The sequence below is a fragment of the Peromyscus maniculatus genome, chromosome 8, assembly GCF_049852395.1.
Source record: "Peromyscus maniculatus bairdii isolate BWxNUB_F1_BW_parent chromosome 8, HU_Pman_BW_mat_3.1, whole genome shotgun sequence".
Classification (NCBI taxonomy): domain Eukaryota; kingdom Metazoa; phylum Chordata; class Mammalia; order Rodentia; family Cricetidae; genus Peromyscus; species Peromyscus maniculatus.
The window spans coordinates 104,053,654-104,191,527 of record NC_134859.1 but is presented as its reverse complement, the minus strand read 5'-3'; the positions used below and the strand labels follow the sequence as shown (position 1 = coordinate 104,191,527).

Genomic DNA, 137,874 nt, shown 5'->3' with positions numbered 1-137,874 from the left:
CTGAGCAGAGTCTCTCAAAGCTGAGGCCATATCCTTTGAAGACTTGGTGCCAGTGTGTCTGTCCCCAGGGCTGACCCACAGAAAGGGTTGTCAGGGAATTCTGAGCAGTGTACAGTGTTAATTATTTTAAGCCACCATCCTTTCACACCTTGATCTTAGGCCAGTCTATTAAAAACAAATGTCCCAGTGGAGTGTGATACACATACCTGTGATTCAGGAACCTGAGGCAGGGAGTTCAGGGTTAGCCTGGGCTATGTAGTGAGACCTGAAAGAAAGAAACAAAAGGAATGGATTCCCAGTTTGTATGGCAACTCTGAGGCCCTGGGTTCAGTTCCCAGGCCTGGAAAAAAAAAATCTACATATTCATCCAATAGATTTGAAGTGGAAAAATCAGAATGCTATTTTTTTTTTTCAATTAGAGAGAGAGGGAGTGAGTGAGTGTGTGTGTGTGTGTGTGTGTGTGTGTGTGTGTGTGTAAAACAGAGTCTCATTATGTAGCCATTATGTAGCCTTAGTTGGCTGGGAACTTTGTATATGTAGACTAGGCTGACCTCAAACTCTGCCTCTGCCTCCCAAGTACTAGGATTAAAGGCATGTACCACTATGCCTGGCCTTTTTTCTTAATGTGTGTGGGTGGCTTGCCTGAACGTGTGTCTGCACCATGTGTATGTCTGGTATCTGAGGAGGCCAGGAGAAGGTGCTGAATCAGTGGGGCTGGAGTTACAGACTATTGTCAGTTATATGGGTTCTGGGAACTGAACCCTGGACCTCTGAAAGAGCAGCCAGTGCCCTTAGTCACTGAGCCATCTCTCCAGCCCCAGAACTCTATTTTTAAAGCACTCTATGGGAAGCCAATCAGCAGCCACACTAAACGGCCTCTTCCTCCTGAGAGCCCATTGGCTACCTCCATTTTTGCTGCTCCATGACCCTGCTGTTTCAGCAAGCCCGAGTTCATTGCAAGGCTCCCCTAATTTTAAGGGATCCTTATTGGTTTCCACCAGTTGCCCTTCAAAAGCTGCTCAGCATCATGTGGCCAGCCACCCACCACTTTGTGGTTGCTCAGTGCAAGATGCAGCATCCTAGCTCTCAGGACCTATGCCCTCTGTCAGGTTTGTGATGGGCTCATGAGGCCAGAGAGTCCTCTAAAGGTTGTGCACTCCCAGGGGAAGGAATTGTGTAATTGTGTAGGAAGCATCATCATTGGTTCTGGTCTTGGTGCCCTTGTCTGTACCCTACCTGTTCTACCACCCTGTCCCTAGGGTGGACCAGGTGTGTGAGACTTACTTCAGCATGGCTCAGGCCAGCATTTCCTGTCTTCTGAGGTGCCCAGCTGTATGGCCCATCTTGGTGTTCTTTCCTCCAGTACCTCTGCTGGGCTGGAGATGTCCTGTTTCCTGTCCTGGGACTTGAGTGTTGCTATTCATCTCTGTAGCCAAGAGCCCTTTGTAACATTATTGAGGTATGTTAGCATCAACCTCTGAGGACGGGCTCATATCAGCTCTCTGTGTGCATTCTAAAGTGCTCTGATCCAGCCTCCAGTCATAACCCATCACCGGGATGGGAGTATCCCAAATCATAAAAGGGGTAGGTAGAGATGTTGACCACATAAGCTAGAAGGTTATTAATATTACACAATTTATTGTGGGGTTTCCTCATGAGTCTCCCCTGATAGACCTAAAATCCTTTCAATTTAATAATGTACTGAAGTAATACAACTGTGTTAATTTCTGTATCTCATTCCATCCTTTGTGAATGTTACTTCACATGCATTTGGCTTCTCTGGCCTGAGCTATTAGCTCTTTGGGAGACTGTCTTGGTGCTCTAGTCCCTAAGGGCCATGCTTACTGAGGCTTGTCATTTCAGCTGACTTACTTTGGGTTCTGTAGGGATGTACTTCCCAAACAGATCACTCATGTGCCAAGAGTAGAAGCATGGCCTACAGCAAGAAGAGGTGCTAGGCAGGTGGCACTCAGGGTCCCCAGAGACTTTGTAGAACATAAGCTGTGGAGCTGCAGCTGGAAGAGTGCATCTGGCTTGGTGCTGCCCTGTCCCCAGGGAGTCTTCTGGTTCCCAGGAGGTGCCTTGGCACCCACTTGGGAATGGCAGTGCTGTGTCCTCAGCAAAACCTGGTTCTTGTGTGTGTGTGTGTGTGTCCCCCACCTAGAACCCCACTTTTTTCCCTGTGCATTTGGCCCCCCTGTTACTAGCTGTGATCTTGTCTCACTGTACTTGAGGAATAGATCTTGCTCCAATGTACTTGAGTGGGTGCTTTTGCTCTGTTTCCTGTCCTGAGACACTTGTTGTTGCCATGCTGTTGCCATGCCCTGGAAGAAATGGAGGTGGAAAGATGGGTATTTGACGTCTTTGGACTTAGTGATTCACCCAAATAGTGATGTCACTCCCTCAGAAGCAATCTTGGTCAGTTCTGTTGTCTGCAGATCGGTTGTTCCCTTGGGACACCAACATGCCCAAGGTGGTTTCTTTTCGTTGTCCTGGGAATGGCTAGTGTGGGTGTTTGTAAAGCAAGTGATGCTATTGGGGGTCCTGAGAGGTGGGCCCTTCCACACAAGTCTGCCCAGACAGGCTCTGCTCACTGCACTCAACCTGGCCCTCTAGCTCCTCTCGTCCTGGGGAACATAGCTTCAAGAGATACAGACCTTTCTGCTATTTCTGTGATGGGCCCTCCTCTTTCTTTCCCATTTTGGTTTTGTTTTTAGACACAGTCTCTGTGTGGCATCGTACCCTAGCCCCCAAGTCATGACTCCTGCCTCAGCCTCCTGTGTGCCGAGGTGACGGGTGCATACCACCGTGCCTGGCTGCTTTTCAACTTTGCATTTTTACTTCTGGAAGAGAGAGCCCCGCTCCTTTTGATGGCACATTCTTTGCTCTCAACTCTGCCACAAGTGTCTGTGCTGACCATCTAAACACTGCATTGTAAAGACCAGCCTCTTGTCTTCCAGGCTTAGCTTTTCCAGCCTTCCTTCTCTTAGCAGGCAGCTAGATGCAGTCCACTCTTTGTCCCCTCAACAGTCTATACCCCTAGCTTATCCCAGCCCAGCTGGTAACTAATTGCTGCAGATCCCCAGGCAGTGATGCCATTGTGTCCCATGCCACAACCTGCTACATAACTCCTGACTGTGGGCTGCCTGTCTTGCAGTATGAGAACAGAGGTCCCCAGGGAAAGGATGGGACCAGATTGCCCTGCAGTGGGGTGTCTGCCCTGTTCCAATATATCAAGGATGCGGGTCCTGTGCAGCCTAGCTCCTCCTGCTGTCTAGAACAGGAATCTCATGGTACTCAGCTTAGCAGCAGGTTCAGTCCTGAAATGTTGAGGTGCAGTTTCATTGTTCCTCATCAGATACTCTCTGAGTCTAATCCATCCTTTCTACTTTCTGTACTTCCTGCCTTCCACAGGGGATCAAACTCAGGGCCTTAGGCATGCTAGACTCTACTAGTAAATGCTACCCCTTGTGTTTATCTTCTTGTATCATCCTGAATCTATAGGAAACATTCAAAAAGCTACTGACCGACTCTGTAGACCCCAGCCTGTGCATTCACAGAGCTTCTATAGGGTGGTTCCTGGAGCATGTTTGGAATGTTGTAGCCAAAGATGCCAACAATAATAATTCAAATGCTTTTTAAACTATTTATTTTTGAGACAGGATCTCACTATCTAGTCTCAGCTAGTCCGGAACACACAATATAGACCAGGCTGGCCTCAAACTCACAGAACTCCTCCTCCTCCTTCCAAGTGCTGGGACTAAAGGCGCACACCACCACATTTGGCCTGCGTTTCTTCGCTTTCCTCCTTCCACTCTCCCTTAGGCCCTCTGGCCAAGAAAGTATGTTGTGGAAGTCAAGTCTTCTCTCCTCACGTGGAGGAGCTGATGCTGAGTTGTTCCCACCAGCTGAGCCACATGGAGGTCAACTGCTCCGAGAAAGTCCTTACTCTGGAACAAGCCGGAATCCCTGACCAGTCAAATGCCCATTCTAGTGTGGAATTGGGAAGACACTGGAAGAGGGGCCTGGTTCCCCCAAACAGGAAGCCCTGTTTTTCTGCTGCCTCTGCATTTACCACTGTAGCTGATGGAGGGATGTTTTAAGGAAGGCCAGAACTATACATTTCCGGGGTGGGGGGTGGGGGTGTCTTAAATTTGGACATCCAGATGCTTGTTTTGTTGCTGGTGAGAGGATGTCTCTTCCTCTGCTGGGCATGAGGATTCTTCGAGTTCTCAAGCTTTCCAACTTTTGACAGTGGGCCCTAATAACCAGTTTACCTTGTGACACAGGACATGTGTGTCTTTATCACACATAACTGAAAAGGCTTTCTCAGAACAGCACCTATCCCTCCTGCATGTATGTAGTGCATCCAGATACTTCCTCTTCTTTCCAATGCTGCCCGTGACCGCCCACTAATGGGTTATGACCTGTGCTTTGAAAACCACTGCTGTTGTAGGATTTCCAACACTTTCAGATGTCCACAGAAGAAGGAACTCTTCGGTCTGGCATGAGGACTTCCCAGTCCACTTAGATGCGGGCTAGGCTGGACCGGTCCTTCAGTGAGGTAGGACAGTGTGCTGTGGAGTGGGGACAGGCAAAAGCAGGAGGTCCTTCGGGGACAACAGATCCAGAGGCACCTTCACCAGGGTCTACGATAGGCTGAGCAAGGCTTCCTCCACACCCTCAGTCGACCACTGTCTGACCATGCTAGGGAGGGACGTGCTGGGCAGATGTCCACCTTTAGACGCCATTCCTCGTCCTTCCTTCTCTCCTCGTCGGTGTGTCTAGGACACAGATCCAACTCAGGCTGTGTGGAGAGGAGGTGGCTTACTTACCTCCTTGGCAAGTAGCAAATAGGGACTAAAGCTTCCATGCTAGTCTGATGGAGTGTTCCCTTCACGCATCTGGTTGGAGTCTTAGCCAGGTGAATAGCTTCCGTCTCGGTGTGGTCTCGCTCAGTCAGTGGTGGGAAACCTACCTCTCTCTTTGAATACAAGTCAAACAGGGTCCACTCTAAACTGTCCTGTTTCTCCACTCACCAGGGATGCTACTTATCCTTGAACACTTAGCAAGCTGCAGTGGGTGTGAAGCTTAAATGGCGCTAGGCATTCCAGCTCCCAAGTAAATGAAAGACCCAGTCCTGATGACACCCCTGCCCCCAGGAATCTGGAACATCTCATCTGAGACTGAGGCATGGTCGCTTCTCTCATTTTGGCTTTCCCTGGTTTTGACAGGAGATGATTGACAGTGGTGTGGCTGGTACCTCCTCTTCTTGAGATGTGCATGTTTAGGCCCATTAAAATGCTTTCTGTGGGGATGGAGAGATGGTTCTTGCAGAGGACCCAAGTTTGGTTCCCAGTATTGATGTCAGATGACTTACAATTGCCTGTAACTATAACTCCAGGGATTCTGTGGACACCTGCCTTCATGTGCACATGCCCACGCACAGATGTACTCATATGCACATAATTAAAATAAAAATTTTAAATCGCCCTTCCTGTGGCCTTCGGGCAGCTCCGCCTTGTTGAAGAGCCCCGTTAGTTGGAGCCGTCTCTCTTTAGCTTCCCGTTTTCAGTCTTGGAGAATTTCATGTGGGAAATCTTTAGTGCACGTGGTCCACCAAGGTCAGTTTTATGAATGAGCTTCTGGAGTGGGAGCAGGACAGCTCATGCTCAAAGTACAGCCCAGGGAGGCAGTTCCGGGAGTGGCCTCTTTGGCAATGGGCCTTTGGGAGCCCAAACCAGGGAGGACAGAGCCTGCCCGCTCTACAGCAGCACCTTCTCCCTGGGACTGCTGGCCTCGGCCTTCTCCGCATCATTTGTACAGTTGTGATGGATGAGTGGATGTGGGTTCACTCGTTCCTGCCTGTGCCTGTGGAGGCCAGAGGTCAGCAGCAGGTGTCCTCGTTTGTCATCATCATTTATTTTTGATTGTTTGATGTGTCTGGTTGTTTTGCCTGTGTGTGTATATGTGCACCACTTGTGTGCAGAGCCCTGCCCAGAAAGCCAGAGATGTTGGATCCCCTGGAACTGGAGTTACAGATGGTTGTGATCTGCCATGTGGTGCTGGGGAGTCCTGTGAATTTTTATTTTTAATTGTTTTTGAAGAAAAATGGGTTGGAGAAATGCTCAGCCTTTAAGAGTGATGGCTTCTTCCAGAGGAGCTGAATTTGGTTCTAAGCGCACATGTCAGGCAACTCACAAGTGCCTGTAACTCCAGTGCCAAGTGACTGAACACCCTCCTCTAGTCTCCATGGGTACTGCACACGTGTGCACAGAAACAGAGATACATATAAATACTAAAATCGTAACATTCTTACAATTATGTTTAGTCTGTGTATGATGCTTGTATACCATGATAGATGTATAGAGGTCAGAGGACACATGTGGGAATCAGTTCTCTTCTACCATCTGGCTTCCATCAGGTTGTCAGGCTTGGTGGCAAGTGCCATTATCACTGACCCTCTTGCTTATTTATATGTATTTGTTTAGCCATGTTTGTGTATTTTGTGGGGTGGAGAACAAATGTGTCATGGCACTTACATGATGGGAGAGGACACCTTTCAAGCATTGGTTCCTTCCTTCCTTTCTTTCTTTCTTTCTTTCTTTCTTTCTTTCTTTCTTTCTTTCTTTCTTTCTTTCTTTCTTTCTTTCTTTCTTTCTTTCTCTCTCTCTCTCTCTCTCTCTCTCTCTCTCTCTCTCTCCTCTCTCCTTCCTTCCTTCCTTCCTTCCTTCCTTCCTTCCTTCCTTCCTTCCTTCCTTCCTTCCTTCCTTCCTGTCTTTGTTTGTTTGTTTGTTTGAGACAGGGTTTCTCTGTGTAGCTTTGGAGCCTGTCCTGTATCTCGCTCTGTAGCCCAGGCTGGCCACGAACTCACAGATCTGCCTGCCTCTGCCTCTGGAGTGCTGGGATTAAATGTGTGCGCCACCACCACCCAGCGCGTTGGTTCTTTTCTACCATGTGGAATGTGGGAGTGGATCTTGTTGTCAGGGTGACAAGTCCCCTACCCACCAGCCCTCTTGTCAGCCCCTCCATGTCCTGTTTTGCTTGTAAACAGCTCCCTGAATCTGGAGTTCATTTACTCTGTTGTCTAGTCGGGCTGGCCAGGGAGTCTGGGGATCCACTTCTCTCTGTCCCTGACCCCTGCCCAGGACTCGGGTTACAGACACCAGTGCACCTGGCTTTTTATGGGGACTGAGGATTTGAACTCGGGTCCTCATGTCTGCACATCAGACTTTACCCACTGAACCATCTCCTCAGCCTAGTGTATAGCTTTTATATGTCAGTTTAAAAAAGTAAATGATATGGTAACACATAGCTTTAATCCACACAAGAGGCAGAGGCATCTGAGTTTGAGGCCAGCCTGGTCTAAAAAGTCAGTTCTAGACCAGCCAAAGCACAGTGAGACCCTGTCTTAAATGGGGGGCCACAATAAATGGGGTGCAGATGAGGTAGTAGAGATGACCTTTGACCCAGCTTGTTTCCCAGTGTCCTGTGCCGCTTCAGGTTTCTCAGCCTGGACATTGCTGATCAATCACAGGCATGAGCGGTCCTTTGCATCGGAAGACGTAGAACAAACTTGGCCCCAACAGCCTCTGCCATGTGTGACAGCCTAGGATATCAGCAGCCATTTCCAGATGTCCCTGGGTGAGAAGATGGAGTGGCTCCCAGTTGAAAATCACAGACCCAGTTCTTGCCCTTGCCAACAGGCAGATGGTCCCAGTGTGTTACCTTGGCTCAGAGCCCACAGGGACTTCTGCCTTGCTCAGGATGGGCTTTCCTAGGGCCTGAGTAACCTCTCAGTCTCCAGACACTGCCCAGCATCTATAAGGCTGCTCTTATCTCTGGAAAGCTCACTGCCTTACCTAGGTCTGTGGTCAGATGTCACCTCAGAGTGACCTCTTTATAACCCCCTTGTTGCATTTTGTGTGTGTGTGTCTCTGGCCTGTGTCTGCTCTGCTTCCCTCACTGCCCTGGAGCTGGAGCCAGGCAGAGCAGAGGCTGGACACACACTTGGACAGTGGATGATTTAAAGCCTCCTTCCCTCCTCCACAGCATGGCCCTGAGTTGTTTCCAGAGGAGACAATGAGACTGCCCCTTGCCGTGTTCCATTACATGTACCCAAAGTGACCCATGTTTATTTCACACCAGCCATGACTCCTCCTACACAGAGCCAAACATTTGGTGTCATGGCTTCTCTCCCGCTCTTCCAAAACGTCTGTTCACCGATGCTTTCCAGGAAATGCTAAACATTAGCTGGCGAACTCTGAGTTGCTGAGCACTTTAGAGGCTATGACAGTTAAAATCTACAGGTTCCCACTCAAGTCTGGTTCTGGTGACCGTGTTGTGATGGCAGCATTCGGGGCACTCACTGGAGGTAGGGACCTGGGTTTGTCCCACAGCTCTCATTTTGCAGTAGAATCCCCTTTTCTACTCAAGCGTGTGCAGTGTAGTGCAGTCTGGTGTTCACTTCCTGGTGATGTCTGGCACCTGTGACTTAAGTACTTGACCTTTCAGGATGGAGCGTGTGGACCCACTGGAGATAGGTTTTACTCTGTCCTGTCTCTGCAGCTCTTGGGAGGGATACGTGTCGTGTAGTGAAAGAAAGAAAAAACAGGAGCAGGGCTGCCGAGTTCAGGCCCAGGCTCTGTAGCTTCTGTGAGCTGTGTGACCTTGAGTAGCTTTCTGTGTGTCTGCTTACTTACCTGTAAAATGTTGATGACAGTGCCGGGCAGCGGTGGTGCACACCTTTAATCCCAGGTAGAGCCAGGCAGATATCTGAGTTTGAGGACAGGCACCAAAACTACACAGAGAAACCGTCTCCAAAAACAAAACAAAACAAAAATGTTGATGACAGTTAGGGTGGTGGTAATGTGTACTTCATGGAGTTTTGGGCACCTCAAGGGTAACACATGCAGTATCCAGAAACCAGCCTGGGATCTAGAGTGCAGAGCAGAGGAAGCTCCTCAGAGCCACAGCGGGACCTAACAGAACCGGGGACATTGAGAAGCAGAGCCCATGCTAGGGCACGGAAGGAAAGGGAAGGGGCATTGAGTAGAACTGTGTGGTGCGCCACTACCCAAGCTGCAGAGCAGAGAGACAGTCACAGAGGGTGATAGAGAGCCTTACCTGTCCCCTTTCAAGACTGGCAAGGCCAAGAGAGTGGCACATGGTAACCCCCACCCCCTTTTACTGTCTTCCTCCCCACTGCTCCCGGTGCCAGTAGGTCTCTGGGGAGATGGAGCTCCTTGTAATGGCAGGATCGGAAGAGCTGAACAGTTTCCAGGTGGAGAGCCACACTCTGAGCCGAGAAGCAAAGGGGGGGGTCACTCTCCTATGGGATCTCTCCTGGTATACAGGGTCTCTGCTTCATGCCAGTGAAGGCCTGTACATGTGTAGGCCTCCCCTACTTCCTAGCAGTGCCTGGATCTGACAGAGGCCACCAGGAACATGATCTGCAGACTCAGCTCAAAGCTCTTCTTAAGGGCCCTCTACCCCTTGAATTTCCCAAATGCAGCTTCTGGGTTTGTTTGTTTGTTTGTTTGTTTGTTTGTTTGTTTGTTTGTTTTTTATGGCTTAGGCCACTAATTGGTGGTTTTGTGACCTCTAAGCTAAGGGGCAATTGAGGTAGGGTGGGGCAGCACCAAATACCTTCACAGTTAGAAAGGGGCACTGGCCTCTTCACATACCCCTCATAGCCTTGAAGCAGAGGAGGGAAGAGCCTTTCAAGACCTCAGCCTATGTCCCAGGGGCCAGGCAGCCAGGCAGCAATGGGTGATTGCAGCAACTGTTGGAACATGTGCAAGTCAGTGCTTCTTTGTGGCCTCCTAGATCCTGTCACAGGTGCCCAGAGTTGGCTGCTGAGGTGCCATGTGCACATGTAGACAGCAGGCTGATGTTTCTTAGCACCAATCACAAGGCTGTTGTTGTCTGGAACAGGTCCTGGGTCCCTATGGGAATTTTGCATTCCTGCTTGGCAGTGGTCCGTTGCCTCCATTAAGTCACATCCTACTTCTGGAGTTTGTTTAGCTCTCCTTGCCAGAGCATCGGTGACCTTGTAGTAGAATCATCCTTCACAGTTGAGAGGAGAGCCCTTTGCTAGGGGTACTGGATGGGTGGAGTTTGAGGGGATAGCTCTTCCTGGTGTGTATGTAGTTGTCAGTCTTTGAAGAGGGGAGATGCTGAGCTCTCCACCACTTACAGCAGAGGAGTGGCAGGGAGCAGTCCAGATTTGGAGACCCAAGAACAGAGGAGACAAACTAGCCTGGCAGAGAACCAGCTCTGCCTGGGCTGTCGGAGGCCGTCCAGCAGCTTGGTAGCAGTAGATGGCAGATGTTGGGGGTTCTCAGGGATCAGGACAGGCTCTGCAATGCCACAGATAAGGAACATGCTGCAGCTGGGCAGGCAGGGTGACCCAGATTAGGAGGGTGGTGTCCAGTGATAGCTGGCTTCAGGGTACCAGCCACAGCCCAGTGTCATGCCAGTCCCCCACCCAGTCCTGAGCACTGATCAGCCAGGGTCAGAGGGCAGGCACTTGGAGAAGGATTTTACTCATCAGGATGTTTGCTTTTGTAGAATGAGCTAAACCCTGGGTAGAATGCATTCTGCCTTCAGATCTGCTGTTTGCGTGTCTCTCACTCACATTTTCTTTACAGCTGAAACTAGAGGACCGGTCTGTGGTACCCCGGGATGTGGTCCGCCATATGCGTTCAACCGTGAGTCTCTTGTCCCCATCCCATCCTGAGTCTTGAGCCTCTCTGCTCCCACTCTTGTTTGGAGGAAAGCTGCCTGGTTGGGGAGTGGAGGTCTCTTGGGACTATCTTGGTGGGGTGTGCCATGGCAGCCTTGTGGGAAACTTTCTCCCTCCCCTAGGACAGTCAGTGTGGCACGGTGATAGATGTCAACATTGACTGTGCTGTCAAGCTCATTGGCACCAACTGCATCATCTACCCTGTCAACAGCAAGGACCTCCAACACATCTGGGTAAGTGACCTCGCTCTCATCTTGGCTGGATGGCACAGTGCTTGTTCACTGTAGCCAGCCTGCTCCTGGCATCCTCAGTGTCGCTCTTGCAAGTGAGCTATTAGACATGAGGTCAGGGTGTGCTCTTCCTCAGCATTAGCACCAGTCACTGACGAGTGTGGTTATTTTACTTGTTTTCTCACCTAACACTGACATTTGTTTGCTTGCTTAATGTGTAAGACTGTTTTGCCTGCGTGTGGTCTGTGTACCACTTACATATCTGGTATCAGAACGAGTTGGATTTCCTGGAACTGGAATTACAGATGGTTGTGAGCTGAGCCATCTCTCTAGTTCCATCTAACACTTAACTTTTAAAACAAGAGGGCTGGAGAGATGGCTCAGCAGGTAAGAGCACTTGTTCTTGCTAACGACCTATGGTTCCAGAGAATTCAACTCTGTCCTTTGACCCCCTAAGAGCACCAGGCACACGCGTGGCACACATAAACACACATGCAGTAAAGTTTTCATACACGTAAAGATAAATAACAACAAAACAGGTTTCTTTTTAAATAATTTATTTTTGTCAATGACTTTAGTCTTACTAATAACTTTAGTTCGTGTGCGTCCTCCTCCTGCTCCGGTGTCTACAGCTGTTCACCCTCCCACTTACTCTGGTCATCTCCGTCCAGCACCTCCCTCTAGCCTTTGGTCTCCTGAACCATTAGGAAGAAAGCTACATGTACAGCACCCCTGCTCACTAGACAAGGGGTCAACGACGCCACCTTTCTGCCCAAGCCTCTGACTGTTCAGTCATCCCAACAGCGTCCTTTCCCTCTGGGCCCTGAGCTCGTTCAGGAAGACCCCTGGCATTTTTATTTGCTTGTTAGTTCTTCCTTTTCTTTTCCACCTGGGATCAATCCTCCCCAGTCTGTCTTCTCTTCCATCCTGGACAGCGATGCTTCTAGTACTGTGACCCTCACCTTCAACAGCACATGCAAACTCACTACCAGCATGCCCGATGCCCCGTCCAGCTGCCCCCGGGCTTTATGTCCAGTAGCTACACTGCCACTGGGGACTCCCTCAGCACTCAGGTCTGGTTGGTCTGCACAGCACTCTACTGTTTAAAAAAAAAGCCCTCTTACATCACCCTTATATTACCCTTGTGAGTAACTATATCCCATAGAGAAATCGCCCACAGATAGCATCCTTGTCAGATAGTCATCTGAAAGCCATATCCTTGGGCATGTTGCCACCTAAGTGGACCACCACTCTGACAGTCACACATGGTGACCGAGGCCATCGTTCCTCGTTTGTATTGATTGACAGCTCTTCTGTATGGAAGAGCTGTGCCTGCTGCCCTGTTCATTCCTTATCATTTTTATATGAGTATATACTCCAGTTCTGTTTTATTTTACGCCTTATAGTACAGTTCCCTCATCACATGTTTTGCTTTAATTGTCCCAAACTAGGAAGCTCTTTGGTCTGTCTGGCTTCTGTCTGCTGAACACTTTTTTCAGCAGTGAGAGCACTGCCTTCAGTGTCCATGGTGAACTGACCTTTTTATTCAAGGCTCTCTGTCCACAAAGCCCGCCTCCCAAGCACGCCCGCCTCCTGGCTTTGCTTTGTCTCCTTTGCCACTGTGCGATACTCCCACCTCCTAGGCAGTCCACACACTACTGCTGCCCACTCACTGGAAAGGGGCTTGGGATGCAGTGCAAATAAATTGTCTAGAACCTTCCTTCTACATCTTAGCACAGTAAAGAAAGAAAATCCCAGGCCCTGTGCTCTTGCTCACTGCCCTGTGTCCTTGGTCTGTAGCCCTTCATGTATGGAGACTACATCGCCTATGACTGCTGGCTTGGAAAGGTCTATGACTTGAAGAACCAGATCATCCTCAAGTTGTCCAACGGTGCCAGGTAGGTGTCGGCTTGGGGATGGCTACCTGTTCCAGAGTGGCACGGGAATTTCTCCAGGAGCTATGGGGTCAGGTGTGGTCCAGGACAGTGACCTGTACCCCAGGCTAACTCTGTGATCTCCTGCTACAGCTCAGGTTTGGGACTATCTGAGCTTAGTAGTATGACGCCATCTAAGTGTCTCTGAGGGTTGGTGCTCTGTTCTGCGTGTGTTAGTGGTGGCAGGCATTGATGTGGGGCTGGGCTAAGCTGTAGGTGGAAGATAAATGGTGTGTTTTAGGGCATGTTTATAAAGTCTTGGTGCCTCTGGTCCCTGGTGTTGGTGCATACTGTGCCCTGGTGGAGACCAAGCCTCTGTCCTCTGTTTCAGGTGCTCCATGAATACAGAAGATGGCGCCAAACTCTATGATGTCTGTCCACATGTCAGCGACTCGGTACATATGCTCTATCAGAGGGGTCACCCTGCTCTGTTCCTCACCTGCTTAGGCATGAGAACTGTCCGAGGCTAGACAAGGGATTGTGAGGCAGGGGCGGGGGCAGTGTGCACCAGAGCAGCTGGAGGCCTGGGCAGGGCCGGAAGCAAATACTAGCACTGTATTTGAGTTGTGTTAGTCATTTTGTTTGGATGGTTGACTGGGCTGGGGGTGTGCTTTAAGATTTATTGTATGAGCGAATCAGAAAGAGAATGTGTTTGTAGGAGTGTATGGAGGCAAGAAGAGGTGTCAGATCCCCTGGGATTGGAATTAGAGGTGATTGTGAGCCACAAGTTGGGTTTTGGTGGGTCCTCTGCAAGAGCAGCCAGCCCCTGGTTTTTGAGACAGTCTTGCTCTGTAGCTCAGGCTAACCTCCAGCACAACCCCCCCCCCCCCCCCCCCGAGTGCTAGGATTGCAGGTGTGCTGCCACGTTTGTTGTGGCTCTGTTCTCAGCCTCAGTACACAGTCGCTTAGGCCAGCCGGATGGGCCAGCAGACAGCACACGGAGGTGTAGTGTATTAGGGGTGTGTGATTACCCAGGTGTGTGTGTGCCACTGCTTCTAGAGCTTTGGTCCTAGTGTATGATTCCTGGGCCCCCAGTTTGTACCAACCAGGCTTGGAAAGTGTATCCTCTGTAGACTGTGCTTCAGGGAGCTTCAGGAAGGCCATGTCGTGTGGGGTCCTCCTGCAAGGCAAGCACATTTTCCTTCCTACTCAAGTGCATTTTCCTCTGCTCCCGACCCTTCAGGGTCTCTTCTTTGATGACTCCTATGGCTTCTACCCAGGCCAAGTGCTCATTGGCCCTGCTAAGATCTTCTCCAGTGTCCAGTGGCTCTCGGGGGTCAAGCCTGTACTCAGCACCAAAAGCAAGTTCCGTGTGGTGGTGGAGGAGGTAAGGGCCCAACTGGTGGGGTGAGGGCTGAGTCATAAGCTCTAGGCCCTGGGGCTAAGCTGCTTCCCTCCAACCTGCTCCCCAGGACCCAAACCCTGCTGACCTGAAAGGGATTGGAGCGTGGGGCAGCCCAGGTTCTAGTCGTGGGGGCTGATTGGCAGACATCCCTCCCCTTGCAGTGCTCAGGGAGAGTGGAGGGATCTCAACTCCTAACTCGTGGGTGGCCACAGTGTATCTGTGTGGTGCTGGAGACCTTGAAAGTCCACCTCTGACCACACCCCTGTCCCACTCAACTGTCCCCAGGTTCAGGTTGTGGAGTTGAAAGTCACGTGGATTACCAAGAGTTTCTGCCCTGGGGGCACGGACAGCGTTAGCCCCCCACCTTCTGTCATCACTCAGGAAAACCTAGGCAGGTGAGCGTGCCCCTACCCCAAAACCCAGGGACTCATCCCGGGCATGTCTTGGTTGGGCCATAAATGCATGAGAGGGCCAAGCATCCCACCGGCCTCTCAGAAGTCCATCCAAGTTCCCATTTTTTTCTCTTCAGGGTGAAGCGTCTCGGATGCTTTGACCATGCTCAGCGGCAGCTTGGGGAACGCTGTCTATATGTCTTCCCAGCCAAGGTAGAGCCGGCCAAGATTGCCTGGGAATGTCCAGAAAAAAACTGCGCCCAGGGGGAGGGCTCTATGGCCAAGAAGGTATGTCCTTGAGGTGGGTGGGTGTGGGCACTCATGGAACTGGCCGTGAGCCATTTCCACAGCCAGCAAGGTGGGTCTGGGCTCTAGGCCTTGGGGGGCAGCCATGAGGACCCTTGCTGACCACTTAGGTGGTTGTAGCTCTACTCCCCAAGACAGGGCCAGGGTGGGCCTGCCTGCCTCACTCCACAACCGCCTCTCCTCTGCTCTGCTCTCACAGGTGAAGCGCCTATTGAAGAAACAGGTTGTGAGGATCATGTCCTGCGCCCCAGATACCCAGTGCCCTAGGGATCACTCCATGGAGGACCCAGACAAGAAAGGGGAAGCCAGAGCCAAGAGTGAAGTAGGGTCTACCAGCCCCGAGGAGCAGCCTGACGGGTCCGCCAGCCCAGTGGAGATGCAAGACGAGGGGCCAGAGGAGCCTCAGGAGACCGGCGAGCCACTGCCCCCCTTCCTGCTGAAGGAGGGCGCAGAGGACGGGCTGCACTCGGCAGAGCAGGATGCCGACGACGAGGCCGCTGATGACACAGATGACAGCAGCTCAGTGACCTCCTCCGCCAGCTCGACGACCTCCTCCCAGAGCGGCAGCGGCACTGGTCGCAAAAAGAGCATTCCCTTGTCCATCAAAAACTTGAAGCGAAAACACAAGAGAAAGAAGAATAAGATTACGCGTGACTTCAAGCCTGGGGACAGGTAATTCCCAGTGTTCCTCATCCTGCAGGGCCCAGGGAAGAGCCCATCTCAGGGCTCACATATGTACTCAGTAGCTCTGGGTGCCTTGTAAGAGCTCATGGTGCTCCCATCCCGGGGGTGGGGGGTAGGGGGGAGGTGGTGGCTAGGGTAGGCCTTGGTAAACAGGGAAAGAGTGGTGTGGGATGGTGGCTTTGTGGGACCACGTTTGCCCCAGTTCTCCCTACGGTACTGGCCCCAGAGAACGTATCACGCTTGGGGCACAGGTGAGCTTTACACACAATAGACTCTTACCCTGCCCACTTGAGACTCAGGCCTGGAAGGGATGGAAGGTCACCTTCTCATGGGCCCGCACTGCAGGGTGGCCGTGGAGGTGGTGACTACAATGACCTCAGCTGACGTGATGTGGCAGGACGGCTCTGTGGAATGCAACATCCGTTCCAACGACCTCTTCCCGGTACACCACCTGGACAACAACGAATTCTGCCCCGGAGACTTTGTGGTGGACAAGCGAGGTAGTGCTAAGCCTCAGGGTGGCCAATGGGACACTCTAGACAAGGCCAGGGGCCAGTGGGGATAGGACTTGGGGCCTCTGAGTACCTTTTGAAGTCCTCTCTTTAACAGGCCAGGGGAGCCTTTGTGGTTTGAAGTGTGGTTGCAGGCAGGCATCCCAGGGCTTTTTAGGCAGTCAAATCCCTTCTGGTTTCCCTAGTCCAGAGCTGCCCAGACCCTGCTGTCTATGGTGTGGTGCAGTCCGGGGACCATGTTGGCCGTACCTGCATGGTGAAGTGGTTCAAACTGCGGCCTAGTGGGGATGACGTGGAGGTGAGTCTACCGTTCTGCCTCCATTGGATGGGCTCCGCGGAAAGGGTGAGGCCCCGGCGGCTCATGCCAGCCTGGCTTATTCCACAGCTCATTGGAGAGGAGGAGGATGTGAGTGTCTACGACATCGCTGACCACCCTGACTTTCGCTTCCGCACAACTGATATTGTCATCCGCATTGGGAACACTGAGGACGGGGCTCTGCCCAAGGAGGATGAGGTAGGCATACTCGCCAAATTCATGCTCTGGGCAGTGCCTGCAGTGCCTGACCCTGCCACCAGGTGGCTGCAGGCACTAAGACCTGAAAGTTTTACAACTCCGTGTCCCAGGATGGTTGGCATGGCCTGCATCAGAGACAGGCAGCCCGGGCACCTGCAGGCCTTGGGCTTCTTGGGCCCTGCAAGTCATTCCCTAGAGGAGTCACAGTCAGCAGCAGCAGAGTCTAGGCAGGTTTGGAAGTGGAACTTGAGCTAGACCTGAAGCAAAAGGTGGGGATGTTGGGAGAGGTCAACGAGACAGATTCTAGACAGAGGGTCGAAACAAACTCTGAAGGCCCAGTACCCACGCTGGGAGGAGTCGAGCCAGGCAGGCCAGGACAGTACGTGTGCAGAGAGAGTTGCTGCAGACTTGGGAAGGCCACTTAGTATTTGCTGCCAGGCCAGGGATGAGGAGCCTGGGGCGTCATCCCTTGTCACCCATTTGACTCTGTCCCCTTGTCCTTCAGCCATCAGTGGGCCAGGTGGCCCGAGTAGACGTCAGTAGCAAGGTGGAAGTGGTGTGGGCTGACAACTCAAAAACCATCATCCTGCCACAGGTAAGGCTGGCGAGAGCCTGACCACCGGCCGGGGATTGCCCTGGCCTCTCCCGGGCTGCTTGCTGCTGCCCTTGAAGGTGGCTCTCTAGCCTTCGCACATGAGCTCCAGGAACTGGATCCCACAGGTGTGAGGTTCCCACACTTCTAGATTGCTCTAGACTCCTCACATACCGGGTTGAGCCGTGCAGGGTATTTCCTGCCACTGTTTCTAGGATAACTGTTGACAGATAAGGAAGAGGGAGAAAAGGCGGGCCCCAGTTCAGCTGACCCCATGCATAGTCCAACTTTCCTTTCCTGGTACACACAAGAGGGCGGGCCAAGGAGGCAGAGAATGGTTTGTCCCTCACCTTGGCAGCCAGCCATTCTAGGGGAGAGCAGGGCACAGTGTGACCAACTCTAGTGCACCTGCTTTGCCTGCCAGTAAGGCTACCTACTTCTCCTAGTGCCGCCCACAAAGACCATCCACCCTAGCACCTGGCCTGAGTGCTGGAGGTGGGCTGGCTTTGCTGAGGTTTCCTTGTGCCCCTCGTTGCCCAGAGCCTGAGAGAAGGTGGTACACGCATTAACTGGGCTTCGTGTACAGCTTGGGATTAGAAGGTAGGCAAAGGGCCCCTTGCAGAGAACTGGAATCTTGTAGCATGGACAGGGCTTCAGATGCAGAGTTGAGGGCAGAGAAGAGGGGAGGGGCTCACCGAGGCCGCCGTGAGTCGTCCACAGGAAGGAAAAGGGCCAGAGTTGTGTGTGAATTGCTGTCTTCTGCCCCCAGCACTTATACAACATCGAGTCTGAGATCGAGGAGTCGGACTACGATTCGGTAGAAGGCAGCACCAGTGGAGCGTCTTCGGATGAGTGGGAAGATGACAGTGACAGCTGGGAGACAGACAATGGGCTGGTAGATGACGAGCACCCCAAGATAGAAGACCTGGCCATCCTACCCCCAGAGCAGCTGGCTGCCCCTGAGGAGGACAAGGGGGTGGTAATCAGTGAAGAGGCAGCCACAGCTGCCATCCAGGGAGCCGTGGCCATGGCTGCCCCCGTGGCAGGGCTGATGGAGAAAGCTGGCAAGGATGGGCCTCCCAAGAGTTTCCGGGAGCTGAAAGAGGCCATCAAGATCCTGGAGAGCCTCAAGAACATGACTGTGGAGCAGCTGCTCACAGGGTCCCCCACCTCTCCCACGGTGGAGCCTGAGAAGCCGACCCGGGAGAAGAAGTTTCTGGACGACATCAAGAAGCTCCAGGAGAACCTCAAGAAGACCCTAGACAATGTGGCCATCGCTGAGGAGGAGAAGATGGAGGCGGTGCCCGACACAGAACGCAAGGAAGACAAACCCGAGGCACAGTCACCAGTGAAGGCCGAGTGGCCCAGTGAGACTCCTGTGCTCTGTCAACAGTGTGGTGGAAAACCTGGTGTCACCTTCACCAGTGCCAAGGGCGAGGTGTTCTCTGTGCTGGAGTTTGCACCCTGTGAGTCAACCTGAATGGCTGTCGTCTTTCCTCATCCCCCAGAATTCCTGTTTCTACAACACACCTGGAGGCCAAGTGGCGTATGCGCCCTTCTCCCTGCCCCTGTCCCCTGCCCCGGGGGGGGGGGGTAGTAGTGGGGGTACCTGGGCTCCTTCACCATCTGCAATCTCTCAGGCAGCAACTGTCCAGGTCATGCTCCCAGGACAGTGTGGGTTTGGAGTTGACAGGGCCTGGGTCGGGGCCTGGGTCAGGGCCTGGGTCAGGGTCAGGGTCAGGGTCTGGGTCTGGGTCAGGGTCTGGGTCTGGGTCTGGGTCAGGGTCAGGGTCAGGGCCTGGGTCAGGGCCTGGGTCAGGCAGGGCCTGACTCTCGTCTCCTTGCAGCAAACCACTCCTTCAAGAAGATCGAGTTCCAGCCTCCAGAAGCCAAGAAGTTCTTCAGCACAGTACGAAAGGAGATGGCTCTGCTGGCCACCTCCCTGCCCGACGGCATCATGGTCAAGACATTCGAGGACAGGATGGCAAGTGGGCTGCTGGGAACTTGGGGACCATTGGGGACTAAGGTGTAGCAGCACCCACAGGGGCCGGGTGGTCCTTCTTCTAGAAAGTAGCCGGGCAGTGGTGGCGCACACCTTTAATCCCAGCATTGGGAGGCAGAGACGGGCGGATCTCTTGAGTCCAGACCAGCCTGGTCTACAGAGCAAGTCCAGAACAACCTGTCTCAACAAAAGTAGCTTTGAACCCATGTAAGATTCAGCCTAAGAGGAGTTTGGCTGCCTTTTTTGTATACCTTTTCTATCCCCCAAATCAGAGGCCTTCCTCCCTCTCTGGGGGCTCCTTTCAGAGGACCTTGTCTGAAACGGCGCTGTCCCACAGTGTCACCGCCACATGTGATTCTCCGTGTAGTCTGTCATCACATCCAGCTGCCCTTTGGACTCATGCCAGGAACTCATGGTGGTCCTGACCCAGCTTCTCAAGGGCTGGAGACACCTGTTGCACTTAGGAAAATTCTTTCAGAGAATTCCAGCGTGGTGCAGCTCTGTGGAGGGAGTGGAAAAAGCACCTACTTTTTGTTCTGTTGATGCTTTCCCGTGTCTGCAGGACATCTCCCCAGGGTCCCTCAGAGCCGGGGCAGGGCCTTCTTTCTCTTTTCCCAGCTACTCTCTGCTCCACTCTGGAACCCTGGCAGAAGGTTATAACTGATATAAGAAAAGTACATATAATAAGTATATATAATATATATATATAGTCAAGAATTACATTAACAATGTCCAGTCCATAGACATTTAACAAATTCATAGAAAATACTCCATTATCTGTCCTTTTTTAGTGAATCCAAAAGTTGTACCTAATTCATTTTCTATCCTAACTTACATTACCAACTGAAAACTATCTTTTTTTTTTTTTTTTTTTGGTTTTTCGAGACAGGGTTTCTCTGCGCAGCTTTGTGCCTTTCCTGGAGCTCACTTGGTAGTCCAGGCTGGCCTCGAACTCACAGAGATCCGCCTGTCTCTGCCTCCCGAGTGCTGGGATTAAAGGCGTGCGCCACCACCGCCCGGCTTGAAAACTATCTTTTAATGTCTTTCAAACTTATACAAACTTATACACTGGTTAGTGAGTTTCTTTTCTGAATTTGTTAACAAGGAAAACTATATAAATATCTAGTCTTCAACTCCCTCAGAGACCCAAAAAGGAAATATTACCTAAGAAAGCAGGACGTGCACACAATCAACTTACAAAAAATATGAGAAATGACAGAAACAGCTGGCTGCCTGGACAGTCACCCAAGGTTCCTCTGCAAGGTTCTGACAGACTCATCTGTGAAGCAGGATTTTCTGAAGGGCTGTCCTACCTGGTCTTGGCAGAGTTTGGCAGTCCTTTCTTTTGTGCCCTACTTGCCCATTTGGACAGCAGACTGTCAGCAGTCGAGGCAAGGGCATTTTCTTGCCCAGTGGCTAACTTGCCACAAAGAAAGTAAACTCCATAAGGAGTTTCTTCGATGCCCATCCATCTTCTCTGAAGTAGATTGATTGGTGCTGCCAGGTATAGACATGTCTCATGGTCATTAAAAAAAAAGTATTTATGTTATTAAAACATCTTAAATGCCAATTCTATAGATCTCTGAAGTGTTTGAAGATGGCCTGTTTATCTAACACATATCTCTGTTTGACCTTGGAAACATACCTAACCTGACAAGATCCATTGTAATAGGTGACTAACTACTAACCTGCATTTCTTTATATCCTAAATAGTTGATAATAATAACTTTCAAGGACTAGCAATTTGCATTACATTGTTAAATGAGCTGTATAGGGTACAATACCTTGAACAAGAGTAGAAACATATGTACAATATGTTCTAACAAAATTAATCTCAAATTTGTATCAATATACAAAATTTGTATACAGTATACAAAAATCCAATCCAATGTAAAATATTTAAAACTAGTAGTTGGCGCTGGGTGGCGGTGGTGCACGCCTTTAATCCCAGCACTCGGGAGGTAGAACCAGGCAGATCTCTGTAATTCAAGGCCAGCCTTGAAACCCTGTCTGGAAAAACAAAAAAACTAGTAGTTGCTTTTTAAAAGTAGATTCAATAATCTACTTTTTTTTCTTATCACATCCGTATTTTCCTTTTTTCAGAGTAGATTCAATAATCTACCCTTTTACCTTTTATCCTATCATTTCTTGTGTGTGTGCGCTTTTGTTCAAGACAGGAATTCTCTGTGTAGTTTTGGAGTCTGTCCTGAAACTCGCTCTGTAGACCAGGTTGACTGGAACTCACAGAGATCCATCTGGCTCTGCCTCCTGAGTGCCAGGATCAAAGGCGCGCGCCACCACCGCCCGGCCTCCTACCATTTCTGTATCTTTTTTTTTTTTTCAGAGTAGATTCAGTAATCTACCTTTTTATCTTATCATTTCTATATAATACATTTCTTTATCAACTTCAGTCTGAGGATTTGTGGAGTTGGTGAAGTGAGACGTGGCAGTGGCTTGTTCCTTTGTCTCTCTGATCCTTCAGCTTTTACCCCAATATCTGGCTTCCGGGTTTTTAATAGTAAGACCATTCAGCAGTTCATGATACAATCCCATGTTCCCTTCCAGGACCTCTTCTCAGCACTAATCAAGGGCCCCACTCGGACTCCCTATGAAGATGGCCTCTACCTGTTTGACATCCAGCTTCCCAACATCTACCCAGCGGTGCCCCCCCACTTCTGCTACCTCTCCCAGTGCAGTGGCCGCCTGAACCCCAACCTCTATGACAATGGGAAGGTGTGCGTCAGCCTCCTGGGTACCTGGATTGGAAAGGTGAGGATGGGCCCCAGTGGAGACGGTGGCACAGTGGGGCTGGTGTCCATCTGGGACAGACCTGAAGGTTCAGTTTGTGTTTCAGGGGACAGAGAGGTGGACGAGCAAATCCAGTCTTCTCCAGGTGCTCATTTCCATCCAAGGTACGATGATGGGCTGGCAGGCACACTGACAGGCTATTCCCAAGCCCGCCTTCGTGACTTACTAAGGACTTTCTCTGGCAGGTCTGATCCTGGTAAATGAGCCATACTACAACGAAGCTGGCTTTGATAGTGACCGGGGCCTGCAGGAAGGCTACGAGAACAGTCGCTGCTACAATGAGATGGCGTTGATCCGGGTGGTACAGTCCATGACCCAGTTGGTGCGACGGCCTCCTGAGGTCTTCGAGCAGGAGATCCGGCAGCACTTCAGTGTGGGTGGCTGGCGTCTGGTGAGCCGCATTGAGTCCTGGTTGGACACCCACGCCATGCTAGAGAGGGCCCAGGCACTGCCCAACGGAGTCCCTAAAGACAGCAGCTCTCTGGAGCCCCTGGCTGCAGCTGAACTCTCCGACTCCGGCCGAGAAGAGCCCGAGGATGTAGGGATGGCCCCCGGGGAGGCCTCCCAGGGCTCAGACTCCGAGAGTGGTGCCCAGGGCCCGGCCTCAGCCAGCAGGGACCACACAGAGCAGACTGAGACAGCCCCTGATGCGGCAGCACCGCCCAGCGTTAGACCAAAGAGGAGGAGGAAGAGCTACCGCAGCTTCCTGCCTGAGAAGAGCGGCTACCCTGACATCGGCTTCCCCCTCTTCCCGCTTTCCAAGGGCTTCATCAAGAGCATCCGAGGGGTCCTCACACAGTTCCGTGCTGCCCTGCTCGAGGCAGGCATGCCCGAGAGCACAGAGGACAAGTAGCGGCCAGGGCTTGCGAAAGGAGTGTCATGGTGGGAGAGGCCAGCCGCTGCCTCCTCCCTCCCTCCCTCCCTCCCTCCCTGAGATTTTGCCCCTCTCCTGCCCCTTCCTCTCCCCAGTTGGAGCCTTCCACGGCCCTCTCCTCCCTGCGGCAAGTTTGATGAAGTGCAAGAAGTGTCCCGAGATGCTGCGTTCTATCCCTCAGTGATGTTTCAAAGGCAGGTCCCTGAGGCACTGGGAACTCCACTGATGTCCCTTCTGTTGCCCCAGGCAGAATGTCCTGGCACTTGTTCCCTCGCTGTCCCTTCTCAGGTCAGAGGTGGGGTGTTGAGGAACCTGCAAGTGGCAGGAGGGTGGACGTGCCTTGCATGAAGTGCGGCTGCTCCTGCAATGCTCCTGGTCCCTTTCCTCCTCAGCTCGACTGTAGCCTCCCCACACCCCAGACCCTCCTGCTGCCACGCTGGGTCCTCTACTTCCCCATACCTCCATCTCTTGGAGCTGTGGCTGCTGTGGCCGCTGTGGCCTGTCAGTGCGTTATAGCCCTTAGACCTGTTGCACTTACTCTCTAAGAGAGGTTGGGACTAAGCTAAGGTTTGGTAATACCAAGAGAGGTGGTAACCCCCACAGGAACTCGGAGGTAAGGACAGGGTGCCGCTGGCAAAGAGATGGCTGTAGGTGCCTTGCTCTTCCAGTCCAAGCTGGCAGCGACACTGGCAGTCCTGCCCAGACCTGCCTGTGCGGCCTCTACTGACATCCGCTCCAGCCAGCCTCGTTTTGTCCCTACTGAGGCCACAGGAGCATCTGCACAAACCAGGCCAGCAACAAAGGCCTCTCCCCATCCAGTGGCTCCTGTCAGCCTTGGCTTACAGACTCTGCAAGCGCAGTCAGAGGGAGGGAGGGAGGGAGGGAGGCTGGGAGGCTGGATGCAGCGGGAGCTCCACCCCACCCCACAGGCACAGAGGTTTACAAGTTTCTAAGCTTTTGATAATGTGAAGCTCCAGATCAGAGGATGCTGTTGAGCACATTGCAGCTGTGTCATTTCCGGTGTATGTATGTAATATTTAAGGTTGGGAAAATAAATCTCAAAAGCTAACTCTTACTAGAAAAAAAGACAAAAGACAAAACAGACAAAAAAAAAAAGCCAAAGCATGATGCGTCTTGTCAGCCTTAAATGGGCTCCACGCCTGTGCTGTGCAAGGACCGCCGGGCATCAGAGCCTTGGGAAGGACAGAACCGGAAACTGGAACACTCACCGGGAACCCGTCGCTACCTTGCGGACATCATGAGTGCCTGGTGGGGCTGTGCATCCCAGGGCATCATTCATGTGGAGATGTGAATGCCTACTGCTTATAATATCTGTATAAAGTGCTGTGTGATTAAACTTTTTTTTTACTTGCATTTTTTGGGGGGCTGGCTCATTAACAAGACAAAGTGACACCATTAAACCTGCCTCTGCCGTTCATTCGGGCTCTGTTGCCTTCTGTGTGCCAGGGCCCACCCTCCCACACCATTTCCCCGAGGTAGTCTGTGGCTGTGGGCCTTCCTCTCCAGGCCTGCGGTCTGTTGGGGTTGCCAGTGAGTATCCGGATGGCAGTCAGCTCTCAACACTGGGTAGTGGACACCAGTGTGCCTGAGGATCTGGGCTCCAAGCTGGAATGGTTGCCGGTCTGGGGAGCATTCGCTGCTTTCCTGGGCTTTCCTCTCTTCCTGTCTAGATCTGTTAAGGAAGAGTTGGAAGGGCTGAGGTGCCTTGGCTGAGTCTAGAGATGTCATGAGTGTAACCCATTTTTTTTTTTTTTTTAAGGAACTGCTGCCTGTCATTTTTGTTTGAAATCTGTCAGAACCCCTTCCATGGAGAGAGATTAGCAAGTCTTCCCCTCATAAGATCCCAACAACAAAGTTCAGGTCCACCAAAGCTCCCCCTGGGGAGCCAATGAGCTTTCTGGGCTTAGTTGCAGAGCATGGACGAGGCGTTAGTTTCAGGAATATAGGGGGGTCCAAAGCAGCCACACTAGAAAGTCCATTCAGCATGGGTAATGGCTTCCCTGAAGCCACACGGATGGAATGCCCCCACTCCCGCCCATTATACGCTCTAGCGCTTACCAAGACCACTTGAAATTAGGGCAGAATTGTACAAAATGGCTGGCAGGAGGTTCCAGCTTTGACAGTGCCTAGTAAGCAGGCCCAGGTAATGGCCCACTTTCAATAGGATCTGAATCTGCTTGCCAGTCTCCGGGGCTTCTAACTCAGGAACGATCCCCTGCTGCATCTACTCAGGGTCCCTACTGTATTTGAGGTCAGAGGTGGAACACAGAGCTTCACTCAGTCTTACGTGTTGGGTGGGGCAGCTGGCCAGGCTCTGAGGGCCTCTGCAGCTGAAGGGGGTCTGATTATCAGTCCCTAAGGAGTTGGTGTGCCCAGCACCAACATGACTGTGCCTTGGGGGTATAGCTGAATAGTGTGCTTATATGGCATGCCAGAGACCCTGGGTTCAATCCCCAGTACAATTCCATAGCCCTTGGCCAGTGAAAGACCACATTCTCTTCCCAACCCCTGGGACAGGATCAACAGGTTGGAAAAGTCACTTTATTTGGATTTGATTCTCAGGGAAGGGCTCCAAGAGCAACGGGGAGTGCCTTCTATATGCAACTGCCCAGCCAGCGGGCTCCTGCCTCCTGTTTCATTCTAGCATTTAGAGGGCAGACCCTTTCCAAAACAGCCCCATCTTCCTGCTTCCTCCACTTGGTCCCCACCACCTCCATATGAGCTTGAGATACACTCCCTTACCAGGGGGTGGATGCAGGGAAGGTCCCATGTCAGTGTAGACATAGACAAAGGCACAGAGAGCCAGGGAATCCTAACGGTTCTTCTGGAGGTGGCCTCTGCTAGGGCTCCCAGCCGGATAGGGCATCTCGGCTGCCGCAAACCATCCAAAAAGAGTTTGGGTGCACTTGGCCCTGCACGGCTTCACATGCCATCAGCTCTCCATCCACAGAAAACACGCCCCTCTGGTTCTTGGGCTCCAGGCGGAAAGCAACCACGGGCACGTGCACCAAGTATGGGCATTGGTACTCCATATGCTTGCCCTTCTGCATGGCCAGGAAGAGGCGCAGCAGCATGGCCCTTGACACCCCTGCACGCACATAGAACAGATGCATAACGCCAGCCTCACAGCGGCCCATGGGTGCCGCAAACAGCTCCCTGCTCAGGTGGGTGTGTAGCAGTACCAGCACCAGAACGAAATCCTGCTCTGGCACCACAGTCCAGTGAGAAGGCACTGGCTCCTCCAGGGGAACGAGGTGTGTGTCCACGGGGCCCTTCTGCGCCAGTGCAGGAGAAGCAGGTACCGCAGAGGCGGCCTGTCCTACGGGAAGGTAGGCCAGTTGACCCTGGTAGGTTCGCAGGGTTGCTAGGCGAAAGATGGTTCCCACCGTGAAACGAATCTCCCCCAAGCGCCTGTACTTCTCACTCTCGAGGTCCACATCGGCCACGAAGCCCCAGGCCAGGCTGAGCACAGAATAGAGCTGCAGCCCAGAAGCAGTGTGGAGTGAGAGCAGATTCATGGGTGACAGGTGCCTGCGGCATAAGAGCTGTGTGCAGTTGGTCAGGAGGTCTTCATTCGTCACCTGCTCGTACCTGCAAGGTGAAAGGTCAGCTGGGACAGGCGTCCTCTTTTTACTCCTTTTGGGGAGTGAGGGCCAGCAAAGCAACAGTGGTCCCTAGGGAGTTAGTGGAGCCAGTGACAGCAGACGGAGGCTCTTTAGGACCAGTAAACTGAGTCTGAGGCTCCAGAAGAAAAAGTAGGACTTCCCACAGGACCTGGTGGCAGGAGACATGACACCCAATCAGATCCTCACCCAGCATAGTAGTTCAAGGAAGCTGCCAGTGCATTGCCAGAGCCTCCGGGGAGGCTGCACAGGGGCTTCTGGATGGCAGTCTCCCAGTCAGGCCGTTCCATAAGCCCGTTCACCACCTGTTAAAGCAGAGTGGCCTCAGCCCAGGAAACACTATCCCGAACCCTTTGGGCCATCCTCTAGCTCGGCCCTTACCTCATGCATCAGACCATCACCGGACATGACCACCAGGGCATCCCAATGACCCAGTTCCTCCGCACACACCAGCTCCCTGGCATGGTTCTGCCGTGCTGGGGGAAGATTTGATGCTCTCAAAGCTGGTTTTCTGGCAGAAAGTGCTCCCTTCACCCCCTGGGGACAGTACTCACCAGTGAGCATCAGTTCGAAGGATACCTCTGCCTCCTTCAGGAGGGGCTGCACGAGTGTCTGGAAGAGCTGCAAAGCCTTGCCCCTGCCGCTCTGGGGGTTCAGCAGCACCAGCACCCTGCAAGGCCGTGGGAGCAGTCCCCCAGGGCAACCTGCTACAAAAAAACAGACCGGACGGGCTAAAGCGGACTCGGGAATTAAGAGCACTTGCTCTTAATTGTTCCAGCACCTGGATGGTGGGTGGGGTGATTCACAATGGTCCTAAACGCCAGTTCCAGGGGATCCTATGCCCTCTTCTGGTCTTCAAGGACACCAAGCACACATGTGGTGCACATACATACATCCATGCTATCAAAACACTCACACACAAAATAAAAACAAACCTTAAAACAAAAACCGAGCTTGGCGGTGGTGGTGAACACCTTTAAACCCAGTACTCAGAATCTCTGAGTTCCAGGATGGCCAGGAACTCTGTCTCAAAAACTCTGTTCCAAAAAAACCAAAAAAGAAAAGGAAAAGAGAAAGAATGGCAATGTCCACAACCAGCCGCTAGAAGGCGGAAGAGAGCTGAAATGACATGAGTGGAGAAACCCAACATTTGGGTAACTGACCAACAGCCCTGCTAGAGGAAGCGGCCTCCCACAGGTTGTCCAGGGACACCGCAATACCTCTTTCCTTGGCTCAGGGCCAGACGACTTCTGGCCTCATGGGACAAAAAGTTTCTCTATCATTTCTTGGGGAAAGGGGTCCCTTTAGCTTTTCCCAACCAGGTACCCCACAAACCTGGTTCCATAGCCAGGTTCCGGGACTCCCGCTGACAGGCGGCCACCGGTGCCGTCCCGGCGGTGCTAGGGGTAACGGCGACTCCTGTGTTCAACTCCTTATCGGTGTTGCCCAGGAGGGTGTCTGGCGACTGACTGTGGGGCTCGCCCTCTCCGCCTCCCTGGGCTGTGAGAGCGGCCCTGTCATTCCCGGAGGCGGCCAGATCTGAGGGACAGGAGGAGACAGTGTCGGTGGGGTTCGGGGCCTGGGCTCTGAGCATGTGGGGCAGGGTGCCCAGCCAGGCTCCTGGACCTCGCACAGGGAGCTGCATGCTACGGAATCACAGAGCCCCCTGGGTCGCCCCGTGGGTCCGGGATCTAGCTTTCCAGACCGAGCTCCCACCCCACGAACGTTCCGTTCCATGGGGACTCTGGATTCCGGCCCGACGCATGAGTCAGTGACCCGTGGCTCTCTTCGTCGGGCCAGCTCTTCACCCCTTGGGTTTGGTGGAGAGTCCAGTTGCGAAAACTTCCCAGAACCAACATTGCCAGGCTCTCACTTCTGGACGAAGAACCACGTCCCAGGCAGCCCAGTCGCCGCGTCCCCCGCCTGAACTCCGAAGCCACCGGGTCTCGAGTGTCCAAAGGGGATGCGCGCCGCGCTCGTGAGAACAGTGCCCAGGTCCCGCAAGAGCCAGCCCGAGCTGGATGGACCCACAGCTGCTTTCTGCCCTGCCCGAGTGTGCTCTGAGGCCGCGGGCATGTGGCGGTCTCCCTCGCGGGCCCAGGAAAGCACCGCCAACTACGGGAGGGCGGGGTTGTGGGGGACGTCCCTACCCAGTCTGTCCCTCTAGCGGCTTGTGGCGGAAAGCAGCTCCTCTCAGGCTCAGCCTCGCGACTGAGGGACAACCGAAGCACGGGGTTGGCACCGACTCCCAGGGATCGCTCCCCTCCGGCCCCAAACTTTTCGCTCAACTTCGCCGCGGCGCGGGGAGGGCGCGGAGCCTCTGCGCCGGCCTGGCCACGCCCCGCCTTCCTTGGGCTCTCCTGGGTGGAACCAGCGCTGCGCGCCGCCCTGGTCCCCAACCCGCCCACTGCTCGGCCACGCGCAGATTGGAAGTAGGGGGCTGGATACCCGGACACGATTGTGCACCCCTGTCGAGGACAAGCTGGAGGAAATCAGCGAGGCGTGGAGTTCAGAGCACGGCTTTAAGCAGCGCGTCCAGGGAGCGCGAAAGTGAGGGCGCAGCCCAGATCCCCGCGCCCAGCATCCGAGTGTGCCTCGGGTGCGCGTGGTTCTGCGCTCTCGTTGAGGACCATGGGCTGCACCTCGAAACGGCTACTCACAGTAGGGAGGCAGCGCCTCTTCGGCGTCTCCTATCCCCAGCCTGATCAGAATTCCACACCCAGATCCTTCCTGCTGTCCTAGCTCTGGGCCAGGTCGGGTCACCCCGCCACCCGCAAGCTTCTCTTGCTCCCCTGCTCCTCCGCGATGGATTTACTTTTAGCTTCCAGATGCAGCCGCTGGACCACTCAGCCACCGAACCCGAAGCGGTTTGTCATGCCTTCCGGGAGAAAGCTGAAACCGGTTTGGGGACTTCTAGCTGGAGCACGAAGTCCGGAGGAGGAGGCCTCCTCAGCAACCTCCAAAGTTGGAGCCTTCCCCCCCAGGGAATACTGTCGAGGCCTGGGAAGCTGCCTGCAGCGGATGATCCGGATCCACGATCCTCACCAACTGGAAGAATCCAGCAGCGTGGACAGGGCACTGGGGGGGGCTCTCACCCGGATTGGAGGGGCAAGCACGGGGGCGTGGTCCCCCCGCTCCCCACCCCTCGGGCAAGCTCCGGGTGAAGATGCACACGCGCCCGGGAGAATGCCCTTCGGTGGAGATAAACAGGACGCATGGGTCGTTGTGTAAGTGATATATTTCATGGCAAATGGCCTGAGGGTGTCCATAACTAACCCGAGTTAAAATCCTGGAAGATTATTGGCGGAGACTGAGAAAATGAAGCCGCCAAGTCCGATTTGGTGACCTACCCAGGCAAGACCAAGACAGACACCAAACCCCCGAAGGAAGCTGTGATGATCCAGCCCCAGATGCGGAGGGCTCGCACGCCCACACCGGCCCCCGCGCGACCCCACACACCTCTCTCTTTGCATCGCCTTCTTACAGTCCAGAAGGGGCGAGTCCGGGAGGAGCGGGGTACCAGATAACAAGGCGTTGCAGTGAACTGGGTCACGCCTTGAAGGTGGCTTCTCTCCCAGAGGACTCCTGAGTTCCCTACCGAGTTTCTCACTATTTTAGGGGTTCCCCGAGCTGGCCAGGGAACGCAGGCTGAACCTGCGGTTCCGCACGCGTCTCCTCAATATATGCCTTGGCTCTGCACCGCCCCGGGACAGCCTGACCCGAGCCTTCCGAGAAGGTGACTCAGCGACACGCTCACGGGTGGAGAAACTCCCGGAAACAAAAAAACTAGAGGAGTTGGAGAAAGCAAGGGCGTCATCCCCCACCCCCAGTGCCGCCGCGCGTGGCTACGGAGATCTGGTCCTGCACCCACCCCCATCTCCGGCTTCCCACCTCACACCCCAGGAATCCAGCGCGGACAGGGGATGGCGGCTCTGCAGCCGCAGTGCCGCGGTCACGCGCTGCGAGGACGCGAGCCGTGGTGGGAGGAGGGGGCTCTGCGGGGGAGCCAGATCTCACTGCTGCTTGCTCCTTTTTCTGTCCTCTCCCACCCCTTTCCAGAGATCTAGGGTCCAGGTTGGCTTTGGCATCTAGCAAACTCAGTTAGGAAGCTATTCTCCCCGAGATTTCGAGCTTGTAGGGGGCTGCCTGCGCAGACTAGCGTGGGAGCACCCCTCTCCTACTCTCTCTCCCACATTTGGGAAGGAGTGTCAACCAAGCCTGAAAAGCCAGTCGTTAGCAACTGAAGAGTGGAAACTGAGGCACGGGAAAGAGAAGACCAGGCTGTGTGTAAGTTCATGCTGAAAATGCCGACCTGGAGCAGCTTTTCTTTGAAGCGTGGGGCTGGATCCTTTCAGACTGCAGGCCAGCTGGGGCGAGGTTGACTGGACACGGAGTCGGTGAGCGGAGCAGAAGCAGCCTGCAGGGCTCTTTATCCCTGGGCCTCGGGGCCCAGTTCTCTTCCTGACCGGGAAAGACCCAGTGGGAGGGGGTTCCAATCTGGCCTCAGTTCCAGTCTGCACAATGGCCCCTCTGTGCTCCCTGCCGCCTCATGCCCTGGCCTGCTCACCTCTTTGGCCTTTGCCTCTCTTGTTCTTGTTACCCTCCCCCATCCTGGGCAGGCTTTCTAGACCCTTTCCCTTTCTAAAGAACTTTATCCTAACTCCAGAAACCGTGGGATGGCGCCCCTGGCCCCGGAGCCAGGACTAGACATGGACAAGATGATGGTTTGCGTTTGTGAAGCTTCAAGGAACTGAGACCTTGAGAGGTGAAGGGTCTCCTCAGAGCTGTCAAACCAATTCCCAGCACAGCAGAGAACAAACCCGAAGCCCTTCCCCCAGTCTGGGAGGCCTTGTCCCACCAGAGCTATTCTGGGTGTCTGTTAGCCTAGTGGGTTGTGTTCACCTCAACTGCCTCTCTAGGTACCCAGGGACCTGAGGGTCTCCAGGAAAAAGAAGCTGCAGCTTGCCCCAAGCACTCCCCACGTGCATGCACAAGAACACACACACACACACACACACACACACACACACACACACACACTCATTAACCAGACTGTGTCCAGCAAGGCCCACCTGGCCTTGGCCTCAGGCCAGTCAGGAGTTCTGACTTGATCATCAACCCAGCCTGTTTCCAGCCATACCTGTCTCACAGGAATTGTTTTTCTTCCTAGGCTCCATGCCTAGCTTTCCCAGAGAAAAACACCTAAGAGCTCCCACCACCACCACCACCACCACCACCTCCTCCTCCACCTCCACCTCCCCACCTCATGCCAGAGAGGTGATGACTGGTCCTTAGACCTAGCCTCTGCACCCCAGGAACTCAAGGAAGGCTACCAGGTGGCCAAACATTTAAATGTTTTTTGTTGTTTTTGTTGTTTACACGTTTGTGTGTGTGTGTGTGTGTGTGTGTGTGTGTGTGTGTGCACAGTGTGAGTGTAGAGGTCAAAGAACTACCTTCTACAGTCTGTTCTCTCCTTGCACCAGAAGAATCCCAGGGCTTGAACTCAGGGAGTCAGGCGTGGTGGCAGGCATCTCTACCTGCACAGCCATCAGTCTCTCTCGTTGTTTTCCTTAGGTGAGGATGCCTGGCGCCCCGCCCACCATGCCTGAAGCTACCTTCCCTGGGTGATTTTTATTTTACTTTATATTTTTAAGGGGTTTGATCCTTTGAAACGGGGCTTGTGTGTCCTAGGCTGTCCCTGAACTTGCTACATAAATGAGGGTGGCTTTGCTGTCCTGACTTCCTGTCTTCCCCTTCCTAGTGTTAGTCACAGTTCATGTTCCCACATCAAGCTCATGCGATACTAGAAATCAGAGCTGGGGCTTTGTGCACGAGAAGCCGCTTGCCCTGGCTCTGAGAGTTGCTTTGTTTTGTAATGTTAAGAACCATTTTTAGATGCATTTAGTGTATTTTATGTGTATGGGTGTTTTGCCTGCATGTATGTGTGTGCACCACGTGTGTGCCTGGTGTCTGTGGAGGACAGAAGAGGGCACTGGATCTCCTGGAACTGGAGTTATATATGGTAGTGAGCCTCCATATGGATACTGGGACCTGACCCTGGGTCCAGCCTCAAACTCCAAGCAGTCCTCCTGTCTCAGCCTCCTGAGTGCTGGGATCACAGGTGTATATCACTATGCTCAGCTTTCCTGGTAAGTTCAACCCCTCAGTGCAGGCCTCCTGAACCTCAAATTCTTTCTGTTTTTATAGTATGTCCCTGCCTGGGAGGCTGCAAGAGAAAGGAGATGTTCAGCTCTGCAAAACGTTAAGACTTTGTTTCCAGACTGTCCGGCATTTAGCTTTCCACTCTGAGAGTTCCTAGCTGCTCTCCGTGATGGCCAGTGCTGGCACTGGCTTGGTGGTGCTGCAGGCCACATGGGGAGATGTGGAGGCACAGAGAGGCTGTACAGGATCCCTGGCTGTGTGCTGGAGTATAGACTTTGGGTTTCCTCTTCTGTGCGATGTTTTCACTGGTAGAGCTGTGTGAGCGCGACTCGCTGGTGGTGTGAATAAGAATGGCCCCATTCAGTGGTGGCGCACGCCTTTAATCCCAGCACTCGGGAGGCAGAGGCAGGCAGATCTCTGTTAGTTTGAGGCCAGCCTGGGCTACAGAGGGAGTTCCAGGAAAGGCTCCAAAGCTACACAGAGAGAAACCCTGTCTTGAAAAACTAAAAAAAAAAAAAAAAAAGGCTCCCATAGGCTCATATATCTGAGTGCTTAGGAAGTGGCATTAGGAGGTTTAGGAGGTGTGGCCTTGTTGGAGAAAGTGTGTCACTGTGTGTGGTGGCATTGTGTTCCCCAAAATATTGTGTACCTTAATAAACTTATCTGGGGTCAGAGAACAGAAAAGCCACTAGAGGCAGTGGTAGCACACGCCTTTAGTTCTAGCATTCCAGAGGCAGAAATCCTTCTGGATCTCTGTGAGTTCAAGGCCACATTGGAAACAGCCAGGCATGGTGACTCGCCTTTAATCCCAGGAAGCGAGCCTTTAATCCTAGGGAGTGATGGTAGAAAGCAGAAAGGTATATAAGGCGTGAGGATCAGAAAATTAAGCATTTGGCTGGTTAAGCATGTGGCTGGTTAAGCATGTGGCTGGTTAAGCATGTGGCTGGTTAAGCTTTCAGGCTTTGAAGCAGCACAGTTCAGCTGGGATTCATTCTGGATGAGGACTCAGAGGCTTCCAGTCTGAGGAAACAGGACCAGCTGAGAACTGGTGAGGTGAGGTGGCTGTGGCTTGTTCTGTCTCTCTGACCTTCCAGTGTTCACCCCAATAACTGGCCTCGGGTTTGATTTTATTAATAAGAACTTTTAAGATTCCCGCTACAACTGTGGGTGGGCTTTGGGCTTTCAAAAGCCCAATGCAGTCCCAGTGTTCTTTCTTCTTGCTGCCTGAGAATCCAGATGTAGAACTCTCAGCTCCTCCTCCAGCACCGTGCCTGCCTGTGTGCCGCCATGCTTCCTGCCATGACGACAGTGGACTAAACCTCTGAAACATTAGGCAAGCCCCAGTCAAATGCTTCCCTTTATAAGAATGGCCACTGCCGTGATGTCTCTTCACAGTCATAGAACACTAAGGGGCTCGTGGGACGGCTCAGCGGTTAAGAGCACTGGCTGCTCTTCCAGAGATTCTGAGTTCAATTCCCAGCACCCACATGGTGGCTCGCAACCATCTGTAATGGGAGTCGATGCCCTCTTCTGGCATGCAGGTATATATGCAGACAGAATGCTCATACATTTAAAAAAAAGACTGACTAAGACAACCTCTTAGGTACTCTCCTTGTCCTCCTGGGCCACCTTGCTGTGGCTGGGGTACAGGCCCCACTGAGCCTCTGGACTCTGTCTCCCATACGCCCCTACCTCTAGGCTTTGTTGACCCTGGCTACAACTCAGGGTCATTAGGATTCCAGAACATTCTGAAATCTGACACCCACAGGGTGCCACTTTGCTGCTTCCAGCCACCTGCCTGCCATCCTGGTGGCTCAGACAACAGACATGCAGCTCACTGTGTCAACAGGCCTGGCGTCTTCTGGGTTTGGAGGACTGTAGATGGGTGGACCTGGTTTCTGGGGCCTAGCCCACAGTCTTGGGGGTTCCTTGACCTGTTTGTGATCACCCCAATCTCTTCCTTTTCACCTAGCGTTGTCTCTGTTGTCTGAGATTTGTTCATATATCCACACATACGAACAATGTTTTCGAGGTTAGAGTGCTCACCTGTACATGCATGTGTGAAGGGCAAAGGTCAGTTCGGGTCCAGTTCCACTTGTTTTGCTTTTGAGATAGTGTCTCACTGTAGCTCTGGCTGGCCTGGAACTTGCTGTGTAGACCAGGCTGGCCTTGAACTCGGAGAAGCACCCACCACCAGTGCTGGAGTTAAAGACACACACTGCCACCATATCCAGCCCTACTCATTTTTGAGACAGCATATCTCTTTGAGATTAGAGCAAGTTTCAGCTAAACTGGTCAGCCATCATGCCTCTAGGATCTGCCTTTCAATCCCCACCCCAACTCACGTGCTGGGGGTTCATGTGCCCGTATACCCAAGTTTTACGTGGATGCAGGAAATCTGAACTCAGGACTTCATGCTTCATAGCAAGCCCTCAACCCACTGAGCCCCAAGCCCTGAAAAATATTTTATATAATAAAATGTCTCTATGTGGTACTAGAGATTAAATCCTGGCCCTGTGAATGCTCTACCTCTGAGCTACACTCCCAGCCCAGGATGTGTTGGTTAGCCGTAGACGCCTCCGGCATTGCCTTGTGTGGTATGGAAATGCTCCTCTTCCAGCTTGAAGGCTTGGGAGGGAAACCAATAAGCTCTTAGGACCATTGTGAATCAATGCTTTATGCCTTCAGTGGAAAGATGTAACCACACTGGGCATCTTGAAAGAGTTGAAAGAGGAAACCACCTTGAATAGTGCCTGTGGGTGCAGGAAAAAGGGATGTCTGGAAGGCAAGCCTAGCCTCTTCTCCAGCATGGCCTGGGTGCAATGATTGCTTATATCTGCAAGCAGCCAGGCTCCTGCACTATTTTGGCTACCTTGACCTTCAGATCCTGGCTTCTACCTTGGCTTATGGCATCTCCAGCTTCCTGAGCAGATGGGTTTGTTCCCCAGTCCCTGGACGAGCAAAGCTGAGTTTTGTGTTGGATGTTACATGATGGATCTTTACTGCAACTCAGGCTTAACATCAATTTATCCTTACAGTTCTGGAAGCCAAAGTCCAGAGTGAACCTGTGGTCTGAGGAACCTAGCCTTTTTTTTTTTTTAATCTTTTAGAGGCCACCTGCATTCCTTGGTACGAGGACCCTTCATGACCAAAGCCAGCGACTGATGTATCTTGAGATTTTACCTCAACAGTCTTGTCTCTTCCTTCCTTCTCCCTGTCTCCCGCAAGGTCCCCTGAGATCACTGGCCCCAGCCAGGTGCCCTAGATAAATTTCCATCTCCAGACCCCTCCTCCTCCTCATGTACCCCAGACTATTCTCATGGATGGCCTCACATTCTTGAGCCTCCTGCATCCACTTCTCCAGTACTGGAATACAGGCATGCGACATCACACCCAATTTATATGGTACTAGTACTAGAACCCAGGGCTTCCTTCATGCTACGTAAGGACTCTCCCAACTGAAGTCCAGCCCCAGCCTCCCCTCCACCTCCAGATTATTTTTGTTGTTGTTTTATTTTTTTGAGACAGAGTCTCGCTATATATCTCTGGCTGTCATGGAACTTACTATGTAGACCAGGCTGGCCTTGAACTCACAGAGATACTCTTGCTTCTGCCTCCCAAGTGCTGTGATTAAAGGTGTGCCCCTACTCCCAGGCCACCTCCAGATTCCTAATAGCATCTGCAAAGTCCCTTCTGCACATAATGTATTGTGGTCATTCCCAGGCTCCTGAGATTGTGACAGGGACATTTTAGGGGCCAGGATTTCACTAACCACCGATGGAAATGGAAACAATGTGCTAACTCTGTCCTTGCTTGGCTCCAGAACCTTCTTTCCCAACTCCTTCCTTCTCTGGCTTTACCCAAACAAACCTAAACCAAAGCCTTGCTTTTCCCCAAAATAAGCATTTATGTTGAGTGGGGCTGGAACCAGCCTTCCTAGGGCTGAGATCCAGTCCAGAGAAAAACTGGTTTCCATTTCTGAAAATTACCCAAGAGGGATAAAATGGCAACTTTGCTAAACAGAATTCAGGCTTGCGAAATCCCAGCTTTTCAGCCCAGCAATCCATTCCCAGCCTGGCACAATTCCCCATACTGCTTTGCAGAAAGGGCACCACTCCCCCAACCCCCAGGCACCAAAGGAACTCTGTGGCTTTGCCACCTCCTCTCATGTGACCTGGAAGCCCAGCTGCTTCTCTTTTCCTGTGACGAGACTGGACCAGGCTAACCATACTGCCAGCCACAGACATTGGGAAGAGTCACTCAGTGGAAACATTCCTTGGACTCCCTCTGACATCATCTTCCATTTGGGCCTGAAGTGGGCTGTGGCCTGGCCTTTGCCCAGCCCCACATCCTGGATACTAGCAGAATGGATGTTTCCTGGTTTGCTCAGGGATCCTAGCTTGCCGATCTTGCCTCCTGAGGAAAGAGAAGCCCTGTCAGACCACCTGACTCAGGAGGTCCTAGAAAGAGAAATGAGACACAGGAAGCAGGAGCCAGCACGTCTGCAGTCAGGGAAGGAGAGCAGAGCTGCTTCTCCGGCTCAGCAGCCCAGGATAGAGCTTGGAGGCTGAGGCGATGGGTGTGCGCATGGTTTTCCCCGTGCTTTCTGTTTGGACGTCTTTTCTACTTTCACGTTTCTCAAAACGTGTCCTTGGGTGTTCCCCAAAGCAAACAGACAGTGGGTTGGCCTTAGTCCCCAGCCAGAGAGTGCCGTTGTGCTAATGGTCTAGGGTTGTGTCCACCTACCTGCGGGTGGGCAGATATGCAGAGGAGACTTTGGGGATGCTGTCCTGGGGTGTACCCCTCTCTTACCCAAACTTGCACCTACTCAGGCTTCCTCTATCGAAACCCAATTATTAAGGATCAGGAGCAAAAGCGGGGGAGGGATGCAGATACCCGGATTCGCCAGGCTGGAAAAGACATGAAGCCAGGAGCGAGGCTTGCCTGCTCCTCATGCTCATTATCCACTTCCCGAAAATAGAACATCCCCTTCCCTGGAGGCTCAGTTCCTGAAGGTCAAAGCCTCCGATTTTTTTGCAGACACAAGCCTAGTAATTTAAGTAATGATTATGCAGGGTGAGCTGGACAGCTGGGACTCTGGACAAGGGATGCCTTCACCTCACCCCACATAGGCTGGCTGGGGAGGCTTCATGCACCAGAGCATGACGCTGCACGGTTGTGACAGGAAAGCCTGTTTCCAAAAATGGAGTTCCTTGTTCCCTTTGCTCATTGCCCTGAAGTCCTGATCACAGTGACGTGCTGGCATCTGAGCATCAGTTGAGATGTTGTCTCTCCTCCAGGGCACTGTCCCATGATCCCAGCAGCTTCCTCTGACCCTGTTTCAGAACCGAGTGTGGTCACCAAGGGATCATCCGCCCAGGTGCTGAGGAGTTCAACTTTCTTTTTCCTGCACTGTTCTTTCTTTCTTTTCTTTCTTTCTTTCTTTCTTTCTTTCTTTCTTTCTTTCTTTCTTTCTTTCTTTCTTTCTTTCTCTCTCTCTCTCTCTCTCTCTCTCTCTCTCTCTCTCTCTCTCTCTCTCTCTCTCTCCCCCTTCCTTCCTTCCTTCCTTCCTTTCTTTCTTTCTTCCTTCCTTCCTTCCTTTCCTTTCTTCCTTACTTCCTTGCTTTCTCTTGTTTCTCCCCCTTTAAAAACTTAATTACTTTTTACTTTGATTTGTTTGTTTGTTTGTTTGTTTGTTTTTGAGACAGGGTTTCTCTGTGTAGTTTTGGTGCCTCTCCTGGATCTTGCTCTGTAGCCCAGGCTGGCCTCAAACTCACAGAGATCTGCCTCCAGAGTGCTGCAGGATGAGCTTGAATTCTTCCCTTACCTCCTTCTGCTAGGATCACAAGTACGTCCCCCTACCATGGCTGGCCTTTGTTTTAGTGTGTGTGGTACACATGGCATGTGTATGGGTAGATATGCTCAGGGAGGCAATGTGTTTGAAGGCCAGAGGTTAATAGCTTGTTCTGTGAGACAGGGTCCCCCACTGAACCTAGAGCTCACTATTTTGGCCAACTAGCTGGCCAGTGAGTCCTCGGAATGGGCCTGCCTCCACGTCCCAGCCCTGGGGTCGCAGGCCCGTCGGGTCGCAGGCCTGGGCCACCACACCCAGCTTTGTTGTGGGATCTGAACTCAGGTCCTCAGGTTCACAAAGCAAGCACTTTACCCACCGAGGCAGGGTGTAATGTGCTGTGGGATGTTCTGTATGTCCTGTGGGAGCCCGTTCTTGGGTTCCTTGTGGCTTTACCCAGCAGGTCCACATAGAGGATGATTAGGACCACGGGCCTGAGTGCAGGTATCTGAGATGGTCTGCACTTGGCTGTGCTGGGGGATGGGCTGTATGTCAAGTTGCTCTGATTGGTCAATAAATAAAACCTGATTGGCCAGTGGCTAGGCAGGAAGTATAGGCAGGACTAACAGAGAGGAGAAAAGAAAGAACAGGAAGGCAGAAGGAGTCACTGCCAGCTGCCGCCAGGACAAGCAGCATGTGAAAATGCCGGTAAGCCACGAGCTGCGTGGCAGGGTATAGATTTGTGGAAATGGACTAATTTAAGCTATAAGAACAGTTAGCAAGAAGCCTGCCACGGCCATACAGTTTGTAAGCAATATAAGTCTCTGTGTTTACTTGGTTGGGTCTGAGCGGCTGTGGGACTGGCGGGTGACAAAGATTTGTCCTGACTGTGGGCAAGGCAGGAAAACTTTAGCTACAGTGATGTAGCCCAGGCTGGCCTTAAACTCACTATGTAGCCAAAGATAGCTTAGAATTTCTTACCTTCCTGCCTCCACCTCCCAACTGCTAGGATCAGGTGTGTACCACCACAACCAAGTAGAATTTTTATTTTTATTTTATTTTATGTATTTGTTGAGAAAGGGGCCCACTAAGTAGCTTTGGCTGGCCTGTAACTCACTATGTAGATCACACTAGCCTCAAACTCATAGAAATCTGCCTACCTCTGTCTCTAGAGCGTTGAGATTGAAGACATGTGACACCATGCCTCACTGGGATTTTGAATTGACTGTCTCATGTTCCAAGGCTTGTGGATTGATTGGTTAGCAATATTTTTTTTTTTTTAAGTTTTTCGAGACAGGGTTTCTCTGTGTATCCCTGGCTGTCCTAGAACTCACTCTGTAGAGCAGGCTGGCCTCAAACTCAAAGATCCACCTGCCTCTGCCTCCCAAGTGCTGGGATTAAAGGTATGTGTAACCACACCTGGCTTAGTAATATATCTTCAAAATAAAAAAATATGAGATTCTTTTTTTTTTTTTTTTTTGCATCGTGGGATTGATTTTAGAGCTTAGTGGATGCTAGGCAAGCACTCAACCCCTGAGCTAAAAATATGTATATTTTAATATAAAAAAAAATGTAGGGGCTGGAGAGATGGCTCAGCGGTTAAGAACACTGACTGCTCTTCCAGAGGACCCAGGTTCAATTCCCAGCACCCACATGGCAGTTCACAACTGTCTGTAACTCCAAGATCTGACACCCTCACATAGACATACAAGCAGGTAATGCACCAATGCAAATAAAGTAAAAATAAATAAATTTAAAAAAAAAAATGTAGAGGGTGATCTAAAAAGCTGAAGGTCTTGGAGACAATGTTATCTGTCAACTTGACAAAATCTAGTATTACAGGAGAGATGGTCCTCAGAACATGCCTGGAGGGATTATTGTGATAACCTTACTTGAAGTGGGGAGACCTGTCCACTGTGGGTGGCACCATTCCCTTGGCCGAGTCCTGGACAGCACAGGCAGAGAGAGGGAGCTGAAAAGCGCATATCCACCCCTTGCTCCCTGCTCCTTCCCTGTCTCAAGCTCCTGCCGCTGCGGCTTCTCCTGGACGGTGGACGGTAACCTGAACTGTGAGCTGCCAACACTTTCCTCCTTCAAAGCTTTTGGCAGAGGATTTCATCACAGCAACAGGAATGGAAAGTGAGATGGGAAGTGTATACCTTTTATTTGTCTTTTTTTGTCTTTTCCTTAAAACTCATCAGCAAGGTTATTCAAACAGCACAGGAAGACCGACCTCACCTGTTCCTGCCCCTCTGGCAGATGCAGCCGAGCTCCCCAGGGGAAGGAATGCATCCAGGTATAAATAAAGGCACTCTGGAGGGACACTTTCCCCCAACTCCCCCCCCCCCATTCCTCCCCTGGCTTCACAGAGGGGCAGATGATCCTGGTGTTCAGTTAAAAAGGCAAATCAGTCTTCCTGACTTAACGCGGCTGGAAAAATCCCCACATCAGAGCTGGCATTTGCAAATAAGCACAAAGTATGTTAGGTTGAGTTCCTATTGTACTGGGATCCCAGATTGAGAACTAGGCTCTAAATCGGGCATGGGGCCACATCCTTTAATCCCAGCACTGGAGGTAGAGGCAGGCAGATCCAGGGCTGCACAAGGAAACCCTGTTTCAGACACACACACACACACACACACACACACACACACACACACACACACACACACGGGGGCGGGGGGAGGGGGAGGGGGAGAGAGACTCTTCATAACTGCCAAGGATGATGAGCGTGGATGGGGTCTGCTCTGCCCGCTTTGGGCTCTTGGCAGGCGTCAGCATCGTTCCAACAGGAGGACATGCTGAGCCCTCACAAGCAAATCTGCCATCTGTCCCTTTTGAAGCTTGCAGAGGCACGGGATTTGGGGAAGATGGAGCAGAGGCCGGGCGCCACGGTGAACCTGGGGATGGTAAGAGTGTGCCGGTCTCTCTTTTAGGAACCTTTAACGTGTGCCCCCCTGGGCACGTGAAGAGCAGGAATCTAAGTTCCAGTCAACACTGGGACTAGGAAACAGCTCAGGCCACAACTGATGTAAGAGTACATGCAAGAATGAGGGCCTGCGTCTGAATCCCTGTCCCCATATAAAAAAGCCAACACAGCTATGTGTGCCTGTGACCCCAGGGTACAGACGAGGGCAGGTCCGGGAGCTGCCAGCCCAGCCCAGCAAGACAGAGTTTCAGGTTCAGTTAGACAGGTTCTGTTAGCGACCCTGTTCTGAGGGATAAGGTGGAGCAGGATAGAGCAGGAACCCGACGTCCTCCCCTGGCCTCTGTGGGTCCATACACCTGTGCATATAGACCAATAACAAAATACAATAAATGAGTGTGAGGGTTACCAACTGCTTGGAGAAAGCATTTTTTTCCTGTTTCATTTTGCTTTTCCTACCTACCTCCACAATCCCAGCAGCCTACCATTGTGCTAAATCCCCAACCCTTGCCTTGTTTTGAAGACAGAATCTTGCCGAGGCTGGTCTAGAACTCTTTCCTCAGCCTCCTGAGAGCCAGGACTACAAATGTTCACCATCAAGTTTTGAAATGAGGGTTCTGTCTTCTGTGAGTTGAAAACTACCCTGGGCTATATAACAAGTTCCGACGCCAGCCAGTGCTCCATATACAATGAGACCCTGTCTCCAAATAATAAAATAAAATAAAATATAAACAAACAAATAAGTGATCAGAGATGCCTTTAAAGTTAGACAAGGAGGCTGGAGAATGGCTGAGTGGTAACAGCTACCAATCACGCCCAGTTGATGGTAAACCTCAAAACCATACTCAGATGCCGGCTCCAGGGATTTGACCTGACTGGGGCTGTGGGGGAATGAAGAAATGATAGACACATTGGCGCTGGAAAGCTGTGGAGAGGGCTCGGTGGCCGGGAACTCACGCTGCAGCCCTGATAGGGTGGGAACGCGCTGGGAGCACAGGCTGCAGCCCTGATGGGGTGGGAATGCGCTGGGAGCACAGGCTGCAGCCCTGATCAGGGTGGGAACGCGCTGGGAGCACAGGCTGCAGCCCTGATAGGGTGGGAACGCGCTGGGAGCACAGGCTGCAGCCCTGATGGGGTGGGAACGCGCTGGGAGCACACGCTGCAGCCCTGATCAGGGTGGGAATGTGCTGGGAGCACACGCTGCAGCCCTGATGGGGTGGGAACGCGCTGGGAGTACACACTGCAGCCGTGATTGGGTGGGAACGTGCTGAGAGTACACACTGCAGCCCTGATTGGGTGGGAATACGCTGGGAGCACACACTGCAACTTTGATGGGGTGGGAACGCCCTGGGAGCACACGCTGCAGCCCTGATCAGGGTGGGAATGCACTGGGAGCACACGCTGCAGCCCTGATCAGGGTGGGAATGCGCTGGGAGCACATGCTGCAGCCCTGATCGGGGTGGGAATGTGCTGGGAGCACACGCTGCAGCCCTGATCGGGGTGGGAATGTGCTGGGAGCACACGCTGCAGCCCTGATTGGGGTGGGAACGCGCTGGGAGCACACGCTGCAGCCCTGATTGGGGTAGGCATGGGCAGTCCTCTGCAGTAGAGGCCAGTGGCTCTGCTTTCTGAAGCTCTCAGCAGAGCCTTATCCCTCCCTGGTCAGCGAAGGGAGGTGTCAGATGGCCCTATAGTAGGCATTGTTTGGAGGGGCTTTATTTGGTCTAAAAAGTAGTGTCATGTACCCCAGGCTGGACTCAAACTCGCTATGTAGCTGAGGATGACCTTGAACTTCTGGCTCTGCTGAGTCCATATCCCAAGTGCTGGGCTTAGGGGTGTGCCTCCATGCTTGGTTTATGTACTATTGGAGATGGCACCCGGGGTCATGTGGGTGCTGGGTAAGCATGCTGTTGATGAGCTACATTCTCAGTCCCCAGTCATAAACTGATGAATTTATTTACTTGTTTATGTTTGGTTTTAGGAGACAAAATTTCATATCATAGCCCAAGCTGGCCTCACATTGCTGCAATCCTCATGACTCAGTCTCTCAAGCACTAGGGTTAAGGGCATGAGGCAACACATCAGGCTTTTAGTTTTGTTTGTTTGTTTGATTTTCGGAGACAGGGTTACTCTGTATAGCTTTGGTACCTGTCCTGGATCCTGCTCTGTAGACCAGGCTGGCCTCGAACTCACAGAGATCTGCCTGGCTCTGCCTCCCGAGTGCTGGGATTAAAGGCGTGCGCCACCACTGCCCAGCTATTCATTTATTTTTTTAATGCGTTAACAGGGCTGGAGAGATGGCTCAGCGGTCAAGAACACTGTCCGCTCTTCCAGAGGACCAGGGTTTGATTCCCAGGACCTGCATGGCAGACCACAACCATATGTAACTCCAGTTCTAGGTAATTATTCCAGCTCTGGGGTAATCCAACATCCTCTTCTGGCCCCTGTAGGCAACACACACACACACACACACACACACACACACACACACACTTAAAAAAAATAAAGCTGGGGTGGTGGTGGCGCACACCTGTAATCCCAGCACTTGGGAGGCAGAGGCAGGTGGATCCCTGAGTTCGAGGCCAGCCTGGTCTACAGAGTGAGTCCCAGGACAGCCAGGGCTACACAGAGAAACTCTGTCTCGAAAAACTAAGAAAAAAATAAAATGAAATAAATCTTTAAAAATATATGGAAGCTTTAGAAGGCTAGCCTTGGGCTGGGCTGTAGCTTGGCTGCAGAGCTCCTACCTAGAATACCTAATGCTGGCTTCTGTTTCCATTATTCTGTTCTGTTTTTCCTACTAACCTACTAACAGGAGTGGGGGAGGAGGGGAGGGGTGTGGGGGAGGGGCTTCCTTACTTGAGGAGCCTTACTCAAAGGCTACAGGAGTGTTCCTCCTGTGCCATCCCTTCAGGGAAGCTGCTCCCCGGAGAGGAGGTGGCAGGCTGTGCCCACCCAGATGGCAGCTGAGGTCACTGTACCTGGCTTCTGGAGTAGGCAGCACATCGAAACCACCTGTGCCGCCGGCCTCTGCCTTCGGAAATTGTGACTTACCTGGTCCAAGTTTTTTTTTCAAAGGTCACCAGTGCTGAGAAACAACAACAACAACAACAACAACAAAAGCAGAGATGCCCTAAATGGACGGGGCTGGAAGAGTGGGTGGGAGGACACATGGGCAGGTGGAGCACCACCGTGCCTTTCCCTGGTGTGTGCTGGGGTCTTGAACCCACTGCAAACCTCTGGGCGCCATTGCTCCTGGAACAGGGCTAACAGCTCCATCTCCTCAGCGTCTCTCCTGCCCCGTCTTTACTTGGCCTACCCGGCTTCACTTGGCCTACCTGCACCCAGTGCAGACGCGTGGAGACAACGTAGGCTTCCTTCTCCTCAGTTCCTATAAGAGCGTCCTCAGCTCTCAGTCCAGCAGGCAGCGTCCCAACGTCTAACTAGCCCCGATGCTGTGGGCTGAAGGGATTTGTCTCAGGCCTGATGCTTTTTCTGGCTAGCATGTTTAGTTAGCTTATATTAATTATACACAATAGTGGATTTCATTTTAATGTTTTCCCACAGGTATATGATGTGTTTGGGACATACTCACCCCAATTAGCCTTTCTTGTCCCCTATTTCCCACAGTCCCTTCCTCTTCCCAACTGGTTCCCTCAGTTCCCTTTCTATCCAACCCCATCCCCTCTCCCATGTATGTGCGCTTGTGTGTGTGTGTGTGTGTGTGTGTGTGTGTGTGTGTGTGTGTGTGTGTGTGTTTGGGTGCATCCCATAGAGAGTTTCTTGCAAAGATTGGAGAGCAATTTTCAGGGAGTCCTTTCTCTACTCCTACCATGTGAGTCCCGAGGATTGAACTCAAGTCGCCAGGGTTGGCAGCAAGCTCCTTCACCCGCTAAGCCATCCTGCTGGACCCAGGCTAACTTAAAAAAACCATCTGTGTGTTCATCTTTTCTTTATAATTTACTTTTCATTTGATTATATATATATATATATATGGGTGTTTCTCCTGCCTGTGTCTATTTTTGCACCACATTCATGCCTAGTGCTCATGGTGACCAGAGAGGGAATCAAATCCCTTGGAACTGGAGTTACACATGGTTGTGAGCTGACGTGGGTGCTAGGAATTGAACCCCAGTCCTCTGTAAAAGCAGGCAGTGTTCTTTACCACTGAGCCATCTCTCCAGCCCTGGCTAGCATTCTGTTTTGTTTTGGTTTTCTTCCCTTCCTTTCTTCCTTCCTTCCTTCTTTCTTTTTTTCTTTCTTTCCCTTAACGGAACGCTTCACAGATTTTCGCGTCATCCTTGCTCGGGAGCCAGGCTAACCTTCTCTGTATCCTTCCGGTTGTTAGGATCCGCGCTGCCGAAGCGTGCTGACGGTGCTGCAAACACTTTTTTTTTTTTTTTGAGGGGGGGGGTTTACTCTGTCCTGGAACCCACTCTTTAGTCCAGGCTGGCCTCGAACTCAGGCCTGCCTCTGCAAGTGCTTGGATTAAAGGCATCTGCCACCCCCACTGGGCTCTGGCTAGCATTTTTAACAGCCCAATAAGCCATTTTCCCCCCAGTGGCCCCTCAGTCTCAAGAGTATTGTTTTAACATTAGGTTCTAACATGATCACAGAACCACCTCAAGCCTGTTTTCGGAGTAAGCAGGGAGACCAGGCAAGGACGCAGCGGCTTCTCTCACTGGCACTCAGAACGCTGTGAAGTGCACTGTGATCTGTAGCCCGCGCTGGAAACAGACCAGGCACAGTTCAGAAATGATACATGCCATTGCAATCTCTCCCACTTCCTCCCAGACACCAGCACGGGAACACAGGCATGGTGACGAAGCTGGCTGCCACCCACACTACAAGGAAGGGGGGGGGGTGCCTTGCCCTACTCTAAGAAAATGGGGGAGGGAAGCTGTCGTCACCCAGCTCCAAGAAAAGGGACAGAGTGGTCCTGGGTCTGTGCTTCTTAATACACTCGTTCCTCTGCCGGCGTCAGCCCCAGAAGCTCTCATCTATTAACAAAGCTAAATTACCCCCATTTCCCTGTTGAACAGTGATACGATTTGGAACAGGCTTTTTCTTAATGTCTAATTGGTATTTAATTACTAGGGGATCCTGCTTGCCCTTGTGTGTGAAATGAAATCTTACATTCCTACCGCGAGGACCTTACTCTGCTGGCTGGCTAAGTGTCAGCCTTGAATTGTCCTGATTTTTGGGTTGTTTGTTTGGTTTGGTTTGGTTTTCCAAGACAACTCATTGTGTGTGTGACATGGTCAGATTTCTTTGTGTGCCCATATGTGGGTGCAGGTGTGTGGGTGCCTGGCATGCATATATAGGTCCTCAGGTGCCTTACACTTTTTTTGGACAGACTCATTAGCCTGGAATTTCAAGTACCCAAGATAGCTTCGAGCTTCCAAGTATCTGCATGTCCCCACCTCCCATCTCACCACCACTGGGATTACAGGTATGTGCCACTGTGTGCAGTTTTTTACTTGAGTTCTGGGTGCTCAAAGTCAGGTCCTCGATCCCACGAAGCACACACTTTACCAGGGTCTTATGTAGCACAGGCTGCCCTTGAACTCAATGGGTAGCTGAGGATGACCTTGAATGTCTTGTTCGGACCCTTCTGCCTCCAGATCCTGAGTTCTGGAGTCACCAGCATGCTAGGCAAGCACCCTAACACTTGAGCTTGTCCCCTCTGTCAGATCTTTAGGAGCCTGACTGCATTTCCACGGTGGCTGTTAGGATAGCAGAGTCACAGGAAGAGGAGGGTGGGGAGTGGAGGGAGGCTCCCAGAGTGCTCTTATGTGAGCTCAAATATGAGTCAGTACTGTGCACACATTTGAACTTGAACCTAAGCCGGGCGGTGGTGGTCCACGCCTTTAGTCCCAGCACTTGGGAGGTAGAGGCATGTGGATCTCTGAGTTGGAGGCCAGCCTGATTTAGTGAGACCCTGTCTTGAAAGTCAAAACACAAAACAGCTTGAGCCTGTATTGTGTAACCCGTAAGTGTTCCTTGAGTGTACTGGCCTAAAGCAATGATGCTCATGTCTCTCCGTGGGCTGTGGGTTGACGGGGCACAGCTGGGCACTCTTACTTTGGAGCGTCCTGTGGTTGCAATGTCATTGCGCCTGAACATCTGGTATGCCTCCCTGACACATTCATAGTAGATTCTGACTGTTAGCGGGGAGTTCAGGCAGTATGGTCCTTTAGTGTGACACTAAGGCCAGGTTCCAAGACAGAACGCGGAGGCACCTAGTCAGAAGTTACAGACTTCTCCTGCCTCAGCCGTGTGTCCCGAACATCACTTCTGCCACACTAAATCTGTCAGTCAAGGGACTGACGTCGTCAGCCCAAGTCTAGGGATGGAAAATGGGCTCTTCTGCCTGTGAGGAGCAGAGCAGGGCAGGGAAAGGAGGGTTGATGGTGGCCGTCTTAGGAGATGTCCATCTTAGTGGGTAAGAACTGGGGCAACTGTCGGGAATTGGTTCTTGGTTAGGAATACATTCCTCCCGGTGTGTTTCCACTGATGCCGGGGTGACCAGTGCCCACCCTCTTGGTCTCGGTGCTACATCTGCGGTCTACTTCACAGGAGAATATTATCCACAACTCCATCTCACCCCTGGAGGGGGCTGATTTTCCATTTAGCTGTTTTGTTTGAGACAGGGGTCATCTGGGAAGAGGGAACCTCAACTGAGAAAATGTCTCCATCAGATTGGCCTGTGAGCGAGTCTGTGGGAGGGCCTGGCTCACTGTGAGTGCTGACACCTGGGCAGGTGGCAGAGAAAAGTAGCTGAGCGGGGTGGTGGGGTGGTGGGGTGGTGGGGTGGTGGGGTGGTGGGGTGGTGGGGTGGTGGGGTGGTGGGGTGGTGGCGCACACCTTTAATCCCAGCACTCTGAAGGCAGAGCCAGGTGGGTCTCTGTGAGTTCGAGGCCAGCCTGGTCTAGAGTGAGTTCCAGGACAGGCTCAAACCCTGTCTCTAGAAGAAAGAGAAAGAAAAGAAAAATAGCTGACCATGAGACTGAGAGCAGCCGCCAAGCCGCTTTCCTGCCTGAGTGCCTGCTCTGATCTTCCCTGACACGTGGGAGTGTGAGCCAAATTAACCCTCTCCTCCCCAGGTTGCTTTTAGGCATGGAACAGGAAGCAAATTAGAACACCCAGCATACACTTCCCTCTTATTTGTGTGTGCGTGTGCGTGTGCGTATGTGTGTGCACACGCTCACACGTGTGCGTATGCAGAGGCCAGAGGGCAACACTGATCACCTTCCGCAATTGCTCTCCACCTTACTTTTGAGTCTCTCACTGAACCTGGATCATGCTTTTTGGCTGATGTGGGAACATTGGCTGAGCAAGTTCCCAGGATGCTCCTCCTGCCTCCCCTGCACTGGGGTTATAGATGCACAGCACAGTTTGGTGCTGGCGTTTTCTGTCTCTGTCTCTGATGTGAGGACCAAGTCAGGTCCTCAGGCTTGCTTGCCTGGCAGGCACTGTAGTGACCAATCGTCGCCTCAGCCCACTTCCCTCCCAGTACTAATAATGGCATTTTGGGGCTCTGATTTGACTCTGTGCTCAGCAACACACAGACACAGACAGACAGACACACACACAGACACACACACAGACACACACACACACACAGTTTCTTGAGGGATAGTGTCTTGGAGTACACATGGCGAAAAGAATCTTTCTTTCCAGTAACTCCCACCAGATGTGCTTGCTCAAAATCCCTTTCCCAGCAGGCCTCAGGCTCCCTGGGTGCAGCCTCAGTCCGAGTCTAGGATACAGACCTGTTTCAAATTTCAGACTTGTTGCAACACCCCCACCTTTCCCAGCATTGCCAGACCCAAAGGGGGTGGAGGGGGGAAGAGTCCTGCAGCTGGCCCGCCCCCCCCGCCCCCCCCCCCCGCCCTCCCCCCGCCCGGTTTGTGCTCTGTTTGCTTTCCTTACATGGGGTTGAGGCAGGAAGGAGAGAAATGGAAAACACGTGCTTGGTTGATGGTGGCTGTTCCCTGTGTGAGGTGGGATGAGGATTGTTTTTCGCTGATCTAGCTCATTCCTGGGGCCGGCACATGCTTTGTGGGGAGAACCTGACCCGTAGAGTCTTCAGCAACATCCTTGACTGCTCACGTTTCATCTACAACTAGATACTGGGAGCTGTCACCCTAAGTGTGACAACCAAAACTGTCTCCAGACTATTTCCAGTGTCCTGATTGAGACCAACCTCTCTATACACTTGTCAGGAACAAGTGTGGGTCTCATAGATCTCCTAAGGAACTCATGGGCTCCATATTCTTCCTAATTCTTGGAGGAGGCCTTGTGCCATGTTTGCTGTGAGGGGGACTCCAAACCCCAATCCTGGAAGCTACACTTCTATTCAGCGCTAGACCCAGTCCTGGGACCTCTGGACGCAGCGTCCATCCCGTGAGGGGCAGGACTGTCCTGGCACCACGTCCCTTGCTCACCAGTCACTGTGCTGTCTCTGGGCACTTTGCAAACCTGGTTTTAGCCCCAGGACAGGTCAGCCAGTCTTTGACCAAGTGGGCAGCCAACTGAAACGCAGGTCTTCCCTGTCCTCTCGCACCCGTCACAATGACTCCTTGTGTCCCCAATTCTCCAAACCCTTCACCTGGTTTCAAGAAAACCCTCATGAAGGAGGCCTCATTCCACACACCTGTTCTCCTCCCCAGAGTCGCCTTGTGTAGGAACACTGGCTCCCTCGAGGTGGGTCAAACATGCCCTGTGAAGGACACCAACCTTCCCTGGACTGCTCATGTCTCATACACAAGCCACAAATTCCAGGGTCCTCCTGTAGTGTAGGGTCTTGAAATGGGTTCGTTTTCTCTGCCAGTCACAAAACAAAACAAATACACACATGAAAGGAAGAAAGAAAAAGAAAAGAAAAACTAACAATGTTCTTTTACTAAACATTGAAATTTTAACTTTAAGTTTCCCTTAATCTTTTTATTTGTTTATTTTTAGCTTCTTGACACAAAGTTGAATCATGTTGACCAGACTGACTTTGAACTCACAGAGATTCACCTGCCTCCATCCCCTGACTTTGCTTAATTTTTAAAACATGTACATCCTTTGAGGATGAACAGATGGCTGAATATAGCCACTATAAAGACTGGAGAGCCGGGCGGTGGTGGCACACGCCTTTAACCCCAGCACTCAGGAGGCAGAGGCAGGTGGATCTCTGTGAGTTCCAGGCCAGCCTGGGCTACAGAGTGAGTTCCAGGAAAGGTGCAAAGCTACACAGAAAAACCCTGTCTCGAAAAACAAAACAAAACAACAAAAAAGAATTTAATGCGCTCACTCTGCTTCACTGTGGCTTGTGTTGAAATTCTTGTAGCATAGTCAAGGATCAGGCTTTCGCTGATGGATGATGGTCTTAAGGGGGAAGGAACCACCTCAGGCTACTGGCTATCAGGCTCTATCCCCTGCCACCACAGACAGTGGTCCAGAGATGTCACTGACATTTGTGATGTTTGGTTCTAACTGCCTTACACCTATATCCCCTTGAACCTGACCCATTTGGCACACCTGGGCAGAGAGCCTTGTGACTTCCTGTATTGTTTTCCTTATGCCTTATCATGGCTTATCTCCTGTATCTTTTGCCTATCCACCTTGGTGGCCTATCCTACCTAACCAGTGCTGCCACAAAGGCAGCCGTGTGTCATGGAAACTGCTCGTTGGACAGGAGTGTCTGCCATGCACACAGAGAAAACACTAGAAGGTTTGTTTCTATTGACCACGGTCTTCAAGGATGTACAGGCATTTGGAGCTCGAAGGAATGGCTGCGAAGCCCCCCGCTAGGAGCCACCAAACCCCACATGCACAAGAGGTCTCTGTCCTCCTGAGGATGCTGGACTTGCAACTCCATTTCAGCTTTTCCAGCGGCCGCCGCTGCAGCTGCTCCCTACCACCGTCCTTGCTGATGCTGGGAGGGTCACTCCTAGTGCGCTTGGCTCGGCTGCCCCGTGTTCGGCCCTCATCCCCAGCAGGGGTTTTGGTATCCTATGGGGAGAATCAGCTTAGAGATCCAAGTTAGTGTTATTTTTAGAAATAAAGATCATCAGACCTCAGCTTCCAGAAACCTATGCAGAGGATGAAAAGGGAGAAGGTATCCTGCTTTTCTTAAGTGAAGGCACAAGTCTGGAATGATTTGGGCTGGGGCTTCAGCACAGCGGAGCCTGCCTGAAGGAGCCTTCTTTGCTCCTCCACTTGTTACATTTGACCTTGTCCTCCCACAGCACTCTTAGGCGGTGGTGGTATTCAACGGTCCCACACACCCCTCCTTGCTTACGCCATCAGATCCTTGACTGGTCCTTCAGGCCACTTGGAATCCGTCCATCCTTTATCTTCCAGCTTTTAAAACAGAAAAATGGCTTTCCATAATCAAGTTGAACCTGCTGCCCAGTTAACAACAGGACCAATTTTTTCTTGATAACTGAAAAAAGGCTGTCTGTGCAAAATGTCACCTTGTGGCAGGCAGAGCTGTGGGAAAAGTCCAGAAATCCTGAGTATTTTTGTAATTGATTAATGCATTTACTTACTTTGCTTGTGTGTGTGTGTGTGTGTATGTGCGTGTGCATATTCATATGGGCGTTGTGTGCAGGTGCATGTATATGCATGTGTGTGTAAGATGAGAGAGAGAGATTACATGAGAAAAAATAAATCAACAAAACCCATCAAGGCACAGCCCTGTCTTAGACTGCAATCACCCCAGAAGCAAATGCCCTGGGAAAAAATGTGGGAGAAGTAGTTTATCCAGAAGTGAAGCTGGGGGGTAGAGGGTGGCTGCAGAGATAGCTCAGCAGCTAAGAGTACTCACTACTTTTCCAGAGGACCTGGGCTCAGTTCCCAGCACCCCATGGCAGCTCACACCACCTGTAATAACTCCAGTCCAAGGAGATAAGACGCCCTCTTTTGGCTTCTGTGTGCACTGCGTGCATGTGGTACATAGACACATCTGAAGGCAAAACACTCAGACACATCAAAACTTAAAAAAAAAAAACAACAAAGGAAGTGAATCCAGAAAGCCCCGAGACCAGAAGAAAGCCAGGGAAAGATGACTCAGCCCCGTGCCCTGCTCCCCAGCACACACCCAGATCACTGAATGGGTGGTAGCAGAGGCAGCGGAGGAGGCGCCTTCTCACTAGGGAGCCAGTGAGCAGCTCCGGCAGGCACTCCTGCTCCCTTTAAGAACACAGGCCTCCAGGACCCAGGGGCCGTGCTCCGGCCCAGATGGAAGCAGTCACAGTGGAAACCCCCAGCCGGCTGGCAGTGCTGAGGGCGACTGTAAAACTGCAGGAAATTGCCAAAGACATCCTGCTCCATGTCACCCAAGGGGAGGGTGACGGGCTGTCAGCTGAGAAACCCTGGTCTCCTGGGAAAGTGTGGGCCTGTGAGACAGGCACTCAGAGAGTAAGGCGCCTGCTGCACACGCCTGGCCACCGAGGCCCATCCCCAGACCCCGGGAAGGTAGAAGAGAACCAAGCAGGCAAAGTTGTCTGCTGACCTCCACACATGGCACATGTCCCACCACTAATTAAAAAACAAAACAAAACTCTTGAGAGAGAGAGAGCTGAAGAGTACTTTGTTGCTCTTGCAGAAGATCCGGGTTCAATACCCAGCACCACCTGATGGTTTACCACCATCCAGAACTCCAGTTCCCAGGGATCCAGCGTCCTCTTCTGACCTTCATGGACACCAGGCATAAAGGAAAGGTTCAAAGCTACACAGAGAAACCCTGTCTCAAAAAAACCAAACCAAAAACCCAAACCAAAAAGACTCCTAGCTTGGCAGGCTTTTATTTTAAGCACCCCTTTAATTGTGTGATTTTTCCTTTAAACAAGATAAGCTGAGGCAGGGGCATTGACTCCCCCGTTGCCTTGCCCCCTTGCTCAGAGCACTGCAGCCAAGCAGCCCCCTTTGGGTGCCAACCCGACTGCCCTGATGCCAGCACTGGCCGCCGCGAACACTGCACACAAGTCTCAGGGAGGTTGCCCTGCAACTGTGGCTGCTGCTGCTGAAGCACAGTCCGCTGCAGGCGCTGCATGCAGGCCTGCTGTTTCTAAAAGCTGTGCTTCTGCAAACAGGAGCTCTAGGGAACTCTCCACAGTCATTTCCACTCTCCCCTGGCTGAGCACTTCCCCTGGAGACCCTCACAAGTCCTTTGATCATTGTAGGCGCAGACTATACTTGCTTGAGGGATTGCTGAGTCGTGAATGTTCTCTAAACCCTTCCCGGCTACACAAGCCAAAGGTTGGTTCACAGCCTGAACCCGTCAGAGCTGCGTCCTATACCGCCCCCTGGTGTCCCAACGTTTCAAAGCATTGTTTATTTACTTCCTTGAGGCAGGGTCTCACTTAGTGATGGTGTGGGAGGAACACTAGGTAGGAACTGTGTAGCCCAGACTGACCTCAAACTCACAGCAATCCTACTGCCTCAGCTCCCCAAGTGCTGGGTTACAGGCATAAGCCACCACGCCTGTCTTTCCTTAACCACTTTTCACTGTTTTACCGACCTGGACTGACGCAGGGTGAGCGGAGGAAGGCCAGCAGCAGCAGAGGCAGCAACAGTGGGTGGAGGAGAGCGGAAGGCCTGGGTCGAAACGACAGGAAGCAGAGGGATCAGAGGTGAGAGACAAGGCTGGAGGTGATTCCGTGGATACGAGTGCACGTGCACGCCGTACGCCGCGCTGTGTGCTACGGACCTGATTCCAGTCCCTAGCACCCATGTAAAACGCTGGATGTGGCCACACATGCACCCCCGATGCTGTGGAGGCTGGAGGAGAGCGGGGCTTGCTGGCTGCTGGCCCAGCTCCAGGTTCTGGGAGAGAGCTTGTCTCAAGAGAATAAGGTAAGGAGTGACCAAGCAGAACACCACTGCCCTCTGGCCCCCACCTTTGCACATGAGCACAAGCACCTGCGCAAACAAAAATGGGGGGCACAGGGGACCAGGGCTGAAGAAAGAAAGAATACTAGGACGAAAAAGAAACTGTGTGCTGGGCGGCGGTGGCGCATGCGTTTAATCCCAGCAGAACCAGGTGGAACTCTGTGAGTTCGAGGCCAGCCCGGTCTACAGAGCGAGATCCAGGACAGGCACCAAAACTACACAGAGAAACCCTGTCTCGAAAAACAAAAACAAACAAAAAAGAAAGAGAGAGAGAGAGAAAGAAAGAGAGAGAGAGAGAGAGAGAGAGAGAGAGAGAGAGAGAGAGAGAGAACGAAAGAGTGCCCTGGGTCCCCGAAGGAATCCCAGGGAGCGGCCAGACCTTGGGGTTCCGACACCCTAGCTCCGAGAGCCCTAGCACTAGGACACACTGCCTGCTGTCACCGGCCCTGCAAGCACAGGAGTCCAAGAGCCGCCACGTGCCAGGGGCGATGGTGGGCACTGGTGACTGGAGCACTTGGGGAGGGGGGTCAGGAGGTCAAAGTCATCCTCTGTTACAGAGTGAGTTTGAGTGAGACCCAGCTTCACCACACACACACACACACACACACACACACACACACACACACACACACACACACCTGCCCGACAGCTAAAGAAACTGGCATCTGCTCTCAGCACAGCTGGCTGCTGGGCCAGGGGCCAGTCTTCTGCTCCATTAGTCATAAGTGCTCCAGGGCCCCAGCAGCTCCTCCTCAGATTCCTCCCAGCCCTGAAATGGCAGAATCAGGGCCGTTGCATTTAGAACTGAAGAGCTCTTCTGTGTGGCAGACCAAACTACCAAGCTGCTCACAATGCTGGAGAAGGCAGGAGAGGGGCCTGCGGGAGGAGTCAGTAAGTGCATGGTTAATAGACAAAATAGAAATCCTGCATGGGCTGGAGATGGCTCAGCGGTTACGAAGCACCTCGGTTCTGTTTCCAGCACCCACATGGTAGCTTGAAACCACTTGTAACTCCAATTCCAGGGGATCTGATGCCCTCTGCAGGCCTCTGTGAGCACCAGGCATGCATGTGACACACAGACATACATGCAAGCAAGATACTCATACACATAAAACAGGTTTTTTAAACCCAGAAATTGAAAAGACTAATTTTTGTTTGTTGTTTGTTGTTTTCAAGATAGGGTTTCTCTGTGTAGCCCTGACTGTCTGGAACTAGCTCTATAGACCAGGCTAGCCTTGAACTCAAGAGATCTGCCTACCTCTGCCTCCCGGGTGCTAGGAATAAAAGTGTGTGCCACCACTGCCTGGCTGAAAAAACTAATTCTTTTTTTTTTTTTTTAAAGATTTATTTATTACATATACAGTATTCTGCCTGAATGTATCCCTGAGGGCCAAATGAGGGTACCATATGTCATTACAGATGGTTGTGAGCCACCATGTGGTTGCTGGGAATTGAACTCAGGACCTCTGAAAGAGCAGTCAGTGCTCTTAACCCCTGAGCCATCTCTCCAGCCCTGTTTTTGTTTTTTGAGACAAGGTTTCTCTGTGTAACCCTGGCTGTCCTGGAACTAGCTCTGTAGACCAGGCTGGCCTTGAACTCAACAAGGATCCTCCTCCCCTCCGGAGTTCTGGGATTAAAGCCATGTGCCACCACTGCTGGGCGAAAAGATGAATTCTAACAGAGGAGGTAACTGCAGTGTGTGAGACACAGATATGCTTAGTTTCTTTTCCCTTTGCTCTGCTACAACTGATTTCAGCTCAGTGTTCGAGGTTATCCCTGTCACCACAGAGGACATCAGGGAAGCAGGAGCTGCGGCAGCTTTACATTGCATCTGCGGTAAAGAAGCGGCGGTCAACGCGAGTGTAAGCCCAGTTCCCTCGCCACTGTTCCAGTCCAGGATCCCCTCATAGGAGAGGGTCCTGCCCACAGTTAAGCTGGGTCTTCCAGGCCTACGAGATGGTTCAGTGCTTGCTGCCTGGTGATCCTTGAGTGTGATCCTTGAGTGTGATCCTCAGAACCCTCGTGGTGGAAGGAAAGAATCAATCCCTGAACGCTGTCCTCTGAGAGCTGAGATGGCTGAGAGGTTAAGAGCACGGGCTGCTCTTACAGAGGACTCAAGTTCGATTCCTGAGACCTCATCTGGTATCAGGTATGTGGTGCACAGATTACATACACATGTGCAAAACACCCACATACAAAAAAGTATAAAATAGGCCAAGTGGTGGTGGCACACGCCTTTAATCCCAGCACTCGGGAGGCAGAGCCAGGCGGATCTCTGTGAGTTCGAGGCCAGCTTGGGCTACAGAGTGAGTTCCAGAGACCCTGTCTCGAAATCACCTACCCACCCAAAAAAGTATAAAATAATTTTAAAAAGAAAGTTGTCCTCTGACCCCTCCCATGTGTATATACACTACACACACACACACACTATACACACACACTTTAAATTTTAAAAGAAAGATGAGTCTTCCTACAGCAATTAATGTATCAAAATAACCCCTCCCAGGCACGCTCACAGGCACATCTAGGTGAGTTTAGGTCCCGTCAAAACCATTACCACTATCACACACAGATTTCATTTTCTTTTTTGGCTTTTCGAGACAGGGTTTCTCTGTGTAGCTTTGCACCTTTCCTGGAACTCACTCTGTAGCCCAGGCTGACCTCGAATTGACAGAGATCCGCCTGCCACTGCCTCCCCAGTGCTGGGACTAAAGGCGTGCGCTGCTGCCGCCGCCACCACCACCCGGCCAGACTTCATTTTTGCATAATTGAGACTGATTGTCCATATCAGGGATCAGCAAAACCTTTTTCTAGAGACTCAGACAGTAGTGCCAACCCCTGCACTGGGGAGGCAGAGGCAGAAAGGTGTCTATGAGTTCAAGGCCAGCCTGCTCTACATATCCAGGGCAGCCAGGGATACATAGTGAGGCCATATCACAAAAACAAAGAAAAGAATCAGATAGTAGCAGCTGGAGAGATGGCTCAGTGGTTAAGAGCACTGGCTGTGCTTCCAGAGGACCTGGGTTCAATTCCTGGAACCTGCAGGGGGGTTCATGACAGTTGTGACTCTAGTTTTGGAGGATCCGATGCCCTCTTCTGTCCTCCAAGGATGCCAGGCACAAATGTGGTACACAGACATGCAAGCAAAACACCTGTGCACACACACACAAATGAAAGTCAGATAGCACATATTTTAGTATTAGTCGGCCCGCCAGTCTCTGTTGCAATGACTCAGCTCTGCTGATACCGACTGACCCTAGTCACACATGATGTGTAAATGAAGGGTTTGTGTGTTCCAAACAAAACCGTTCACATTACGAGGAGTGAAAGAGGGTCAGAGAAGGCGCAGGCGGGCCATAGGGCACTTATCTAGTACGTTCAAGAACCTGGATTCCACACCCCTACCCCCACACTGAAAAGAAAGACAACCTTGCAACAGGCTTGATTTCCCCCAGAACACTTCATTGCAGGAGTATTTCATTAGCCTATTTGTTTAATTCAGATGGCCAAAGAACAAAATTTCTCTGTATGTTTTGTTCAAAATCTAATTGGCTATAATTAGCGAGTCACAGTTTGAGAGCATCCCATCTCTGAAGCAGAAAGTGCTAGGCTGGTTGTGGTGTTGTACACCTTTAATTCCAATTCTCAGGAGACAGTGATAGGAGGACTTGGAGTCTGAGGCTAGCCTGGGCTACTTAGCTAATTCAGGGCTAGCATGAGCCACAGAGAAAAGAAAGCAGGTGTGGCATCTTCTGCCTGTAATCCTAGCATTTTAAGGAATCTGAGGCAGGAGGATTACTGTGACTTCAAGGCCAGCCAGGGTTACAGAAGCAAGGCCATCTCCAGAAAATAAAAACCAGATCAAGACGGAGACAGAGGCAGAGAGCACACAAAGACACTCCACCAAACAGAGAGAAATTAGGCTTCGAGGACAGAAAAGGACCAAAGGAAACAAAACAAGACAGGGTTTCTCTGTGTACCCCAGGCTGCCCTGAAACTCAGAGATCCGCTTTCCTCTGTCTCCCAAGTGCTGGGACCAAAGGTGTGAGCCAACCACGCCTTTAAGTCATTTCAAAGCCACCTGTCATAGGTTTAAAGCTGAATAGCGCCTCCTCCTGTTCATTGCTGTGTTAACTTTTAATCCGGCTTCTTTTGTAGCTCCTTTTCCTACCAAGGCCCCTAGCACACTTTCTACAGTCTGGTGGCAGGGGCGGGGGTGGGGTGGTGGGGTAGGGGTTTAATGCAGCAGCTCGGGCCAGACAATGACTCCCACAAATTTCACTGAAGATTAAATCTGATTTCAAGTCCCCACAAGCCAGGATTTGTGTAAGAGTCCAAGGGCAAGCCAGGAGGTGGCGCACGCCTTTAATCCCAGCACTCAGGAGGGAGAGCCAGGAGGATCTCTGTGAGTTCGAGGCCAGCCTGGTCTACAGAGACCGTTGGTTCTAGGATAGGGCTACACAGAGAAACCTTGTCTTGAGAGCCTCAGGCACCGCTTCTGGTCCTCCATCTCTCTGAGAGGCCCCAGGCACTGGCTACAACCACCACCTGCCAGTCCATCCCGTTATCACAGCCTGGAAAGACTCCTCTCTCCCCGGGGCTGGGACACTCAGGGACACTCCAGCTTCTGTCTTTGTGAAATTAAGCCTTGATTCAATAATAAAAACCTCCTAAGGGAGGCAGGTCCCCAGGACATGTCCCTGTGTGCCCTCGCTGTCTTAAGGCGACATGCAGGAAAAGACTCAGCCTCTTCCTAAATAAGGTCACTCTGCCCTTTGTTTATGCGGCATTGTATTACACTCTTGTCTTCACTCCCCCAGGATCCTTTAAAAAGGAAATGCTGATGGCTGCCAAGCGGCCTGGGTCCCTGGGTCGGAGGGATCATTATTTATCCAGCCACCCTGTTCTCCTCGGGCATTCAGGGCTGCTGCTAAGCTCTTCAGTGGTTGCGAATGGAGCAGATGTGTAGCACCAACCACCACTGGTTTTAGGGCCGAGGAGGCGATGGTGCAGCTGTGAAGATCTTGCTGCCAGGCCTGAAGCCCTGAGCCCACTCCCCAGAGCTCACATGGTGGAGGAAACGACTCCTGTAAGGCGTCCTCTGACCTCCAATTTCTTATTTAACTTTTTTTTGGGGGGTGGGGGCAGGTCTCACTATGCAGTCCAGGGTGGCCTCTGCCTCCTGAGTGCTGGGATGAAAGGTGTGTGCTACCATGCCTGGCCATCTTACTTGGTTCTTGAAGCTGGAAGTCCCATGGGAAACCAACATCGTTGGTTCTGGGGAGGGCATTCTCTCTCTTCAGTGACAGGTAGCTGCCCACTCACTGTGTCCCCACATGCTGAAGAAAGGGGACACTCTGGTTGGTGTCTTTTCCTCTTCTCAGTGAAGCCACCTTGAACTCCACCCTCATCTGTCCCCAATTACTGCCCAAAGCCGAAAGTCATTGCTTGGGGGAGGGGGTGTCAGGCTTCCATATCTGAACTTGGGGACAAAGACCACCAGCCAACCTGACACATCTGGGGGCTGTTGCAGGGCCCATCCTGGTGCTGGGCAGCTTAACGACCAGTAGGGGGCACTATGGAGTGACCAACTGCTCTCCCTCCTTCCAAGGGCGTTCAGTGGCTGTAGTAGGTAGAGATGGCCTTTCCTTTGCAGCTAGGTGACCCTGGCATGAGTTTTGTCAGAGGGTCACCTGGTGACTACTTCCCCTTTGTTCCTGTAGAAGGGAAAGGGACCATGGTAGGAACGCTTCCCAGTGAGGAGCTGCAGATGGTGAAGCTGTATGCTCATCGGATCCCTGGGCAACTCTGGAGTTGAGCCTACTTCCCTGCTTCCCCCGAGAAAATAAAAATAATGTCACGAACCTGTGATGAAATTCCTCCTTGCATTATGGGCCTTTCTACTGCCGTTTATCCTATGCCTTCTCTGATAAGAGCCGGGCGTCCAAATTACTTTATTACAATGAGGTAAGGAGAGTGGGTGGGGAAGGGACACGGGTAGCTCAGTTTGCCTGGTGTGCACAAAGTCCTGGGTTTCATCCCCAGTACAGCATAAACTGGGCTGTGATTAGGCCTGTGATTGCAGCACTTGGGATCAGAGTTCAAGATCACCCTCAGCTACATGGTGAGTTGAGGCCAGCCTGGGCCCCTCAAAAAGTAAAGAAAGACACCGAGTGGGTGTTACCTACAGAACCGCTTACTGGTGGAGAAAACCCCACACCTTTTGAGATCACAGAAATCTATACGGATTGTGGCAGAGAGCAAAGGAACATGGGTTGGCTTATCTGCACCAAGGTTTGTTTTTATTCTAAAAGCAATGGAGAGGCACAGGTTTATTTCTGAGAGGCTTCCAGTCAGTTCCACATGCACAGAGCTCATGCTGGCTGGCGGGTGGAGACTGGATTAGGAGGTTCACTCCTGCTTAAGTGTCACGGTCAGAAGCACAGACATGGATCTGCGGAGTGGGACCCATGGGATGCTCCCGTCAGGAAGTGCTGGAGGTCTGAGGGGAGGGGAGCTACTGTGGATGGTGCCCACTAAGGAGCTCTTGGTCGCTGGAGTCAGAGACTTGTGAATGGGTACAAGGGTTGGAAGGAGCCCTCACCATACACTTTTGCTATTAAGATATTCCATTTTGGCTCAGACCCGAAGCAATGGATCCAGTCAATGCTGGATTATAACTGGCAAAACCAGGAGCTTAGATACATTCACCCCCACCCCCGCCCCTCCCCCACTTTGCTTTCCTCAGGCATTTGTCACGGAATGAGATCAAACACATTCTGTGACGACCAAAATGAGACCTAGCTGCAGGGTGTTAGTGGTTCACCCCAGTGACCCCAACAGTCTCAACAGTGGGTAGGCTGAGGCAGACATTGAGTTTGGTGTCATCCTGGGCTACATGAGGTTCTCAGATAAGTCCAGAGAGCTTGTGGTCCTGCTCTGGTAGTCCCTGACTGGAGCTTACATCCTTGCTTCGGGGGAGACCTATTAACAGGTGTTATCAACTCAGGATCACAACCTGTGCCCAAGTCAGGTCTAGCCACCTTCCTCAATATGCCAATTAAAACTGCCAATTAAATCGGGGACTGGAGAGATGGCTCAACAGTTAAGAGCACTGGCTACTCTTCCAGAGGACCTGAGTTCCATCTGGACTGGAGCTCCAGTCCCAGGGGATCTCACGCCCTCTTCTGGCCTCTTCGGGCACTGCACACACATGATGCACAGACATCCGTGCAGGCGCAACACCCATGTGCATAAAAAAAAAATCCAAATGGACGGTGGAAAGCGGAAAACAGAGTGGTACTCAATGTGGCCACATTGGGCAGAGGGGCAAGGGAATCCAGTGAACCCCACAAGGCTGCCTCCCGGATCCAGAAGTGAGGTTAAAATGCAAAGAGGAGGCAAGGATTTGCCCCCACCCCGAGCGGTCCCACCCACCACCGACCCGTCCTCGTCTGGGCCTCAGTCCGTGAGGTACTGACAGGTCGTGGGAGCTGTGTGAAATCTCTGTGGGAGACAAGCTCCGCTCTTCCGGGCGCTTCTTCCTTCTCCCAGCATGACGTTCCCAGGAAAATCCCCATTTCTCCGGGGTCCGTTTCTCCAAAGTCTGAACGTCTCCTTTAGAACGGCTTCATTTCTGTCGGGCCTATGTACACAAAGGTAAAGGAGAAGACACGCTCTCCCGTTTGCACACGGCGCACGCGGGCGGGCGGAGCGGCTTGCAGAGGCGGCGGTGGCCGGAGCGAGGCGGCGGCTGTGATTGAGGACTGAGAGCAAACATTGGCGGGAATGCAAGCTTGCTCACCTGCAGACACAGGACGGGGCCTGGGGACGGTCCCCGCGGCAAGGCTCTGGAGCGTCTTAGTAGTACTGTCGGCAACAAGCGCGAAACAGCTCCGCCGGCCACTTTCAAAATAAATCCCAGCTTGCGCACGCGCAAGCGGGGCGGGGCGGGGGGGGCGGGGCGGCCGAGCGCTTATTTACCATAGAGGGGCGAGAGGCTAGATTGTCCCCAGGCCCTGAGGCCGACATCTTGGCTCCTGGCAGGAATTTTGAAAACGTCTGGAGCCACTCCTGAGCTTGGCTTGCACCACCTCCAACCGTGAACTTAAAACACCTGTCCTGGGAGACTCAAAGTCGAGCGGCCACGCGAGTCGGAGGCGCGTCGGCCAGAACTGGCTCTCGAGGTGACGCCTACCTCCCCGCCCTTGTCCGCGATGGCGGCGGTGGGGCCGCTCTAGGCGCGCGGCCTCGGCCCCGCGGAGGGGCGCGGCCTGGCGTGGGGCTCCGGGGTGGCGGAGGAGCGGCTGGCGACCCGGGCCCGGCTTCGCGGCGGCGCTGCCTGCGCGCGGGATCCGGGCTGCGCGCCGGCGCCACGCCCCGTCCGTCCCTCCGCGCCCGCCCCGGCCTGCCGGTCGCCGCTGTCGTCGTCACAGCTGCGCCCGCGTCCGGCCCCGCGCGCACCGCCGTCCCCGCGCCTCGGGCCGGAGGATGCCCAAGAAGCTGCTGCTGCTGGCCCCGCTGTCCGCGTGCTCGGCTCTCCGCGTCCCGCGGGCTCGCCCCGCCGCCCCGCCGGCCATGAACGCCGCCCGCACCGGCTACCGAGTCTTCTCGGCCAACTCCACGGCCGCCTGCACCGAGCTAGCCAAGCGCATCACCGAGTAAGCGCAGCGGTGCCCGGCTTGGCCTGGCGCCTCCCCCCGCTCCCCACCTCCGCCCCTGGGGGCCGAAGCTTCGGGCCGACCCCTGGGGAAGTAGGTGCTCCGGTCCCAGGGCCGTGGAGCATCGCCCTTGAGAGATTTCCGGCGGTCTCTGTGTGACCATCGCCATTTCCAGCCCTCCCTAACGAGACAGGCGTGCGGGTCTAGCCTCAGACCGAAGGGCAGGGAGAAGGGAGCTCAGAACTACGGGGGGCCTGGCGGGGGAGAGCCGTGATTCCAAGATGTTGGATCAGTTAGTTGTACAAAAGAGTCTTTGCTTAGGGGTGTGTGCTTGTGTGTATGTTACTTAGCCTCTGACCTTAAGGGACCTTTGGGGCCTTGCGATTTTTTCCCAGGCTTGCCGTTATCACCTCGCTGACACTGGCCGAGGGACGTGGTCGGATTTGTTTTGTTTTTAACCTTACTTGTAAAATGTGGGTGGTTCTGTGGGACAGGGACGGGAGGGCCAGCCTGAGTTAGTGGGGATACTAGAGATGAGTCCCTCAGAGCAGGGCCTCCCAGTGGCCCTTTGGTAATAATACCTGTTCACGGAAAACCCCTTTTTCTCCTTTGCAGAAAACTAGAGCCCCGATGTAAAGAGCCTTAAGGGCCCTTTTTAAAAATAAGCTTTTTAGAAATATGTAACAGAAAGCATCATTTGTCCTTCCCTTTGATGTTTATAGTTGCTTAACTTGTTGTTTGGCCTGTGTTCTCTGTTTATGAGACTGGCTTTCACTGTAGCCGCTGCTGGCCTGGAATCTACAAAGCAGACCTTTGGCCTTGAACTCTTAGAGATCTGCCTGCCTCTGCCACGGGGAAACTGGGACTAAAGGCCTGTGCCACCCCACCCATCCTTGTCTTTTGTTTTCTGAGATAAGATCTCTGTAGCCCTGGCCAGCCTCTGTTATGTTCAGGTTCTAGCCTCCCTGATGCTGGCATTACAGGTGTGCACCTGGACTCCAGGCTTAAATGGTTTGACTTTGAACATTTAAGGTCATTTTCATATTCAGAAATTCTAAGCTCCACCTGTTTTATTATCAGTTGGACTTTGAAGTGGGTTTAGGAGAGTATACGAAAGAGTCGTGCAGTCTGCTACCCGCTTTCTGTTTCTAAGCCCTAATTACGGTCTTTCTGGTCAAGGCCAAGTACAATACTCACTTCAAACATGAAGCTTGAGTTTGTTTATACTGGTTCAGATTTATCACATAGTGACCTTGCCTTGAGAAAGCCTGAGGAAGGGCACTCTAAAAATTAGTGGGTTTGCCTTTTTTGTTAGCTAGTTCTTCAGATCACTGTGAAGGTCCCTGTAACAACACAACACATATCTACAAATGCAGTGTCTTTCGTATGCTCAGCTTGTGCTGCCTTTATCTGACTCTGTTCTCTTTCCTTTTTTTTTTTTTAAGAGAGTTGGGCTTGCTATGTAGTCCTGGCTGGCTTCACCTTACAGCAATTCTCCTGCCTCAGCTTCCAGAATAATGGGTTAATTAACATCCCCACCCCCTTTTCTTGTGTAATAGGCGTCTTGGTGCTGAATTGGGGAAATCTGTTGTATACCAGGAGACCAATGGAGGTAAGTTAAAGTTGGTTTGTTTTTCATGTAGGGTTTGTCGTTGCCCTTTGAGGCAGTATCTCATGGCCTATGGTGGCTTGACCCTCTGCTCTGTCTCCCTGGTGCTGGGATTACAAGCACGCACCGCCGCTCTGGCTTCGTTTCCTCTTTCCGTTTCAGATCTTTTAGAGAGGCATTCACTGTATAACTAACTCATCCAGGCTTCAAACTCACCATCGTCTTGCTTCTGCATCTCCAGTAATACCACATGGCGTTGGTTCCCTCTTTCTAGCCTGTGGGGTCCAAGGAATCAAACTCGGGTCGGCCGTGGTAGCGAGTGCCTTCACCCCCTGCCCATCTCACTGCTTCGACCCTTGTTGTTGGTTTGGAACCTGCTAGGCAGCTGAGATGATTTTGATTTTGAATTCCTTACCTGACGCCTTTAACCGTCTGTGTTCTGGGATTGTGGGCATGTACCTGCTGGTTTTTATTTTTACTCCTTGTTCTTGGGGGGCCCACCACCCAGCTCCCAAATAAATACACAGAGGCTTATTCTAACATAGGAATGTCCGGCCTTAGCTTGGCTTATTTCTAGCCAGCTTTTTTTATTTTTTATTTTTTTCCCCTTTTTCTGGGGTGGAGGGGTATGTCGAGATAGGGTTTTTCTATGTAGCTTTGGAGCCTGTCCTGAAACTTGCTCTGTAGATCAGGGATACATACGCCTGCCTCTGCCTCCCGAGTGCTGGGATTAAAGGTGTGTGCCAGCCGGGTCGGTGGTGGTGCTCGCCTTTAATCCCAGCACTCGGGAGGCAGAAGCAGGCCGATCTTTGTGAGTTCGAGGCCAGCCTAGTCTACAGAGCGAGATCCAGGAAAGGCGCAAGCTACACAGAGAAACACTGTCTCGGGGGAAAAAATTGAGAATAAAGGTTTGTGCCACCACTGCCCACTAGCCAGTTTTTCTTAAATTATCTTGTCTATCTTTTGCCTCTGGATTTTACCTTTTTTATTCTATATCTTTCTTTCCCTCTTACTCCATTACTGGCCATGTGGCTGGGTGCCTGGAGCCATTTTCTCATTTTCACTCGTCCCTCTTCTCTTCCTTCTATTTATTCTCTCTGCCTGCCCACCCCGCCTATCCTTTCTTGCTATTGTCCGTTCAACTCTTTATTGGACCACCAGGTGTTTTAGATGGACAAAATAACACAGCTTTACAGAGTTAAACAAATGCAACATAAGTGAAAAATATCTTTGTATCATTAAACAAATATTCCACAGCATAAACGAATATAACACATCTTAAACTAATATTCCACAACATGTACCATCATGCCCACCTTGATGGCTTTTTTTTTGTTGTTGTTGTTGTTGTTTTTTTTTTTTTTAACATGCTTTTGCCTTGATTCCATGGCCACACTAGAACTCACCACTCAGGCCTGGGACTTGGGATCCTCCTGCCTTCACCATGTAGCACCATCACACCTCAAAAGCTGGCGTACTTTCACAAGTAGAGAGTGCTCTAATTTTGCTTATTTTATGTGTGGTGGTGTGCATGTGTGTGGATGCACATGTGGAGGTCAGAGGACAAGCTTGGGGACTCAGTTCTTTGCTATTTTGGTGAAGCAGGGTCTCCCTTACTGTTTCTGCTGTTCTGCACAAACAGCTGGGGTTGTAGACACCAGCCACTGCATGTGCTTGTGCCTGTGTGTGTGCATGTGTGTGTTTGCACGCCTGTGTGTGTGCTAGGGGCTGAGCTCAAGTCATCAGGCTCACATAGTGAGTACTTTACTCGCTGATGTCCTGATACAGGAATTCAGCACAGAAATGTTTTCTTTCCAGCATTAGCGCCTGTGCCCTTGGTCCTTATCTCTCCGTGGAGTCTGACTGTTGTCCTCCTTGATGTCCGCTCTTGCACTTGGATGCACATACCCTGTTTATTAGAAGTAAAGGAGAGGTGCATAGAAGGTTTTGTTTTTTCTTCTACTTTGGTTCTGTTTGGTAAATATGACTCATTAGGACATCAAATGACAGCGTGACCGAAAGTCCTCTTTGGTGGGGGTGGAGATAGTGTTTGCTGTGCATCTGTGACCTCAGTGCCGGAGAGACCGATACAGGCAATCTCTGGGGCTCTGGGGCAGTCAGCCGAGGAATGTCAATGAGCTGAGTCTAGTGAAAAACCCTGTCTCAGAACGTAGGTGAAAGTGATTGAGAAGACACCTGATGGTGATGCTCAGACACAGGCAGTCAACATCCCTTTCAAAATCTGTCCTGTTTTTTCTTTCTTTCTTTTTTTTTTTTTCTCTTAATCCAGGTGTATAGATTATTGTACTGGGCTGGGGGCCCAGTTTGCTTCCCTCTGGGTTGTGTGGAAAATAATTATAACACGAACATTTGAAGGTATCTGACAGTCCCACTAATAATACTATGTCATAATCTAGGAGAGCTCTTTTTTTTTTTTTGGTTTTTCTGAGACAGGGTTTCTCTATGTAGCTTTGGAGCTTGTCCTGGAGCTTGATCTGTAGATCAGGATGGCCTCGAACTCACAGAGATCCGCCTGCTTCTGCCTCCCGAGTGCTGGGATTAAAGGCGTGCGCCACCGCCCGCCTGTCCTCATCCTGCTCTTATTCATTGTAGAAAAAGACACTGAAGAGGTGTTGTGGTCCATGCCTGTCATCTCAGCACCCAGAAGGCTGAGGCAAGAGGAATGAATGCCATGAGTTTGAGCCCATTCTGGGCCACACAGGGAAACATCAGCCAGGCTCACCGAGTAAGGCCCTGCCTCACAAACCAGAACCAAGCCCCAGTGTCATAGTGATGTTGGGATCCAGGGCAGGACAGTGGACGGTTGGAGGGACGGTTGAAGGAAAGCACCCTCACAGTGTGCGTGAAAAACCACGTTTTAATTAGCGTCAGGTATCCTTCAGCCAGCTTCCCACCTTAGCAGCTTTCTTTTAAGACTTGTTGAGAGACGTGTGTGTGTGTGTGCGTGTGCGTGTGCGTGTGCGTGTGCGTGTGCGTGTGCGTGTGTGTGTGTGTGTGTGTGTGTGTGGTGTCCAAAGAGGCCAGGAAAGGGCATTGCATCCCCAGCTGTCTGGTGTGGGTGCTAGGGTTGGGAGGCCAGAGGAGGGAATGATAATAAAGATGCTCTCCTTACTTACTCATCATCACTGCTGTGGGTCTCTATCTCTGGAACTGAGGCATCGGAAATGTTCCAAGTCTCAGCAGCCTTCTATCCAGCCCATTCTTTTCACTTACTGTGAATAGACTTTTAAATCTTTTTGGAGGTGGTGGGACCTACAAAAAGGGGTAGCCAACTAGGGATTGAATCCAGAGCTTCCCCTTGTTCATGCCAGGGAAAAGTTCACTACCGAGCAACTCCCAAGCTCACTAGGACGCAAATGTCCTTAGCTGAGGTTGTCTCCTTCCTGCAGGTGGAGTGTCCCTCACCTGAAAAGCTGGGACTTCGTTCCTGATCTAGGAACCAGCATGGACTACTGGTTTATGCATTTCAGATTTGAAATGCCCCAGAGTCTAAAGCATTGAGTGTCGTCAGCACCCCAGGGTTTTCAGGCTTGGGAAGCATTTTGGATTTCAGATTTTAGATTAAGATGGTCAGCCTTGTGCTACCACAGGCCGGAGTGTGCTTGCTCAGCAGTCAGACTGGGGCCCATTGGGATCGGGTTCTGCCGCTTCCCCCGGATCTTCAGTCGGTCTGTGTGCGTTCCCACGGTCCCACAGCCCCTGTTGCCAGTCCTGCACTGCGATCGTTTTCTTCCCATGGTAGCCAAGGACTGCCACCTCCGCCAGCTTTGCTTTCCTGTCACTGTTTTTTAAATGTGTATTGGTGTTTTGCTTGCATGTATGTCTGTGTGAGAGTGTTGGATCCTCTGAAACTGGAGTTACAGACAGTTGTGGGTGCTGGGAATTGAACCTGAGTCCTCTGGAAGAGCAGTCAGTGCTTTTAACTGCTGAGCCATCTCTCCAGCCCCAAAAAAGCTTCAGCAGAGATTCTTTTCATTTTGTTGTTGTTTTTGAGGCAGGATTTTTCTGTGTAACAGAGTCCTGGCTGTTCTGGAACTCACTTTGTAGACCAGATTGTCCTGAGCTCACGGAGATCTGCCTGCCTCCCAAACGCTGGAATTAAAGGCACGTGCTACCATGCCAAGCTCCTGTCATGTTTAAGAAGAAAACTCTGCTCTCTGGCCGGGCCTCCTTGACTTCTTGACCTGTGCATCTCTTCTCTCATACTCTCTGCTCCCAAGTGGTCTAAGTGACCACGACTGTTGGCAAACGGCCCCTCCCTGCTGTGCTGCCGGCTTTCTGGAAGACCACTATTCTTGCCTTGCTCTCCATGACCTGTCTGTGGCAAGGCTGGGTCAGACTGAGATTGTCTTCATCCCGTTGGTCCAGGTCCTCTCCAGGACCCAGCACAGGGCCCGTCCGGGGACGCCTCTGCATTGGTTGAAAGGCTAACAGGTGTTAGCTGCGGCCTCTTGATTCGCTGTGGACCCCTTCCTCAGTGTCTTTTCATAGCTTCATTTTGGTGACAGCTTTGGGAATTTTTTAGACTATTTGACACATTTGTTGGTTTTGTCTTCTCCCAACCTGGTCATTCTGTGTATGAGTATTTTAGTTAAGACTTGGATTATGCCAGGTGGGGCTGTTTAGAATCCTCTTTATTCCAGCTGTTGTCTGTTTACTGCACCATGAACTGTTTAAACCTGAATACTTTTTTTTTTATTCTTCAGAAACAAGAGTTGAAATCAAAGAGTCTGTTCGTGGCCAAGATATTTTCATTATACAGACAATACCCAGGTAAGACTTGGCGCCGTTCGGGAATCCATTTTCCTCTGAGGAACATCCTGATGTAATTGGTTATCTTTTCATGTGAATAGCAATCCAGGGTTGATTTTTGTTATTGCTTTGTTTTAGATTATAAATTTGTGCTTGGCTTGAGGCCAAGGCAGAAGGATAAATTCAAGGCCTGCTTGAACTTCAGAACCAGTTTAAGGCCACACTGGGCAACTTAGTGAGACCTGCCTCAAAAAGTAAAGAAAATGCCCAGCATGGTGGCACACACCTTTAATCTTAACACTCAGGAGGCAGAGACAGGCAGATCTCTGTTTCAGGCCAGCCTAGTCTACATAGCAAGTTCCATGCCAGCCAAGGCTAAATAGTGAGACCCTGTCTTGGAAAAAAAACAAAAACAATTTTTTTTTCCCTTAACGTTTATGTAGTGGAGATGAGGGTGCCATGTACATGAGGAGAACGGAGAACAACATGGAGGAATTAGTTCTCTAATTCTGCCGTGAGTCCTAGGGATGGATCTAACTCATCAGTGTTAGCAGGAAGCCATCTCATCGGCCCTTGTTGATGGTTTTGACATGCACTTTAGAAGTGAGAAAGAAGGGGCTAAGGAAGTGGTTCAGTGGTGGAGTACTTACCTGGAATGTGCAAGGTCCTGGGTTCAGTCCCTGGCACCGTCCAAAATACAAGAGAGAAGGACCTGAGAGCTGGCCAAGAGACTCCGAGGGGAAATGGATTATGCATTCCTTTGCTGTTTCTCCTTTTACCTTCAATTCAGGAAGCGTGGGAAGCACTCTGCAGTCTTCACTGGACAATTTCTAGGTGTGGTAGGCATGGGGCCATCTTGGCGGGGTCACAGTGCCTTGTTTATTTATCTCCTGACTGTGGGGTTTTGATGCTGTACTCCCCATAAGGATGCCACTTAACTGTGTGCGTTACATATATGTACCTGATACTGTCTGCTGTTCTAACCCATGGCTGTCTCCACTGGACAGCTGACTTTCCAGCTGTGAATCTTATAGAATTAGTTACAGCCCACCCAGATGTCTGGTTTTCTCACATTTCCCCTGCCTAGAAATGTCTTCCCTGAGAAGTTCACACAGCTTGTTCGTTCACTCAGGCCTTTGTTCAAACAGCATGTGATTAGAGAGGCCTTTGTTTCCGAGGTCTCCTCAGCTTTAAGAGCGCGTAATAAGGAAGCGGATGGTCCCATGGCTGCTCTGGGGCAATGAGCATTATTATGGCACATTGTCGACTCCTTATCTATGGAGATAAAAACGTTTTCATAAAATCCTAGGCCCTCGGCCGCCCCAGAGACTGCCTGACTGTGGAGCCCCTCTCTGAGGGGGGAGGAGACAGCCTCAGCTTTCTCACTAATCCTTCTCCAGAGACAGAGCCAGGTGGCAGAGTCCCTAAGCTGCCCTGACTAGCTTTGCGACGGCAAGAAGGTGTGTCTTAGGAAGACTCATTTAGGAATCTTGGCACTAAGCACTGGGCCGCAGGAGAAGCTGGAATTTGAGCTGTGACTTGACTTTTCCCTTCTCCAGGAGAAGTCACACTGGCTGCTTTCGAGGTACCTTTGCTATGTCTGTTGAGTCTCAGAATCGTTCCTGAGGCTTGAGGGGAGGAGCTAAGGTTGTGGCCTCACAGTGGAGGTCCTGGTGATGTGGGCACATAACATGGCTAGCATAATGGCAAGGGGTTGTGAGCAGCCTGCCTGACGAGTACAGACTGGTTAAGTGTGGCTGTTAGAACAGGACATCGATAAGTGTCTTCTTTGCATGATGTGTTTGCATGGTTGAGACTCTGACACCTGGGCAAAGTATCTTCTGAGTTCTATTGATTGATTTATTTCTTTTTCTCTTAAATGCTAGGGATCACATTCAAGACTTCATGGTAGGCAGGTGACCTCCTAGGCTATTCCAATGCATTTCTTTAAAAAAACATTTGTTTGTTTGTTATTATTTTTTAAACAGGGTTTCTCTGTCTAGTCCTGGCTTTCCTGAACTTGATCTGTAGACCAGGCCTCGAATTCACAGAGGTCCACCTGCCTCTGCCTCCCCAGTGCTGGGCCTAAAGGGGTGTGTGCTGTCACTGTCCGGCTACCAGTGCTTTTCTTCATGGTGGGATTGAACTAACAAGACGGAATCTCCTCTCTTTTCTGAAATAGGGTCTTGATATGCAGCCCAGGCTAGCTTCCAACTTGATTTGTACCCGCAGCCTCCTGAGACCTAGGATGGAGGTGTGTGCTACCAGGCCCAGAGGAACAATTTTTGTTTTTTGGAGACAGTATCACTTTGTAGCCCAAGCTGGCCTCAAACTTCTGATTTCTTGTTCTTTGCTTCCCAAGTGTTGATTCGAGGCATTGCACTACCAAGCCCAGCTCAGAACAGAATGCTTCCTGAAACGATTGTTTTCTCTCCCTTTGTCATTTTGTCTGTTGTATTGGTTTCTCATGGTTGTGACCGAATGCCTGACACATTAGCTCATGGCTTGACGAAGCAGACCACAGTGGGGGTCACAGCACTGGGAGCTTCCCGTCCGGAAGCTCAGGGGCCCAGCTTGATTTTAAGACTTACCTTTTCATTTATGGATATGTTTGTGTGTCTGTGTGTGGTTGTTCACACCTTTAACCCTAGCACTCGGGAGACTAAGGCCAGCCTGGTCTGCATAGTGAGTTCTAGAACAACCATAGTGGGACCCTGTTGTGTGCCCCCCCCCCCACACCCCCAGCTGAGGACGGAATTTTTTTTGTTTCTTTATTATGTATACAGTGTTCTGTCTGCATATATCCTGCAGGCCAGAAGAGGGCACCAGATCTCATTACAGATGGTTGTGAGCCACCCTGTGGTTGCTGGGAACTGAACTCTGGACCTCTGGAAGAACAGCCAGTGTTCTTAACCGCTGAGCCATCTCTCCAGCCCTGCAGGACCCTGTCTTACTTAACAAAACAACAACAAAAGACAGTGATCATCCCAAATTTAGGCTTGTGCCCTCATGCTGACTCTAAATTTTGGATTCTGTATATTTCCTTATTAATATTATTATTTATGTGTATGGGTGTTTTGCTGTGTACCACATGTATGCCTGGTGCCCACTAAGGTCAGAAGAGGATATTAGATTCCTCTGGAACAGTTGTGAGCTGCTGTGTAGATGTTAGGAACAGAACCTGGGTCTTCTGGAAGACCACTGAGCCGTCTCTCCAGCCCCTGAGTGTGGCTGAGCTTGTTCTTACGTGTCCTCGTCAGGATGGAAGTCACGGTCCACAGAGGCTCACTGTTTTAAAATGTTGTTTCCCTTGTACATTACAGACAGAATCCCCAGCACTGGGCTGATGTCCTGCTCTGTCCTTCCTGGGTGTTGATCCAGATGCTGCTCTTGGCATAGGAGCGGCATTCTTAGCGTAGGAGCGCTGCTCATGTTCTTTGAGTTGGAGGCTTGCTCTTACACAGCTTGTGTTCTTAGCATCTCATGGAAGCCAAGCCTGCTCAGAACCAGTATTTAAGTGAGCAGTGTAGAGGAAGCCTGGGTCGGTGGTAGAAGATAAGGAACTGGTCAAATAATGCAGCCGTTTACAGGTTGCAGGGCGAGACTGACTCTGGTAGAACAGCCAGGAGAATTTTTTTAAAACACAGGGTCTCTGAATGTAGCCCAGACTGTCCTTGAGGAGCATGGATACAGATATGTGCCTGTCTTGAGGACATGGCTTCTCTTCATTGAGTTTGTTTGGGGATTTAAAAGTCACAGCTCTCTTTCCTGTGTTTGTTAGGCAGTGTCGGCAAAACCCAACCTCTCCAGGTATTTCCTGTTCCTTCTCCCAACTCCCCGTGTCTTTTTAAACTGCATTAAGTGTGTGTGTATACACAAACACCACAGCATAGGTGTGAGGTTAGAGAACAACTTTCAGGAGTCTTTGTCTTCTGCACGTAGGTCCTGGAGGTTGAACTCCGGTCCTCAGGCCCAAGAGCTGCATTTAACCCACTTGCCCCTTTTCCTAGCCCTGGCTGTCCTGGAACTCACTCTGTAGACCAGGCTGGCCTTGAACTCACAGATCTGCCTGCCTCTGCCGCCTGGCTCCTTTGTCTTAAAATGATAGAAGTGAGAAAGAGGAAGGAAGCATCCGAGACCTGGGCGTGGTAATCCCAAAGCCGAGCAGAGTGAGGGAGAAGGAAGGATATGGTCTGCCCGGGCTACTCGGGCCGGAGAGACGGCTTAGTTAGTGTAAGAGCACTTGTTGCTCATGCGGAGGATGAGTTCGGTTCTTCCAGCATCTACATGGTGGTTGACAACCATCCATAACTGCAGTTAGTTCTAAGGAATCTGACACCCTCTTCTCATCTCCACAGTCACCAGGCACACATGTGGTGCACAAACATGCATGCAAGCAAAACACTCATACACATAAAATAAATAGATTAAAAAAAAATACCATGTGGGCTGGGCAGTGGTGGCGCACACCTTTAATCCCAGCACTGGGGAGATAGAGGCAGGTGGATCTCTGAGTTTGAGACCAGCCTGATCTACAGAGAGAGTTCCAGGATAGCCAGGGCTGTTACACAGAGAAACCGTGTCTCAAAAAACAAAAACAAAATACCATGTAGGGGAGCAAGATGGGTAGTGAGTAAAAAGACCTTCCACCAAGCCTGCATAGTGGATCTCTACGTGTGTGTTATGTGTGTGTCTGCATACATACACACACACACAATAAAGATTTAAGAAAAATTAAGTGGGCTCCACAGAGGACTTATTTGCTATAGATAACAGTTGTTGAAGTGGGGTAGGGTAAACCTACCTCATGACTGTGTCCTAGTGCTTTCTAGGTCCAAGAAGTTTAATATCTATATTGTGTCTTATTTCTCTACCCCAAATTAATTTTTGTTTGTTGAAAATGATAGAATAGTCTGGGTGGTTGTGGTGCACGCCTTTAATCCCACCACTCAGGAGGCAGAGGCAGGTGGATCTCTGTGGGTTCAAGGCCAGCCTGGGCTACAGAGCGAGACCCAGGACATCCAGGGCTACACAGAGAAACCCTGTCTTGAAAAACCAAAAAATAAAAATAAAAAATAGAAAAAGAAAAAGGAAATGATAGAATAGTCAGAGCTGAGTCTAATGTAGAGTATAATTACCCTAAAGAAAGAAATGCTGTGAAACTGTGGCTGGAGAGGTGGCTCAGGAGTTAAGAGCACTGGCTGTTCTTCCAGGGGTCCTGAGTTCAATTCCCAGCAACCACTTGGTGGCTCACAACCATCTGTAATGAGATCTGGTGTCTTCTTCTGGCATGCAGACATATATGTAGGCAGAACACTGTATACATAATAAGTAAATGAATAAAATCTTTAAAAAAAAAAAGAGAGAGAAATTTGGTGAGATAGGTAAGCATGTCCTACTTATGCATAATAACTGCAAGAACCAGCAGGATGAACTTGGAACATTCCTAACAAACAAAACAGAGGCTTCCTGCCAAGTCCTCTAAACCCTGCTAGCCACAACACAACTGCCTGTGTTTAATCTGACGTCTCCGGCAGTGGATAAAGCCAGCATGACAAAGGCCCCATTGTCACTTCCCTGATCGATAGGTTGGAGACTGGAGGATGTTGAATTGTTTGTTTTTGAGACAGGGTCTCTGTAGCCTTGGCTGCCTGGAGTTTGCTATGTAGCCCAGGCTGCCCTTACACTCACAGAAATCCACCTGCCTCTGCCTGAGAGCCAGGATTAAAAGTGTTGCGTCACCATACTTGACCATGGATGTTGAATTTTTTGGTTACTGGGAAGAGGAAAAAATAGGCAGGAACTAGTAATTCTGGAACCCGGATCTCTCGCAGTCACTAATTGCCAGGCCCTTCCCTCGGTGCTCTGCAGAGCCATGGAATCAGGCAGCTATGTACAACGCATGCCGTAACCAGGCCTGCCAAACTTGGATATCAGAATCTACTACATTAACTCCAGCTCTGCTTGTGTTCTTGGTGTAGAGATTTGGTGTAAGGCCACACAGTGTTGGCAGAGGAAGAATAAATATATAGGTGTATTTCTGGATGAGGAGCATTGCTACTTGAATTGCGTTTGCTGCCCAGGAGAAATGACTAAGGCAAACGTGACCCCAGTGTGTTCTGGCCTTCGGAGATGCAGCCTGTCTATTGCTGTTTGTCCCCAGCCTTACCAAGTGGTAAACTCCATAAGTTGCTCCAAAAATAATTGATGGTTGAACTAAAATTAACCCAATGTTATGAATTCCCAGAAGTGATTGCTTTTTATTGATTGTACCAAGAGACTGTCTTCTGATCCTTGATGCTAGCCTTGGGCATTATTACTTTGGAAATAGGAAGAAGACAGGTATAAACTTCTGCTTGTCTCAGAACTCGGAGAATTACAGGTAGTTCGCTATGTGACTGAGTCCAGGGTAAAAACAGCAGGCAGGAAGGGCCGTTTCAAGTCCCAAATTATTTATTTGATAAGACTTTGAGTCCTGAAAATAGGATAGGAAATCTGAGGAGGGAGCAAGTCCCAGCCTATGGAAAAGAGGCAGGAATTTCTCCCCCCCCCAAAAAAAAACTCCCCCCAGACAGGATTTCTCTGTGTAGCTTTGCGCCTTTCCTGGAACTCACTCTGTAGCCCAAGCTGGCCTCGAACTCACAGAGATCCGCCTGGCTCTGTCTCCCAGGAATTTCTGTTTATTGGTGGATTTTTTTTAAATGCTATCTAGAGGCCAGGCAGTGGTGGCACACACCTTTAATCCCAGCACTTGGGGAACAGAGCCAGGCGGATCTCTGTGAGTTTGAGGCCAGCCTGGTCTACAGAGCGAGTTCCAGGACAGGCTCCAAAGCTACACAGAGAAGCCCTGTCTTGAAAAACCAGGGGCAGGCAGGGGAGATGCCATCTTGCTGGGTGGTAGTGGCATGAGTGTTTTAATCCCAGCACTCAGGAGTCAGAGGCAGGCTGATCTCTTTGAGTTTTAGGCCAGCCTGGTGTACAGAGTTCCAGGACAGCCAGGATACATAGAGAAACCCTGTCTTACCCTGTCTTAAAGCAAACAAACACCACCATCTTGTGCCAAACCAGCCCATGTGCTGTCTTTGCCTTTTTTCTATGCCTGTGTCCCTTTCTGCAGAACTGTTTGGGTTTTCCCCTTTTTTAATTTTTATTTATTTATATTTGGCAGGGGTGGGAGCAGAGTTTCAGCATGTATCCCTGGTTGTCCTGGGATTCTCTGTGTAAACAGGCTATCTGTCCTTGAACTCTCAAAAATTCACTTGCCTCTCTCTCCCAGTGCTGGAATGAAAATGTGCACACCATGCTTGGCTCGGAATCAGAACTGCATTTAAAACCTGCTGTTTTCACTAGTCTCTTAAACTTGTGATTGTCTTTTTTGTTTTTTTTAATTTATTTAAATTTATTTTATATGTATTGGTGTTTTGCCTGCATATATGTGTGAAAGGGTGTCAGATCCCCTGGAATTGGAATTACTGACAGGTGTAAACTGCCATGTGGGTGCTGGGAATTGAACCCAGGTCATCTGGAAGAGCAGCCAGTGCTCTTAACCTCTGAGCCATCTCTCCAGCCCCCATTTGTGATTGTCTTATTTCTAACATAGATATACATAGAGTTCTTTGACCTTAGGAGTTTCATGTGTTTAATATTGAAGAATAAAATCCTCAGTAAGAGGAAGTCCTGGTAGCTGCTGGATCCTAGATAAACTGCCTTCAAGAGAGGCAGACAGCAGGCCGGTCAGCACAGTGGGCTCCAGGTCTGCCTGACTGACCTGCAGATTCAGAATCTTTTCATCTGCTGGGTGATGGTAGTATTGCACTTTTCTTTATTTGGGCAGCCTGACTCCTGCCTGTCTGCTCTAGAACTGCACGTGGAAAGCGTGATGGCCCCAGAGAAGAGGGATCTGAGAATGAGTATGGCATCTGCCAGAGACACAGGGGCAAGAGCTTGAGATCTTGTGGAAAGGTCCATCACCTCTGCAGAGTGACATTGGTTCCCCGGGGACAAGCCTTTCTCAGATTCCCTTCAGGGTCCATTGCCTTCTCTTGTCTTTGTCAGGAATGTTTGAGGGGAAGAAAGGACAGCGGGTTTGTGAAAACTTCCAAGACTTCCTCACTCCTCTCTCCTTCCCCGTGAGAAAGACAAAATGCTTTCTGTTCACGACAGCTCGGCCTACGTCTGAATCCCTGGCTGAGTCCCAGCAGGTGTCAAGTAACTGGTTCCCGACATGGAAGAAACAGGCAAAGACGGGCCTGGGGGTCACTGCTGTGGGTTTGAGTGACCACAGCTGAGAACTGTCTGACCCAGCTAAGAGGAGAAGTCACTACACCTGCCCTGTGCTCATGAGGGGCCGTCACAGACCAGGGTGCTGGTGAAATGCCTGTCGGGCCAGAGGTTGTGGCCCCTGCTGAGTGGCTAAAGCCTCTCGGGTTGATAATATGTAGATTTGACTCCAAGACACTTTCTCCTGTTGTAGAGATGTGAACACAGCCGTGATGGAGTTACTGATCATGGCCTACGCACTGAAGACGGCCTGTGCCAGGAACATCATCGGTGTCATCCCCTACTTCCCCTACAGCAAGCAGAGCAAGATGAGGAAGAGAGGCTCCATCGTGTGCAAGCTCCTGGCCTCCATGCTGGCGAAGGCCGGTGAGTGTGAGCAGAGGTCCTGGGTCCCGGCACTAGATAGAGCCTCTCCTTGCTGCAGATCAGCTCCCACCTCTGTATCTGGTTTGGGACCTGTCTCTCTCCGTGTTCACTGATGACACATTCTTGTTCCCTTTTCCATTGTTTGGAAGGGGTATGTGGGCTGAGGTCCTAACTTCTTGGGTTTCCTCTGTCTTAGAGGGCACTGCTGTAGGGTGTCTTTGTGGTGGTGCTTTGCCATCATCTTGTCATCTGCATTTCAACTGGCAGGCTTGGCATTCTTGTGACAACTCAAGCTAAAGGCCGACTGTCTTTGCTGAGTTGATGCATCAGTTGCTCCGAGTTTTTCTTTGGTGTTTCTTGCTCTCCCTGCCCAGCTCTCCCCGCCTGTCTGTGTAGCAGTTCACACTTTTCTCCGAGAAGAGTGGTGCATGCTTCCCGGCCTGGAAAACAGACAGAATGACAGTGGACAGTGACTGAGGTTTTCCCTGTCTGGTGTCTGTTAAGAGTACTGGTTCTCAGGTCTGGGAGACCATGACCTCTGACAGCATGCAGTGTTACTTGTCGATGTCCCTTTTCTCTGAGAATGCTCTCACACCATTCTTGTCACATAGGGAATATTGGACGCTTCAGGGTCTTACACTTGAACTGTGGGTCTCTTATGTTACTCTGCTTCTGTTTCTTTCTGAGGTAGCCATAGTCTGTAGCAATTTCTTTTCTATTCTTTGAGGGCCTGTTTTATTCCTACTGCTGCTTCACGTTTACTCCACACTCTATTGGACTCCTGACCTCTCGCTCTTGACCGCACGGCAGTGTAGAAAGCACACCCGTTCAGCTAGTTCTTCGCCCAGGCTCTTGGCGTGGGGCCGGACCCTCTTCTCCGTCTGTCGTATGCGGACTGGCTAGCGAGCGAGTGCGTGTCCCTAGTTCACAGTGCCCTGCCTTCAGTCTTCTGTAGGAAGCAGGAGTTGAGCATCTAGTTATGTCCACTGTGGCCATTAACTTGTAGGGGAGAACTTTGTAATTTTTTGTTTTAAAATTTCAGGTTTAACTCACATTATCACTATGGATCTCCACCAAAAGGAAATACAAGGCTTTTTCAGCTTTCCTGTGGACAACCTTAGAGCCTCACCTTTCCTGCTTCAGTATATCCAGGAAGAAGTGAGGAGCCACCGCAGACCTCCCATGTCCTCAAAGACATGCTGTTTAGTTTTTCCCTGGCATCAGATTTGGTTATTGAAAGGCACATCCCAGAGCTTTCCCTGAGGCTCCGTGCCTACTGCAGCCAGATAGACTCAGCATCTAGCTATAGAGGGCCATGTTTTCCGAGATGTCAGAAAGAACACTTCCCTCGGAGTGCTTGTGTGCCACCTTTCCCCGAAGGAAGGAAGGAAGGCTTTTAACAACAGTTTTGTTATCTTGGTGCAGCAGTGCTTTGACAGCGATGAGGTGCCATGAAGCCAGTGTCAACATGAACTCCGGCACGCTCGATTGCTTGCTAGTGTGGATCATGAGGAGAAGTCTTAGACCAGTGTCCAGATTAAGGGTGTTTGGTTTTTTTGTTTGTTTTGTTTTTTTTTAATAATGTTTCAGTATTTTTTTTATTTTTCCTCCAAATCTAGATTCCAAATTACAGAAATGCAGTCATTGTAGCTAAGTCTCCTGATGCTGCAAAAAGGTAAATACTCCAGGCATTTCTAATCCCTCTGTGGCTGCTCCTGAAGTCAGAATTATTTTAGGAACCCAGGGTTATCATAATGTGGCCAGTAAAAGTTCACGGGTTCTAGTTTTCCCCACCTCATTGTCTAATCCATTCAGCGGCTTCACCTCGCCACTTCAAACATCGTGGGCGCCTCCAGCACAGTGTTAGTCAGTTTTCCCCTGGAGGAAATGGAATCCTTCAGATTTTCAGGGAAATAGTGAAGCTATGAATACTTTTAGGCAGTGGTCTTCCTTGTTTTTTGTAGACAGTATATTGTGCATGTATCCCAGGCTGTTTCAGGCTCCTTTGGTAGCTGAGGATGCCCTTCAGTTTCTGATCTCCTGCCTCTACCTCAAATGCTGCAATTACTTGAGGGTGACCATGCCTTGTGTACGTAGAATTGGGGATTAAACCCAGTACCCCAGTCTTGCTGAATGAGCACTCGACCAGCTAAGCTGCGTTCCCAGCCTGGCATTGACATCATTGGAACAGTGTTCTAGAAATGACTTTATAGAATATTGGGGAGAAAAAGACCCAAATTATCTAAACTGCAGTGGTAGCCCTTGAGGTGTTCATCTTCTGGCCTGGTTTATAGAAATGATTCTTTGTGTCCCCTCAGAGATGGACTGTTGTCTTGTGATTGCTAGAGTGGTACTGGGCACTGTGCATTCTTCCCATCAGTGTCACCATTGACAGCCGTTGTCTTCCTCTCAGGGCTCAGTCCTATGCCGAGAGGCTGCGCCTGGGGCTGGCTGTGATCCACGGAGAAGCTCAGTGCACAGAGCTGGACATGGATGACGGTCGACACTCGCCCCCCATGGTCAAGAACGCTACTGTGCACCCGGGCCTGGAGTTACCCTGTAAGATTCATTCTGTGTCCTTACTGTAAACTGAGGAAGATTCTGAGTAATTACAGCTGGGGGTAGGATGCAGCCTCTTTGAGCTGTTTTGCCTTTTTTTTTTTTTTTCCGAGACAGTGTTTCTCTATGTAGTTTTGGTGCCTGTCCTGGCTGGCCTCGAACTCACAGAGATCCGCCTGGCTCTGCCTCCTGAGTGCTGGGATTACAGCGTGTGCCACCACCACCAGGCTGGTTAGCTATTTTTAAATCATTGAGCAGTATTGCCTTGACTTGCCCTTTCATAAAAGGAGAGTTTGGTGTTGTAGCGCACGTTTGCAGTATGGGTTAATAACACAAGTTAATAACCTGTGTGTGATGGTGTGGGGTCCAAAGTGACGTAGGCTTTGGCATCAGGCTCCTTTACCGTTGGGTTTAGTTCTTTGACCTGACTCCTGGCTGACTTGGTCCTCTAACTCCAGATGTGCCAGCAGTTCACTCCCACAGACTGACAGGTGTGTGCTGCAGCAAGGCTTGAGATTCTTAGAGGAGAGAGTCTTTTTCTCAAAAGTCTTTTTCCTTATGCTTCAGAAACAGGTTAACAGGGAGAAGAACGTCACGGTTGGTGTCGGGCCAGCGCCGGTGCATGTGCTCTCCGTCCTGTGAACGCTTTCTCACTTCCTTCCTTTGGTAGTTTTGTCCTTTGTCCGCATAGTTTTGGTGGTTGTCCTGGATCTCACTCTGTAGACCAGGCTGGCCTCGAACTCACAGAGATCCTCTTGCCCCACTCCCAAGTGCTGGGATTAAAGGCGTGGGCTATCACTGCCCGGCTGTTGCTTCACTTTCCATTTCTAGTTTTGTACATTTTTTATATAAAAAGAGTATGTAATGTGCTTTTACTTGTTTTTTTGCTTTTTGATGATTTCATAATTTTATTGATTTTGGTGTTGTACACTTTATTTGGCCGTTAAAGAGTACAGTCTTCAGATCTCACGTTGTTGTAGTTTGGAAGTACACGAGTGTACAAATAAAACTGACTCTCACTCAGAACAGCCCAATAGACTGTTATCCGATCCACAGGCCTGATTACTTCACTGTGCCCTCTGGAACAAGAAGAAAACCTTTGTCTTTTTTTTTTTTTTTTTTTTTTTTTTTTTTTTGGCCCAGGGCCTGATCTGTGGCTGCACATTGCATTCAGTTGACATTCAGTGGCCTCATTAAATCCAGAATGGCTCCTCCCTTCTTTGTCTCTGATGACCTTGATACTGTAGACCAGCACAGATCAGTTACTTTGTAGGCTGTCCCTTAATTGGGACTTGTTTATGTCCTCATGCTTAGATAGATTCAAATTTGGGTGTTTGGCAGGAATGCCACAGGAAGCACGTGGTGTCCCATTGCTGGAGAGGCTGATCTTAGCCTCTTGGTTAGGATGGCGCCTGGCAGGCCTCCTGCTAGGAAAGTTACACTTTTCCCTCCTCATTGTCGGTAGCATTCCTGTGACTATCCACTTCCGTCGGACTCAGCTTCTACTCACAGTTCGTTCTCCTGACTCAGTTATTGAGTCGCGGCCATTGACAGGTGGCATCTTTTCTGTCGTCGCTGCTAGTTCTGAGACAGTCTTGCTGTGAGCCTGAGCTGGTCTTGGGATCCTCTTGCTTCAGCCCCCACAACAAGTGCTAGGATTACTAGAGTGCACCACCATGCCTGGCTGCCTGTTCCCCCAGAGGGAGAGAGGGAGAGGGAGAACACATATGTGAGGGTGCTTGCAGAGGCCAAAAGAGGGTTTCAGATCCCTTGGAGCGGAAGTTGCAGGCATTGGTGAGCCATCTAATGTGGGTGCTGGAATCCAAACTCCGGTCCTCATGATTGAACAGCCACTGAGCCATCTCTCCAGCCACCCCCATAACCCACCCCCCTTTTTAAGATGGTGTCTTAATGTGTTTCCCACCTGGTCTCAAACCTTCGAGCTGAATAGTACACTTGTCTCAGCTACAAGTTCATACCACCATGCCCCACTTCACATGACCAAACTAGAGCTGAGTTCTGTTGAGACAGGACCTTGATGTGTGCTCAGGCTGGCCTGAAATTCTCAATCCTCCTGCCTCTACCTCTCCAGAGCTGGGATTATCGTCTGTCACCATGCCAGACTGCTAACTGATCTGTGTATAAAACATTTGTGACTGCCCAAATTCAAGAGATCACCCTGATTCTGATGGGAAATGAAGAAGTACCTATTAAAATTGGACCAGAAAATGGTCCAGGCCTCCAGATCAGCCGTCTCCTTCTTATTCAGGGTGGACACCCCCTCCCTTAGATGGGGTCAGCTGAACTGGTTGTTACGTGCCGAGCTGTGAATCACCTGGTGCCGGACTGTTTCCTTTCTCCCACGGCTACTCTTTTCAGAAGTACTTCCCAGTAGTAAAGGCTGCAGGGAGAGCAGAGAACTTAGCTTGTTTTTCTGGGGCTCTATTGTTGAGACACAGGGTCTGGTGTAACCCTGGCTGGCCTCAAACTGGCTATATAACTGAAGGTGATCTTAAACTTGTGATCCTCCTGCCTCCTCTTCCCGCGTCCTGGAATCAGGATGGTGTTTGTGCTGCCGTGCCCAGTTTTAAGTGGTGCTGGGGCATCAGACCAAGGGTGGCAGGCATGCTAGGCAAGCCTTCTCCCAGCTGAGCTACAGCCCGGCCCCAGCCGGTGTGCTCTACTGAGCCATATTGTCAGTTTATTAAGTATATAGCAAGCCAGAGAGAGACAGACAGACAGACAGGCAGACAAGATAATCAAAAGGGGTTATTAAGGCAGCGAGCTGGTTCCCCATGGAGAGTCTGGAGCAGAGTCCTCTCTGGTGATGCATCCAAGTAAAAGAACAAAGAGCAGAGAGACACATTGATCCTCACACTGTTGGGCAGAAACTGGGGAAGTTGAGACATCAGTTTGAGGTGAGCTGAGCTTTCTCTCCACGGCTGGTTCCTGCTTCTCTTCCCTACTGCAGACACTTTGACACCATGGGGTGAGCAGTAGTGACCTGCAGATGTTCACAGCCCAGCTGTTCCAAGGACACAGTATTCTTACTCTTGAGCTGCTTTTTGTTCTTCTCCCTCCATGTCGTACAGTTTAGGGGGACTCCTCATCCCCAGACCTGGAGAACATTCTTGGATCTGAAATGGTATGGGGTTGGGACACCATGTTTCCTGAGCTAGAGTCTCCATGGATTCAAACGGCATGTGACAATTTACCAATATGGTGTACATTACAGTTGGTTTGTTATACTTGAAATGGAGCCCAAGACTTGTGGTGTGCTGGGCAAGTGTATGGCTGAGTTCTCCCAGCCGCATGGAGGATGGGTCTCTACTCGGTGTGTCCTCTTGCAGAGGCAGGTTTTGTAGTGAACCATGGAGCCTCTGCTTCAGAGTCAATGAGAAAATGATCTGGTAGTTACATCTTGTAAGGCCCTGATTTCCAGGGAAGTGTGTGGAGCAGACATCTGATACTAAGGTTGCAGTGTCCAAATCACGGAGACGAGGCCGGGTGGTGGTGGCGCATGCCTTTAATCCCAGCACTTGGGAGACAGGCAGGTGGATCTCTGTGAGTTCGAGGACAGCCAAGGCTACACAGAGAAACCCTGTCTTGAAAATCCAAAACCAAGAAAGAAGAAAGTGAGACTCGTCACCCCCACCCTTGACTGGGTTTTAGCAGGCAGCTGTCCACATGTCAGCCTGGCCAGACACCCTGGCAGGACTGTTTCTCTGGTCAGGAGCCCCTTTCTGCTCTGCTCTTCCAGTTTTCCACTTTTGCTGCACACTCTGGTGGCCCTTGGTACAAACGAGTACTGAGTTCTTCAGATGTGGCCAGTCTCACTTGAGAGAAGAGGTAGATGTTCAAAATGACCCCATATTATAGTGGTGGCTACCATTAAAAAAAGAAAAACATAAAATACCTCACCAGTACATTTTAATACTGATTATAGATTGATATGGTACAGTTTTAAGTATGCTATGTCAAATAAAATACCAAATTTACCATTTTCAATTTTATGTACATGAGTGTTTTGTTTTTATGTATACCATGTGCATGCCTGGTGCTTGCAGAGGTCAAAAGAGGGAATAGGACCTCCTGAAACTCCGTGGTTGTAAACCACGATGTGGATGCTGGGATCCCAAGTCCTCCACAAGAGCAACTTTTCTCTTCCTCCAGCTCCTGCTTTTTATTTTTACTTACTGTAACTACTAGAAAATTTAAAATCACTTTTGCATCCTGCCTCCTGTTTCTGTGAGCAGTGTTGCTCCAGCTAGCTCTGATTCTTGAGTGAGTCAGTCAAGGGGGGGGTCTGTGTGTTAGGTTGTATATATAGTCTGTGCTGAAGCTTGCCACCAGGTTGTGATTATATTTATCCAGTTACCCAACTAACTGGGTCTTGTGATTTGTTTTGATTTGCTAGTGATGATGGCCAAAGAGAAGCCACCTATAACAGTGGTCGGAGACGTCGGAGGACGCATTGCAATCATAGTGGTATGGGGATGCATCGTCATCATTTCATGCACAGCGGTGACACTGGTGGCTTAGTCAGTGTGGGTCTCAGCGTGGTGGTGGGTTCCACTGGATGCATCTGCCCTTCCTTACTCGGTCTCCTTTAAGAGATTAATAGAATTTTTATATAAATGAGTGGAAATTGATGGATAGCCGGCAAACTAAAAGCCCAGTACCTCCCCGGGAAATTCAGCACCATGGCCTTCATCTTAGGGTTCTGGAGCCTCAGACCAGCTCACTTGATGGTCCTTACATTTCGGGGCCATGAGATAGGCTGAAGCCGAGCCTTTCCAATTGTCCCAGCGCAGCTTAGCTTTGTGTTGGTGTGCTGGCCGCTCTCACTAGGTCAGAGTCACACCGTCAGCAGCTCCCTTAGTTCTCTTCCTTTCATGTCGCCCTCTCTTGGGACAAAGTAAGCAGCGTGCTGGCTCTGTGGAGTGAGTCAGGAGTCTGAGGGAGGGAAGCTCCTCATCGTGACATCATGTCATGACAGCTTGAGCTGCCATGTCACACACACCTGGGGACCAGGAGCCTCACTGCTTTGCTGACACTCAGCCCACAGAGGTGTCTCTCTTGCCGGCCCGGGATGCTCAGGTCTTGGCCCAGGCATGTGTTCTGGTGGCGCTGAAACCATGTGCAGTGGAGAGGTAAGTGCTTTCTCAGCTTGGGTAGAGAGTGACCGAGACTCCCTCTCTCCTCGCAGGATGACATTATTGATGATGTGGAGAGTTTCGTAGCTGCTGCAGAGATCCTGAAAGAGAGGGGTGCTTATAAGATCTATGTCATGGCCACACACGGCATCCTGTCTGCCGAAGCCCCTCGTCTGATTGAGGAGTCTTCCATTGATGAGGTTTGTCTGCTTTAAAGGGCTTAGAATATTCCGTTTGAGTCCAGGTTGCCACTAGTTCCTGGAATAATCAAGTGACTCAGTGTTAAGTTGCTTCGTCTCTGGCTAGGGGGCGCACCTGTTTACAGTACTTTCTTAGCAGCTTTGTTCGGGCGGATAGACGTTCGGGAATTGGGATTTGCATAAAGGATTGTTTAGATCCTCTTCATGTTGACAGTAGAGTGACATTTGATAATTGAAATCTTCCCTGATGATAGTAAGTTTCGAATGGGACTGGCCATTGTTAGGACTTAAGTTCTGAGCCAGTGGATGCTCAGTTTCTAAAATCTGTATGTTGGCCAGATGTGATTTTTATGCTTGTAATCCCAGCACTTGAGAGATGAGTTATAGTTAAGCTGTAATTGGGGTTACCTATCAAGACCCTTCCTCAAAGTCAAAACCAAGATTGAGCTGTAGCTCAGTGGAGCATGCTCACCTGGCGTGTGTGAAGTGTTCAGCCCCCATTGCCACTAAAGGAACCCTCTAGAACAAACGGTTTATGTTCTGGAGCTTGAGCTGGGGGCATTAAATTCAATGTTAGATATGCTTTGCTTTGTAGCTACTCCCTGACACACACAGTGACTATGTGCTCTCTGTGGCTTGGTTACTAGGTGGTGGTGACGAACACTGTCCCGCACGAGCTCCAGAAACTGCAGTGTCCCAAGATAAAGACTGTGGACATCAGCTTGATTCTTTCTGAGGCAATTCGGAGAATCCACAATGGCGAGTCCATGGCTTACCTCTTCCGGAACATCACAGTGGATGACTAACTTGGAGCTGCCTTGACCCTGGACCCTCCACATCAGTGTGTCGCCTGGAAGTAGGCTGTAGTTAGGAAGTCTCTACAAGGCTGTGAGGAGGAGGCTCTAAGATAGGCAAGAGGGCAGAGCTGGTGGACAAATGACAGACGCGGCCTTCGCTGTCTGCCATCATCAACCCTGTCCTTTAATCCTGAGCAGACAGTGGAGGAGAAACCAAAGGCAGAGTCTCCATGGCTTGTTTTGCTCAACAGTATCTGCTCTGGGGAAGGCAAGTGGGGTGTTGAACTTGGTCAGGGAGCCGAGTGCCCTCTCCCCGGACAGGGTTCTAATAAGTCTTCTAGAGAATCCCTTTCCTTTCAGAAACCCCGGTGCCTACGCCATTGAACAGCGAAGTGTCTGCCTGCTCTCACTGAGCTAGTCAGAGTAGCGCGTCCCTCAGCAACTGTCTTCCTCGGAAGTTGCAAATAAAAGCTTCTTGTCTCTCTGGTGTCTTGTCTACTGTGGGGCTCCCCGCTCCCCCTAGATTGTGACAAACCCTCTCTGCACTATGCAGGGTACAAAACAGGGTGGTCAGGGTCCAGGGCTGGAATGAACCACAGATAGGTCTCGCTCAGGCTCCACCCCTTCCTAAGCACTGGGAGGAAACGTCTCCTCCATGCTAGGCAAGCGTTCTGTCTGCAGCCCTGAAGAGGGGGTGAGCAGCTGTTGGCTGCATTGCCTAAGAGTTCCCTCACTGTCCCAGTCCCTGTCCAGCCCTTGTCGTCGTCGTCGTCGTCAGGCTTCTGCAAACACAGCCGAGCTTCTGTCTTCAGCTCCAGTTCAGAGGCGGCAGCCTGGAGAGGAGGAGGGCATCTCAGGACAGGAAGTGGACCTGCTTATGGGCTCTGCGAGACAGGAAGGAGTCTTATTTGTACAACTGTATTTCACTACAGGGAAGTTCCCTCCCCTCTTTTATCTCTGATGAAGGCTCCCAACCCACAATTAGGACTTTGTGCACACTGGTCTTTTCAAGCACACAAACAAGTTACCTTCTGTTAAAGATCCATGTACGGAAAATTGAGCACAGAATTCAGCCATTAAGATAATTAGCTTGCTTGTAGAGGAAGAGCTGTGACCTAGTAAACAAGAGAAGGGGTGCTGGAGTCTGGTGCTCCGCTCTCTAAGACATGAACCAGATGCTTGCCCTTGGTCTAGGCTGACTGGCCTCTGGGTTCCAAGCACACTTGGTTTTGTGGATTTAGGTTTGGGTTCTCATGCTGGCATTGCAAATGCTTTTACCCCCGAGCCCCCTCCCCTGCTTCATGGTGCTGTTTGTTTGAGACAGGGTTTCTCTGTAGCCCTGGCTGTCCTGGATCTCACCCTGGCCTCGAACTTGGAGATCCACCTGCTTCTGCCTCCTGAGTGCTGAAATTAAAAACGTGTGCCATGAGGCTCATTCTTAACTAGTCAAGGTAGACAGATAACTAGTCTCTGCTAGGTCTATCTGCAATTGCCTGCTAGGGAGTTAATTCAGTAAAGTGCTTGCCTCCCAAGCAGGAGGACTGAGTACCATCACTGGCACCCCCATAGAAGGCCGGACATGCGAGCACACACTGTAATTCTAGCATCAGGGAGGCAGAGACCGCCTGGAGCTTGTTGGCAGCCAGCCTCGCCTCATTGGCACTGCAGGTCCTATGACACCGTCTTAAAAAGCAAGGTGGATGGTTGCTGTGGAACACAGGATTGACCTCTGATCTGCACGTACAAAAACAGATGAAAACTCAGGTCCTCAATTCTAAAGTTACATTTATATTTCCAGTTAATATTTTCATTTACCCCGGTTTCAAAAACAGGTATTTTAAGATGTATGAAGCAGTAGTAGAACAGACAGTCCTGGGTTAGAAAATGCCACCTGCCTGTTGTTTTTGTGATCCCAGATGTATTTGAGGAGGGTCACTGCGGGCCAGTGAGTACTTGCCCAGCATGTTCTAGCCCTCAGAGTTGATGCTCAGTGCCAGCAAAAAGTCAAAGATGCTAAGCCTCAGAGATGTGAAAAATGGACCCGTGAAGACGGAGGGAGCTGACTACATCATAGCGTCATAACTGTGGCCGCTAATATTCTGCAAAAACTGAACTTGAAGGGAACTGGACATGACTCAGCAGTTAAGAGCGCTTCCTGTTTCTCCACAGGTTTGGTTCCTAGCTCCTGCATGGTAGTTATCTGTAACTAGTTCTAGGGGGTCCAGGGCGCCCTCTGGCTTCTGTGGGCACCAGGCACAGCACTCATGGTAAATCTTTTTTCAAAATAAACAAGCCTAAGCTGGGTAGTGGTGGTGCACGCCTTGAATGCCAGTACTCAGGAGGCAGAGCCAGGCGGAACTCTTGAGTTTGAGGCCAGCCTGGTCTACAGAGTGAGTTCTAGGACAGCTGTGTCTACAGAGAAACCCTGTCTCACAAAAACCAAAAATAAAGTAAGCAAACCTTTCTTACACACTCCAGGGTCACCTGCCCAGGGATGGCACCACCCGCTTTTGACTGGTTCTCAACCTTCCTAATGCTGTGACCCTTTAATATAGTTCATGTTGTGTTGACCCCCAACCATAAAGTTATTTTCATTGCTACTTCATGACTATAGTTTTGCTACTGTTATGAAGTGTAATGTAAATGTCAGATATGCCACGCAAAGGGTCACCACCCACATGTTGAGAACCACTGTTCCAAGGTCGGAGAACAAATGTCCAGAGGAGTAGAAAGTTGCCTGTTGCCAGGCAATGCAAAAAGAATAGTGAGAATTCCCTCAGTCAAAATGATGCCAGTTGAGACTAAACTGCAAATCTCAATTTGTTGCCATGGTAGGTTTCCTTTCCTGAGCTTGACTGCCTGTTACTTCTGTTTCTGTTTTCTGAAAGAATGCCTCAGCTGAGAGCCCCGGAGTCCTGTTTTGAACTAAATGAGGTTAGGGCAGCCTTGCCTGTCTTTCGAGTGAGCAAAATTATCTAGAAATGGCCCCTAAGAGACGAAGAGACTCGGCGAGCGCGCGCGCGCGCGCACACACACACACACACACACACACACACACACACACACACACACACACACAGAGCACAGCACTCTATCCCTTAGACCTGTCCGCCTACATGCAGGTCGCCGTGACGCCCATGAAGTCATTATGTGCCTGGTGGCCTACAAGAGCACGTGGATCTGGCTTCCTGTGTTGGGCTGCAGTCTGGTGGACCCACAGAAGGCCACCGCAGCCTGTCCTCCCAAACCGGCCTGTCCGTAATGCAAACAGATGCTCTTGGCCCAGTCCCATTGCCCTTTCCTTGGGAGCATACTGAAAAACTGGAGGCACCCTGGGGTGCTGCCAAAACCTCCCCTGTAGTTTTAAAGTATGGTCCCAGTAAGGGCTGACCCCAGCCTGCGTTCTTAGAATCTCCGTAGTCCCGCGCCTCAGCAACGCGGGGCGGCAAACCGTGCGCCCTCGTTCCAAACGTCCACTGGCCGAGAGCAGGACGAGGAGAGCGGAGCCCAGGGCTCCAGCTTGGAGGCCACAAACCCACAAGCCGAGTCACTGCTGAGAGCCCGATGGCCCGGTAGACCTGCGAGGAGCGGGGGGCGCCTGGTCGCCCTTCCTCCCTGAGCCTCCCACGGATCCCAACAGAGCCCACGATGCCGCCGTCGTTAGCGACCAACAGAGTCTCCCTCCGGGAGCTGGCCGACCTGGCAATCGGCACTCCGGAAGTGGGAGCGGTGAACTTCACGGCCCTGCACACACTGATAGTGGCCATGCTCAAGAGCCTCAACCTCCAAGGGGTACTTATTGACTTCCACTCCCCGTCGGCTGAGTCTGGCCGCTCCCTTGATGTGGTCCGAAGCTCCCTTAGCACCCCGCATGTGTCAAGCAGCAAAGAGAGGCGCCGGAGTCTGTCCAGACCGTCCCTGCCTCCGCAGACGCTGGAGAGCCAGGTGAAGGACCTGGGCACCCAGGTACTGGACCTCAGCCAGCAGATTAAGAACATGGACAACAAAGTGCAGGGCATTGCCACACACATGGAGCACATCTCCGGAGTCTCTGACCTCTACCCGGAGTTCCAAAGGCTGGAAGAGGAGATGACTCTGGTGCCCCCACAGGCATCCCCACAGACATCTCCACGTATATCCTCACAGATATCCCCACAGATATCTCCGACAAAGTCCACCCGGATCTACGAAGCCATAGAGATACAGGAGAAGCCTGAGGCCACACTTGGGGTGTCCCCCCAGGTGACACAATCAAGGCTCTCAAAGACTCAGAAAGATATCAGCCCATCCAAGGTGGGTACACTGACCTACAGAGGCTCCTCCAGGATACCCAGTCCCTAAGCTGGGAAGGCGTGTGCTAGGTCTGGCCTCACACAGCTCCTACTCTCTCTTGCAGCCCATGAATGTGCTCCAAGACATCGTAGAAGACATAAAAGTCCTGAAAGAAGCCCACCGGAAGGTGCAGGCTGAACTGAGTGCCCAGGTGAGGGCATCCTAGGGACCACACCTCACAAGTGGGGTGGTCCTTTGCCACACTCCCCTCCTTTTTCATGTCTTTTCTGTTTGTTTATTTGTTTGTTTGTGTGTTTTTTCTTTTTGTTTTTGTTTGATTTTTGAGACAGGGTTTCACTCTGTAGTCCTGGCTGTCCTGGAACTCACTCTGTAGACCAGGCTGGCTTTGAACTCACAGAGATCCGCCTGCCTCTGCCTCCTGAATGCTGAAATGAAAGGCGTGTGCCACCACTGCCTGGTTCATTTTTATTGTGTGTGATTTATTTTTATTTTTATGTGTATGAGTGTTTTGCTTGCCTGTATGTACACCCACATACATGTACTGCCTGAGGAGTCTAGAAGAGGGCGTCGGATTCCTGGAACTGGAATTACAGATATCGTGAGCAACCGTGTAGGTACAAGGAACCATACCTTGGTCCTCTACAAAAGCAGCTAGTGTTCTCTTCTAAAGGTCCTGAGTTCAATTCCCAGCAACCACATGGAGGCTCACAACCATCTGTGATGAGATCTGGTGCCCTCTTCTGGCCTTCATGCATACATGCAGGCAGAACACTGTGTACATAGTAAATAAATAAATCTGGAAAAAAACAAACGAACCACAAAGCAGCCAGTGCTCTGACTTGCTGAGCCGCCTCTGCAGTCCCACCCCCTGCTTCCTAGGGCCATTAATAACCTATCAAGGTTGGAGACCTGGTTCAGAGGTTAAAACAGGCTGCTCTTCCAGAGGACCTGGGTTCAATTCTCAGCACCCACATGGTGGCTCACAACTGTCTGTAACTCCAATTCCAGGGGCTCTGGCACCCTCACACAGACATACATGCACATAAAATAAAAATAAATCTTTAAAAAATTATCAAGATACCTATAAAACCTAAACTGACCTAGCACTGACATAGAGGGTAGCTGACATCACAGAATACTCTTAAAATGAATTCTCCTTTAATTAAAATGGAGACTATAAGGGCTGGAAAGATGGCTCAGCAGTTAAGAGCCTGGCTGCTCTTCCAAAGGACCTGAGTTCAATTCCCAGCACCCATATGACAGTTCACAACTGTCTATAATGCCAGTTCCAGGATCCAATATCCTCACACAGACATACATGCAGGCAAAACACCAATGCACATAAAAATAAAATGAAAAAAATTAAAAGAAAAATCATTTTTAAAAAGGAACATAATTCCCTATTAAAAAAATAAACTGGGTGATAGTGGTGCACACCTTTAATCCCAGCACTCAAGAGGCAGAGACAGGTGGCCTCTGTGAGTTCAAGGCTAGCCTGGTCTACAAAGTGAGTTCTAGGACAGCCAGGGATACACAGAGAAACCCTGTCTCAAAACATACAGAGAGAGAGAGAGAGAGAGAGAGAGAGAGAGAGAGAGAGAGAGAGAGAGAGCCTATTCTGTTGGGGTGGTTCCTTTAATCCCAGCACTTGGGAAGCAGAGTCAGGCAGATCTTGAGTTTGAGGCTAGCCTGGTCTACAGAGCTATTCCAGGGATACACAGTGAGACCCTGTGTCAAAGTAAACAATGTGTTTTAGTCAGTGTTCTGTTGCTGTGAAGAGACACCATGACTTCCTTATAAAAGAAAGCATTTGAGGAAAGAGATGGCTCAGTGGTTAGGAGCACTGACTGATGTTCCAGAGGACCCAGGTTCAATTCCCAGGCCGGCTGGTGTCTGATCATGCCAGGCTTTAAAAAAATGGGGAGAAAAGAAAGCATTTAATCTTTGGGCTTGCTTACAGTTTCAGAGGTTCGGTCCATTGTTTTGGTGGGGCACATGGAGGCACACAGGCAGAACATGACGCAGGAGAAGTAGCTGAAAGCTCTACAGCCAGCTCCCCGGGCAGCAGAAGAGACATCGGGCTTGGCTTGAGCTCAGAGCCTACCCTCAGTGACACACTTCCTCGGCAAGGCCACACCTCCTAGTGCTTTTTTTTTTTTTAAAGATTTATTTATTTATTATGTACACAGAAGAGGGCGCCAGATCTCATCACAGATGGCTGTGAGCCACCATGTGGTTGCTGGGAATTGAACTCAGGTCCTCTGGAAAAGCAGCCAGTGCTCTTAACCGCTGAGCCATCTCTCCAGCCCCTAGTCCTTCTTAAATAGTACTACTCCCTAAACATTTAAATATATGAGCCTATGGGGATCATTCTTATTCAAACCATCGCACAAAGCAAATTAATAAAAAGTGAATAAGGAATGGTGGTTACTGCCTTTAATTCCCAAGAGCACTTGGGAGGCTGAGAATTGAGGATTGCGGCAAGTTCAAGGCCAGGCCAGTCGCCTGGGGAGTGGAGGAGCGCTGGGCCACACAACACACAGAGAGGGTGGGAGTGGGGGCGGGGGGAGAAAGCTGGGACTGAGTGGTCCAGGCTCTCAGGAGCAGAAATCACCATGCCCCAAAGTTCAGCTGAGCAAGGAGTTACTGTACACAGACAAACAGCTTTAGTCAGTCTCAGATGGAGCAGTCTGTAGGGCAGCAGCCTTCAGTGTGTAAATATCCAGCGAGGAGGCGTGCTACAGTGGGTGTTTTCTGCACATACTGTGAACACACCCCCGATTGCCCCGAGCCTGATGGGGGTCGGGGGTGGCTGCCATTCCTCTCTGGTTCTAAGGCTCTGGGGTACGTCACACACAATAGCACACATTCATTCAGGACTCCACGTACTCAGAGCCGCCTCCACCCCCTACAGAGAGAATAAAGAAATCAGGTAGTGTATACTGAGACCCAAGGGTCCATCCTGGGTGAGGGGAGGAAGTCAGACACCAGTGTCCCATAGTTACAGATGGAAGGTACAGCAGCTGGGGACACTTGGACTTGGCCTTGGATTTTCCTGAGGGGGAAGTTTATCCCGGTGACTCCGTCCTGTGAGCACCAGGGGGCACACAACTAATCAGCTCTAGTTGAACACTGCTAGGCTCAACTTCTAACACAGATTAGGTCAAGGGTTACAGGTGGCCCTGAGTGAAGGGGTGGGGCCATCAGGAAGAAAGGGTGGAGAGATCGGATAAAGAAATGGATGCAAGACAGGCCAGAGGAGGCCATGCCCTGCGGGGTGGTCTCTTAGCTTTTATCCCGGCCTGGGCATTGCACAGTCCAGGGGACCCCCCACCCCTCATCTTGGCTCTGGGAAGAAAATCCCATTTTCTCTGTTTTTAGGGAAAAAAAGTTTTTTCAGAGACAGGGTTTCTCTGTGTAGCCCTGGCTGTCCTGGAGTTCTCTGTGTAGACCAGATTGCCTGGGATTAAAGGCAGGCACCACCACTGCCCTGCTTTTTTTTTTTTTTGAAACAAGGTCTCCTTGTCGTCCATCTGGCCTTGAATGTAACTGTGTAGCCAAGGCTGATAGTGACCTCCTGACCCTTCTAACCGCCCCCTCCCCCCCCACACACACACCAAGGACTGGGATAACAGGCATGCAACACCATGCCCAGCCTTTTTCAAACTTTTGAGTTTGGAATCTAGTCTCAGGCCCTGGAGGTCAGTCAGTAAAGGTGGCAGAGAAGGACTGAAGTGCTGGTCACTGGCTGGGACCCTTGAGGGCCTTTCTCCTCCCGTGGCTCAGGCTGCCAGGATGCTGAGGGACCAGGCACTTGATTTTGGAGAGACAAGGTGGGCCTTGTGCTCATAGGGCTAGAAGCTTTTGGTAGTGGGTAGTGTGAGGTGAAGCTAGGGCCAGCAGCCTCACCCCACACGAACGCTGACTGGGCACACTGTACCCTATTACTACTATGACCACTGCAGTCCACTTCCTCCTTCCCAGGGACCAGGAAGAGAACTGGGAACCTGGCTTGACCTGCCGGGTAAGACTAGGTAGGAGCTAGAAAACCCTTCACTAGGAGCCACACAGACCTCATTTCCTTCTCTCCCTTGCACTAAGGCAGTGTGCATGCACGTGTGTGTACGTGTGTGCATGCGTGTGTGTGTGTGTGTGTGTGTGTGTGTGTGTGTGTGTGTGTGTACGTGAGTGTGTGTGCGCGTGTGCGTGTGCGTGTGTGTGTGTGTGTGTGTGTGTGTGTGTGTGTGTGTGTGCGCGCAGACAGGGTGGCTGAGTGATGGTCCATCTCCAAACTGTTTCCAGGAGCTCCTTCAGCGTGTTAATGAACTGGAGAGGGTGGTCAAAGACCGTGAGGAGTATCTGGTAATATGGACAAGCCCTGGGGAAAGGCCCCGTGGGCGGGGGAGGGCTGCTCTTCAGCCTAGCTTCTCTCTAGAGATGGTCCCAACTCCCACCCCCGCCAGCATCTGTATTCTTTGGGGATAGGGGGTACAGGTACCTGCCCCAAGAGGCACCACTTCCAGATAGAGGGGTGAGTCCCTGCCATCTCTGCTCAGAGTTGGTGTGAGACAAACCGGCCAGGCAGTGAATCTTCCCGGGGCTGGTGCTGTTGGTAGCACCCACCCAAGCCTGTGGGTCAGATCTGCAGGGCCAGTGTGTATGTGCATTCATACTTAACAGATGTGTGTGTCTGTGTCCTGATCTGTTACTGACAGGATCAATTAAGTCGGAGGCTGAATCTTGCTCCGGGTACTGAAGAAATCACCATGGTCACCTGGGAAGAGCTGGAACAAGTGATCAGTGATGGTTGGAAGGCCTCAAGAGGGGTAAACAAACAGGGGTCCTGGGCAGTGTCACTGGGTGGGGTTCCAGAGAACATCTCTCATATTTACCACTGTTCCATATCTTGGTATTTGGATCTTCATAATTTATTGTGTGCATTGTGGATACTTAAAATATTTTTTCCCAGGATGACACTGACCTAAGTGAAGCAGATAAATTCCTGGTTTGGGAAGCACATCTTCATGCTCTGTCTACCTGTTGCTGTTGTATGCTTCCCCAGCTTAGAGTCCACACAGCACATGGAGAGGGTGTATTTTGTTCTTTCAGCCTCTTCCCACCTAAACTGTATGTCAGTGCCCACGTTGTTGAGCTCTGCCAGTGTGCTGGGTGGAAAATGATGCCCAAGGGTGGTTTTCCTGGCTCCTGGAGCTATTCTTTTATAGTCCATCTAAAAAGCATTCATTCCCTAACACTTATGGACCAGGGTGACCAGAAGTGGAACTTGTGGTCTAGCGAGCAGCCCCTGCTGATCCTGAAATGGCCCATCCTGAAATGGCACACATGATCGTCACCACGTGCTTGGCAACCTTAGTTATTTTCACATGTTCTCTGTAGGCAGGATTCACTGATTCACATCAAGAGTTCCAGGTCAGCCATGACTATGTAGTGAGACCCTGTCTCAAAAATAACTAAATAATAAAAATTTAATTTAAAAAAATACCTAAGAGCCAGGTGGTGGTGGCGCACGCCTTTAATCCCAACACTTGGGAGGCAGAGGCAGGCAGATCTCTGTGAGTTCCAGGTCTAGTCTAGTAGCCTGATCTACAGAGTGAGTTCCAGGACAGCCAGGGCTGCTACACAGAGAAACTCTGTCTAAAATAAACAAAAACAAAACAAAGAAACAAAAGCCTATAAAACAGCAAGCTTTGGTGCCTGGCAGGCTAACGTTTAAGCAAAAGTCTTACTTTGCCAGTCCTGTTGAGAGCCAGGAAGAAGAGAGAAATCCAGGGCAGGCTAGGGAGAGCCAGTCAGTGAGCAGGTGCAGCATGAAGACCTGAGGTAAGTCCCCAGCACCCTGTAAAGCCAGGCACAGAAGTGTGTGCCTGTAATCTGAGTTCTGATGAGGGAGATGTAAGAGGATCCTTGGGGTCTGCTAGCCAGCCAGTCATGCTCACAGTTCCATGAGAGACCCACCCAGCCTCAGAAAGAGTAAGGGGAGGGTCTGAGGAAGACACACAATGACCGTCTCTGGCCTCCACAAATGTGTGCAAGAAATGGCCAGCGATGGTTAAGCGGCAGCGCTCATGGCCAACTACTGGATGTTGCGGTCGTGGAAGAATCACGAGCAATGGTTACCTTTCTAGAGCTTTATTGGGAGAGAGGAACAGAGAGAGAGAGAGAGAGACCGAGACCGTGCGGAGGGGAGAGAATACGGAAGGAGAGAGTGCAGAAAGAGAGAGCACAGAGAGGGCACACCCGCTTTTTAGGCTGGGACGCTGTAGCAGGCTGGTGACATAATAAGAACATAATCCTTACAGCCAGTAAATGGCTTTTGTTCCTACTCACTTTTATTTGTTTGTTTGTTTGTTTCTGGTTTATGTGTTTTTGAGACAGGTTTCTCTGTGTAGCCCTGGCTGTCCTAGAACTCACTCTGTAGACCAGGCTGGCCTTGAACTCAGAGATCTTCCTGCCTCTCCCCCCCCCCCCCCCCCCCCCCCCGAGTGCTGAGATTTAAGGCATGCGCCACCACTGCTGGCCCTCCTCATAATCTTAAGGCATACAAATCCCAAATCTCCCCAGAACTTTGAAGTTAAAACTGGAGGAAGACCAAGATGAACCCGTGGGCAGACTGTAGGCTGTCCCTGCTGTGTGGGATAGCTAAAGTGCTCATCAGGAGAGATTCCCATAGCAACTGCTTCAAAATCTTACAATATATATTTTGAGACACTTAGAGATACTGGGTTCTTGAAACCGTTGTGGTTGGGGTTACAATGTATATACTTTCATTATACTTTAACTTATTCTGTGTGTCTGTGTATGTGTATGACTGTGTGCATTCCAGGATGCCTGCCTGTATGGAGGTCAATGGACAACCTTAAAGAGGTGGTTCCCTCCTTCCACACCATGGGTCCCAGGGGTTGTACTCAGGTCAGGCTTGGTGGTTGAGCCATCTCACCAGCCCCCCAGTGAATGTATTCTGAATCAAGTTTCATTTTTCCTAGGACTCTGCTCTGTTCACCCGTTCCCCATCCTCAGAAAGACCTTGGTCTCATCTGCTGCCCTTGTAAACACAGCACCACCTTGCCTCCTGTAGCTGCAATGTCTGCTTTTCTGGGAGCTCACAGAATGTATCTTTAGTCTCTGTGATGAGTTAATAGCCCTCAAGACCATCTACATTCTCAGTCCTAAAAACCTCCACTGTTACCTTTTTAATGACAAAAGAGACTTTGTAGGTCTGATGGAGTTAAGGATCTTGAAGGAGAGTCCCCTGGATCTTGCAGATAAGACTTTACCACAAAGGTCTTTGTAAGAGCTAGGGAGTGGCTGTTTAATCCCAGTAGGTATGGAAGGAAGTTTGTAAATTCAAGGCCAACCTGGGGGTTGTCTTAAAAAGCCAAACCAGAGCTGGAGAGATGGCTCAGCAGTTAAGAGTACTGGATACTCTTCCAGAGGTCCTGAGTTCAATTCCCAGCAACTACATGGTGGCTCACAGCTATCCATAATAAGATCTGGTGCCCTCTTCTGGTGTTCAGACATATATGCAGACAGAACCCTGTATACATAATAAATAAATCTCTTAAAAACAAAAACAATCCATGACAGTTAAGGTGACCTGCTGACGTACCATGCAACCCAAGTCAAAAGCTCATTTTTTAATAAAAGGGGGACCTGCAGGGCCCTGGCCCCCGTTTTGGGTAACTGTTGCCTTGCTTGCTGACCTTGACCTTGATATTCTCCCTATGCTAATTCCCTGCCGGGTTCCACCCTCCTGAATGCTTAAGGGAAGTTCCTTGTCTGTGTATCCTGAATAATGGGCATTAACAGCTTAGATGCAAGATTGTAAAACATCAGTAGCAAACTTCTGCCCTCCGGGGTCCTCCCATTGTGCTGTAAGCCTGTATTTAAGACCCCCTCCCTCCTTCAATAAATGACATTTGGCATTTAAAATTATATATATATATATATATATATATATATAAAATTGAATGAATACTGGGAATGTAATCTATGAATACCACAAATGTGATTAATATCATAAGTGTAATTAATAAAAAAACAAAAACAAAAGAGCCAAACCAGGGGCTGGGCTGGAGCTTGGTTGGTATACTACTTGCTGAGCATGTACAAAATGCTGGGATCAGTCCTCCTGGTGCTGATGATGAGAAGTTTGAGGCTTGCCTAGGCTACAGAGTGAGTTCAAGGCCAGCTAGATGGTTTATGGAGACCTTGGCTCAATAAAGAGAAAACAAAGGGGTCTGAATATGGTCCAGTGGTAGAGGAACTGCTAATATTTCCACAACCCAGCATCATACATGTTCTCTCTCTCTCTCTCTCTCTCTCTCTCTCTCTCTCTCACACACACACACACACACACACACACACACACACACACTTGCACAGGGTTTCTTTTCTGCAAGGGTCTTAAATCATCCTAGTCAAGATGGCCTTCCTTTCAGCTTTTACAGCTTCTTTATTGGATGTAACCAATTTCCCTCTTCCTCTTTACCCAGAGCTCAGATTCATCAACAGCAACATTTGGCAGGCACAAAATGACATCATTGACATCAAATGAGTTTCCCAGTGGAATATTTCCCAAGGCCTTCACTGCTGACCAGGCTCGGGTTTCCAGTGGGGGCCCAGAACAGATCTTAACCAGTGGCGTAGAACACCCCACTGAAAGAATAATTAGAGGAGATGAGAGTGCTGGATTTCGAGATCTGCACCCAGGGGCCCGCGAGCCATCCCATATCACCGCAGAAACAGATCGCCAGAGGCCTGGGGACTATGTAGCTTCCACACGTCAAAGAAGAGATGAACAACAGCCTGGCCCAACTCCACAGGGCTTACTCCCAGCCAGAGACCAGTATGGTGGGGTGCCCGTTAGTCCAGTCTACCCAACTCCAGATGTGCATGGGATTGGAGCGTTTGTCACGGATCAGCCTGCAGTCCTGTACCCTGGCACTTACCCTCATGCTGTGGTGCCCTTCACTATGGGTCAGCTTGGTGTGTTACCACCAGAAATGGATGACCAGGGATTGGTACCTTTCGGTATGGATCAGAGTGGTGTGCTGCCACCATCGGTGCCTGACAGGGGTCAACAAGGACTGGAAAGACTTCGTACAGCTCAGCTTGCTACAGTTCCATTCAGCACATATCAGCAAGTTATGATGCTTCCTAGAACAGACCAACATGGCATGGAACAGGCTGCCATGTATGACAGTGGTCTGGGACCATGGGACATGGATAGGCAAGGGTTGATACCAGTTGGCATAGATCAGCATGGATTTGTAATATTAGGCACAGGTCAGCAAGGGCTGATTCCCCCTGGTGTGGATCAGCAGGGATTGGTAATGCCTGGCATAGACCAGCATGCATTCCCTCCATCTCTTCCAGATCAATATGGCTTGGTGTCACCTGGTCTGACACAAGTGGGTATAGATCAACAAGGTTTTGGGCAGCCCAGCTCAGAAGCACCAGGCTTCATACAACCTGGTATAGATCAGCACGGCGTGGTGCAGCCCGGTGCAGATCAGCGCGGCGTGGTGCAGCCCGGTGCAGATCAGCTCGGCGTGGTGCAGCCCGGTGCAGATCAGCTCGGCGTGGTGCAGCCCGGTGCAGATCAGCGCGGCGTGGTGCAGCCCGGTGCAGATCAGCTCGGCGTGGTGCAGCCCGGTGCAGATCAGCGCGGCGTGGTGCAGCCCGGTGCAGATCAGCGCGGCGTGGTGCAGCCCGGTGCAGATCAGCGCGGCGTGGTGCAGCCCGGTGCAGATCAGCGCGGCGTGGTGCAGCCCGGTGCAGATCAGCGCGGCGTGGTGCAGCCTGGTGTAGATCCACGTGTTTTGATGAGGCCTGAACCAGACAGGCGTAGTTCAGAACCTGCTAGGACAGATAGGCCGAGTTTGGTACAGTCTGTTGTAGATCGGCGTAGTTCAGAGCCCTTGCCGGCAGATCGGCGGGGTCTGGGGCAGCCTGGGGCAAGTGGGAGAGGTTTAGCACCTCCTGGAGCGGCTAGGCAGAGTTTACTACAGCCAGGGGCAGATCAACGTGGTTTGGTACAGCCTGGAACAGACCAACCAGGGGCAGTCCAGCCCGGCCCGGTGGAACCAGGGGCAGTCCAGCCCGGCCCGGTACAACCAGGGGCAGTCCAGCCCCGCCCTGTGCAGCCAGGGGCAGTCCAGCCTGGTCTGGTGCAACCAGGTGCAATTCAACCTGGCATGATGCAGCCAGGTGCAATTCAACCTGGCATGATGCATCCAGGTGCAATTCAACCTGGCATGATGCAACCTCTTGGTGCAGGTCAGCCTAGCTTGATTCAACCTGGTGTATATCCACCTGGTTTGGCACGACTTGGTGCAGGTCAACAAGGTTTAGTGCAACCTGGCACAGGTCAGCCTGTTTGGGTTCAACCGAGCACAGATCAACATGGCTGGATACAACCTGGTGCATTTCTGCCTGGTTTGGTACAACCTAGTGTAGCTCAACATGGTGTGGTACAACTTGGAATGGATCACCATAGATTGGTACAACCAGGTGCAGTTCAGCATAGGCTGGTACAGCCAGATGCATATGCACCTGGGTTGATGCAACTTGGTGCAATTCAGGATAGTTTGGTACAACCTGAAATACATCAGCGTGGTTTTGTGCAGCCTGGTGCAGATCAGCTTGATATGGCACAACCAGGTGCAGTCCAGCCAGGCCTGGTGCAACCAGGTGCAGTCCAGCCAGGCCTGGTGCAACCAGGGGCAGTCCAGCCAGGCCTGGTGCAACCAGGGGCAGTCCAGCCAGGCCTGGTGCAACCAGGGGCAGTCCAGCCAGGCCTGGTGCAACCAGGTGCAATTCAACCTGGCATGGTGCAACCAGGTGTAGATCAGCGTGGCCTGGTGCAACCTGGGGCATTTCCTAGTGGTTGGGCACAGCCTGAAACATACTCACCTGGCTTGGTTCAACCTGGTATAGGTCAATATGGTTTGGTTCAGGCAAGAGCTGATCAATATGGTTTTATGCAGCCAAGTGAAGCACAACATGGTTTACTCCAACCTGGTGGAGATCAACATGGATTGATGCAACCTGACATAGATCGACTTGATTTGATGCAACCTGGAATGGATCATGGTGGTTCAGTACAACCTGGTGCAGATGAGAGTAGCTTAGCCCAACCTGGAATGGGTCAGCAGGGTTTGGCACAACCTGGCATGGATCAGCGTGATTTGGCACAACCTGACTTGGCACGACCTGGAGCACTTCCACATGGCTCAGTGCAACTTAGTGCAGACCAGTCTGGCTTGGCACAGCCTAGAGTATACCAGAGTGGTTTGGTGCAGCCTGCCATGGACCAGCATGGCTTAGCACAACCTAGGATGTATCAGTATGGTTTTGTGGAATCTGGTGCAGTTCAGCCGAGGCTGGTGCAGCCTGTCGTGGATCAGCGTGGCCTGATGCAGCCTGGAGCAGTTCAGCCGAGGCTGGTGCAGCCTGTCGTGGATCAGCGTGGCCTGATGCAGCCTGGAGCAGTTCAGCCGAGGCTGGTGCAGCCTGTCGTGGATCAGCGTGGCCTGATGCAGCCTGGAGCAGTTCAGCCGAGGCTGGTGCAGCCTGTCGTGGATCAGCGTGGCCTGATGCAGCCTGGAGCAGTTCAGCAGAGGCTGGTGCAGCCTGTCGTGGATCAGCGTGGCTTAAAGCAGCTTGGAGCAGTTCAGCCTCGGCTGGTGCAGCCTGTCATGGATCAGCGTGTCTTAAAGCAGCTTGGAGCAGTTCAGCCTAGGCTGGTGCAGCCTGTCATGGATCAGCAAGGTCTGGTGCAGCTTGTCATGGATCAGCGTGGCTTAACGCAGCCTGGAATAGTTCAGCCTAGGCTGATGCAACCTGTCGTGGATCAGCATGATCTGGTGCAGCCTGTCAGGGATCAGCATGGTCTGGTGCAGCCTGTCAGGGATCAGCATGGTCTGGTGCAGCCTGTCAGGGATCAGCATGGTCTGGTGCAGCCTATCATAGATCAGCGTGACCTGGTACAACCTGGCATGGATCAGCCAAGTTCAGTGCAGCCTGGCATGGATCAGCATGGCTCTCAGCAGCTTGGGGAAGAAAGGAGTGATTCACAGCAGCCTAGCATGGATCAGAGTGACTCACTGCAGCCTGGGGCAGATCAGCCTGGCTTGTTGCAGCCTGGGGCAGATCAGCCTCGCTTGTTGCAGCCTGGAACAGATCAGCCTGGCTTGTTGCAGCCTAGGACAGGTTGGCTTGGTATGATGCAGCTAGGAAGACTTCAACCTGGTGCAATCCCTCAGGGCTTGGTTCAGCCTGGTGCAGGCCCTCTTGGCTTAGTTCAGCCTGGTGCAGGCCCTCTTGGCTTGGTTCAGCCTGGTGCAGGCCCTCATGGTTTGGTTCAGCCTGGCATAGGCCCTCTTGGCTTGGTTCAGCCTGGTGCAGGCCCTCATGGTTTGGTTCAGCCTGGCACAGGCCCTCATGGTTTGGTTCAGCCTGGCATAGGCCCTCATGGTTTGGTTCAGCCTGGCATAGGCCCTCGGGGCTTGGTCCAGCCTGGCGCAGGCCCTCAGGGATTGGTCCAGCCTGGCGCAGGCCCTCAGGGATTGGTCCAGCCTGGTGCAGGCCCTCAGGTCCAGCCTGGTGCAGGCCCTCAGGTTCAGCCTGGTGTGCACATGGCTCCACTTGGTACATATCCATCTGGTTCTAAACAAACCATTACTAGTCAGCCAAGCTTCATAGCATCAGGCATAGAGCTTCATGGCTTTCCAGATTCATATCAGCGGCAAATGCTAACTTCTGAACCAGTACAAGGCCAAGCTGGGCAAGATATACTTCCCGTCCTGGATCAGGACTCGGACCAACAAGTTCCAGGTGAAGGCCCAACAATCCCAGGTACAGTTCAGTACGATCAAACACAGGCTGTCCCGAGTCACGGTGGCCCAGAACCCAGAGCTTACACATCTGGCCACATGATTTGGGATCCGAGCAGGAAACTTACCTCAGTCCAATTTGAATTGGCTACCCCAGGGGGCTCACACCAAGCTACCACTGACTCCAGGATTCGAGACTTGAGCTATCTCCACCGATTCTCATCAGCAAGTGAGACCCGCAGTGATCGACAGGAGTCCCTGGAAAAACTGGCTCCCAGCTTTCCCATGGCAATGGAGACTTTCCGTCTGATGGGCGAGATCATTGGCATTTATGTGGAACTGAAGGATCGCATGAAGGACTTGGATGAGGAGCACGCCGGCCAGACTGACTTGGAGAAAATCCAGTACCTGCTCTCCATGATGGGTGAGTGTCATTTGCTGCGGAGGGGAAGCAGCCTTGGCTCTTCTCGGTGCTCCCTCTCTCCTCGGTAGAGGATGCGCTACCCTTACCTGACTCCATTCTTCGCCACAGCCTGTGGGGAGGCAGACTCCAGTGAGGCAGGCTCTCACACCTTTGTCAGGGCAGCAGGGGCTGTACTAAGGGAGGTCAAAGCCTGGGGGTGACGGGGGATGAGAGGGTTGCCCGGTCCCAACAACTCCAGTGGTAGATGGAAATGGCGGGGTCAGTGGGTGAGGCTCTTTGCGCAAATACTGGCCCTCCCCGCTCGTCTCCCTCCTTGCCCAGTCACCAGAGAAACAAGATCAAGTAGTCTTCCCACTTGATCTCGGGGGTCAATTCCTTATCAAGGGACTGGAAACAGGTGGGGAGACCCATGGGAATCTTACACCCTGATGGTAGCCTCCGTGTTCCATAGTCAAGAAGACCATACCTCAGGACCTGCAAGACCAGCTGAAGAGCCTAAAGGCCTTGAACAGAGAAGTTCGGCAGGACAAGGCCAAAGTGCGTAAGGGAGGGCCAGCCCCCTTAGCATTCTCAGGTGAATCGGAAACTTAGTGGTTCCTGCTAGGCTAGATGCCCACAGGCCACCTCCCTCCGCTGTGGTCCCAGCACATCCTTATTACCCAGTCATCATATAGAAAACACAACCCGCTGTCAGTCATGAAGATGGATACTCAGAGCCCCATTAACACACATTTGCTCCTCATATCACAAGTGACAGCCTTGGAGTCCTATTAGGGACTCTCTAGAAACAGAAGCCATTTTGCAAGAGGCTGCTGGGTCTCCGTTGCGAGCAGCTTTATCCATGAGATAGAAGAGGGCTGGATATCCTGAGGTCCACCTTCAGGAGTAGACACTCGGATCTGTCTGACACTTAACCTCCTTTGTGCTTGTAGCTAGAAAAGATCCAGAAGTTGCTGGATACCGAAGGCTCTACAACGAAGGATGTGAAGCCTAGTCATCTGAGCCTGCAGCTGGGCATCCTCAGGTGACACCCTCTCTCTGCAGCTGGTGCCCTGGCTGGCATCATGGTTAAGGCCCAGGCAGTGGAGGTACCTTCTGTCTCCCCATGTCCTCTACTGACCACTGTCTCTCATCTGGATTGTACCAACTCTTCAGGTTGTCCCAGACTTTTCAAGATCTGGTAGAAGCTCCCCTACATTCCTGAGGTCGGTACCAGGACTGGGGAGGAGCACAAAGATGCTGTGTCCCACCAGAGGACCCCATCTGAGACCCCTAGACAGAGGCTCCTGATGTCCTTACCCTGCTATGTCTCTGACAGCCCGGCCTCTGCACTGCCGAGCCAGGGGTTCTGGGCTGGTGGCGGAAGCAGCTGTTCTTTGAACATTGCAGAGTCACCGTGTCTGACATCGAGAAGGAGCTGTCTGAGCTGAGGGAGAGCCAAGAGCGAGGCAAGGCCGCCATGGAGAATTCAGTCTCCGAAGCCTCTCTCTACCTGCAGGATCAGGTGAGCAGTCTGTGGCCAAGGCTCCAAGGCCCTCCTAGAGTCAGGGGCAGAGAGAAGGCGGCCTAGCCCTGTTTGGGGGCACGTGTGGAGTTGCTGTTCTGCTGCTGTGGTAAAATGCCATGACCAAAAGCAACTTAGAGGAGGATAGAGTCCATCATGGTGAGGAAGGCCTCCTAACAGGCAGGGAAGGTATGGCGGCCGGAACAGGAAGCTAGCAGATTACATTTCCATCTGCACAAAAAAGCAACAACTTCCGGAGCATGTGTTCAAACACACAGGCCTTTGGGGGGCGCTTCTCACCCAAAGCACTGCAGTATGGGAGGAGGTGTGGGAGGGGGCTCAGCCCCATCCTGATGTGAGGCTGGATCTGAGGCTCTAAGGACAAGGGCATCGGTGCAGGAGTTGAGACAGGGTCCTTCACTGCCTGCTTCCTGTTGTGTATTTCCTTTAATTCACATATCATAAGCCACACCTTTTAACCGTATTTTATTATTTTAATAAATATTATTAATAATTGTTTGTTTTTTGAGATTATAGTAGAATTACATCATTTCCTCCTTCCTTCAAGCCCTCCCATAAACCCTCCCTTGTTCTCTTTCGAATTCATGGTTTCTTTTTCTTTCATTGGTGTGTGTGATGTGTGTGTATTCATAAAGATAAAAGTACAACCTGCTTGGCCGGGCGGTGGTGGCGCACACCTTTAATCCCAGCACTCGGGAGGCAGAGCCAGGCGGATCTCTGTGAGTTCGAGGCCAGCCTGGGCTACCAAGTGAGTCCCAGGAAAGGCGCAAAGCTACACAGAGAAACCCTGTCTCGGAAAAAAAAAAAAAAGAAAAGTACAACCTGCTCAGGACTGGAGAGATGGCACAGTGGTTAAGAGCACTGGCTGCTCTTCCAGAGGACCTGGGTTCAATTCCCAGCACCCACATGGTGCCTCACAGCTGTCTGTGACTCCATTTCCAGGGGACCTGACACCCACATACAGACACAACACCAGTGTACATAAAATTTAAAAAAGACGAAAAAAAAGTACAACCTGCTCCGTCCGTCTGTCCGTGTGTTATTTGTGTGTTTTCAGGGCTAGCCATTTGGTTTTGGTGTGGCTCCCCAGGAGAACATGCTCCCCTCTGCCCTCAGCATTCCTTAGTTGCCGTAGTTCTTTGTCTAAGGCTGAGGCCCCAAGAGCTCTTCCTTTCCCACACCATCTTGTCTATGGGTGGCATCCTTCAGTAATGCGTGTGTGCCCTGTGCGGGGGTGGGGGTGTGGGGAGTGGGGGTGGGGGGTGGGTGTGGGTGTGAGAGGGTGCCGCTCAGGGAGGATAGCGGTATTGGATTCCTGGAGCCACCCGGGTGCTGGGAAATACACTCAGGAGTACATGCTCTCAGTCACCAGGCCATCTCTCCAGCTCTTTATTTTATTTTTCATCTTTATCAATTTATTTTTATGTTTTGAGTCTTTGGTCCTCATGTATATAGGTGTGCATACAGTACAGATGCATACAGTACAGATGCATACAGCACAGATGCATACAGCACCCTCCGAGTCCAGAGAAGGACATCAGGGGGTCTGGAGGTAGAGATGGTTGGGAGCCATTGTGTGGATGCTGAACCCGGACCCTCTGCAAGAGCAGCCAGTGCTCTTAACCGCTGAGCCATCTCTCCAGCCCTTTCCTCAGTTTTTTTGTGTAGCCCTGGCTGTCCTGGAACTCACTCTGTAGACCAGGTTGGCCTTGAACTCACCGAGATCCGCCTGCCTCTGCCTCCCAAGTGCGGGGATTAAAGGTGTGCACTACCAAAGCCTGCCTCCCAGCATCCACTTTCATTGTGACTCCAAAATATTCCATTCTGGGCCTGGCAGTGGTGGTACTCAGGAGGCAGAGGCAGGTGGATCTCTGTGAGTTCAAGGCCAGCTTGGTCTATAGAGCTAGTTCCAGGAAAGCTAAGAATGTTACACAGAGAAACCCTGTCTGGAAAAAAAAATCCATTCTGGCTAGGCAGATTTGTGTGCGTGTGTCTTCTTTCCTCTTGGGCATGGACCCTAGAACGGAAGCTCTGCCTGGTGTGATGACCTACCATTTGAGGAGCGGACAGACTATTTTTTCCCAAGTAGCTGTACCATATGAACTCCCACCAGCAAAGGTTGAAGATTGCAGTTTGCCCAGATGTTCACAAACATGGATCCTTTTCTCTTTTCAGATTTATTGTATTAACCTTTAATTATGCATATGTGGGTGCATTCCTCTGTGTGTGTATTGTGGGTATGTGCACATGTGAGTGCAGATGCCCATGGAGTCCAGAAGGAGGTGTCCGATCTCCTGGAACTGGAGGTAAAGGTCACTGTGAGCCATCATGTGGGTGCTGGGCACTGAACCTGAGTGTCTTTGAGGGCAGCCGACACTCTGAGCCGCTGCGAGCCACCTCTCCAGCCCCTTTCTCCTTCGGGAAAGCTACATGCATTCTGGTGGGTGTGAGGTGTTAGTGTGATTTGCATTTACATTTGCCCAGTAACTAGTGATGCTGAGACCTTCTCCCGTGCCTGGTGGCCATTCTGTGTACCCGTGCACGCATGGTGCTGGAAAGATGAAACCCGGAGCCTTCCATGCCAGACAGTGTTCTTTCTCCCAACCTCCCCCTTTCCCAAGTTCCTTCGTGACTCCAAGCTGACTGGCCTGTGGGGCAGGCAGCGGTTCAGAGACTCTCGGGTCACCTGCCAGCTCACATTAGGTGCAGAGAACCAGGCCACTGCACCCCACCTCCTCTGCAGTCCTTTTGTGTTTTGCAGTGCTGGCATGGAACCCAGGCACCTAGGCAAGCACTCCATAACCAGGCTCCTGGTACCCTAACATCCATCCCTTCCAGGAGGTTCCACCTCTGCACCACCCGCACCGCCAGGCTCTGCTACCTGGCCTTCCTGCCTTCCTCCCAACACACGTATGCTGTTCTTTCTGAAATGTCCTCCTGGTACTAATTTCCCAGAGATAACACTTTAAAAATTTTTTGTTGTTGTTGTTGTTGTTTTGTTTTTTTGAGACAGGGTTTCTCCATGTAGTTTTGGTGCCGTCCTGGAATGCCCTCTGTAGACCAGTCGGATTGACTCTGAGAGAGAACTGTATGCCTTTTTCTACCCTAGCAGCCGCCATGGCCTTAGCCCAGGACCCTTCCTTAGCAAGCTCCTACTGTGTGGGCCCAGAACAAATGGGCAATGTGTTGCATGCCGCCTGGAAAGGGCAAGAGAGCGGACTCCCAGGCTAGGGCGGTCTGAGGCAGGCAGCCGCTCTGACAGCCTTTGCCTGGCGTTCTACACCCGTGTATCTTCCTTCTTCCTCACGTCGGGCTGTGCATAGCTCCATTCCCTTCTGTCATCCAGCAACTTGTGTGTCTCTCACACAGTCTCAAATATCTTCCCTAAGCTCTGCAGCATGTATTTGGTGTCACTGCCCACTAGGAAGGGGATGACGCCCCTTTGTGGAGCTGGACAGCATCCTTAGCAGGTCTAGGTGGGTTGCTCTTGACTCCAGCTGGCCACCCAGGACCAATCACTGGCGGTAACAAGCTAAGACCATGGAGAGAAGAGGCAAGCAGGAGGGCCAGGCTGAACAGCTCTCCCTGGGAGGTACTTGCACCTCCACACCCCGAGAGATCCATGCAGCTGTATTGGCACTTCTCACACTCCTTTCCTGTGAAAAGTTTACATCCTGAGTGAGTGAGAGCATGTCAAAGCCCACTGTTCACACTCCCAGTGCTGAAAGAGCATTGCATCATCAGAGAGCCCCGGGAGACCATCCTTTTAGGACTGAGCTACAGAAGCTGTGTCCTCACACTGGACCCATAGACTGGCTGGAGAAACTCCCCACAAACACATGTGCTTTCTCTGTCATTAACGCTGCCCGCTGGCAGAAAAGGTATTTGGAAAACTATTTTGATGGGTAGCGCTCACCTGTCTACTGTGTGCAGTATCCTCTGTGAGGTGCTGAGGAGGCAGCAGCTGTCGTGTGTCATAGCAGGGGTGACGTAGAACGTGTCCCACCAGTGGTTGGATGTGGTTCTGACCTCCCTTCCTTCCCCCTTCATGTCTGTCCTGCATCCAGCTGGACAAGCTCAGAACCATCATCGAAAGCATGCTGAGCTCCTCCTCCACGCTGCTGTCCATGAGCATAACCCCACACAAGTCGACGAGCACCCTGGTGCCTGGCCAGATCGACCCTGAGGCCACCTGTCCAGCCTGCAGTCTGGATGTGAGCCATCAAGTCAGTCTGCTGGTACAGCGTTACGAGCAGCTACAGGATATGGTCAGCGGCCTGGCTGCCTCCAGGCCCTCCAAGAAGGCCAAGCTGCAGAGCCAGGCGAGTCTCTGCTCAGCTCCCTCACAGGGTGGCTAGAGGTGGCCCCCGGTAGAGGGCTGCCTTCCCAGGAGCCCGCAGAAGCCAGTGCGAGAGCTTTCGGGTCAGGTCCTCACGGTGGAGCCCTCTAGCCAGATCCCACACGAGGCCTTGGTCCTGACACAGGCCACAGTGAAGAAAGCCTTCAAGAGAGCAGAGTAAGGGGAGGGCGGGGTCAGCGGGTGGGGTGGCGCTGGCTGACCAAGGATGGCACAGTGCCCACTGTGGGACACGGGGACGCCGTCAGAGCTGCAGGGCACAGCTCCCCCTCCATTGCCAGTGTTTCCAACGCTTTCTAGACTTCCCCTGGAGGGAAAGCTTGCTTGCTGGGGTGGGAGTCACCACCAGAGCCTGGTCTCTGCTCTTGAACTCAGGGATTTAGACATAGTTCCGATGGCTGCCCACCTCTCACCTCTCAGGGATCATGGCACAACATAGCACATCTGAGCCTCAGTCACCTCTCTGATGACTCCAAAGGCCACTGATGCCAGTCCATCAGCATGTGGGGTTTGGAGACTACCTCCAGCTGAGGGGCACAGGTGTCAGCGAATGCCCCTGGAGAAAGCCAGGTGGCTTTGAAGTGAGCATGTGTGTTGGGTGATGATTTTGTTTTTTTAACATTTATGAGTTTATTGCACACACACACACATGCACGCACACGTATGCACACGCATGCACACACATGTCCGTATCATGGAATCCTTGCAGAAGTCACACTTGCAGGAGTCAGTTCTTTCTGTCCACCATGTAGGTCCTGGGGACTGAAGTCAGCTCACCAGGCTCAGCGACAAATACCTTTCCGTGTGGGGCACCTCCCAAGCTTTGTCCTTGTCGGTTCGAGTCCCATCTTAGCTTCCTGAGTGTTGGGAGGTCTGGCCGCCACTACCACACCTGACTTTTGGTCACAGTTCTAAAGGCAGCCTACCGCTTATGGGGACCAAAGGGGACTGCCTAGGAGATGGCTCAGCAGCCTCCCAAGAGCCTCTCTGTCACTCACTGCTGCAGGATGAAGAGCTGCTGGGCCACGTGCAGAGTGCCATCCTGCAGGTTCAGGGTGACTGTGAGAAGCTCAACGTCACTACCAGCAACCTCATTGAGGACCATCGGCAGAAGCAGAAAGACATTGAAGTGAGCAGCCACAGGGCGCCTGGGGTGGGGGTGGGGCTCATCAACCCTGCCCACGCCTGCCACTCAGCATTGCTGACGTCCTTGTCTCTGTTCTGTGGGTCCCCAGGTGCTGTACCAGGGAATAGAGAGACTGGATAAGGAAAAGGCTGACCGAGAGCATCTGGAGATGGAGATTGATGTAGTGAGCACCAGACCCCAGGAGCCTCTCTGTCTCCTCCCCGGCCAGCGCAGGGGGTTGAGGGATATGGAGCCAGCAGGAGGAATGGAGGGACACTTCTACCCATGCTCTTCTCTCCTGCAGAAAGCGGACAAGAGTGCTCTGGCATCCAAAGTGAGCCGCATCCAGTTTGATGCCACCACCGAGCAGCTGAACCACATGATGCAGGAACTGGTGGCCAAGATGAGTGGCCAGGAGCAGGACTGGCAGAAACTTGTGGACAAGCTCCTGGCGGAGATGGACAGCAAGGTGAGGGCGGGGGAGGTTGCAGGGCAGGCTAGGCTGCTCTCCACGCAAGCCCCTGCCGCCAGACACCACCACTTTCTCCAAAGCTAGATCCCTCCCCCCACCTACCTGCTGCCTTAAGCTCACCCGGTGCCCATCTCCCAGCTGGACCGCCTGGAGCTGGACCCGGTGAAGCAGATGCTGGAGGATCGCTGGAAATCGCTGCGGCAGCAGCTCAAAGAGCGCTCTCCACTCTACCAGGCAGACGAGGCAGCTGCCATGCGGAGGTGAGACCGGGGAGACAGTGGGGGACTTGGGGGTGGCAAGCTGGCTGGGCAGCCCCCGGGGGCCTATTCTGCCCCGAACTGACAACCAGGCGGAAGGGCTGCATTTTTAGAGTTGACTGGCTTGGCAGGGCCTGGTGGCGCACACCTTTAATCCCAGCACTCGAGAGGCCGAGGCAGGAGGATCTCTGTGAGTTCAAGGTCAGCCTGGTCTACAGAGTGAGTTCCAGGACAGTCAGGGCTGCTACACAGAGAAACCCTGTCTCGAAACACCCACCCACTAAAAACTTGGCCAGATCCTTCAGCTAATGGTGGAGAAAGGCCGTAGGGGGGTGCAAGGCTCTTGGGGTTGGATTGTGCTATATTGCATTACTGGGGCCATAAAGATGACCAAGACGCCCCTTGGGAACTTGGCTAGGGAAATTCCACTCACGGTCCACCAGGGGGCACCAGAGGCTCACACACAAGGTACTGAGTTGGAAGGCTGATCCAGCAGGCTGTGTGCTTGGAAGGGATGGTTAGGACCAGGTGAATGAATGCCCAGGAAGTAGGGCAGGATCTGCCACCTCGTGGGCTGAGCTGCCAGCAGACCCACAAGAGGGCCTAACGCTCTGGATCTCACCTGCTGTGCTATATCCTGTTCCTGACAGGCAGCTCTTGGCTCATTTCCACTGCCTGTCCTGTGACCGTCCCTTGGAGACAGCTGTGACTGGACAGTGAGTGCCCACACCTCCCCCACAGCATCTGGGGGGGGGGCGGGTAGAGAGAAGGCCGGGGGTGTGTCTCCCTGTGCCCACTCATCTTACCTCTTGTCCCGGGTCTCTGGGCCTTTCTAGGGGCGCACACTGAGCAGTTAGGAACGCCCCTCAGTGGCTGGTGTTGCCGAGAGGTGGGATTTTTCACACCCTCCCCTCTCCTTCCTCTGTCCCTGCCTAGAGTCATCTCTATGACCCCTATAGTTCCCAGCATGCCGGGGCACCGCTCTGTCCGGCCTTATACTGTGTTCGAGCTAGAACAGGTCCGGCAGCAGAGCCGCAAGTATGGGGCTGTGGGATCCTGGGCAGGGCAGGGGTGGGCTGGGAGGGGGACCAAGATGGCTCCAGAGGGCACCTGGGAGTACTACTGAGGGCCTCTGCCGAGGATCAGGAGGGGGCCACTAGATTTCTTTTTTGTTTTGTGTTTACATTTTTTGTTACATTTTAAGTATTTGTTTTGTAGGGGGGAAGAGGGCTTTGGAGTCTAAGGAAAAGCTTCCCCAACAAGGCTGGTCCTTCACAGGTCTCTTGAGTTGCTGAGATGCCTGGCGGCCCTCAGCCCTCAGTCAAGGGCCCGTGGCATGCGCCTCTAGCTCGGTTCACACAGGGTCCTGCAGAACAGGGTTCTGGGGCCAAAGGAAGTGTGAACACAAGGTCCAGGAGAAAAGCGCCTCCTCCAGAGCTTGGTCTGGCCCCCCGGTCAACCTCCTCCCCTCTGCCCTCGTCTCGCAGCCTGAAGCTGGGCGGCAGCTTCGCCCGAGGCGATCTGTCGCAGATGGAGAGGAGTGTGGGGCGCCTGCGCAGCATGCACTCCAAGATGCTGATGGACATCGAGAAGGTGCAGATCCACTTTGGAGGCTCGGTGAAGGCCAGCAGCCAGATGATCCGAGAGCTGCTGCATGCCCAGTGCCTCAGCCACCCGTGCTACAAACGGTAGGAGGACGAGAGTCCAGGGACACACGGGTCCCTGACGACCAAGCATGGGGATGGAGGGCAGGGATGGGTGGGTGTGTATGAGAGTGTGTGAGAGCGGTGCACATGCGTGGTGTGTGGCCTCAGACTCACCTGCCTGTCCCACATAACGCTCCTGGTGACCCCCTGTGTCTGCATCCCAGGGGAGTAGACACGGCAGACTACACCTACTCAACTGTGCCCCGCCGCTGTGGCGGCAGCCACACCCTCACCTACCCTTACCGCCGAAACCGCCCGCAGCACCTGTCCCCGCTGGAGGAGATCCAGATTGCCATGAAGGTCTGATGGGGGCCATGGGGAGGCTAGCCCCGCCATGCCCCTTCTGGAAGAACACCCGAAGCCCATCACTAGACCCTCTTCCTTGACCCCCCCTCTACCCTCCTTCCCTTCCTTGCCGTCCTAGAGATCGCTAGGCAAGCCCTTTACCAGGGAGCTATCTCCCCGACCTCTGTTACACACCTTATATTTTTGAGACACGGTCTTACCAAGTCCTCAGGCAGGCCTTGAACTCAGGATCCTTCTGCCTCAGCCTCCCAAAGTAGCTAGGATGTACAGTTCTTGCTCAGGTCAAGCCCCAAGCTCTGCGGAGTGGACTGCCATCCTCCCACCCATCTCTCCCAGACAGTACACTATTGCCTTCCACCACGGGCCTCCGCACACCACTCGCCCCTACCTCATCTTGCACTCAGCCCAGACTCCCACGCAGGGGCCTTGCTTTTTATAGTCCTGGCTGGGCTGGTACTAGCTTTATCTCCCAGCCTGGCCTTGAGGTCGGTGGGAAGCCTGCTGCCTCAGTCTCCCCAGAGCCAGGATCCCAGGCATGTGGCCCAGGCCTCAGTTCCCAGGGAGGGTTCTGAGCACTGCCGGCTGACAGCCTCTGCACCCTAAGCCTCCCGGGAGGAAACTCAGGATGTTGCAATGATAATGGACACGTGTATCCCTCTATAGCACGATGAGGTCGACATCTTGGGCCTTGATGGACACATCTACAAGGGACGAATGGATACAAGGTTGCCAGGCATCCTGGGGAAAGATGGTGAGCGGCCGGAACGCCTTGAGCTTCTTCGGGGTTCTTGCTTGGGTTCCAAAGGACATTTGTCTCTCTGGGTACAGGCATGTCTCGGGCCCCTGGGCCCTGAGCACTTTTCTTTCTCCTCACCGAAGCCAGGCGGCTGCTTTCTGGTGGAGAGCAGCAGCCAGACCCAGCCAATCGCTCCGCAGAGGCTCTGTCCTTTCTTGCTGGCCCTCCCCCTCACCCACCACAGCGGAGCTCTCCTGCCTCCACCTCAGTTCCCTGGATCAGGGCGGCCAAGCCCTAACTGACTTTTCAAAACTCAGCAAAGGGCTCTTATTCCAACACCAAGGCTCCTGAAGGCCCGCTTCCAGTTCATACCAGAAGCATATGGCTGATCCTTTCCCATCATGCCTTGGGCCTTCCCGGTCATCTCCTTCCAGAACCACCAGCCTGGGCCAGAACTCACTCAGTCCCTACACAAGGCTGATGTGTACAAGTCCCCAGAGAACCTGGGTGGGTGGGTGCATGGATGAACTGACGGACGGGCAGGCAGATGTGTGATGAACCAAGAGTTTCTAAGGGGTGTAGCCGCCACAAGTGGAGCCTGTCAAGGATCCCACCCCGGCTGGCTCCTCACGGACACGGGCTCCCACAGCTCACGTGGCGCTGACCCCTGGGTGCTGGCCCTCCCTCCCTTCTCGGCCCCAGGAGTGGCAAAGCACAAGTCGAAGCAGCTGCAGCAGCTGCAGCAGTTACAACAGTTCCAGCAGCTGCAGCAGCTCCAGCAACTCCAGCAGGCCCAGCATGCCCGGCCCCACATGCACAGCAGACAGCCATCCCTGGGCCACAGCGGCCTGCCGCCCTCTCGACCTCAGAGTGCTCAGACGGCTGACAGCAATTCAGGTAGCTTCCTTCTGGCAGCCTGGACGCTATCCCCAAGGCTTTCCTTCCTTCCGGACAGCCCTCTCTTCCGGCCCAGGCTGGAGACAACAAGGGCCAGGGAGCTAAGAGATGAGATGGGAGGGAGAATTGCGAAAACCCAGTTGCGGAATGTTTGGTATGCGCCAGGTCTCTGAGGTGAACGCTGTTGCTGTCCTACCCCACACAGGAGGACACAGGGACAGAGGTGCACACAGCCCTCTGGCTCCAGGCCCAAGGTGTTCCCTGCTCAAACACACAAATGCACTAAGAGCCAGGCTGTGGTCCTAGGATATGACCACTCCCTTCCACCTACCCCCCCATTTCACCCCCGCCACTCTGACCCTAGCCTGTAGGTAGCCTCTACTCTGGAAAGCCCCTAGAGTTTCTGGTCTCCCCTGAAAAGCTAGACCAGATAGAAGGCCAAGGGGCTAGGGGCCTCTGGGTTCTACCACAGAAGGCCTGTGGTCCTTGCTAGAATGTGAGGCTAGGCCCCACACTACCAGGTGACTAAGTCAATCTCTCCCCTCACCTGACATGGGTGTGTATGTGTGCAGCATCAGCAGCCCTAAGAGGCAGGGAGGCCTGCTAGCAGTCTGCACACAGTGCTTTGTGAATGCTTGCAGGAGACCCAAGGATCTCGACACTCATACACAACCTCTGAACCCCAGTTAAGACCTCTGAACTCTGCCTAGGCGGTGGTGGTGCACGCTTTAATCCCAGCACTAGGGAAGACAAAGCCAGGAGGATCTCTGTGAGTTCAAGGCCAGCCTGGCCTGGTCTACAGAGGGAGCTCCAGGACAGGCACCAAAACTCCACAGAGAAACTCTGTCTTGAAAAAACAAACAAACAAAAGACCTCTGAGCTCTGTAACATACTTCCATCCCTACCTTCATGAGAGCCTGCAGCAGAGATGGGCAGAGATGGGAGGGGTTACAGTAAGGCAGGCATGGGGGCCATGGTGCCGTACCACCATCACTAAGGGCTTCTCGCTGGCCAGGCTGTTTAGGTGGTCTATGAACCAGTTTTAATTCACACCCCACACTAAAAGGTAGAAACCAACACTGGCCCCAGGAACAACTGGGGAAATGGAGCACTGAGAGGTGGAACAGGAAGTGGCCAAGCTGGGATTCAAGGGCCAGCACTGGTGACCAATGGGAATGGGCCACAACAGCATGTTTCGGTGACTTGCTCCTGGGTCCTTGGCTTCTTTATCTCAGGCATGCCACTTTCTACTTAGAAATACTTACCATATGGAAGTTGGGAAAATTCCTGGTCCTGTGTGAGTGTTGCCCACACTAAGAGAACAGGAGGTGTCATCGAAGAGGCAGGTTCTTTCTGGGATCCCGCAGAGGGGGTTATTACTAAATGCTCCCTCCTATACGAGGATCATGGAAGGGCCTTAAAGCATTTGCTCAGGAACAGCCAGGGTGCTGGTGAGGCCCGGCCCAGCAGCCTGGCTAAAGCGGTTTACCACTTGCTCAAGCCTTAGGCAAGCCTGAGTGGACCCTGGTGGGCATGGGGGAACGGGCAGAGCAAGCTCAACCCTCCTGTCTTGCAATTTCTTCAGGGCGAAAGAAAGACAGACCTCTTTCCTCTGAGGGGCGCCTCACCCAGCCGAATGTGGCCCACACATCCACCCCCACAGAGATGGCAAGTCTGCGGGGCAGCCCAGATGGGCTGAACATGCACATGGGTGGGCACCCTGGGCAGGGGATGGAGGAGCCTACCCGGGGCCCGAGGTCCACCACTGCTCACTAGACAGAGCTATAAATAAAAGTTTTAAATAAGGCGTTTGGATACCAAGGGAGGTCTCTGCTGTCCTGCTTCAAGAAGACGGAGTGAGCAGAAGCGGGGCACCTGCTATTGGCCAAGCAGTCCTGGGATTTAGGGTCTCCTCCACATCTGAAGCAGGTCCGGTTTACGGTTGGGGAGCTGGAACTCAAGCCCCGCTGAGCTGCTCTGAGGACGCGGGAGCTCAGGGAGGGAGGGAGGAATGCAGCGGGCGAGACTCCAGACCTGGTTCTGGGAGCCTGGGGACAGGCTGGGCCTGTTCCCGGTACCAGTGCTCTCTGACAACGCTAACTATCTTCTAGTCTGTAGGACCGGCCCGGGAATTCTGAGTAGGCCGGGACCCACGGTGTCTGTACCCAGGTTCTACTTAGAGGTGAGGTGTAGCTACCACCTGCTCCCTGGCTGCTGGCTCAGCGTAGCTCCTGGCTCCGCACACAGCTTCCAGCCAGAAGAACAAACCCATACTCGTGGGCAGGTTTCCACCAGCCATGTTCTGCAGTCTTCTTGGATGAGTTGCTGCAGATGGTAGCTTGAAAGCCAGCCTTGGTTGAGGGGCTGAGTGCTTGGCTGCCTGGATAGCGAGTGCGGGAGGGGGGTAGGGGGGGGACAGGACTCAAACTGCTCCCGATGGCCACTCAGCCCGGTGTGCTCACCCCCACCTGTGGTCACTGCTCCTTCAGGCTCAGGGTCTGGGCAGGTCGGAGCTCCCAGCACCACTGCCACCCAGCTCAGTCTTGAGCTGGGCCTCCAGACAGATTCCAGGGGTCCACAAAAAAAAAAAAAAAAAAAAGACTGACCCAACTTGAATCCAAGAAACCCTGAATCGTCAAGACAGTTTCTGGCGGAGTGTGGTGGTGCACCCCTGTAATCCCAGTACTCCTAGGAGAGGACCCAGAGCTCAGGGTTAGCCTGGGCTACATGGCAAAAACCTGACTCAAAATAAAGCAGTTTTCTATTTCTACCCCAGCATGAGGTGTGCGGAGTAGAAGATGGGGCACCCCCACAGCAGTTTCCATCACTCGGGAAAGCATCTGGGGCAAGATGTTCACTTTGAGGTGTGCGAAGGGTTGGGGGTTGGGGTGGTGAGAAAAGTCACACAGGAAAAGCGTGGTAGGAAACGGCCAAGAAATGGGTTTCTCACTGCTGGTACTGTCGGGCTTGTGGGGGTGTCATGAGGTGCAGTGTGCCCTGGGAGCCCAGCGTTCCCCTCCCCTCTCTCAATCTTTATGCGATCACGCTTAGGGGGAGTGGCTTGGCCAACGGGTCCCCTGTGGGCACCCCAACATGGGTGAGCTTCCCTCTGCAGCAAGAGGCAGAGCCAGGGCCAGCCCCACCCCCCCGGGCTCCGGTTTCTCTCACTGGTCCCTCTCTGGCAGTGAAATGCCAGGTCGGCTCAGTTTCCCTGGTCTGGAAGGCAACTTCACAAGCCTCACAGGGAGGCACAACCTTGCCCAGGCCTTGCCCTACAGCCACCGAGGGACGCGTTCCCTAAACTAGAAGGGTCAGCCCCCACCATTCCATACCTGGGTATGGCTGCCCCACCCTTTCCCGACATTGGCCCATCTGAATGGACCCTGGCCCATGTCCCAGCAGCCCCTGCCTGGCCGCCCACACGCCTGCCAGTCAGGGATTTCCCCTTCCGGCCTGGGAAAGCACAGGTGGGCAGGGGCGGGTCTGGGAGGAGGCCCAGGGGGTTCCAACCAGGAAACAAAACTGAAAGGCTAAACCCAAGCCTCCAAGTCCAGCATGTGTCACATGGGACAGAGAAGCTCGGCCCATTGCCCTGCTCCACCAGGGTGTGTGTGGGGGTCTAAAGATGGCCGCAGGAGGGTGGGGCCCTGCTCTGTGGGGGGGGGGCTGAACTTTCACTTCACTTTCGGCCCTATCCTCCCGCCTCAGCTCTGCATCCTAGCCCTTGACCTGTGGAAGTGAGCGGCAGGAAGCCCTTAGATCCCCCAGAGCAGGGTCAGGAAGGGCTCCAGGAGCAAGCCCTGCTGTGCCACAGGTCACCTGACAGCCAGGCCAGCAGGCTCCACCTCACCTAACACCCTGCTGGAGGCTGAGAAGAGGTATGGAGCCGCCACCAGCCCAGCCCCTTCAGGAATCCAGTCTGTGGCACTGGGTCAGCCTTGGTTGACACATTTGGGTCATGGCTGCATGTTCCACAGGCCCCAAGAAATCTGCTCAGCAGGGGAGGCATCGAGGTAGGTCCGAAGCCAACAGCCATTGGGAAACCACACAGCCCATGGCCCAAATGGCTTCTAGGCTGGGGAAAGAGGGAGGGTACTGCCCCTGCCTGTACCCCCCAACACCTCAAACCATGTATCAACGGACCATGCCGCTGCCACCCAGCCACCCACTGACCCTTCCCACCACAGCAAACAAGAGCGCCACAAACCAGGGAAGTTAGAAAAGTCTTTAAGTTTTTAAATTAAAATTGCACCCTGGTGAAATGTGATTTTAATTTAGGAATCCAAAGGCAGGCTCTCCCGAGCCGTCGTCCTCTGACGCTGGACACTGGGGAACCTGTGGGACAGCCAGGACAGTAAGGGACAGGACAGCCAAGCATGCACTCAGAGGTCAGCCAACTCCAGTCCTGTGGGCTTTGCACACCCAGCTGGGGACAGGGTGATGAGTTCTAGGGCCACCGAGAGGCCACCACCAGCAGAAACGAAAACTCCATCTACCAGTGATGGGTAGGAAAGTCCAGGATTCCAACAGGACCCTTCTGGGAGCTCCCTTGGAGGTGGGGGCGGGGCTTCCTAATGGCCGATGTGGCTTCTAAAGAAGGCAGCAGGTCACCTGGCTGCAAGCTCGCTTCATCTATGAGCACCCCTTTGCTCTCCCCCAAATGGGCAGAGGATATGAGGCCCTTCCCTCCTGACCCCAGCACCCCAGTGTGCCGGCCCCACTCTCACATACATTAAATTTATATTCATATATATTATAGTTATATATTAAAAAGAGGAAAAAACCTTTCCCAAAGAGCAACTCCTGAAGAACCCAAGTGGCTCAGGATGGTTACTGTCCCACCCACCCCACAAAAATTCTTATAAAATCTTCCAGTGCGATCTTCAAGAAATCCCCCGCCCTCTTGTGTCCCCCCTCCCCAGCCCTCCTCTGTGTCCCCCACAACCCTGGACTGCCCCCTGCTCCAGCCCAGTGCCATCCAGTCTCATCTCTGGCCATCCATTGCTGTCACGGCTTTCTGCTGGGCGCCCCCCTGGGACGCTCCAGGGGGCCACGTGGGCTGTGGGCAGTGGAGACGATGGAAGGAGTTGGGGGAAGAGGGCGGGATCCAGGGCGTCTGGTGGCTGGGTGGGGATGCGGCCCAGAAGGGGCTGAAGTTTGCAGGAGGGGAGCAAGCCACAGCTGTCATGGGGCTGTTGCTGTTCTGCAGGCCCTCAGAGGCTCGAAGCTTGGAGAACATGGCTAGCGCATCAGGGAAGTTAGGTGGTGTGGCAGGGGTGTTGCTGGGAGTACACATCTGTGGGGAGAAAAAAAAAAGGTGTGGGTGAGGGCTGCCTGCAGGGTCCAGTGCCTCCAGCCCACAGGCAACTTCAACAGACCACCCGTCTCCCCCAGAGCCAAGGAAGAACAAGGGAGAGCAAAATCCAAGGGTGTTGCTCAGGTCTTGGAAACAGCACCAAGGGGCATGAGATGTCAATGGTTAATTCCAACTCAAAGCTAAGGTGTCGACGCGAAAGGACAAGGAGCAGCCCAGGACACCACTGCCCAGCTCCTTTCCTAGCTAGGGGAGCCAGCTGGCTTCCTCCACAGTCCACCCTCAGATGCCCCCAGGGTGTTAGGCACCATGGAGCAGGCCAGGTGGAGGGTCTCCTGCCCTTAACAGCTGCACTTTCTTGGGGTTCCCATTCATTCTCCATGTTCAGCCAACAGGTCTTGGACTCTGGCCCCCTCCACTCATATTTCCTACAAGTAGATCTGGTTAGCTCAATTCTTCTTTGTGCATTACAAATGAGCAAACCGAGACCCAAGGGTTAAGTCACGACAGAACATGCACCCAAAGCAGACGCAAACTGCCAGACAAGACTGCAGGGTCCCAGGTGTGCAGGTCCAGGTGCTAAAGGCCTCTGCCCAGCTGCACTCTGCATTCAGGGTTAAGTCCATCCGGGTCTGGGCTCCCAGCACAAACACGCAGTCGGCCATGCCAGCCCCAGATGCCAGCAGTACACTCCTTGGGGGGTGGGGGGGGACGGACGACAAGTGCCAGTGCCCAGCCCATGGACTGGGAACAGGTGGGTCTGAGCCCAAGACCTACATGAGCTGATTCTGACCTCAAAGCCTCTTCTCCCTTTCTCAGGAGGCCAGGGAGTCCTTTTAGCTTCTCCTAATTTTAGCACCACTGGCTCCTCCCCAAGGCACAGGGCACTGGGGATGGGGGTGGTGAGACACACAACAGGATGCTAGAATTTTATCACTCTAGTTAAAGCAAAGCCAGAGACTGAGTGAGGCAAGGACCCCACCTCATCCTGTTCATTGAGGCTGTGCCACATCAGCTCCTAGGGGCCTTGGACCATTGTTTGCTCCAAGGCCCCACAGGGAAGGCCAAAGGCCTCAGCCAGGTCTAGCCCCACCCAGACACTTGCCTCCTCCCATCAGGACTCCCTGCCCACCCCCCATGACTTCTCCGCAGCAGGAAACAGTGAATGGGGGTTGCGGGTGGAGGCCCTGTTGCATCACAGCATCGTGACTGACTTCCCCAGTCCACCAAGCCAGAGGCCAGGTCTTTTCAACAGTCAACCTGCTCTGGAGAGCAGCTTGGAAGGTTGACTAGGCCTGTGCCCATTGGCCCGAGTGAGCTCAGACATCCCTGGGCCTCTCTGCTTTGGTAAAAAGCAGGGAGGGTTTTGAACTACATTTTCTAAAGCCCCTCCTGGAATCTCAAGTAATTCTGTGTCCCTAGCATGGCCAGGGTCCTCTTGCTTCCCCCCTACAAATGCCCTCCTTGCCTCTCCCCCTCAAACAACTGGGGACCCTTATCATTTATAATGCTTCCTCCAACTGCGGCCTGCAAGATGCAGGACAATCCTTTACCAGTTATGGCCACTTTGTGGTGACTGACCTTCAAAGATTTTGTTTATCTGAGATAGGATCTTGCTAGATAGCCCAGGCTGACCTAGAGTTCACAGCAATCCTCCTGCTTTAATCTCCCAAATGCTAGGTTCCAATGTTTTTATTAAGTTTTCTAACTATTTTGTCTCAAAAACAGTACTGACTTCCAGCACAGGGCTGGTGTTTCCTACTGCGTGGTTGAAGCACCCAACAGCGTGTGTCCCTGATTGATGCACTGATTATAATGTCTGTGTTACAAAACCAGCCATCTCCCCAAAAGAAGCTTCCAAAGGGGATCTCTCTCTCTCTCTCTCTCTCTCTCTCTCTCTCTCTCTCTCTCTCTCTCTCTCACACACACACACACACACACACACACACACACACACACACACACGAATCTGCAGAGGTGGGGGAGGGGGAAAGGAACCAAACAGGACTCCAGTTCAAGCTGGGGCCTGGTAGCTTCCTTGTTCTAGGCCCCTAAGCATGGCTGTGCTTTTCTGAGTGGTCTTGTGGCAGGAAGGTAATTGTGAATAGGAATGGAGACAGTATTCCCAGATCCAGGAAGCTAAAAGTCTGTATGGCTGGATGCAGGAGAGGGGTCTTGGAGATGACTCCCTCCTAAAAGGGATGCCTCAGCATCATTCATTTTCCCATCTAACTTCAAATGCTAAAAGCTAGCTTAAACCAAGGCAGACAACTCTCCTTTCCCGGCATCGCTGACTGGAAGAAAACAGTACCAAAAGAACAAGACACAGCAGAGGATCCATGTGCAGTCTGTCCCCTGGGGAGAGCCAGGGACAAGAGGGCACTTAATGCCAAAAATGTCCAACAGCAAATCTTCTCCGGAATAATGTTTTACCACCCCTCCACTGGGATCAGGCCCTCCGAGGTGTTCAGAGCTAATAGATAACTAGGGATTCGAGTGGAGAAGTGATGGCCTGGGCCTCCAGAAAGCAGAGTACCCACTGACCAGAAGGGCAAAGGCTTTAGCCTGGAGCCAAGTTGGAAGGAGAGGACAAATCCAGGTTTGAAGCACTTCTGTTTCCTGGACTGTTTGTCTCTTAACATACGGAGATTAAAATAAAGTCTTGACCGTATTTTGGGTATATAAACTCCACACAGGGTTATGTTCCCCCAAAGCTCTGGAAGGGCCATCCCACCTTTGTGAGCAGAGCTGGGCTTTCCGGAGCCAGGGTGGATCTATGCTTTCCCTGCTTCCTGCAGCACTGGAGGTGGGGTGTGTGTGTGTGTATGTGTGTGTGCGCGTGTGTGCGTGTGCTTGTGTGTGCGCGCGCGCACATATGCGCGCACTGCATCAACCCACAAATCCCTACTCCAGTCGCCCGCCCCTGGGCTCCCCAGAGGTCTGGTTACCATCGAATCCCTTCCCCATCCTCGGCCACCAGACTCTCAAGTCCCTGCTTGTACCGGGGGCCATTTCTCCTCCCCTCCACCCCCACCTCCCCAACACCAGGGCCCCTAGGCCCAGGGCACGGCGCCCGGCGCAGGGCCTCAGGCCCAGATCCAGGAGCCTGGAGGCGGGTCCCAAAGTTGGGCGAGCCAGCGCCGGCCTGGGAGCGCTCTTTCCTGGAAGACATTTTGGCTCTTTGTTTACATTCGCGGCGCGCCGCTCCCCGGCAACATGGCTGTCACCGGGGCGCTGACAGCGACCTGCCGCACCGGGCGCCCCCGCCGCGGCCCCGAGGGTCACTTACCATCTGCGGGTGGTGGTGGCTGTTGGGAATGTTGCTTTCTTGGAAGAACGTGCTCAGGGCGGTCTGCGGACAAACACGGGACGCGGCGGCGTGAGCGAGGCCTGGCCGCCCCGGCCTCCCCGCCGCGGCCCACGCGCGCCCCGCACACCCCGACCACCCCCCACCCCCGCTCGGCCCGGGCCCCGCGCTCACCTCGAACTGCCAGTGCGCCGCCTGCAGCAGCTGCTGCGCCTGGTCGGCCGCGCAGCCCGCGGCCAGCACGAACTGGTTGATCATGACCTGGTGCCGCAGCTCGTCCGTGTTCACCGACATGGCGCTGGGCGGCCGCCCCGGGCTCGCGCTCGCAGCTCCGCCGCCGCCGCCGCCGCCGCCGCCGCCGCCGCCGCCGCCCGGCGAATGTTGTGGTCCAGCTCGCGCGGCCGCGCCGACGCCGCAAACAACAGCGCGGGGCGGGGCCGTCGGGCCCAACGTTCGGGGGCCGCGAGCCGCCGCCGCTGATTGGCCCGCGCGCCGCCCGACCGGCCGCCGGCTCCCACACGGACGTTCGATTCGAATCCTGCGGCGGGCCCGGCCGCTCTGTTTCTCTTCTCGCTCGGCCGCGCCCATTGGCGGAGCCGGCGCCGCGGGGGCGCCCTGGCATTGGCCGGCCTCCGTGTTTTGGCTCCTCCGGGTTGGTGGTTGGCTGCGACCGACGTCGGGGGGCGGGGCCTGGAGCGCTGATTGGCCTACCGTAGGCCTGTTTGAACCCAACTCGAAAACCTCGAGTGCGCGCTGATTGGTGGAGGTCCCCTGTGTTTGCTGTTGTAGGCGTGGGGGTGGTGCTGGCCAAGTTCATTCATTACTTCATTGAAACTGAACATGCTCAGCTGGAAAAGCAAGACTGAGTGGCTTTGACTCATTTCCTCTGAAAGATGTGGTCATCTCGAGAAACAGAATGATCAAAATAGAAAACACACAGAACCCTTGCAGCTACTCGACTCTCAAGACTCCCAAGAGTATTTAAATTTTAAATAGCTTCTAAATAGTCTCACTTAAAAAAAAAAAAGAGAGAACTTTTGAAACACAACCCACAGCGTGAGGTCCTGGGTTCAATTCCAAAAAAGGAAAAAAACAACACAAAACAAAAACACCACCACCAACAGAAGAGCCAGGCGTGATAATGCAAGCTTTTAGTTCCAGCACTCAGCACTCATTGGGAGAGGCAGGCGTCTCTCTTGAGACCAACCAGCCTTGCCTATACAGTGAGTTCAAGGACAGCCAAGGCTACATAGAGAAACTCTATCTCAAAAAAGCCAAACACACACACACACACACACACACACACCAGACCACACACCACCACCACCACCAAAGAAAGAACGGAGCTGGGCATGCTTTGTATGAGTCGATCTCAGGGTTTAAAAACCCAGTGCTTTGCCGGATGGCGGTGGCCCCACACCATTAATCCCAGCACTTGGGAGGCAGAAGCACACAGATCTCAGTGAGGCCAGCCTGGTCTACAAAGTGAGTTCCAGGCCAGCCAGGGCTGTTTCACAGAGAAACCCTATCTCGAAAACAACAACAACAACAACAACAACAACAACAACAACAACAAAACAGACAAACAAACAAAACAAAAAAAACCCCAGTGCTTAAAAAGAATGTATCTGGTTTCAGTGTGAAGACTTCTTTCCCTTGTCATTTTTTATTCCCTGATCAACAGTGTATCGGTATATATATTTGTATAGAATTTACATTGTATTGGGTATTAAAGTGACCTAAAGATGACTTAAGGTACATGGGATGATGAACTTGGCTTATAGTACACATTGTAAAGTACAAGCCTCCCACATCTCTGGTTCTGTACTGTAGGGAGGGGGCCTGGAACGCTTCCCTTCCGGCTCTGGAGGACTGGACTAGGGATTTACTGTTAGGGTTTCTGGTTCAGGAAGACTTACACTGTTTTTCCATCAGAACTAATTACAGAGTACATTTTAACTAGTTAGTGGTGTGCAGAACAGAAAGACAATAAGAAGAAAGCAAGCTCTGTTTCTGTTTACCTAGCTGTGGGAGGCAGGTGCATGGGAGTTGGCTCTCTCTTTCCATGGTGTGGGTCTGAAAAATCAAACTCAGGCCGACAGGCTTGAGAGCAAGTTCTCACCGAATCACTTGTCAGCCCTATCTTTGTTTTACATAAAGGACTCAGTTTTCCCTGTGAAGGAGCCTGACCATTTTTGAAAAGACCGTACAGAAGGATGAGGTTACGGCGATGTTTGCGTACGAAGACAGTAGAGCTAGGAGTGAAGCAGGGTGGTGGGAGGTGGGGGTGGAGAGCGCATCTAGCAGGCAGGAAGCCCGGGCTGTCTCCCCAGGACCACAAGAACACAGCAAAACCGCTTGGGGCACTAGAATGAGTTCATTTCCTTTCATTTCTCCGCCGATTTGTTTGTTTGTTTGTTTTGAGGGGATGGAAATACTATAATTATTCTTGGACACCCCAAAATTCCCATGGGCTGAAGCCATGAGTGTGGTTGGGAAGTACAGTTTTCCCTCCACATCCATGTTTCAGGGTCCCTAGAGCTAACAAAATCTGTGGACGCTCGACTCCTTCTATATAGCATAGCGTGACATAGCATAGCATTTGAACATAACCCCTACACAGCCTCCCATACATTTAAAATACTTTCTAAAACACCCTGTAATAACAGAATATAAACACTACTAAAATAGTTATACTGTGTTGCTCAATAAAATAAGAAGAAAAGTGTGTACATGCTTTAAAGAGGAAAAAAGTCTGCACGGACACAATTTTCTGTCGGAATATTTTTTAACACAGTTTGGTTGAATGCAGAGATGTGTATACACAGGCTGGGCGGCACCTGTACAGCTTCCAGCTCTTAGCTCCCAGGTAATTGCAAGGTGGAAATAAGAGGGAACAGCCAGCAGCCTGCACTGCCAGGGATCACAGGCCAAGAGCTGCCCCAGAACAAGGAAGCACTGTCATTGTGGGCTCCGGGTTTTCACAAGTACATACAGGTGTCAAACGTGTCAGGGTGGTGAGTAGCAAGGTCTAGCTTGGGTACAGACATTTTAAGAGAACGTGCCTAGAGCTTCCAGGTCTTAATTAAAAAGTTCTCACGCCCACCATGGTGGTGTATAAAGGCTTGTAATTCCAGCATTAGGGAGGCTGAGTCAGGAGGATCAGGAGTTGGAGGCTAGCCTGGGCTATGTAGAGAATTCAAATCCAACTCTCAAGGAAGGTAAAAGTTGGAAGCTGCCAAATCTGTTATTTCTTGGACATCAAGGCAACTTATCTTTAAGGATTGTCTAATGTTTTCCCTTTGCAGGACACAGTTGTGGACAGCTGGGATGGGCATGGCAGAGGGACTGGGGCTCAGAGGATCTTCTGTGGGCAAAGGTCATCCCAGGAGGAGACGGAAGAGCTGCAGAGCTGTGCCTGTGATGTGTACGGAAGCCTTAATCAATACTTAGGCTTCTGAATCTGGTTGAAGATGAGTGGCTGGGAGCGGAAGGAGTGCCCAGCTCCCTGGACCAGGGAGGAATGAATGAGGTCATGTTTGCAGAGGACTTTGAGCTCTTGAGATGAAAGCAAATCAAATGCAAGGTATTATTAACTGAAGGTGTTATTATCTTAATCTGAGAGGACAATACAAGGCCAGTGAAACACTGCCATAAAAACATGCCCATTAATAACAAATGAAACACAGTGGTAGCCTCAGAGAGAACAAACCCTTGTTGCATCAATGGCAGGGCTGCAGAGCTAGCGATGATGCAGCAACTGAGAAAGAGAAACAATCTGGGTCTGTATTTCCCTGTGTGGTGCATGTATAACAAACAACATGACTGTGAGCAAGCCCCAAAGCAGGCTCACGGTCGGTCGCTGGACCTTAACACTCCTTAGCCCTGGGCTAAGCACTTCCAGAGAGCTAGGCACCTCTCATTTTCATCTGGGGACCACCAGGGATCGATCACATGTCCTGGGTGAGGCAGCTAAGGGACAGGGGAGGAAAGGATTCTGCCTAACATCATCACACAGTAACAAGCGGTGCCACGCCCCATGCCTCCTTTCCTACCAGTTTTCACTTCAGTGGAGCTCAAGCGGGTCTCTTCTAAGCAAGTGTTTTCAGAGGCTCTGAGGTGTTTACTGGGGAGGCTAGCCAGTTAGTGGGTCCTGAGGGGCAAGAGGGCACCAGCTGTTTTAGGTAATGATAGCAAATGGTAGAGAGCTGGCACCCTCAAGTTCCTGGCTATTCTTTTTTTTTTCTTCCTTTCCATCTCTTTTTTTTATTTGTTTTTCTACTTTGTTTTTTGAGACAGTCTTCCTGTAGCCCAGGCTGGCCTTGAACTCACGAGGTAACCAAAACTTTCCTTGAACATCAGATGCAAGTGCTGGGTGGGATTAGAAGCCCACAGCGGCATTCCAGGCTCTTCCTCCTTTTTACCTCTTATGCCCTGGACCCAAACAGCTCCAGGTTTGAGGGTGCTGGATACTTAATAAGCCTAAAGCTTGAAGAACACCCAGAACCCTCCAAGGTCAGGCAGCACCCCCTCCTTCCCAGGGAACAGGATCAAGGTTGGGTGCACCCGGAAGTTCCTTTCCTTCCCACTCTCCTTCCCTCTTCCCTCCCCTCCTCTCCCCTCCCTCTTCTGCCTGCGCCTTCCTCTAATACCTCCCAACATTTTTTTTTCCCCCAAAGACAGGGTCTTCCAAGCTCTGCTTGGCCTGGAACTTATTGACTTAAAGGGCAAAGCTGAGTCCACACACTGCTGTCTACAACCAGAGGCTGTGCTCCCGACATAGCCTCGGCTGTCCTGGAACTCAGTACGTAGACTCACTATGTGCATGCTCTTAAATATCACATTCTACTCTCAAGCCTGTTGGAATCTCGCTTGATAGTACTGACAAGATAGGAAACACCTTTCTTCTGTGTTATTGGAGACAGGAAAACCAAGGCTAATCCCCCGTGATGAGTCCATGCTGGTTTATACCAGATTATGTTTTCCACAAACTGTCACATGCCTCACAAAAGGACAAAGGCCAGACCACTCCCGGCCTAGTTAAAGGCATTTCCCCAAAGCAGCACTGTGGTCTGGACACTGTGTGCCGTACCTGGCGGCCAGGTGATAAGATGGCCCCACCTCTGGTTGCTAGGTGTGTCTTAGTCCACAGGGGAAAGGAGGCAGAGGAGTGTGGAGGAACAGCCTCTGGGGCAGTCTCCTCCTTCTCCGGCAGGACTCTAGCTTCCTGCTCAGGCGCCAGACTCTCCTTAGGAAAGGAATGGAGAGGCCTGGAGCGAGTCATTCCAGCTCAGCTCCCCAATGAGAACATCTGTCTGCTGAGAACAGACTGCAAAACAGCCCGCTACTAGCTCTTTCCTGAATCTTCTCATTTAATAGAGAAATGTATACAAGAAACAAAGACCCAAAGCATGGGCGCGCACACACACACACACACACACACACACACACACTGACACACACACACACACTGACACACACACACTGACACACACACTGACACACACACACTGACACACACACACACGTGTGCACACACACACACACACGTGCACACACACACGCACACACACACGCACACACGCACACACTGCCACACACACACACACACCGACACACACACACACGTGTGCGCGCACACACACGCGCGTGCACACACACACACGCACACACACACACGCACACACGCACACACTGCCACACACACACACACACACACACACTGACACACTGACACACACTGACACACTGTAAGGAACTGTACAGTCACGCTTGTACTTTTGTACTGAACACAGCTGAAGAAGTCTAAAGGGGGCACCTTTGCAGTCCCCGGAAATGACCCTTCCCAAATTCATACCCAGCTTAACTCGACAGTCTTGATGCTCAGATCCCCATCAATCACTCTCCATTTCTCAATTCTTGATCACATATGCCTACCTTCCAGAAACAACAGTGAGTTTGGTCTGCCCACCATAGGAACTGCCTATGAGACTCAGTTCCTCCCTCATCTACCCTGGTGGGTGAGCTTAGTGGAGACCCCTGAACCATGTGGGGTTCTGAACCAGCTGGCCTTTAATCTTTTTCATGACTCCATGAGGCAATTCTTATCAAGCTAGCAATTATAAATCATAAGGAAATAGTCTGCGGAGGCTCATCAGAGCATGAAACGGAGATAGATTGGGTAAATAAAGGAACCGAAATTGGGTTGTAAGAAGGAACAGTACAAACCAAAGCAAGGTCCATTTAGGAGCTGAGCGTGGTGAAGTACACCTGTAATCCCAGTACTCAAGGGTCCGAGGCAGGAGGACCACTATGAATTTAGAGGCTAGCCAAGGATACACAGCAAGACCCCTTCTCAAATACCCAAGGAGACCCAGCTCTACCACTCCTGGGTAATACTGGAAGGACTCCAAATCAACACATCACAGACACTTGCACATCCATGTTGACTGCAGCACTATTCACAACAGCTGGGTCACAGACCCAATCTTGGTGTCGACAGCCAAGGAAAGGCGAAGGAAGATGTGCTATACATGTACAGTGGAATTAAATATTTTTATACTTATTTTCCATGTGTATGAATGTTTCCCCACATGCCTGTGCACCACGTGTGTGCCCGCTGCCCACAGAGGTCGGAAGAGGGCATTGGATCCCATGAAACTAGAGATACAGGCTGCTGTGAGCCACCATGTGGGTGCTGAGAATCCAACCTAGGTCCCCTGAAAGAGAAACAAGAGCTCTTAACCTCTGAGCCATCATGTCTCCAGTCTCTGCACAGTGGAGTTTCTGTCAGCCATAAAGAAGAACCAAGTTATATCACTTGCAGGAAACTGGACATAATCATAAGTAAAGCAAGTCAATTTCAGGACAAGTACTGTGTGTTGCCTCTTATTTGTGGTTCCTGGATTGTTGTGTAGTGCACAACATCATACATGTATAAATGGAGGCAGAAGTGCAATTATCCAGGGACCAAGGAGGTGACAGGAGGGGTGGAGGGGAGAGAAGAGAGGGAGGGTGCGTGGTGGGTGAGGTGGGGGTGTGAGAGGGCACAGTACACACTTGCACAAAAATTGAAAACAAAATCTAAAGTGGTCGGGCGGAGGTGGCGCACGCCTTTAATCCCAGCGCTCGGGAGGCAGAGTCAGGCGGATCTCTGTGAGTTCGAGGCCAGCCTGGGCTACAGAGTGAGTTCCAGGAAAGGCGCAAAGCTACACAGAGAAACCCTGTCTCGAAAAACAAACAAACAAACAAACAAAGCCAAAGTGGGGGCTGTGGCGATGGCTCAGTTGGTAAGAACTTAAGATGCAAGCATGAGGCCCTGGGTTTGAGCCCCAGTCCGCACATAAACAGACAAACAAGCCCAAGTGGGGCTGGTGCTCAAAAAGACCCATCTGAAGCGTGTGTTGGGAAGGTGGGGCGCTGGAGGACTGAGCTGGGAGAGGCCAGGGCTGGCAAGCACCTGCTCTGGGTGTGGAGGGGTGGTCCTCCCTTTGTGGAAAAAGCGCCAGTGTTGTCAGACTGTCCCCAGGAATCCTCAGGCTCACCAGGTTAGACTAAGCTAGGTTGCGGTAACTCAGTCGAACAGTTTTGCTTCTCACCCATGCTAAGGTCAGTGGGTCAAGAAAAATTACCCTCAGGGCAGTGACATCATTTTCCAGACTGTGGACTCTTTTCATTTATGTGGCAGCTTCCAAGCTGGCAAGCTAAAGCCCTGGGGCCTGTTTTTGTAAATAAAGTTTTATTGACACAGGGCTGGCCCTCTGTGTTTGTCATCCCTCCCCCTCTCCCATTCCTTGGTGCTAAGGCTGAGTCAAGCAGTTGCTCCACAGACCACAAAAGCCTAAGAAGCTTTCAATCAGTTCAGATACAGAATACTCTGTTCTGTCCAGAAGAGTCACATGACTTCTCTGAAGTGAAGGAGGAAAGGGTGTGGGAACATGAGCAAAATATGTCACTGATTTCACAGACAACTGGGCTATTGGGCAACGGTGTAAACTCAAGATTGTTTGCTTATCTCTGAATCTGGGAGTTTATTATTAGCTAGTTAGTTAGCTAGGTAGCTAGTTAACTTACTTTTCTTTGGGCGGGGTGTTTGAGACAGGGTTTCTCTGTGCAACAGCCCTGACTGTCCTGGAACTCACTTTGTAGACCAGGCTGGCCTCGAACTCACAGAGACCCACCTGCCTCTGCCTCCTGAGTGCTGGAATTAAAGGCGTACATCACCATCACCTGGTTTAGTTGATTTATTTTAAGACAGTTTCTTATGTTATCTAGGCCTGCTTTGAACTTTGCTATGTAGCTGAGGGTGTATTTGAACTTCTGATCCTCCTACTTCTACCTTCCAAGTGCTAGGATTGCAGGTGTGTCCGTTATGACCAGATACTGATTCACTTATTTCTATTTATTTATTTATTTGATTGTTTGTTTTTCGAAACAGGGTTCTCTATGTACCTTGGCTGTTCTGGAACTCAATCTGTAGACCAGGCTGGCCTCAAACTCAGAGATCCACCTGCTTCTGCCTCCTGAGTGCTGGGATTAAAGGTGTGTGCCACCACTGTCTGGTCAGAGTCTTGGTCTTTAGACCAGTCTGTTGTTCTGGAACTCATTATGTAAACCAAATTGGCCTTGAACTTCTGTCAATCCTCCTGCCCCAGTCTCATGAGTTCTGGGAATATAGTCATAAGGTTTATTGTTTTATTTGATTGTTTTTTGCAATGCTAGGTGTCTTAGTTATTGTTCTATTGCTGTGAAAAGACACCATGACCAAGGCAGCTTATAAAAGAGAGCATTGGGGGCTTGCTTACTTACAATTTCAGAGGGGGAGTCCACGGTAATCATGGCCGGGAGCAGGTAGGCAGGCAGCAGGCAGCAGGCAGCAGGCAGGCATTGTGCTGAAGTGGTAGCTGAAGTTTACATCTTATCCACAAGATGGAGGCCAAAAGAGAGTGTGATTGGGTCTGGTGTGGGCTTTGGAAACCTCAAAGTCCAACCCCAGTGACATAATTCCTCAAAGAGGCCACACCCCCTAATTCTTCCTAAATAGTCTACCAGCTAGGAACCAAACATTCCAATACATGAGCCTATGGGGGCTGTTCTCATTCAAGCCACCACACTAGGATTAGAACCCAGTGCCCAGGTCACGGTAGACAATCACTCCATCATTGAGCTGTATTCCAGCCCCGTGCAGGGATTTTTTTTAAATTTATTACTTGTTTTATTATTTTATTGTGTGTATGTACATATTCATGTGTGGGCTTGTGTGGACATATGCATATGGGGGTCAAAGGTTTGGGTTTGGTTTGGGTTTGTTTTCAAGACAGGGTTTCTCTGTGAAACAGTCCTGGCTGTCCTGGAACTCGCTTTGTAGCCCAGGCTGGCCTGGAACTCACAGAGATCCACCTGGCTCTGCTTCCTGAGTGCTGGGACTAAAGGCGTGTGCCACTGCCACCAGGCTAGCCACACTCCCCACGTAGCCGTGGCTGGTCTCAAACTTGCAATGATTTTCCTGCCTTTGTCTCCTGAGTACCCTTATGGGTGATGTCACCAAAAGTCCTGGAGTGTGGGCCAGCCAAGTCCATGAAAGGAATTTAAACTGACTAGGACCCATTAGAAAAGAAAGAAATGTTAAAAGTTTCTCAATAAGGTACCGGACGGTGGTGGTACGCGCCTTTTATCCCAGCACTAGGGATTAAAAGTTCAGGACAGGCACCAAAACTGCACAGAGAAACCCTGTCTCAAAAATCAAAAAAAAAAAAAAAAAGACAGTAAGTTTTCAGTAACTCTCAAGGACATAAGAAATAATCATGTGATGAAGAGGGGAGCATGGGGGAGGGAGAAAGGGGGGCAGGAGAGAGGTGGATTGTGGAAAAGGTGGCTCACATCGGTAATCCTGGCACTCAGGAGCATGAAGCAGGAGAATTGTCAAGAGTTCAAGGTTAGCCCAGGGTGTATGGCATGTTCCAGGCCAGCCTAGACTACAGATTAAACTGTGTCTCAAAAAGGAAAAGAAAATCCTGGACCAGAGCTTGTTTAAGAAAAAGCCCCTGACTGTTTTATAGTTTGGTCTGAGGACCCTCCTGTCTTCAGGAACCGGGAACCTCCACAGAGAGCCGAGGATGACATGCTGTTTCCTGACTCCAGGACAGCAGACCACACTGACTGGACCAGCGGGAGGGAGGCTGTTAATAAACACGGGCCAGGGTTCGGAGGAAAGCGGAAGGAAGTGCTTGCTGTGCGCAGGAGCCCTGGACTGTGCACATCCCCAGCGGGAAAACCCAGGACGTGCCTTGTCAGGTCAACACGTGTGCCAGGCTTGGCCAGATCTTGTGTCCTGCCTTCCTTCCGGCAGCTTCTAGATCAGAACAAAGCCACTGACAGGGTTGTGTTTGGAGTCCAATCATCAGAAGGAACTCAACAAAAACAACCCCCGAACCCCAGACCGAACCCAAATGGAAAGAACTGAGCAGTGAGGATGCTTGCTTGGCCTGGCAGATAACCGTTTCAAAAGCACAGGGTTCAGCCAGCCAGCAGTGGCGCACGCCTTTAACCCCAGCACTCGGGAGGCAGAGGCAGGTGGATCTCTGTGAGTTCGAGGCCAGCCTGGTCTACAGAGTGAGATCCAGGAGAGGCACCAAAAACTACACAGAGAAACCCTGTCTCGAAAAACAAAAAACAAAAAACAAAAAACAAAAAACAAACAAACAAAGTTTGTTTTCACAGAGTTCAAATAGCAGTTCAAGGTGGCTCCATTACTTCTCTGGCAGAGCTCTTGGAGAAAGGTTTAAGACCAGGAGTCTGTGTGGCGATGGTGGTGCATACCTGGAATTCCACCACTTGGTAGACTGAGGCTAGAGGATTCTAAGTTCCAGGCAGAAAGAGACTCAGTCACAAACAAAACAAAACAACAACAACAAAAAAAGCATTTTAAAAAGCCTTTCATGAAGCCAGGCAAGGGGATGTGTGACGGAGATCACAGCACCTGGGACCTTCCATGAATCCTGAACCTGGGAGGCCAGGCAGGAAGGCCAGGAGTTCAAGGTCAGCTTAGGTGTGCTGGTTAGCTTCTCTGTCAAGTTGACAGGGCTAGAGTCACCTGAGGAGGGGCTCTCGATTGAGAAAGCGTCCACCAGGAAGCCTGTGGGGCACTCTCTTGATGGTTGATTCATGTGAGAGGGTCCAGCCCGCAGTGGTGGTGTCAGCCCCGACAGGGTCCTGGGCTGTGTAAGAAAGCAAGCCGAGCAAGCCACGGGGAGCTAGCCCGTCAGCAGTGTTCCTCCACAGCTTCTGCTTCAGCTCCTGCTTTGAGCGCCTGTCCTGGCTTCCCTTCATGATGGACTGTGAGCTGCAAACTGAAACAAATCCTTTTCTCCTCAAATTGCTTTTAGTCATGGTGTTTAACACAGCAATAGAAACTACGGGAGGCCCTGTCTCAAAACAAAAACAGATAGGAAGCCGGGCGCATGCCTTTAATCCCAGCACTTGGGAGACAGAGACAGGCAGATCTCTGTGAGTTCGAGGCCAGCCTGGACTACTTGAAGTCCTATCTCAAAACAACAACAACAAAAACACGGGACTAAGATTCCAGAGCTTGGTTTTGCCAGTTTTCTGGTTTGTGTACCGTTGCCCTTATTTTTGAGAAGGGAGTCTCATTCTGTACCCCAGGCTGGACTGGAACTCACTACGTACCCCAACTGGTCTCAAATCCACATTCTTTTTTTTTTTTTTTTTTGATTTTTCGAGACAGGGTTTCTCTGTGTAGTTTTGGTTCCTGTCCTGGATCTCACTCTGTAGATCAGGCTGGCCTCAAACTCACAGAGATCCGCCTGGCTCTGTCTCCTGAGTGCTGGGACTAAAGGTGTACGCCACCACACCCTCCTCAAATCCAAGTTCTTTATCCTACCTCAGCTTCTACAGTGCTAGGGTTTCAGGTGTGACCAACTATGCTTGGCCCAGAACTTGTTTTTAAATAAGAAGGGGTGTCTAAGTTCAAATATGGAAACACACTAGCAGCAAGTAGGTGAGTTAGAGGAAAGAGAAGAGCGGGGTGTGTTGGATAGCCTACATCCCAGCACTTGAGAGGCTGAGGCAGGAGCATTGTGAGTCCACCATCAGCCTGGCCTACTTCGTGAGACTCTGCCTCTGAAAACCAAAGAAAAAAACAAACAATAAACCCACCAGGGGCTAGCCTGATGTGTTGGGGGCTAGCCTGATATATTGGGGGCTAGCCTGATGATGTGTTGGGGGCTGGCCTGATGTGTTAGGGGCTAGCCTGATGATGTGTTGAGGGCTGGCCTGATGTGTTGGGGGCTGGCCTGATGTGTTGATTGACTCCATCATCCTACCTCCTGAGGAAACTGAGGCTGAAGGATCATTTGAGCCAGGAGCTTGAAGCTTGCCTAAACTACCTAGAGAGAGCCTGTCTCAGGGACTAGAGATGGCTCAGTGGTTAAGAAAGCTTGCTGCTCTTCCGAATTCAGTTCCTAACACCTATGCTGGGCAGCTCACAACAACCTGTAACCCCAATTCCAGGGGATCCTCTGTAGGGGCTGCATTCATGGGCACATACCCACGCACACATAAATAAAAACTAAAATCATAAAACAAAAACAAAACCAGACCCCGTCTCAAGAAGGAGGAGGAATAGTGAACGTGGAGAGAGGCAAGGTAACCGTCACAAGGATGATGAGACACAGTGAGTTCGCCTGAGTCACTGCTGGGCAGCGGGACAGGACAGGCTCCCCTTTGAGGCTGGTAGGATTGGCCATGTGTGGGGGAGACCTGGCTATGGACTCATGTGACTTTAGGTGAGTTCCTGCTTCCTGTGCCTGGGTGAGCTGCAGCCTCTTCCTGTGGGAAAAGGGAACAAAATGGGAACATGTTACCTATTCCTTTTGCTTCCGGAGGCCTGGGAACACCTACATCTAAGTACCAAGTGACTTATACAGAACGAAATTCCTGCACTAGGCCTTCTGAGGAAGAAAAGCCAGCTGTGGGCTGTGGTCTCACAGGTGGTGTCCTGGAGCAGGTGGGATTTGAGCTGGGGTAGGGGTCACCTTGACAGGCAGGTGTGGGAAGGGCACACGGAATACCTGAGCAGGACCAGCAGGCTGTATTTGGGATTCAGGAGAAACAGAGGGAGGAACTTGCCCAAGGGTGAGTGTCTTACATGAAGTAAAGGAGAGCCACTGAAGCTGCTGGGTAAAACTATCCCAAGAAGACTGTTCAAACATTTTTTTAGCCAGGTAGCGGTGGTGGCGCACACCTTTAATCCCAGCACTCGGGAGACAGAGCCAGGGGGATCTCTGTGAGTTTGAGGCCAGCCTGGGCTACCAAGTGAGTTCCAGGAAAGGCGCAAAGCTACATAGAGAAAACCTGTCTAGAAAAAACAAACAAATATTTAAAAAAATTTATTTTGGCCGGACTGTGGTGGCGCAGGCCTTTAAACCCAGCACTGGGAGGCAGAGGCAGGTGGATCTTTGTGAGTTCGAGGCCAACCTGGTCTACAGAGCAAGTTCTAGGACAAGCTCCAAAGCTACTCAGAGAAACC

General features: G+C 51.7%; 5 protein-coding genes, 2 long non-coding RNA genes and 1 pseudogene across 12 annotated transcripts in view; 3 read left to right on the top strand and 5 right to left on the bottom strand.

The window, feature by feature from the left end:
• Ube2o (ubiquitin conjugating enzyme E2 O) overlaps positions 1-24,378 on the top strand; it is a 46,456-nt gene extending 22,078 nt beyond the window's left edge. Inside the window, exons 2-18 of one of the 2 annotated variants that reach the window (XM_076543783.1) lie at positions 10,653-10,712; positions 10,870-10,980; positions 12,778-12,875; positions 13,243-13,306; positions 14,095-14,238; positions 14,542-14,651; positions 14,786-14,861; positions 15,154-15,626; positions 15,984-16,138; positions 16,336-16,448; positions 16,536-16,664; positions 17,170-17,259; positions 18,026-18,722; positions 19,104-19,240; positions 21,824-22,027; positions 22,113-22,170; positions 22,252-24,378. In XM_076543783.1, the coding sequence (XP_076399898.1) occupies positions 10,653-10,712; positions 10,870-10,980; positions 12,778-12,875; positions 13,243-13,306; positions 14,095-14,238; positions 14,542-14,651; positions 14,786-14,861; positions 15,154-15,626; positions 15,984-16,138; positions 16,336-16,448; positions 16,536-16,664; positions 17,170-17,259; positions 18,026-18,722; positions 19,104-19,240; positions 21,824-22,027; positions 22,113-22,170; positions 22,252-22,919 (3,387 nt within the window). In that variant the 3' untranslated portion in view covers positions 22,920-24,378. Of the gene's footprint in view, positions 1-10,652; positions 10,713-10,869; positions 10,981-12,777; positions 12,876-13,242; positions 13,307-14,094; positions 14,239-14,541; positions 14,652-14,785; positions 14,937-15,153; positions 15,627-15,983; positions 16,139-16,335; positions 16,449-16,535; positions 16,665-17,169; positions 17,260-18,025; positions 18,723-19,103; positions 19,241-21,823; positions 22,028-22,112; positions 22,171-22,251 lie in introns of both variants that reach the window. The other variant, XM_076543782.1, reaches the window with a different exon arrangement.
• Positions 24,379-25,488: 1,110 nt separating this feature from the next.
• On the bottom strand, positions 25,489-30,280 carry Sphk1 (sphingosine kinase 1). 3 transcript variants are annotated; one of them, XM_006993665.4, is made up of 6 exons: positions 30,044-30,280; positions 27,920-28,123; positions 27,139-27,291; positions 26,966-27,060; positions 26,774-26,889; positions 25,489-26,552 (listed from the first exon to the last, which is right to left on the bottom strand). In XM_006993665.4, exons 2-6 carry the CDS (start codon positions 27,927-27,929, stop codon positions 25,802-25,804), a joined length of 1,125 nt encoding a protein of 374 aa, XP_006993727.3. In that variant the 5' UTR covers positions 27,930-28,123; positions 30,044-30,280; the 3' UTR covers positions 25,489-25,801. The 3 variants fall into 3 exon arrangements, with proteins under 3 accessions (XP_006993727.3, XP_076399901.1, XP_076399900.1); XM_076543786.1 differs by lacking the exon at positions 30,044-30,280 and adding an exon at positions 28,458-29,041; XM_076543785.1 differs by lacking the exon at positions 30,044-30,280 and having other exon boundaries at positions 27,920-28,379.
• Positions 30,281-45,731: 15,451 nt separating this feature from the next.
• Positions 45,732-45,832, bottom strand: LOC121831882 (U6 spliceosomal RNA; annotated as a pseudogene).
• Positions 45,833-61,858: 16,026 nt separating this feature from the next.
• LOC121831524 (uncharacterized) lies at positions 61,859-62,464 on the bottom strand. The gene is made up of 3 exons (XR_006075030.2): positions 62,335-62,464; positions 62,156-62,256; positions 61,859-61,996 (listed from the first exon to the last, which is right to left on the bottom strand). It is a non-coding gene; the product is annotated as an uncharacterized LOC121831524 (long non-coding RNA).
• Positions 62,465-62,630: 166 nt separating this feature from the next.
• On the top strand, positions 62,631-87,233 carry Prpsap1 (phosphoribosyl pyrophosphate synthetase associated protein 1). 2 transcript variants are annotated; one of them, XM_006993663.4, is made up of 10 exons: positions 62,631-63,011; positions 64,571-64,623; positions 69,348-69,414; positions 77,867-78,039; positions 79,082-79,197; positions 79,659-79,714; positions 80,453-80,598; positions 85,016-85,086; positions 85,808-85,954; positions 86,602-87,233. In XM_006993663.4, the coding sequence occupies exons 1-10, from the start codon at positions 62,842-62,844 to the stop codon at positions 86,758-86,760; spliced, it is 1,158 nt and encodes a 385-aa protein (XP_006993725.1). In that variant the 5' UTR covers positions 62,631-62,841; the 3' UTR covers positions 86,761-87,233. The 2 variants fall into 2 exon arrangements, with proteins under 2 accessions (XP_006993725.1, XP_042139091.1); XM_042283157.2 differs by lacking the exons at positions 62,631-63,011; positions 64,571-64,623 and adding an exon at positions 67,239-67,366.
• A 276-nt stretch (positions 87,234-87,509) lies between these two features.
• Positions 87,510-90,004, bottom strand: LOC121831523 (uncharacterized). Its single transcript, XR_006075029.2, has 3 exons — positions 89,868-90,004; positions 87,780-87,866; positions 87,510-87,635 (listed from the first exon to the last, which is right to left on the bottom strand). It is a non-coding gene; the product is annotated as an uncharacterized LOC121831523 (long non-coding RNA).
• Positions 90,005-90,222: 218 nt separating this feature from the next.
• Qrich2 (glutamine rich 2) lies at positions 90,223-117,514 on the top strand. Of its 2 annotated transcripts, XM_076543779.1 has the most exons (20): positions 90,223-91,044; positions 91,148-91,234; positions 95,347-95,406; positions 95,760-95,870; positions 99,558-104,325; positions 104,777-104,862; positions 105,258-105,349; positions 105,715-105,829; positions 109,918-110,172; positions 111,214-111,336; positions 111,443-111,517; positions 111,638-111,802; positions 111,944-112,065; positions 112,713-112,778; positions 112,999-113,100; positions 113,550-113,750; positions 113,933-114,068; positions 114,738-114,825; positions 115,513-115,707; positions 117,293-117,514. In XM_076543779.1, exons 1-20 carry the CDS (start codon positions 90,400-90,402, stop codon positions 117,481-117,483), a joined length of 7,683 nt encoding a protein of 2,560 aa, XP_076399894.1. In that variant the 5' UTR covers positions 90,223-90,399; the 3' UTR covers positions 117,484-117,514. The 2 variants fall into 2 exon arrangements, with proteins under 2 accessions (XP_076399894.1, XP_076399895.1); XM_076543780.1 differs by lacking the exon at positions 115,513-115,707.
• Positions 117,515-120,615: 3,101 nt separating this feature from the next.
• Positions 120,616-124,860, bottom strand: Ubald2 (UBA like domain containing 2). Its single transcript, XM_076543781.1, has 3 exons — positions 124,503-124,860; positions 124,311-124,373; positions 120,616-121,003 (listed from the first exon to the last, which is right to left on the bottom strand). The coding sequence occupies exons 1-3, from the start codon at positions 124,620-124,622 to the stop codon at positions 120,692-120,694; spliced, it is 495 nt and encodes a 164-aa protein (XP_076399896.1). The 5' UTR covers positions 124,623-124,860; the 3' UTR covers positions 120,616-120,691.
• Between the last annotated feature and the right edge of the window lie 13,014 nt (positions 124,861-137,874).

Excerpts from the sequence above, each read along its gene's own strand:
- Qrich2 (XM_076543779.1), top strand. The coding sequence starts at position 90,400 with ATGCCGCCGTCGTTAGCGACCAACAGAGTCTCCCTCCGGGAGCTGGCC. Across the intron at positions 111,803-111,943 it reads TGGCGGAGATGGACAGCAAG|CTGGACCGCCTGGAGCTGGA; the intron begins GTGAGGGCGGGG and ends CCCATCTCCCAG. Across the intron at positions 113,101-113,549 it reads GTCCGGCAGCAGAGCCGCAA|CCTGAAGCTGGGCGGCAGCT; the intron begins GTATGGGGCTGT and ends CTCGTCTCGCAG.
- Ubald2 (XM_076543781.1), bottom strand. The coding sequence starts at position 124,622 with ATGTCGGTGAACACGGACGAGCTGCGGCACCAGGTCATGATCAACCAG. Across the intron at positions 124,374-124,502 it reads CGGCGCACTGGCAGTTCGAG|ACCGCCCTGAGCACGTTCTT; the intron begins GTGAGCGCGGGG and ends GTTTGTCCGCAG. Across the intron at positions 121,004-124,310 it reads GCCACCACCACCCGCAGATG|ATGTGTACTCCCAGCAACAC; the intron begins GTAAGTGACCCT and ends TTCTCCCCACAG.
- Prpsap1 (XM_006993663.4), top strand. The coding sequence starts at position 62,842 with ATGCCCAAGAAGCTGCTGCTGCTGGCCCCGCTGTCCGCGTGCTCGGCT. Across the intron at positions 69,415-77,866 it reads ATTATACAGACAATACCCAG|AGATGTGAACACAGCCGTGA; the intron begins GTAAGACTTGGC and ends CTCCTGTTGTAG. Across the intron at positions 85,955-86,601 it reads AGGAGTCTTCCATTGATGAG|GTGGTGGTGACGAACACTGT; the intron begins GTTTGTCTGCTT and ends CTTGGTTACTAG.
- Sphk1 (XM_076543785.1), bottom strand. The coding sequence starts at position 28,229 with ATGCAGCTCCCTGTGCGAGGTCCAGGAGCCTGGCTGGGCACCCTGCCC. Across the intron at positions 27,292-27,919 it reads GAACCTGGCTATGGAACCAG|CAGGTTGCCCTGGGGGACTG; the intron begins GTTTGTGGGGTA and ends GTTTTTTTGTAG. Across the intron at positions 26,890-26,965 it reads GTGATGGTCTGATGCATGAG|GTGGTGAACGGGCTTATGGA; the intron begins GTAAGGGCCGAG and ends CTGCTTTAACAG.